Source organism: Mya arenaria, chromosome 2 (genome assembly GCF_026914265.1).
Source record: "Mya arenaria isolate MELC-2E11 chromosome 2, ASM2691426v1".
In the NCBI taxonomy this organism is placed as follows: Eukaryota; Metazoa; Mollusca; class Bivalvia; order Myida; family Myidae; genus Mya; species Mya arenaria.
In genome coordinates, this window is record NC_069123.1 from 37,988,831 (window position 1) to 38,133,009 (window position 144,179).

General features: G+C 33.9%; 5 protein-coding genes and 2 long non-coding RNA genes across 9 annotated transcripts in view; all 7 read right to left on the reverse strand.

Moving 5' to 3' along the window:
* Window positions 1-5,659, reverse strand: part of LOC128242061 (homeobox protein ceh-37-like) — a 21,015-nt gene extending 15,356 nt beyond the window's left edge. Inside the window, exons 1-2 of the mRNA XM_052959099.1 lie at window positions 5,565-5,659; window positions 3,104-3,206 (exon numbers count right to left, since the gene is read on the reverse strand). Of these exons, the coding sequence (XP_052815059.1) occupies window positions 3,104-3,188 (85 nt within the window). The 5' untranslated portion in view covers window positions 3,189-3,206; window positions 5,565-5,659. The remainder of the gene's footprint in view (window positions 1-3,103; window positions 3,207-5,564) is intronic.
* An 11,745-nt stretch (window positions 5,660-17,404) lies between these two features.
* Window positions 17,405-23,101, reverse strand: LOC128219117 (EEF1A lysine methyltransferase 4-like). The gene is made up of 5 exons (XM_052926942.1): window positions 22,976-23,101; window positions 20,861-21,050; window positions 20,395-20,528; window positions 19,956-20,105; window positions 17,405-17,854 (listed from the first exon to the last, which is right to left on the reverse strand). The coding sequence occupies exons 2-5, from the start codon at window positions 21,015-21,017 to the stop codon at window positions 17,555-17,557; spliced, it is 741 nt and encodes a 246-aa protein (XP_052782902.1). The 5' UTR covers window positions 21,018-21,050; window positions 22,976-23,101; the 3' UTR covers window positions 17,405-17,554.
* A 2,413-nt stretch (window positions 23,102-25,514) lies between these two features.
* LOC128225184 (uncharacterized) lies at window positions 25,515-62,151 on the reverse strand. 3 transcript variants are annotated; one of them, XM_052935239.1, is made up of 5 exons: window positions 62,060-62,151; window positions 28,310-28,627; window positions 27,997-28,036; window positions 27,630-27,722; window positions 25,515-26,702 (listed from the first exon to the last, which is right to left on the reverse strand). In XM_052935239.1, the coding sequence occupies exons 2-5, from the start codon at window positions 28,583-28,585 to the stop codon at window positions 26,305-26,307; spliced, it is 807 nt and encodes a 268-aa protein (XP_052791199.1). In that variant the 5' UTR covers window positions 28,586-28,627; window positions 62,060-62,151; the 3' UTR covers window positions 25,515-26,304. The 3 variants fall into 3 exon arrangements, with proteins under 3 accessions (XP_052791199.1, XP_052791202.1, XP_052791201.1); XM_052935242.1 differs by having other exon boundaries at window positions 28,310-28,641; window positions 62,060-62,121; XM_052935241.1 differs by lacking the exon at window positions 62,060-62,151 and having other exon boundaries at window positions 28,310-29,296.
* A 14,204-nt stretch (window positions 62,152-76,355) lies between these two features.
* On the reverse strand, window positions 76,356-81,872 carry LOC128219174 (uncharacterized). The gene is made up of 4 exons (XR_008258555.1): window positions 81,755-81,872; window positions 79,678-79,867; window positions 78,075-78,227; window positions 76,356-76,725 (listed from the first exon to the last, which is right to left on the reverse strand). It is a non-coding gene; the product is annotated as an uncharacterized LOC128219174 (long non-coding RNA).
* Window positions 81,873-86,797: 4,925 nt separating this feature from the next.
* Window positions 86,798-98,080, reverse strand: LOC128222454 (uncharacterized). The gene is made up of 7 exons (XM_052931465.1): window positions 97,972-98,080; window positions 93,169-93,281; window positions 92,520-92,590; window positions 91,804-92,140; window positions 89,968-90,010; window positions 89,465-89,575; window positions 86,798-87,998 (listed from the first exon to the last, which is right to left on the reverse strand). The coding sequence occupies exons 4-7, from the start codon at window positions 92,095-92,097 to the stop codon at window positions 87,601-87,603; spliced, it is 846 nt and encodes a 281-aa protein (XP_052787425.1). The 5' UTR covers window positions 92,098-92,140; window positions 92,520-92,590; window positions 93,169-93,281; window positions 97,972-98,080; the 3' UTR covers window positions 86,798-87,600.
* A 34,765-nt stretch (window positions 98,081-132,845) lies between these two features.
* Window positions 132,846-133,966, reverse strand: LOC128206916 (uncharacterized). The gene has a single exon (XM_052909659.1). The coding sequence runs from the start codon at window positions 133,803-133,805 to the stop codon at window positions 133,134-133,136; it is 672 nt and encodes a 223-aa protein (XP_052765619.1). The 5' UTR covers window positions 133,806-133,966; the 3' UTR covers window positions 132,846-133,133.
* Window positions 133,967-140,029: 6,063 nt separating this feature from the next.
* The window catches only part of LOC128206925 (uncharacterized), a 14,843-nt gene continuing 10,693 nt past the window's right edge, over window positions 140,030-144,179 (reverse strand). The window contains exons 3-7 of the long non-coding RNA XR_008256619.1: window positions 143,773-144,179; window positions 143,348-143,494; window positions 143,007-143,049; window positions 142,632-142,736; window positions 140,030-141,037 (exon numbers count right to left, since the gene is read on the reverse strand). The exon at window positions 143,773-144,179 is cut by the window's right edge and continues 264 nt beyond it. This is a non-coding gene — a long non-coding RNA (uncharacterized LOC128206925). The remainder of the gene's footprint in view (window positions 141,038-142,631; window positions 142,737-143,006; window positions 143,050-143,347; window positions 143,495-143,772) is intronic.

Here is a 144,179-nt window from a genome sequence, read left to right on the forward strand (position 1 = left end):
AGGGAACCTAAAACTAGTAAAATTGATTTAGTAGATCAATTTGGTAAAATCTCAACATGAAAAACTTCTTAATTCCACACGTTCTTCCTTGATTAATGAAATTAGTACCCAATCAGTACCTTTGTTTAATTAATGTAATTCAATTTAAACTAGTACAGTGCAGATTTGTAAAGAAAACTCAGAGAAAAAAACATTTTACAAGGCATAGCTTTTTTGTTTGTTTCTAGTAAAGTATGTACCACGTGACCGACTCACGTGACCGGAACGAGTACGGAACTAACGCGTATTGAAATGTAATTTCCTTAACTACATTATTTGGGTTAATTACGTTGATTACGGAGAACGATGTGCTGAAATTTGGTTCACAAATTTAATTTCGCCGTACAGATTTCGACTCCTAACCCCTTGATAGATTGAGCGCGATTGTTTCCGAATGACGAATTCCTGATTGTCCTGGGAAGCGGTAACCGGGAAATAGCAAACATTCACAGAGACTAACGTGTAAATTAAATTAGTAGTCGTTTCGCGTGCAAACGTCGGCGCTTCCCTCGCATTACTTTCTAATATACGACCTTATATAAGGTTAGGAACCATGAGAGCGGTACATGAACTAAAAAGAAAGAAACACACCAAAGGCGTAAAAAGGTTGTGACAGCAGTTACTCGAGTGCCATGATGGCCTTATATCGGGTTTCGTTGCCGTTTTGCTTTGATCTGGGTTGGGGAAAATGCTACCTTTATGTAAATGGAGATCTATTTGTTATTGTATAAACAATTTAACCCCGGGGCAGTGGTAAATTTGAGCCTCGGAACTATCCGACTAGACGCCAAACCCAATAAGTAGCTCCAGACATTGTTCGAGGCGCTTTTTTATCTATTATTTTTGCATAGGTAAGTAAAGTACTTGTTTTAGAATTTAAACAACTAATATTTCATACACATTTTCATGTAAATGCGTTGATCATTCCTGAATAAAATCATGTTATTTTTAGTTTCGGGTTAGATTTCGTTAAAGCAAATAAAAGGAGAAGGGCGGACAACAAGGTCACAAGGGCATCCAGCGGTCCTTAAATCATCCAGAACAGGTGAGCTCAACTATCCAAATAACAATACTATACTTTCTATTAAATGATGTGTACATGATAAACACTTTCATCGTTCAGTGGTGCATTTTTGGACGAAATATTTCACAAATCACATTTTTAAACATAACTGTGATCACGAACATTGTATGAGCTTCGACTATCTTTTTCTCTTTTTTTTAAAGAAATATGTGCAAAATTCATCAAATATTTTCACCCTTTATGGAATTGTAGTTTAACACAGCACAATTTTACCAAACCACAAAATTCTTTTTTTTGTATACGTTTAGTCTCGCTCGACCTCTATGTTTTTACTCCTTTTTGTAACTTTAACACTCTCAAGTTTAATACGCTCATTTGAAATTTAAGTTTAATTTTGTGTTCCGAAAATAAAGAAAATATAACAATGAGCTTAACTTATTGATACTTTTATGAAGGGTTGCAACAACAAGCCGAAAATCATAGTGTTACATATTGCAATATGCAGAGCCCGTATTGTAAATGAATTACAATATGGTTTGGTTCGTCGAGTACTAACTATTCAAGCCAGTTTACTTTTGCATCAGGTGCTCAGAAAGATGAGCGAATAATGGTTAAGTTCACCATGTTTCAATTGATCAGTTTAATATTTTCTATTGATGATGATTGTGGTAGTCTGGGAGGAAAAATTATCTCTAAAAAGGCATATTGCGATACACCGGAACTACGAAATCATAGTTCGGTCAGTATACCGGTTAAGTCCATATGTCGGTAACCAATCGGAGTTCCTCGGCCAATTTCCACCGAAAACAAACTCGGATGTATGCCGGTACATCAGAAGATCGGTAATAATATTATTTAATTGTAGTGTGTTAACATGTATTTTGTATAACGTAATTTAACATGATTGCCATTGCAGTGTCTAATTACATAAATCATTAAGATCCCCAAGAGTATAGTGATTAAATTTAACTGCTAAATTAAAATCACTACGCAGCGAAGTTAAATGCAAAGATTTCTGACATTGTAAACCGTCCTTACATATCCGAGGTTGTTTTCGAAGGAAAATGGCCGAGGAGTTCCGAATGGTCGGAAACAGGTATATTGTTGCAGCCGTACCTTTTACCATACCCCATAAATTAGATATTGAACATGTATAAAAACATAAAGGCATTCTAAGACATTTTCGAATACATAGCAACATGCCAGGAAAAATATGAAAATGTGACATTACTTAGAAGAGTTGAAGACTTTCAAAAGCGATGTATTTATATGTAAGTTAGGTATTGTAACATGTATAATTATGTAAATTACATTCGGTACTTCATTTTAATAGTCAAGTTTCATTGAAGGGCGACATAGAGTCATTAAAATAAACTATGATTTTCCGTAAAGTATTTTTAGCATGAAATGTCAAGATCTGTTTAGAATGTTTAAGAAAGTTTGGAATTATCAAGATTCTTAAAGTATGTTCAATATTGGTGCAATATTGCAATATTATTGCATGTGGATTAAAAAATAATGAGGACATTTAAAAATACCATGATCAGTGAAGATATTTACTTTTGGACATTAGTCTTCATTCTAGGTATTTAAATTTTCATATTACTAATTTAAAACTACGTATGTTAAACTTTAGAAAGAATAAAATAGGTTTTGTTAAAGTTGTTGATGGTTTCTCTATCGCTGTTGCCTTTGGTGGTAGTAACATTCTTGAGGTAATACCAGTTTTGGTAATGACCTTATTTATGATGGTGTAGCAACATTGGACGCGTCTATAGACACATACGCGCCATTTTGTATTGTTTTCGTGTTAATGTTCACCAACTGCAGTGTCTTAACTAAATTGTCTGTCCGTCCACCCACATAATTGTACTAAAGTATATGGTGTGTAGCCACCGGACGTCCAAGAAAATTGTCTTGTTTTTTCTGTCTTTTCAGAAGTCGATGCAACCATTTGTCTATCCTATCGCTTACAGTCTCATGGAGTGGAGGTCCCGGAATCGAAATTATGAAATAAGAGGATACAACATATCTACTCACATGAGGGGTGCGTCTGGAAGGGCAGGTCCAGCCCGAGGGGTCGGGCCGCTGGGTGAAGGCCCGGGGGACAATGAAAGCAGAACATGACTCCTTCTTTCTGTAGCTGGAATAGAATATGTATAATACAGGCATCGTGGATGGTTTGTTTATAACATCCATGCTACACAATATAGAGCTATTTCTACACCTGAGTATTTCCTGAAGAAAAAACAACACCCCACATATAACAACACCAATCTTAAATAAATAAATAGGGACAGAACGAATGATAAATTGTAAGCATTTTTGTGTTTGGGTTGTTTTAAATTCAGAACATAGTAAATTTATAATATTTCTTAAACAGGTAGTTTGTACATGTGATAGTTTACATTGTAGAAAAAAAGAAAGAAAATATATAATACTTGTGCACAAAATACTCAAGACTTCTTATGTTAAGTATTTAATATCATCTCATACAGTATGTAAACCTTGCAAAGTTTTGTCAAGCTTTCTAACAGAATTACAGAGCAACATCTTGTCGCAAGTACAGCTATTTAATGGTGCCAATAGAGAGGAAAACATACAAGAACAAGGGGAAAGGAGGAACACACTAGAGGAAGGAGAAGCTCAACATTAGAAAGGAGAAACACACAAGATGAATGGAAACACGCTAGTGGAAAGAAGAAAGACAAAGGAGAAACAGAAAGGAGAAACACATGGAGAAACTCAAAGGAGAAACACAAAGGAGAAACACACTAGATGAAGGAGAAACACAAAGGAATAACTCAAAGGACAAACACAAAGAAAAAACACAAAGGAGAAGAACAACACACAGAAGAAAGGTGAAACGCACTTGAGAAAGTAGATGCACACTTGAGAAAGGACAAACACACTAGAAAGGTGTACCGTGATATCACTCTCACTTTACACGAATGCAAAGACATTTATGGTCTGATGTCATTGTTCATGATCGTCTTTAAAGAATTCTAAAAATATTCACATTACTTATTAATAAGTTACGTTCGGTTGCAAACTGGTGTCCAACGAAGTTGTCCGATTTCAACAGGAGATGGTTTGTATAATAGGTTTTAATGTTTGTCCTTTTAGACAGTCCCTTTAATTTGTTTTTGATAATGGTTTATATAGAGCGTATCTTAAAGCAGCTTGACCAGTGTTTATAAAACATCTTAAGTCATTTCCTAGTTTGAGCCATTTTCCTTGGTTAAGCATCTCACTGGTCAGGTCATACGATGAAATAGCTGAATAAAATAAATACATCTGAACGACTTTATTTTCACTAATGATAGTATTTTCTATACTTATATGTTGAAAGACTTTGATTATGAGTTGTTTTTTTTCTTCAGAAAGTAGACTGAAGCTAAGAAATGACTTAAGATGTTTTATATAAATACCGCCCCTGGTTGTACACAAATGAACTAACTACCATGCATAAGAAACTAAACGGAACTTTTATACCGTACATCGTACGGATGTAGCTTTACTGTTCTTTGTAGCCTACAGTATATTCAATAAATTACTGTTCTTTGTAGCCTACAGTATATTCAATAAATTACTGTTCTTTGTAGCCTACAGTATATTCAATAAATTTTGATTATTTAAAAATGTTGCTTTTATCGATTTAAAGATATTTTTTAAATAAATTTCAGAATCATCTCAATTAATAGTCTAATCAGTACCTTTTCAATATGTTATCCTTTCTAAATCTCAGAGCAGAATGATAACTACAGCCTCTGAACCATTTTACACAAAATTTACAGAAATGGCAAGAAATTTAAATTAATTTTAATTATTCCCCTGCAAACACTGTTTCTCTTTGTTTTTCCAATAACAATTTTAATAATTTTGCGGTTAAGATAAAGAAAACTTATTTTGCTAGGGAAATAATTAGTTAAGGAATAAAAATGTTAAAGCAACGTACTTTTGATTAGTGGCACGCGTCTGCACGTGCAATTGCGACCGAAGCAGACGACACCACAGACGATTCTCGCGAGACGAAATGGGGAACAGAAAAGGCGCGTCACAGGTGAGTGAAAACTAATAGTCGTCTGTAACCGCCACGGGATTGAAACATGCCATGGGTTAATGAAATTATGATTTAAATTCTTTCAAAAATTACTCAATACAATGTGGGGTCTGTTTATGGGGAGGATTACTCAAAAACCACAAAGTAGCATAGAGGGAGGCGTCACGCCTTAAAACAGCGCACGTGTAAACAAACTCGTGCACAGGTAACTGCTTTTAACAGACGAGCATGAAATTGGTCTATAATTTAAGTGTTCGGCATTACAGAAATCAGCTATCTGACTATGGATATTAAATAATACACATAATACAAGTAGCGTTTCGCAACCTTGCTATTTACATGAACATTAAGCGAACATGGATAAAACTATGGAATTAAAACTAAAAGAGATAATTTAATCCAATGATATGTTCATAGAAAACAAAACTTATTCAATACCTGTGGCCTTGAGTGAGTCTGGTTAATCTGTAACAGTCTCCAGTCACGTACAATCAGCAACCACTTTTGTCACAAAAGAACTAAGATTCCAAGCAATTCTTTTTCCACGTTTCCTGTGTCACAGAGCAATGTCAAATAAAACAGAAAATTCTCCGACCAAATATGAAGTCAGGAATTATCATTGATAATTTGATTTCCATGGCAATTTGTAAGAGGAAGATCCTGGGTGGATATAATTTATACGCGAACAAAGCGAATGTGAGCCTTGCTCTATGATAATTTGTTGATGATAATGGGTCCTGTATTCGATCACCGATTGTCCGATTATTCAGTTTTCTTCACGTAATGCGCAATTATGCTTTGCAAGGCGACAGGGGGCAGGGCAGAAAACCATAATTGGAAATGACGACCGTATCGGAAAACTTCCAACCAGTCGGAGAAAAGCGCCTGGAATTATAGGGCGGGGACTGGGAGACGCACTGAGAGGACGATGTTTCTGGGAATTGTCACATGGCGGAAGAATTTATGACAATAAATAATGTCCATTAGTTAAAGTACAAAATAATGAGAAATCTACACTCTTTGTCTGACCGTGGACAGGTTAGTCTATGTGTATATTGCTCCGTCAGTCTGCGGGTTTGTCATACACTACAAGTCTTTCTTTTTTCACCCGTCAATCCACCCTTTTATCCGCGTATTGTCAGCTGCCGTCTTTTTGTCAGTGAAAATCGCAAAAGTTATGAGATCGATTCTAGTCGAGTTTTCATCGACGAAACCCTGGTTTGCACTTGAAGTCGCGCTTCAAGAAAAGCGCTCCATCCAAAGGAGTCAACAATTTAACTCTGTATGCCTACTCTTGTGAAAGCCACTGCTGTTTATTGTTCCTTAAATCGACTTTTCATCTTTCCATTTGCAATTGCTCAATTTGTTGATCTCTTCACCCTTTTGAGAATTTCACCAAAAGGGGATCGTCCACACATTTTCCATGGTAGAAAAAAAACATTCAAATGTACCTGTGTTTCATGCATATATTAGTTTCTGTAAAACTACTAATGCGCCAGCCAATCCCGGCTAAAATCCCTGTCCTGCGGGGACAAACTGCTTGTAAAATCCCCGCCAAATGCCCCCGCAACCGGGGGGTACCTAGGTAAGGCCCAACTCCGCTATTTTCGGCGCTAAAACAAAATCACCACACTCACTCGGCACTGCGGGGCCACCTGGAAGGTAAAAACACGGCTCATTCCCTCGATATCACCGGTATACCCCCGGACCTGGGGGCGGGGGGGGGGGGGCGTGATTTCAATTGACTGGTGTATGATAAAATAGCATACATTGGTCTTTGTGTAAATTAAATGGCTCAAGTTAGCACAAATATAAAATATATTGCTTTTAATTTTCTCATATAAATATATCTTTTCACAAGTGCATGTGCACCGATTGTATATGGCTATGTGCGTTAAACCGTAAGAAAAATAAAAAAAACATTCTAATTTTTGGATTCAGAGTCATTTTCACGAGGAAAAGACGTTTTTTCCGACCTATTTACCACTCAGTTATCTCCCGTTACTCTTTGAGGTTTCCTGCACATTTTTATATGTTTTCAGGAAACGAGGATTTTATAACACAGATGAAATGTTTAGATGGTATAAAAAGTAAAAAAAAAAAAACACATATAAACACTAATGACATTGATGTCGGCTTCACTGTTAACACTTGATTGTCCATTTCAATACGGTGTGGTTACACTCTTTTGAACGTATAGTTTAAGATAGTTTTGAAAAGACATCTTATATCAAACATGAACATATTGTGTGAACCAGTCCAACAGTAAAGTGGACAATTGAATTTAACTTTTGGGTAATTAACCTTTGAAATATTTGGTAAAGCAAACTTGGCCATAATAAGTATGCTCGCCAGGGGCGTAGCTAGCCCTTTATTAATGTGGAGTCATTATTGTGCTATGGGGTTCCGGGTGCATTCTGGGTGTTCTGAGATGTTTTATTTAGTACTGGAAAATAGACTGTTTTAAGATCATGTAGTCATGTACACATACTGCAACTTTGGCTGTTTTTTTGTCAGAATCATGTGGATTCAGCCGCGTACTCGCGTACAGGCAGCAACGCGCCTGCTCGCGTCTGCCTCATTGTCGCTAGCCATTTCGTCCATATATGTATCCATCTTGTTCTTTATAGATATACTTAAATGAGTTCTAACATATATGTCAGCTCAGCAAGGACGTATTTGTTTCCGTTCCAAGCGATATTGTGTAGTTTGCTGTGTTTTTATAATTTCTCTGATAATAACAGACAGAGCAGCTTGAACTTATTCCCTAAGAAAAATGTAAGTTATTCCATAAAACCGTACATCATGATATTTATTACAAAATAATTCAATAAACTAATTTTGAAAACATTGCCAGAATTTGAGATCAATATATGCAGCGAACCCCTTATTTAAGGCACCCCACTAGCCAAGCTTATTCAACGTAATTTCACCGAAGTTACGACACACGACAAATGGGCTGTCACATTCAATCTAAATAATTCGAAGATGTGTAAAACACTGTTCCCTCTAATTGAAGTTAATATACTTAATTTCGTATATCTAATCGAATGTCTGTTTTCCAATGGACGGATGAGGCTTATTTATTCTTTATGAATGTATTTTATTAAATTTTCTTGGCGGATTATGGTTTATTATATAGCCGCGTAACTCAATTATTGAATGTCTTCACGGAATGGCCGGGAGATTGCGAGAGAGTTTCTGCCTGGGTAAATGAATTAGGAAGCGATAGGCCGTGCACGAGAAACTCCAGACGTCCATGCCTTTCTCAGGTCCCGTCGCCATGTCAAAACTTATAGAGGGCCAGTTAAATTTTCTCTGAAACCTTAGAATTTACATGCATATTATGTTTCTATAATGACTTTATTTTTCATCTACAAAATAAATATGTTCTGTATTTTTATGCACTGCAGCAGGAAGTTCTTACTGTGTCTGTACAGATAAATTGCAATGTTAGTTTAAACTTATTTATTAAAAAAACGATGTTGAAACAAGCTATTGCTTACATAAACTACTCTTCTTGGCACGATGTAACGCGAAAGTGTGGTCTTGTGTTGTGGGGCGAAAAATCCGGAGAAAACCCACTTGTTCGACTTGTTGACCACAAACCAAACTCACATGCGCCCAGGTTGGGGATCGAACCTTAGTCGCCTATGCGAGAAGCGAGTGTACTAACCACTGCGCTTACCGGACAACCAGGATATGCATGTTGTCTACTCATGTTCGTTGAAATGGTTCTGACTCAGGGAACACTTTAAAAATACCCATCCGAGCTCAAATAGAGTTTTAAAGCAGATTTTTAAATTGTTTATGAACGGGTAACTGGTTAAACCAATAAGGAGAAATTCCAGACGTCCAAACTGTTCACGTGACTCGACGGCATTGAGAACCAGATGAATTTGCTCTGAAATGAAGGCATTTTTAAGGTAGATTAAATAGCAAAAATGTTCCTTGGGTTTTATACGCCTGTTTAAAAAACGGGACCTGAGATGGGAAATAAACAACAAAACCAAAACTCACGGCGCAAGATTCCGCCTTAACTAATATTACATGTTCGGAGTGGAGCTGGAAAGGCACCGCCAGCAAGACCATTAAACAAACACAATAAACGCTGTGGCCTGACAGAATTTTCAGCAAGCGATCAGAGTATTTTCCCTATTTAAAATATTCATGAACAAGTTGAACTATATGTGTTGTTGGCAGTCAGCTAATAATCGCTCTGACGTAAAACTTGCACACTTCATTGCTAACTTGTGGCTAGACAAACCGCTGTCAGGCCAAAAGATAGAGAAATTAAAAAAACAACAACATAATTTGGGCGAGTAACGCAGGTACAAGTTTTTTTTTGAGAACCGAGATTCTGTACCAAATCAACCTATTTCAGGATATATCATTTTTGTAGTTTTTTTTAAATAGAAAATGGTGAAATTTTGACATGTCCACTAAAAATTCATGTTTTTTATAAAACATTAGGCAAAAGAGTGAGGGTCGGTCGGGTAAGTGGAAACCGACAATGTGTTTTTACGCCTAAATGCACGCGGTGTTCAGAAAACCAAACCTATCGTATCTGTCTCTGTACAACTGCACTACGTACGAATACGAATAGTTTATTACGTACTACAAGGCATCCAGCCCAAAATACACAGTATCACAGTTGTTATATAGATGACATATTCATAATTTAAATAATAAATAGACATGCACATGTATGCACAGTAACAAATAGAATGGTTATGAAACGATAACAACGTCAACGTATTTATAGTGATTTTACTATGATTATTTAGTCAATATATCGTATTTAACCCAGCGAAGATACATACGATAACTTTTGAGTTAATGATGAAATATCATATCAAGACTGTAATAACATGTTGCTATATGCAAATTTATTTTTCGCTATATAAGAACAATATGCACACACATGGCGTGATTAACAACACCGTTGTTAACTTTTAAACGTCAAATAGTTAATGATGTAATACACAGGAATGTGTGAAGCAACTGTCTCAAACTTGTTACAAATATTGCAGATCACAAGACAGTTTAATCATTACACTTTCCACTACCAGATCCAGGGGGCGCACCCGGCGCCCCCTCCCCCAGAATCGTCCAAGTTTACTTTTTATTTCAATTAAAGAGAAAACTTTTCATAATAAAACTCGACCGATATGCACCATTTCGGACTACTTTAAACAAAATTGATTTCGGTTCTGAGAGAGGGGCGCAAATCAAAAGGTAACGCCCCTAGGTTACGCCCCCTCTAATGTTGGGTCCTGGATCCGCCCCTGCTTCAAGAGCAGTATAAATGAAAGTTAACAACGATAACGTTAACAACATTGTTAACTTTAACTTTATGTTCAAAACAATCGGTCCCCTGTATAATATAATTTTCCTTGCGTTTTAAATAACTATGAAACATTCTATTTTGATACATGTATACACGTATTCCATACACTCGTGGTATGTCTATTATATCGTCTCTGGCCTGAATGCATGTATGCATGTATTATTTATTTAATTCATGATCGCATTAGCAGTTAGCGTGCAAATATCTCGAAGAGGATATTGTGTAAGAAATATATGTCCATCATATAACTGCCCTACCTTATAATATCCGCACGAAGTTGTCATACGTTTAAAATGTTTTCTATGATTCGAGTCATTAAGAAGAACAAATTAAAAATCAATTATTATAATCGTATGAAACGTACCAAATATTACCAAAATGCTTAAAAGGGTATGTAACAGGATATGATCATAGCATATTTCATTATTAACTTGATCAGCTATAATAACAGAACAACATGCATGCGAGTACGTACGTCTTTCATACCAGATTGATCGTTCCAGTGGTACTAAAAAATGTTAATACAAGTATATAGCTTTAACCAAAATCAATGTAATTTAAAACTTGTTTACAAAAATGAAAGAAATAAAAATAAAAACTTATTAAGTGTTAAAGGGTTGATATAGGAGGTATTTAGCACACCATCTTTAATATACGATAGTTTAAAGTTTTACCTTTTTCTATGGTATTACACGAAAACATATTTTTCTATTTGTTTTATAGAATGAACTGCGAACATCATTCTGCTAAATTTACTCTGTTCTATCAAATATACACTGATTTAAAGGACTGGACTTTATATAAGGATTAGCCACAAAGAAACATTACTAATATATACATATTATAGCATTGTTTCAAACTATTAGCTAAGTGACTCGTCTAAGAGCCCAATTATCTTAGGGAAAGCGAAACCATTTTCCATGAACGATTGCCATGACATTTAACCAGAGATCTCGCGCACCAACCAAACATTAATCACCGTGCAGATCATATTGCACGTGCGGCCGGTTGGTGCCCCAGGGAAAGCAGGGCTAATTGTTCGGCAATTACTACCGAAATATTCCCAAACACAGTTCCATCCGAGCCCGCCCAGAAGAAAGGATATCGAAGACAGATCTATTTATTGCATGTTTGAAAATGAACATGTGTTGAACTCGGAAACTGTCAATTTTATGTGACTTTCTTAGCAAATGATATACCCATTAAGCTGTGTTATAGCCAAGTTTGAAAACAGTTTAACCAGTGATATTTTAAAGTTTTCATTGACAGACCTTTTTTAAGAAATGAAGATAAAAACTGCAATGTAAGGCTAGTACTCAAATTCTTACAAAAGGCGGACGCGAAACGGTATGTCTTTGTGTCTGTGTTATACAATACTTGGAAATAGGCAATTTATAGAAAGATACACTTTTGGTAGCTTTTCAGTTTCTTGTCCGTAGAAGGTCCTAGTGAAACGAAGAAAAATCCATATAAGCTACGAGGGCTTCGTATGCGTAGACAGTCGTCCAGCAAAAATCTTAGACGATCACGAGACATAACTCAATTGGCGTTACGGGCCTTGCTAGGCATATGCGTATTGACATATTTTTTTAAAAGGTCTCAAGTGTCATTTCTTGGTCAGATTTTAGTTTTTGGTAATACTTAAAGAATTTGCAATACGCCGACAGCGACACCAGCGCTTTACAAATGCCGTCGAAAGTTTGATTAAGTGAAAAACAAGCAAAACCCTAGCAGAACTGTATGCAATAAAGGCTTTCATATATTAGAAGTTTAAAAACCACCCATTTACAATACCACATTTTCGTCCATGTAATGTATTAGGTGACGAGTTTCATTTCATTAAATAATTCCATCATGAAATTTTACTTATCTGGACCAAATATTCTTAAAATTGTTGCATTAATAACATCTCAAAATGTCGATGCTAATGGAAACCTTGCTGTACATGTGTATACAGGTATGGAATAAACGGAATGATATGTCGTTTATTACGTGCAATGGACACTATCTATAATTAAGGTTGTCCGTTCAGCGCACTCGCTTCTCACCTAGGAGACCCGGGTTTGATCCCCGGCTTGGGCACATGTGAGTTTGGTTTGTGGTCACCAAGCCGGACAAGTGGGTTTCCTCCGGGTTCTTCGGTTTCCCCCACAACACAAGACCACACTCTCGCGTAAAATCGTGCCAACGAGAGTGATTCATATAATGTTGTAATAACTTGTTTCACAATCGTTGTAAAATAAATAAAACTAATATATATACAATGTAATTCCAAATAGTTGCCATGATGGCACTAAATTATGGTGTTGGCGATCCAGGCTTGGCGAGGCTCCCCTTCTATTGTCGAACACGGGCTTAGGGATCAGACATCATCCATTATTGATCATCATCAAATATCACCGACCTCTCCGCTTGTTTGCAGTTTAATTAGACTAATATTCTTAACATTCTCTTCGCCAAACTAACAACAAGATTAAATGATGAGCCATTAAGTCTGTCGCAGGGGAATTGTCTTTCAATTACACTCTTAATGAATTTTCTATTAATAATTACATTAATGCTTTTCAGGACATTCTATAATAAAGATAAAAAAGGATTTACTTTTTACCAGCTCCGGAAGAAATAAGCTGATTATTGCAAGTAATCAAGAAGTTTTTAACGGATTTTGTGAATGAAATAATGTATTTTTGAGCGGCTCAGCACTAGCAGTACGGCGGTTTCGTGCCATTCCAAGGCGTTCAAATATAAAATAATATCATCTGCAAACATTTTTCAAGCAACAAATGTTCTTTTACTCTACAGCTGTAGATGTTTATGGTAACAATTAAACAATGTACATGAACTATTCTATTCCGAACCGTTCAATATTACTAAGTGTATATTCGCAAACATAAACTAAATTATAAAAATGAAACATAATGTTACGAAATAATTATCTTGAAATAATGTATAATGTGGGAAATGAAATTGAAAAGGGAGTTGTCCATTTAGCCTTCTGCTGCTCGTATACCCTTTGGCATAGACGCATACTGTATACCATACAACACTGCAATCTTTAATGTTTCAGGATAAATAGCTCATATACATAACTGAACCACTCGTGTACGTCCTACATGCTCATTTTTCAAACTTTCAAGTTTCATGCTAGTAAAGGCAAGTTGCTCAGCAAACATGTATATCATTAAACACCTTAGTGTTATGCACCAGTCAATTGTACCCCCCCGGGGGGTTTACCGGGGATAGCCGGGGAAATGGACCGTGTTTTTGCCTTCCAGGTGGCCCCGCAGTGCCGGGTGAATGCGGTGGTTTTGTGTTCGCAAAAATATAGCGGGGAATGGGCCTGGGAGGAGGGGGGGGGGGGGGGGGGGGGGGGGGGGGGGGGGGCGCGTGGTTACAACTGACTGATGCATTAATGTTTAGTAGGTAAACTATCCTGAAACTTGATAGGTATGTTGCTCACCAAACTATGGTGGCTGATTTCTGCCATTTCATGTCAACGGCTGAGGTCCTGACTGCTTTAAAGCTATTTTAAAGAAATAAAGCGGTGGGTATATACACACGAAATAAAGGAATATTCATTTGCATCTAGTTATATTTTAATACGGCATATCGTAGACTCATTTAATTATTATTGTACTGAGCAGCGGTGTTCTCAAAGACAGTTAATTTGGATGAACGGATAATTACTCCAAATATGTATACAACTATAGGGGAAACATTTGAGGTTGCCCTTTAGCCCACAACTAATAGTAAATAGCTGAGTAAATGTTTCGAATAATAAAATGTCATCTCTGACGCTCAATTCGTCTCCCGGAGAAACCTATCAACCGTTTATGCTATTATTTGCAAAAAACGGGAACAAGTTGTACTGTACTTTTATCGATATAAAGACAGCTTTTGACTCTATCGATATATACGCTCTGTAGTTAAAAGCTGGACTCTCACAGATATACCGTTTTTACATTTTTTAATATTTTTTTTTGCCTTGAAAGGAGCACATATTTGCGTAAATATCTGCACACCATTGATAAAAGATTGCTGCCAAAAGACCAGATCGCAGATTTTCATATTTCCGTTCGAATATTAATATTTTATGGCTTAACCCGTTACTAACGGTTTAAGAAAAAAACATGAAACATTAAGTTTTTAACTTAAATATGAAATACAGCGATCGATTTCTTGTTAGCAGCCTTATATAACAGGTTTCTATGCATTTTCGCAAAAATTGGCTAGTTCCAAGACAAAATAAGTATTCAAAACGTTCAATCTGTGAGAGTGCAGCTTTAACATGCTAGAAATCACTGGTGAGGTACTGAATGTTTCCAACTTTATATACGTTAGTCACACGTGATGTTCTACAATGTGGTGAATTTTCAGAGTTTTGAAGCTGAAAGTAGGCCTTGATCAAGACGCAATATCAAAGTTATTCTTTTAAATTCTCTATTTGTAGAGGATGTGTAATTATATTTGGCCTCCAACTAGGCCTATAACTAACCGACATCACATAATAAATGCTACTACATGTACTATAAGCGGACGATATGCCGCTCCCTGTCGGAGCTCCTGAAGACCTGCAAATAAGTCTCGACCAATTCAGTATACATGTTTATTGTAAACTATGAAATTCAAGCTAACGCTGACAGAACTAAAGCAATCGATTTTAAGAAAGGAGGTCAAAACAGTTATAAATTACCTTGACCTTTACAATGGGGAACTGGAAGAGCTGGCTGAATATAACTTCCTAAGGACGGTATTCAACCCGAACGGAGCGTTCAGCCCAAATCAAAATATCTGAGCTAGTAATCAAAATATCTGAGCTAGTAAAGGCCTTAAGGCAAGGAATTTGTCATTAAGTAAAATAAAAATAAAACTTTAAAAAGTACACCTATCGATACCATATTACTCCATTGAAGTATGGGTACTATCAAATCCAGTGAATTAGAAAGCATGCATCTAAACTTTTGTAAAAGTATACTAGTGGTAAAAGTGTCATGTAGCAATGCTGCAGTTAAAATATGTTAAAATATACGCATACTTGATTAATTACTGGTTTAGAGTACCAACACCTTTAATCTTTATTAGCATCATTAATTCTTTATACCAGATTTGTTAAAAGATTGTGTTGACGGAAAAGTCAATTGAATATCAAAAGTAAAATTGCTATCAAACATTTCTGGTTTTAGTGATGTATTGCTTTCAACAACTTTGGTTTTAGTGATTGCTGTCAAACATTTTTCGTTTAAGTGATGTATTGCTATCAAACATTTTTGGTTTTAGTGATGTATTGCTATCAAACATTTTTGGTTTTAGTGATGTATTGCTATCAAACATTTTTGCTTTTAGTGATGTATTGCTATCAAACATTTTTTGTTTTAGTCATGTATTGCTATCAAACATTTTTTGTTTTAGTGATGTATTGCTATCAAACTTTTTTGGTTTAAGTGATGTATTGCTATCAAACATTTTTGGTTTTAGTGATGTATTGCTATCAAACATTTTTGGTTTTAGTGATGTATTGCTATCAAACATTTTTGGTTTTAGTGATGTATTGCTATCAAACATTTTTGGTTTTAGTGATGTATTGCTATCAAACATTTTTGGTTTTAGTGATGTATTGCTATCAAACATTTTTGGTTTTAGTGATGTATTGCTATCAAACATGCTTGGTTTAAGTGATGTATTGCTATCAAACATTTTTGGTTTAAGTGATGTATTGCTATCAAACATTTTTGGTTTTAGTGATGTATTGCTATCAAACATTTTTGGTTTTAGTGATGTATTGCTATCAAACATTTTTGGTTTAAGTGATGTATTGCTATCAAACATTTTTGTTTTAGCATGACTAACTAGAAATATGTTGACACGGATGCCAACATATGCCCCATTTGTCACATAACAGGGGCCATTATTTTGTCCATTCTCCATGAATGTGCATCAAAATTGTGAGTTCCACAACTTAATATTACTAAATACCTTTCTGAAAGACCTAAAGAGTGTCAGACTTATAATTTTGATGTTGCTATTTCAAGGGCAAAACTCGGGTTGTACCATGTACAATGGGAAACAAAACCCCAGTACACAACTTCATCACCTAGCAACATTTCCCTAATGATATATGAATCTAGGTGAAATAATGTGTTGTAATGAGCAATACTTTTCCAAATTATGCTATTTTTTTGCTTATTCAAGGGCCATAACTATTATATGATATGACCAAAATTCACCAATTATTCTCTGTGCATTATTTTCTCATTTTTTGAATTTCCCATGGACTATATGTACAGCGGCAAGCAAAACCCAAGATTCACAACTCCATCACCTGAACAACATCTCTCCAAGTTCCATGACTCCAGGAAAACAGTTTTGGAGTTTTGAGAGACACAAGTCCAGAACACCCATTTTTGCTAATTCAAGGGCCATAACTCTTGTTCTACTAAATTCAGTGGGAAACAAATCACAGTTAGACATCTTCATCACATAAATAACATTCCGCCAGGGTTTCTTGACTCTTTGTGAAGTAATTTTGGATTTTTGACTGACACAAGTCCAGAAATACCATTTTTTCCTAATTCAAGGGCCTTCATCACCTATTGGCATTTCCCTTTAAGTTTCAGGAATAAAGATAATATACTTTGAGTTTGAGCAACACAAATCCAGAAATGCCAATTTTTGTTATTCAAGGGCCATAACTCTGGTTTTACTAAGTGCAGAGGGAAACGAAACGCCAGGAGCATAACTTCAACACCCCATTTACATTATCCTAAGGTTTTATGACTCTAGGTAAAATAGTTTTGTAGTTCTGAGCGACACAAGTTCGTGTGATACCTGAATACCCAAGTACAGAACCAATTACCACATACAGTCACTGATTAACCTATAACATGCCATAGAGATGATAAATGTAAAGTTAAAATATTTTTATTTTTATTGCTTTATAAAATATTTAAATGCAATGATTTTTCTTCGGTAGATTACTATTAACATATATATTTTTCAGAGAAAAAATGCTAATACAATACCTGTTTTGTTCTGACATGAAAAAATCTACATTGATGAATAAAATACAATCAAAGAAATATCACAATTCTATTGACAAAACAAAATCCTCGGTGTCATTTTCCATAAACGTCACTGGGTTTTCAGAGTTATTTTCCCTGAGTAATCTCTTCTTCTCTCTCTCTTTCTCCGCTAATATGTCTTTCTCACTGAGTTGTTTCCCTTTTTCCATCACCATGTAGAAAAAGTGGAACGCCTCCCCCACAGAAGACATATTAACATCCCAGCCATACTTTTTTCGTGCATATAGGGGTCTCCGGAAATGGGGCTGGGCGAATGTTATTGATATGAATTTGCCACCTGGTTTCAAAACTCGTTCCACCTGAAAAAACAATGAACCAATATAAGTTTAAAGATCTACTTTTACTTCAAAATAAGATTTACCACAATTAATAGAATTGTTTTAATATACCAAAAAGGATGAATAAATGTCGACAACAATGGTTCTTATGAAGGATACTGAGTTAATTTGAAAGAAAAGTGAAGAAGACACAGCATTTCTACCTGATGAGACTATAGTAGATCACAGTAAATAGTTTAGCACTCACCATTCATTTAATATTTTTGCGTTTTCAACTATTAAACACACGGTTACAATCTTGTTATCAGTAATTAATATTTCCCATCTATGTATTATTTAGTAAGTTATTAAAGGTTTATCACTTAAAATTGATGTTTGTTGTACATGTGTATGTATTGATTTTGAATAAGAGTGTCACTCTAATCATAGTGTAATGTTTTTGCAGAATATAACATCATAAACATGCAGCATATTCAATCAAGATGGCTCTTTCCCCACATACTGGATTCAACATTAAACTAATAATGTTTTGTTAAATAATATTTAAATCCATCTAAAACTGGATTGCACTATACGAAAACAGTATACGAAAACAGTATTTTAGCGTCTACTATAAAGTGAAAGTTCTTTGAGAAGGGGAATAACTTATTTACGAAGCTCATTCAGTAAGGCTTCATTACCTCTCTTTAACAACATTTACATGTATTTAGATACTTGTAAACGATTATGGTAAAAACATTATTTGGATTATAAAATAAATAAATAACCAAAGACTTAAGCTATCACAGGAGTGATGCTTACCCCCGACTGCTGCACGCCACCTTTACACAAGATTTTATTTATAATATTGATTAAGGCAGGTATTAAAATCAAACTATAGGATTTACAGGCTTTCAAGTGATTAAAAACAAAGTAGGGAAAAAAGTAGGAGGACTTTTTTAGAATAGAAAAATTAGGGTAAAATAGAGATATTAAGAGCAAAAAGAAGGGATGTAGGGCTCTTTACTTACCTTTTGGGATGCAAAGAAATGACTTCTAAACCTATTCATCAATTGTGATGTACATTTAGTTATCTTTGCTTAGAAACCAGTGGCAGTGCTTCAAGAGGGATTCAGCCACAGGATGAGGAGACGGACCTGGAATGGGTGTCCCTGACTTGTCAACATGCACCACTCATTCTCATCAAAGAACCCCTCTTGCAGCACTGGAGACCTACTGGCACTACTGCATCAAACTAATCCTACAAAAATACTAAAATTGGCTTCTTATTAAAGTCAATATTTAGATTATTTCAATCAATACATTTAGTTAAAACTTTTCTATTATTTCTCAAACTAAGTCCACAAAAAGTAGGGATAGTAGGGCTTTTTGAAGAAAAAGTAGGGAAAAGCAGGAGCCTCACAAAAAAGTAGGTAACAGTAGGAAAAGAAGGGCCCACTTGAAAGCCTGAATTTATGATAATTTCAAGGAAATTAATATAAAGGGTAGTGAAAAATATATCGAGTGTTTATCCTGTCTATCAATTAATGTAAAAAAGATTATGGTCCCATAACTTTAGGAAGATAGCTCGTGGCTTAAGTGAAATATACACCTGGCATGAGTACACTTCATGTTGATCATTGACTGTACCAAGTCAAAGACAGATAAAACAAGAAACAAGTATACATGTCGAGGAGAGTAGTAATTAAATTAAAGAGCACATAACCCTCTAAAGACTTGGCCTCAACTGATAAACAAATATGAAAAGAGGGCACATAACTCCTAAATAGGTGAGCCCTAAGTCACGATAAAAATATGTGGCACCACTTCTCATAATGAGGGTAATATATCAAGTTTCAGCCCTACACCACCTAAAACTGTGGGAATAGTTCACTACACAATCTGAAATACTGACCAAAGTGTAAAAAACTTGTTCAAGGGCACATTAACCTTAGACATGTAGGCCATTGGTGATGAAAACATATTCCACTTATACAAATTATGATGGAAGATGTGACCTTACCTGTTGTAAGACTTTATCAATCAGGGTTTCCAGTGAAGTGTTCCTTGGGTCTCTCTCATGGACCATCACAGCATCTAGGGCCCCTTCTCAACCCCAACCCCCAAGAAGATATGACCTCACCTGTTGTAAGACTGAATCAATCAGGTCCAGGGTTTCCTGTGAAGTATTCCATGGGTCTCTTTCATGGACCATCACAGCATCTAGCGTCCCCTTCTCAAGTACAATATCAAAACTCTCTGCAGGAAATGAGATGTCACACATATCCATCACCTGCATATATAACATACATATACAGTTTACAAACATGTACAAGTTTTAAGATACCAAACTGCATGCATGTAAATAAATTGGTGATTTTCTTTAGTATAATACTTAGTACTTAAATATCTGAAAACCAGAACTTAAGTTTTGATATAATATACCAAAAATTGAACACTGTTATTTAGACATTAAAATACTATATAAAAAGATTCATCTTTTTAATTGTGATGAAGAAGTCATTGATCTATTTGAAATAAAAGTAGCTAATTGAAATAATCATGAATGACAATTATTTTACCTGCCAGCTCATTTCTGTCAGATCTTTGTGCTTTTCTGCCATTTTCTCTATGACCACTGGTGAAAAATCTGTGTTTGTGATGTGTTTGAATCCGTTCTCATACATGTCTGTGCTCATGGAGCTGTTTCCACAACCTGTACAACATAAATAAATATACCATAATAAACAACTACAACATTACTCAAGACTGACCAGATAAAGAAAAAAAACTATGAATTCAAATATTCAATTGTTGTTCAAATTGGGTGATACCAAAAGATGCAAAATACATTAATTTGACTTGCACTATTTTCAAAAAAAAAAGGTTTTAAAAATATCAATAAATTTACGATGCAGTATGTTAAATTACACTTTCTATGTGAATTACATGTATTCGTTTGCAAATTGCTAATTTCATTTCACAAAACATGTCTAGTAAATCATAAAAGGGTACATGTATTATAAATTAATAGCATAGTAAGCATACCAATAGTTAGTATGTGTTGTTGTGGCAGGATGTCTCTCCTCAGGAGATGTTGGAATGACGAGTATCCTGTGAACCAATCGTAGCTCTCTTCTGTTGTATAGCGTTCGTCCCAGTAACTCTTCTCGCGGTAATCAGAATTTCTACCGGGAAGTTCCATCTTTGGCTAGGATACTCTCTCGGTTATGGTACTCTGTAACATTTAATTGCACTGCTTAAGGAGAATTTAATGTTTCTAAGAGCTTTTTGGTACCTCTCAACTGTTAACATGAAACATGTTTTTCATGGTCAATCATTGTTTAGCAATAGTGTACCTGCGTGTATATGTATACATGGCTATTACTCTACTTTTGGAAACTTGACACGCATGATTGGTGGTGGTCTACACAATCCCTACTCAATTAAACTAAATACTGAAATGCAATTAAATGTTCAGGGCAAATCATGATAAAAAAGGATAGGATAGAATCTTAACATGGTTATACAACATCAGTACATGGCTGTTTTTTTTCTACTTTATAGGAATCACATCTTATTGGTTTGTGTTCTGAAAATTACATTTAAACCACAGTGGTTAAGGCTCCTTTATAGAAGTTATGTACCAGTACTTCATTTTATGATTTGCTGTAGTATATTTTTTCTTTGGAATTTTGACCAAAGTTTTAATTCCTCATATTCTATGACAGAATATGATTTTAAAAAGTGTAATAATATTCATTTTTGTGTGATACTGGGGCCTTTTATACCAGATTACATGATCATGTGTAAATTTTAACGAGTGATGGCGTCATAACTATTACTGGTGAACAGTCAGCGTATAAAAAGCTATAATAAAAATGATAATAATGTTGACTACTGTGACACCGAAGTTGAAATTTCTCTTTTCTTAGTTGTGACTTAAAATAACTCTATCATATGTGCACAGAAAGGCAGGTACTATTACCCATTCATTATGTTTTCCGTATGAGATGGTAGGTGATTGAACCAGCAACCCCTAGTTAATATGAATAGACGCCTATGCGTCTCTTTTACATTTATTGGTTAGGCAGACGTGCGGCATCCATTCCTTGCAATTTTAGCAATGTTAATTAAAGCTCTGAAATCTTATGCGACAGCACTGTGGTCCTGATTTTTAAGATCTAAGAAGCTACATTGTTTTCAGAGTTTAAATTGACATCAGTCACTTCATTGAAGTCTTTCTTCAGGAAATAAAATTGAAAATAAGAATAAAAATACAATTAAGCAACATTAGATGGGCAGGTGGAAGTCAGTGCATTCCTGTTATATGGTTTACCAACCTGGTGTAAAAGTCATGTTTAAAAAGTCTTCTTTTTTATAACAAACTGTATTATTGTCTGTGTTTATATAGTTTAGGTTGATGGGTATTTGAAAATAAGGTATTACTGTTTGTGAACAGGAATAATTTAAGCTTAAATAATAGCAAAGATCTTTTGGCATTAGATTTACATTTGAGAATTGAGAATTATGGCTACATCACATTACAGGGAATCATGTCCAAAGGATAAAAACATGTTCAAATGCCCATTAATGCTACTAAAGAAGCTTACCACTAAGCTATAATAGGGGTATTTCTTAGCAACTGTGGTTTACGGCACAGACACTAGATTTTTTAATTAAAAGCCAAATTTTGGGGCTGCTTATCACATCCTGCTGGTATTATTACAACAATTTATCATAATTCCATAATTACCACATACTTGCAAACTGAACATCCTCTAGAGTAATATAAACCACATGATTGGACATTTAACTTTAACAAAATACTTATGTGCCGAGTGAAAAGGTGAATAAATGTGGCTTTGAAATATACAATCTGATGTCCGTGGTTTTAGGCGTCGTAAAAAAATAAAAAGCAGTGTTATTTGGTTTTTCACTATCATGTATTTTAAATCAATGAGTGGTCTGTAACAACAAGGCAGGGTGTGTGGTTGTAACTGACATGGGAGTGAGGGGGAGCTGTAGCATAACTTATTGCCCTGTCCCTGTGTTTTTTAACCTACATGTTCATTTTTTATCCGAAATCGTAATCCGGAAAATATATCTAATTTAACTTCCCGATGATACATGAAAATGTAAAGAAATCATCAATATCCTTACAATTTTTTAACCTCTTTTTCCCTTTTCAACTGTATAAATCTCAGTTATTATGTCATTAGCAAGTTATTGAAAGTAGAAAGTATAGAAAACAGAAAGAAGAAAACAATCAAGATTTGGAAAGCAGCAGACAACAATAGTCAATGGCTGACAGTCAACAGATTACATTTAATCCAATAATCGCAGTGATTTCCCCTTACACGTGTAAAGGTTTACTATTTTTTAATATATACTGTAGAACTAGTAATTCTAGAATGCCGTCCAGACTTCTTTATTGATGATGTTTAACCTGGACTAAACATCATCAAAAAAGAAGCATGGACGGCATTTTCAGACTAAATGTAGAACGTAATGATAGAATATGCCATATGTGTTTTAGATTATGTGTTTTAAACATTGCTTAGATGATGAATGTACTGTATTTTGAATGTAGGCACTCTAGTGTTGATAAAATAAGCACATTCCCCAGTATTTCCGAAGGGACTTCCACAATAAAAACAGTGGGGAGGAAAGGGCAAATATTATCTCCACTTCCTTGTCATTATCTGAAACTTCTATTGAAACTATTATGTTTATTACTGTCGCACCTATATAATTTGTGTTTGCCTTTTGTATTTTTATTTCCATTAAATATTCAAGTTGTTGCAAATATGTATCCAAACATTTTTATTTAAACTTGGTTCTTGAATGAACCTTAAATCGAAATATTATCAAAGTGCTGTTTCAAAACTAATATTGCAACGGTTGATTATAGAAATAGTATTAAAATGCCAATAACAACAGTTCACCGTTAGCAACCAGAATGAGTCGTATGTGTGTGATGATGTCATATATTTTTAATTTGTAATAAGTGATACATGTTGGGAGAAGTTTGAGGTTACGCGCATTTAAACTTGTAGACTCGTGTTCCAGTAAACTCATGTTTCACTTACCATTCCAAGGCGGTAACCCATGATTTATTGATAAAGCGATTTTGGTGCGTGTGTGGTCTGTTATGTTGTGTGTACGTCTGTTTCCCTCGTGCAGTGTCGTTCGTGCCCTCACTTAGCGCGTCTCAACAGGGTTAATATTTAAACTTCTAAATACTGAACTTGTCCCTGTAGTTTAGATTGTATTATTGTCATTTATAGAGAAATTAATCTTCTTATACATTGCATGAAAGACATTTTCTACAACAAAGTGGTACTGCAACTAGATTGTTCCTGGGGATGGATACGAAACTTTGTGGGAACGAATACGTTTTACTCGTAAAAACAAAGCTGTGCATTTACATATCTTCTCATTGTAAGCTGTTTCTCAAAATCAAACATAATTTATTCTGGGGGTCCAACGTAATTCATTTTGCGGAAATTTAAGTGTGGGAAATGTTAGATTCTGAAGTATTTTGGTGTTTTGGGGGGTATTTTGACCTGGTTATCACGTTTATTTCCCTTTTATCGTAACATAAATATGCCTACCCGGAGACCTGACCTGTAAGCTTCTCTCGTTTTTTTTTAAACCTATGTTTCTAGAGGGCTTAACAAAAAGTGATCGAAAGTATAAGCTGAATGATTGCCTGTTTACAAAGTGATAATAGAAAACTGCGTGACTTGAAAATGTGTTTTTACTCAAAATGTATCTCTTGTACATATTTCAAGTTTTCATATTTTTTTTTGAGTTTTTGCATCTTTTTCTTTTTGACAGCTTCTGTACTTAACATGGGCACCATATCGCCAATGTTTGTATGTTTAAACACCTTTTAAATCTGGCATGGAAGCTTTGAGCAGTTGTTTTTCGATGCAGAATCAGAATAAGCGTGCTATAATGGAAGTGTAATAAAGACACGAGCTGTAAGACATATTAATATATATAACAAAAGGCAATTTGTTACCCAATAAGAACGTTCCGCCTATTTGGTTTTGCAAAATTACCCACCAGGTACACTTGTTTACTATTTTAGCAATTCATATATGTGCTTATTAAATCATTACTCTTTATAGCAATATAGGAACTCTTGTTATAACACAAACGTCCGATAGAAAACTAGACAATGCTTTGGCCTATGGTCCTCAAACTTGACATGGACAGAAGATGGAGTATGGGGTCACCGGGTCCAAAGTTAAGATCACAGTGAATGTGAACGCGAAACGCTTGTCCGCGTGATAAATCGAAATGCCTGGACCTATGGTCATCACACTTGACTTCACAATCACATTGACAGAGACCCTGCTGGCAGGAGGATACATGTTTATCTGAATATATTTAATTAAATTGTTCATGTATTCTTGACAACATGCCGTTCAAGGTGTCGGGGGCATTATGTTTCACAAACAGTTCTTGTTTTGATGCTGTTTTCATGTACATCAAAGTTTCAACACCTCTTCCCCAATAAAACCTCTGAGGTTGCAAGTACCTTAAAGTAAACTAGTAAATCACAGAAAGGATGGAAGTGACTCGCTAGGGTTCATGAAAGCTTTTACATGATTGTTATGTAAATTGAATTAATCGTCAAATGTTAGCACTAATACTCGTTAGGATAACAACTTTTGTAACAAAGAAGGCGAAGGAGAAGAACTTGTATTCAGTATCAATGTATTTCACAGCAGGTTGATATGATCCGTGATTCAAACATTACAACACATACAATGCAGCACACAATTACATATTTTACATTAGTGTATACAAAAGCACTTTGTTTTTCTTATTATTAAATTAATCGGTCAGTGTCAAACACAGTACAAACAACAACATTGGAGCTGTCTAAGTAATATAGCGAAGAATACACAATAATGATAAATGAAAGCATCTATGTCAAATACAATGAAAAACTCTTTGATACAACTTGTCGATAAAGCGAAGATTGAAAAATACTATTGAATGAATGAAGCATTGTCAACCACAACTGTAAACCAAACGTTGGAGTGTTGATAGACAGACTTTACACATCAGGTTAATATGATCCGTGATTGAAACGTTACAACACATTCAATGCTTATGTTGCTTTTTTGCAATAAAACATAACAAAATTACACTGTGTTTACATAAGCGCTTGTTTTTCTAACTATAAAATTAATCGGTCAGAGTCAAAAATCAATACAAACAACCACATTAAAGCTGTGTAAGTAATATGACGAAAAATACACAATAATGATAAGTGACTGCATCAGTGTCAATTACAATGAAACACTCTTAGATAAGTCTTGTTGATACAGCGAAGGTTAAACAATATTATTGAATGGACGATTCATTTTCAAACAAAATGGTAAATCAAACTTTTGAATTTTTAAAGACAGACAAAATGTAATCCGTGCTTTCCGATACAAACTATTTTGGTATGGACAAGATGAACGGATTTACGACATATCGTACGTGTAGTATGCAGTGAAATGGTCGTTAGAATTGTCATTAGCTAAATAATTTGGATCGCTGACAGATATAGATATTCTATCATTTACATGCAACTTAAAAACCGCGGATATAAAACTTGTAAAAATAACATTGTCGGATTCGTTGATAGATTTTTGGCGATGCATAAGAACACTTGTTGTTCCATATTTGTGGGACAGCAGATTAAGGTTGTGTCCGAATATTTGTGTTTTATTGTTCTTTCCTGTGGTATTAACAATCAGCGTTGAAGATACTATGAAGTAGCCTGATTTCTTGATGAAGATATCTCCCTCAAGCTCGAGATGAATGCATTTGTTTGCAGTGAATGTGAGGCCGTGTTTGTTCCAAAGCAGTGCTGAATGGCCTATAAGAAAAGAAGAACTTGCATATTGATCGAAACTTACATACATATCAAATAGATATAAGACATATGTCGTTGTATGTGTGTACGAGTATGTGTACGTTTATTTAAGACGCCACCAGTCTATTCAAGGAAGCCGGTCATATAAAACAAATATGTCTTGATAGATTGTGTGTCATAAAGCACACGCATCATGAAACCCTGGTTAAAGCTGCTTTCGTTCTTAAACGTAAATCAGGGTACACCACTGTCATATGGGAACCCCGTTTAACGTCTCGCCAGGGAGACAGTAAGTGGTTTCGGGCGCCAACCATGTTTTCACATTGTTTCTCAGTATGCAACTGGACTCTCTCTCTCTCTCAAAATGGTTTTTTAGCCATTCAATTGGTAAACCGTAGTTGGCATCAAACCTGCAGCCTCCAACCTTATGACTCTGATATACCCACTGTGTTATCTTGCAATATTGATTAATGTTTTCGTATGTTACGCACTGACCGTGATATTATTTACACGTATTGGTTTAAACATATTAAGAGAGAAACTGTTTAAAGCTGCAATCTCACGGATTGAACGTTTTGACAACATTTTTTTTCTAATAACAAGCCAATTTTTGCGAAAATCTATGGAAACCAGTTAAATAAGACTGCTGACAAAAATTAGATCGTTGATTTTTATAATTCAGTTCAAAAATTGATGTTTTATGCATTTTTCTCAAATCGTTAGTAACGGTTTAGGCCATAAAACATTAATTTTCGAACGGAATTATGAAAATCAACGATCTGAGTTTTAGTTAGCAATCTTATATCATTGATTTGCAGATATTTACGCAATTTTTTTCTCTTTCCAAGACAAAATAGTAGTAAAAATGGTAAATCTGTGAGAAAGCAGCTTTAAAGCTAACTAAAACTTTGTTGACGTTGTTGTGTTTACCTTGGCCGATGTGACTTGGAATGTTATCTACCACTCCAACCAACTTCGCTGTAGGTGTGCTCAATTCCACCCTCTCACAGTCCAAGAGTAGACCTGTATTAAGATATTTTTATAAATTAAAAGCATGGGATGACAGTAACCTTCCAAAAGTTATGTGTAATAAAAAAAAACGTTTTTTATTAAACAATTAAATAAGTGTTTGCTCGATTTATATTGAAACCCTGTAATTATAATGCCACATTAACACAATGCCAGCTTTATATAAACTTGTCGCCAAATCCTTCACAAAACATTGTGAACAACTTTTAAATAATTTTATTTAGATACTGATTCTAATTTTAAACAGGTTATCAAAGAATTAACTTACTCGAATTTGATAGTGTGTTTTCGTATTGCTTTGCAATCTCCTGGAGAAATAAATACAACACAGATTATAATACTAGTTTCAGTTAGGCACATAATTCTAGTAAATAAAATGCATAACTCATTGAACTTTTCTAAAACGTAAAACAAAACCAAAACGAATGTCGTAATTGTATAGTATGCATTTCTACCGTTTATAGTGAAAATGAGATGAATTGATGGTTTATATTATTTGTGACAGTCATTAAAAATGGGAAAGGTACTTGAAAAATCAGTGTATAGGCAAATGATTCAGAATATACAAAAATGCTCATTACGTTTTGAATGCGGAGCTCCATAACTCTGCGAACGGGACCACAACACACCGACTCGTTATGTATTTGTCTCCATGCATCAATTACGTGGTCTGCGGCATTGTAAGGGAACGTTTGTTTGATGTCATCGCATGTCACACAGAGCGTGCTGCTCACCAATGGCGGAGGTTGCATATGTATTCTCCACAATACAGTCAATACGAGCAAAAGGAGTGATAGACCAATTGTCGATGTGACTAATCCAGCAATTGAACGAGGTAATGTGAACTGCAGACCCATCGTTACCAAGGTAAGCGGACTGCAGCTGGTTTCCGTGGTACTCTATTTCATATAAACTATATATAGACTATTAAATGTATATTCAAATAAAAAATCCGCAATTTACCCTTTTTTGTAACATAATCACACCACAAACCTGATGAAATAAATCATTGAGTTATAATAAAATAGTACAAAAATAAATGATAAAGCATTATAGAAATATCGATTTTTTGTTGTTCTTATAATAATTCATTTCAAACTGCTTTAGAATTTAAGATTCAATATAGAACACAGCTCTGTTACTTTACATGTCACTAGATTAGGAACATTGCTTATCTATATCATTAAAATAGGATAACCAATCAATTTTATATCAGGGTACTTCACTGCATGACAAAGAAACTCGAATCTGACTCGTATATCGGCTGATTTAAAAGTGGAACTGAAAGTACAAAAACGATTGATTAAGGGCATACACAATATTTTGACCTTTTTATTTATTATTAAAGGCCTAGTTTAAGGAATGTTTGGCATGACAATCCTTGCTGTGCATCTCCTGTTAATTGCACTGATGCCCCCGTAGGTGCCAATTTCCTGTTTATTTGTTTATTGTCAAAGGGCCATTGAGGGTCAATTTCTATAATAAAACCTCAAAAACTGCACAACAGGATATTCAGATCGGAGATCTGATTAGACAATTAGGCATTTAGATTAAGATCAATACACAGCCATTGTGTACAATACACGATTTGGGGGGGGGGGGGGCTTACAGAAGGATTAAACTAGGCATTTAAACTAGGCCTTTAAGGAACACATGAATAATTAGCTGTGTGCACTAGGTCTCTTGGACACTTTTTATGAACCTTTTGTCATAAAGTGGGGCATGTCAACAAAAATGAAGAACTTTGTCATAAACTCTATTCAAGTGTCCTACAAATCATTCATATAAGGATTTGGAGTTTGTAATTTTCGATTATTTTATGATTTTATAATCCTCTTGCGCTTGTTTCAAATAATTTTACTCGTAATGTCCACTACTTGCTATAAATTTTATAGAGTTTTACATGTATAACGGACAACATACCCCGTTCCAAAAAAGCATCATTTTTTGTCATTTTTGTCTTTGATGTATTTACTTTAAAGCCTATGCACTGCAATATGAGTAAATAATGTTTAAATGATTTTGAACTTCCTCGAGCGATTTCCCTAAAATGACCATATCATCTGCAAATAGCAGAATAACCAAAACACTATCATCAATACCGGAAATGATGCTATTTTGATATATAGTTCTAGGTCCTCTACAAACGGGAAAACGAACCGGGGACACAACCTCCCCTGATGTAGGCCAAAGGCATAACAGAAGTATTCAGAGTAAGATGTACATAAGTTCACACAAGATTTAACATTTTATACATATCTTTCACTATTCTATTTAATTTGCATTTAATAGCAAATTTATACAGTTTTTAAAAGCAACAAAACATTGCGATAGATAATATTAAAAAACTTAAGCATGTCAACATTGGACAAGGGCACCATGAAGTAGCTGTTCCTTGTATCGCGTTCTCCTGAAATATACATAAAGGTTACCAAGAACATATACTGATTTAGGTAAAAAATCTGAACATTTTTGGATTTTATTTTACAATTAACTTGGAGAGTTTTTGTTGTAATAATTTAAATTCCGAATGAAACATCTTTGGTTAATGTGATAACATCTGTCAAAGTACAGATTCATGATCTTATCAATTTTATGTCAAAAATTCGTTCCTATTATGGAGAGTAAATCATTTTTATGCTATGGAGGGCACAAAAAACTAACTCTTTAAAGGCAAAAATTCATTGTCATACGATTATAACTATGCTATACTAATTAAACACTTATTAAACAGCTGCAAAGTAATTTATTGTTTCCGCTGTTTTTCAAAACATGCGACATAATGGAAAGCGTGATTTCTATTCATAAGTATCTTGAATGTTGGTCAACATAACTTCAACCCCTTAAAGATGCGCATGCGCCCTCTGACGTGTGTTAGATTTTTATATTTAATCGTATTAGAAAATTGAAAGGCATTTCTAAAAAAAACTACTCAACAAGAGAAGATGAAACTTCGCAAGTGTGATCTAGGCAAGCCTTTGTATGGATCAAGATAATCTCGATCATGAAATAATCCATCACGGAAAACAATCGCGTATTTGAACAGGTGTTTGGGATTCGTGCACTGCTCGGAAATGTACCGTCAACCAGAAGCCTTAAGAAAGTTTATCATCTGGAAAACCTCTTTAATAAAATGCATAAATGAAAAAAATAGATATTATAACGCACGGCAGGAAAATGGAATATTATGCGTCATGGATATCTTCGATATGAAGGTAAAAATAATACTTATGTGATAACATGCAATTCCAAATGGTGATTATGTTATATTTCTATCATTTGATTAGATATAAACCTAAATATATACTAATGGCCAAAAGTCTTGTCCGGTCTACAAAAACTACAATATCTGTTTTGTTTTATATCGCACACTGATAAATTTGGTATCGAAGGAAAGAGGACATTAATATGCATTCAATGAAAAAAGAAGTTTAAAATTAGAGCCAGTACTGCCGGTACAGTAATGTGTTAAAAATTGGCATTGACGATTTGCAAGGCACAAATGAAACACATACCGGACACGACTTTTGGCCATTAGTATATTAAAAAAAAATGTTATTCTAAGAGAGGCTTATAATTCCTAAGATGTAGAATAATCTAAAGATAATCTTCATCTTGAATGTAAAATATCAATTTTACTTATGATAAAAATTACAGCCACCAAATGACAAAATAATTTTTTCTCTTATAACCATTTTCAGTAACTCTTTCTTTTTTAACTAAAATTAAGTAAAACAATTAAATATGTAACATAAAAACGCTAATAAATCTAGTTTTAGATGAAACATTAGAACATACGATTTGAAATTTATTGCTTGCTTCTACTGTAAATGTTTTCTACGTTTTGTACACATATTGTTCTTAAGATTTATATTATAATGTTATAAATTACCTAAATAATGAGTATTTTATTAATTAACTATTACGTATAGTACGATGTTTTGGTTAAAAACATTCTAATGACTTACCTCATGTTTATATACTGGTATGAAGCCTATTTATCCCTTATTCATTCATGCTGTCTGCCGTCTAGATTTGACTTTGCTGATTTTGACATGCATCCTTAAGTGGCATTGTACATTCTTATAAATAAAGCATTGTACATCCTCAGGATGCATGTCTTTTCGTCTTTATTTCGTAAATCGTTTGCCTTAAGTACAAAATATCACCTTTCCTTCTTTCCTCGGCCATCTTTGCGGTCTTCAAAAAGATACTTGTCATAAAATCCACCAATAGTTTAATTACAACAGTCATATCAAACCGTACAAAGTAGTTGAATAATTTGATACGCTAGTAATTCAAAATAGGTTTAAACGAAACAAAAAAAAATGCAAAAAAGTCAGAAAAACGGAAAACAAAATGGCTACCTTTTAAAATAATATTTCCAGCAGAGATTAGACTAGTTTCGACAGCCAATGGAAATGGTCCATTTCTCAAATCCTATATTTGGCAAGTTTGGTAGCCAAAATAAAACGGAGCAAACTCATATCGGCCGAGTTTTGTTGATATTGGCCGAGTTTGGTCGATAATGGCCGAGTTTAATTTTACTTACTGGTCGCAAAATCATGAGGAATCGCCTACTTTCTTGTGCAAAATTTTAAAATTTTGGAGCAGTCTTTTTAAAAAAATTGAAACTAGTGTTTAATAAACGGCCAGGATAACCGTATAAAAACTCATGATGTCCATTGTGTAATTCGTTTAAGGCTAAATGTATTTCTTAGGCAGTTTTCGTTTCTATTTCGACATTTTGCCCCAAACCAAGCAACTCTAAATTAAATAAATGACCTATTTCTGCTAATTGCGGTTTATAGTTTTCACCAATGTAAAACCACTGATGTACTGTACAGCATTTCGGTTGCATTCGAAATGGAATCATCTGATGAATATATCGTATGCTTGCCAGACAAAGTCTGCCAGCTCCTGAAGCCCGGTCCAATGGGAAGATTCTTAAGGTGTATCATGTAAGTATATACAAATGTTTTTGATATAGAATTTAAAAGCAGTTTGTTCAATTTCATAGTCATAATAAAACGACCGCCTATTTGTGTTTGCAAACCGGCCTATACTGGATACTTGAATACTGGCCTATAATTTAGTTAGAAGGCTTCATTTAGGTATGATTTTGGTGTTTTTGTTTGCGAAATGATTGTGAAAGTGTGTCATATCAGAAGTTATTTGGTACCCTTTGGGTAGTCATTTCGTATTTCATTATTTTATTTATATATGAAGTTATTTTTTCAAATGAAAAACAGTAATCGAATGAAGAAAGACTAAATTAGTTTACATGTATATGAAAAAAAATCAGATACGAATATTAAGGCTTCTGATTTCATTAGTAAAATGGTGTGAAAACAATAAATAAATACATTTTATGATGGACAATTTGGTTTCAGAAATGGTTACCCTACAACTGATGCAATTTTCTTACTTCACACTACTATACAAAAAGTTCTAAACAAAGGTTCCAAACTGTGGTGCGCATTCATAGATTACCAAAGAGCTTTAAATTTTGACACAGTTAATAGAGATGCATTATGGGTAAAAATGATTAAATCAGGTATCAGGTGTAAAATAATCAACATGATAAAGTGTATATATAGCGACATCCAATCCTGTATAAAATAACTAGAGACAATAGCTATTCTTAAATGTTTGATGTTACAGTCGGTCTAAAACAGGGGGAGCCATTATCTCCCCTTTTTAATTTTATTTATAAATTATATACATATACATATTGATTTTAACTCACTCTGTACTAAAGACCTTGAACTGCTATATATGTATATGATTCTATTTGCTGATGATATTGTGCTTTTTACTACTGATGCAGCCAGTCTCCAAGCTCAGATTAACTCTCTTTATCATTACTTTATCAAATGGGGTTTGAACAATAATGTTAAAAAAATGTTTGTATATTTGAAAAGAAGAAGCAAATTAGAAATATTAAGTTCTTTATAAACAATGAGATTATTGAAGCTGTTGATAATTTTACGTACTTAGGTATTAATTTGATAAATTCAGGCAATATGTCTAGTGCTGTTAAGATGTTACATGATCAAGCCCTCTGGGCATATAATAGTTTTCTGATGTTGTTCGATCGAGTCAAATTAGATGTTAAGACCAAGTTTTCGTTCAATACTGTGATTGTGCCTATTCCTGTAAACGGGTCAGAAGTCTGGGGAGTGTATAATTTTAAAGAAGTTGATAAACTGCAAATTCGATTTTTAAAGCATTTACTTTGTGTCAAAAAAATAAACTTCCAATCTTAATGCTGTTTACGGTGAATTGGGAGGAATATCATCATCTATCGTTTGCAAGGAAAAGGGCAATCAAATTCTGGTTTAAGATTATAGAATCGGTGTCTCTCCATATGTATTTCGATCAGTGTTATAATATTAATGGCCCATGCTGGGCGACTTATATGAAATATATTATAAACTATCTAGGATTAAATTTTTTACTGATAACTTTGATGTAAATGCCGAATGCTTTACATTGCTAAAAGCTAGACTCCGTGACAAGTTTATCCAAGATTGGTGCTGATCGATAAATAGCATGACTAAATTAAAAACATATTGCTCTTTGAAATCAAATTTTTAATACGAAGAATATCTTGATAAAATTGTAAATGATAATTTACGCAAACAATTTTCTTCCATGCGGTTGTCTGCTCACAAGTTAGAAATCGAAGTCGGTAGATATACCAGTATTGCAAGAGAAAAACGATTTTTGCAAATGCTAATGTTAGCAAATATACCATTTTTTATTATGCTGTAGTTAATTTAGACTCTTACGCTTAAAATATCGATGTAAAATATCATGGCAAAATTTAGATATGTTTAAACGACTAATGTTAAGCAAAAGAACAACTTAGATAGCAATATACATTAAAAAAGCCATGAATTTAAGAAATACTCTCCTTGTACAATAGTAATGTTCCTTATGTTAAGCTTTGTTTATTTTTTTTCTTTCTAAATGTTTAACAATTTATATTGTCATATTAAATTACATGATGTACATGTATTATTATTCCGTTATTCTCTATGGTAAATTTATGCTTTTGCCATATTTATATTGTTTATGGCCAAAGGCTATTTTATGCCGATCTGCCATTCAACGTTTTAGTGTGAGAGTGGTCTATTGGTATAGGTGTCCGCCTCTCACCCAAGAGGTTGTGGGTTCGATCCCCACCAGGGGTACCCATAGACTCACAAAAATGACACAGTACTGGTCTCTGTCCAGGAAACGGATTCGAGAGTGATTCTATTAACAATCAGCTTTCGTCACAATCGGGCTAAAATAAATTAGTATAAACCAAACTTGAAGTAAATTCTTTAATGAGGTGCTAATCAAGGTGCGAAACAACTTTGATCAGTCTGGCGGGTTTAAAATAATCAAGACGTGTGGAGTTATTTGTAGTGTCACTTGTTTAATTTTATTAGATACTTTCAACATGACAATATTATTTAATTGACATTGACAAGAAACAGATTTATATATTTTATAGCTTATTTATATCAATGAGAAATACGAAATGACTATAAACCGTCATATTGACCCGCCAATTTCAGACCCCAGCGAGTTTTTGCAGAATAAAACACTGGGATTTTCACACTCCTGCGGGGTTTCAATAATACAGATATAAGTTATATTAGCACCAAACAACATCTTATATCAAAAGGAGCATTATGCTTCGACACCGGAAGTGTAATTAACGCGAAAAAAACACCTCTTTCAGTACTTTTTTCCTGGCCGACGTGTTAAATTCCGATTGTTGTAAAACTGTGAACCGCAGCCTTGCAGGTGCCCCTCATGTATACATCGTTATGTTTTGACAGTGTGAAAGAAGAAAAAGACATCAAACCCATAATAATTCGTTTGGTATGTTTTGTGTACGGAATTAATATAAAATAACAATATCTGGTAAAGTTTCTTGTTTTTTTTATTATATATTTTAGATGCAATATGCTTCAAACTGGAATCCCGATCGGAATGACAACCCACTTTTGGTACAAAACAATTTGTACGTGAAGGATTTGCCATATCAAAAATGGTAAAAAAATCCGTCAACGTACAATTATTTGGATTAAGCTTTATCCAATCGCAATTGTACTAAAATGACAAAATATGTTTACAAATTTATATGTTGATGGTTCATACACCCTTTGTTTTCATTCTTATGAGCACATTGAATGTTATTGGAATTTGATATTTTGTTAAATAAAGGTAAAAATATTTGGAACAATTTGAACAATTGTGTTAAAAGGATACTTACAATTAATTTTATTGGGATACGTGTTCTAATGTATTTGCATCCAGAGCCAATTGGTAACAAAAGAACACCATTGGTGACGAAAAAACGGTGTAATTATGACATTGATGATGATGATTGATGATTGATGAGTAATTGATGATGATGATGCTGCTGATGATGATGATGACTTTACTATTAAATTACATTAATTATTTATACTTATTAATCAAATCTCACATTTAACATTATACAACATCACACTTATTTTGGACACATATTGCTCCGCTCAATACATAGAGAAGCGAGGATAACTCTGAGTGCGTGTTTGACGATTACAAATCATTGACGAATTAGTACAAATCTATACGATAAAAATCAACATGTATACAAAATGGTGGACCGCAACAATCCTTTTGTGACCCAGAATATACTTATGTGTTAATAACGACTCTATGGACACATTCAATCCAGTTAAGATCACGGTCGGGTATATATTGAACAATTTTGTCATTATTATTCAACATCGATGCATAATATTACTATATATTCTTTCGCCCAGTGTTAACTGTTGGGTTACAGGGACAAACAAGAAATGTCAAAATAATAAAAACGTATCCTTGTTCGCTCATTATTGTAGCTAAAACAGGTTTGTGAGAAAACGAGGTGCTATGAAAAGTATTGAGATTAAATTTAAAGAAGTATTTGATGCTTGTAATATAATATTTTTATGGTATTTTTACTATTTGTAATTGCAAAAGCACTTTGCACAAAATAACCATTAATGACAAAATCTGGCCTATAACAACTCTTTACCCCAGATTAAATCCATTAAATAACAGGTATTACCACCTTTATCAAATTCAGCAAGCTTCTTATGACACATACACCAGTTTTGCCTATGTGATCTGCAGGTTGGCACACGATTGTAATGGCGAACTTAGCTGACTGCAGTGGTCGAAATTAACACGAGCACACAAGCCCTGCATTGGCAAAATGTTTTCCAGGCTTGCTCAAATTCTGAATTTTAGCAGGGCTTGTTTTTTTTATTGCCAAGCATTACTGAAGTAAGTTGTTTATATAGTATATATGCACTGTGCTGTTGTTCCATGTTTATTGTTGGTAATTCTTGTTTTGTGTTCAATGTCTTTGGCGTTTACCCAGTGCTATAATCATATGTTTAAAATTTTGGCCAATGAACTTTCAGTATAACTATTACTACAGTGTATGTTAATGTTTAAGTCCGTCCCTGATGAAGTCACCCCATGTAGGGATTCTATGTAAAGTACATGTCAGAATAACTAATTACTGTATTGTATATCAGTGTTATTTCTGTCCCTTAATAAGTATTCCCATAGCGTGTGTCTTTGCAATGGTCATTGCTAATTCATGTTATCTTTAAAACCTTTTTTTGCAAACACGTTTTGGGGTGACTCGAAGTGATTTGGCATGTGACTTCATTTTCTTCAAATATTTTACATTTTCAAATCATTTGGATGGAAAGTTTAGCGAATACATGTCGGTTTTATCTTAAAAAATGTTTTCTTTATTTGTTCCCAGTTTTAGTACAATGATGCTTTTTATTATGAAACTCTATGATCGTACAGTTTTAAACCTTTTATTTTATATTAAAATATATTTGTGGGATATTATATGTGGGATATTTTTAATTTCTTACAATGACTGCATCGTATCTTTGAAAAGTTTTTGCATTAGGTGCTCAGGATTGTTTCCCTCCGTCTGCAGATAGAGTTGGGATCTCTAATCATAGAAGTACTTGGGGTTTACCTTTATGTTTATTATTATTTGTTTTATTGATAAGTTTCCTCAAGTTAATACTTTGATAAGATTTACCTTTTACGTTTTATCTTTATTAAGGATTGTTGGGATAAGAGTGAGGTTTGTGCACATAAACTGGTTTAAACCCCCAGTAAATTTACATTTTACTGACCGTTCCAAGGCGGTACCTAACAGTTCTTGATAAACATACCTTTTTTATTTATATAGTATGTTTGCACTGTGCTGTTTGTGGAGTTTTGTGCTGTTCTTCTATGTTTCTTGTCTATGATTTTGTGTTCTATGTCTTTGACGTTTGCCCAGTGCCACTAAACTGGGTTTATGTTTAAGATTTTTGCTACTGAGCTTGTTTCTGTACTTTTTGCATAAATATTCATGTAAGAATAACTATTACTATAGTGTATGTCATTGACATGTCCGTTCCTGATTAACTTCCCCATGGTGTTTGTATTTGCAATGTTCATGTCAGAAATACTATTACGAATGTTTATCACTCTAGTGCAATAACTACATGACATCATATGTAAAAAGAAGCATATATTTTGAGTTCTTGCACTATATATTAATAGTAGAAAATCCTAAACTTTTAGCAATAAATATTTATATTTAATGACAACAGTAAACTGCCGAAAATTGTATTATTGTTACATGTTGAATTTCTCTCTTCATGAGTCCAGGTGTATCACATCCTGGGCTTATCAGTATATTCAAAGGTCAGGCAATATAGCTTCCTGCAGAGATTTATCTTAGCCAATCAGCATGAAGTTTACATTCATCTGTGTAGAAAATTCAAATGTATGGAGGAAATTCATGTAAATATGGCGGTTTCTGAAGCTTTCATATTTTGGATGGATAAACCTTTTTCCTAATCATTTAAAGGTAAGAACGGTTTCACCTTGAATCTTTAATTTTACGCCACAGTTAAAAGAACATAAATACAATAAGGTTAGTTATTAAGTATATTGTCTTTGCAATTTTGTTATCTGGCAGCATTTAAACATTCTGTGTATTCTGAGACTGAGCTCCATGAACCTCCATTTGCACAATGTCTCACTGGGATGCTCTGAAGCCTCATGATTGTAATACATTATGTGTAATTATATGAAAATATGCACCAGTTCTGTTGTATATAAGTATAAGCTGCATTCAACTTAATAGATATTTTTCTTTATATAATTTTACGACTGAGCCATCTTTATTTATCGTTGATGATCATGTGGGTGTGTATGTTTGTGCCTTATGATAGTACTTCATTACTTTAGATGACCACTGTTGTATCCGTGACAACGATTAGGATCTTGTGACCAAACAAGATATGATGGGAAAATCGGAAACTAGGCATAGGCCAAGAAAAACAACCATCTAGGCCTTCCCTGGACCAAGCAAAAGTCAAATTACTGAAAAATTGGACTACCTTCTCCCGAACAATAAAAATAAGAACAAAAGTATTCGATAAGTATACGGATATTAATGGCACGTCTGTATGTATAACATACAGATGCACTCAGAATGAGTTATTTTAACCTGAATTCAGACATAAAACATACATGTATCATTGATATACGAGTAAGTTGCGTTATGTTATGCACCAGTCAAGATGTAACCACGGCCCACCCATGTCCTGGGGTATACCGGGGAAATGGGACATGTTTTTACCATTGAGGTGGCCCCGCAGTGCCGGGTGAATGCGCTGGTTTGGTCTTCACTTTAAATATAGCGGGGAATGGGCCTTACCTAGGGTCCCTGGGGTGCAGGGGCATTTGTCGGGGATTTTACCATCTGTTCGTCTGTTTTAGCCGAAGTTGGCTGGTCCGAAAGTCAAAGTCCCCGCTATTCCCCGGACCTGGGGGGGGGGGGGCGTGGTTACAATTGACTGGTGCATTAGTTATTATGTTTCTCAGTCACTATTATTTTTGTATAATACATTCTAGAGATGTTGAGACAGTTGTTTAATGCTGAATTCTTGTTGATACAGATTATGTTGTTACGTGGTGCAAACCTGAGTCCAAACGAAAACCAACAGAGGCCGAGGTGAAAGGGGCGATTACAGAAAGAATTGGATATAAGAAAGCAAATGGAAGCTAGAAAATAGAACAATTACTATAAGTCAGATGTTTGAATGTGTAAACTATTTCAGCATTGTTGATGAATTTCAAAATGGTCAAGACACAACCATTTGCTTGGTTTGCTTTTATAAAATACTTCTAAAATTCATATTCATGCACTTATATATTACTTTTTTTTGTTCCTGTTTATACAAATTTAGGATGTTATTTTTTTTTTTAATTATAAAGAAGAATAAATAATTAAATTGCATTGGTGTAAACCTGTAAATTCTATACCAGTAAATGATTACACCATGAGTAGATTGTACTGTGGAATTGCAGATACTCATATTATTTTTTAGTTGGATGGCTCTATTTACTATGGTTGATGTATGCAATAAACAAACTTTGATCATATTCAGTGAAAGGGGCAATGTCAAGTCCAGTGAAAGGGGCGGAGCTAAGACAAATACTGACATGCAATGTAGGAGGATCTTATCAACTGAGGAAAAAACTTTTTAAGGTTTTTGTTTTTCCTCATTTGCTTGTATTACAAATGAAATATTTAACAATGAAACAACATTAAAAAGAATTATATAAACAAAATAATGACACCAAACACGACACATCTTGCAAAGCGTCTTGATAAACTTCCTGGAATTATAATAATTAAAATAACCTGGATTAATATCAGCTCCTACTCCCAGACAATGCGATGTAATAAAGTAAAAATATATACAGTTTGCAAAACTGTCTTCAAATCAAATCGTTGCTTAGGCCAAAAATATAAAAAAGTTTCTACTAACATCTCACAAAAATATGGTAGACAGGTAGGCATAACTTTTTTCTTTTCGTTTTTTAGAACCATGTTTCTCTAGCAAACTGACCTATATCAGGGTATTATTTAGGTCATTACTTAAAAAAAACACATATTGACCAATACGCAAAAAATTAGGATCGGAAGGAAAAAATAAACAAAGATTTGTTTACGCCTTATTATGTCAAATTGTTCATGTCAGTAATCAAAATAATCACAAGCCCGCAAGCCATGCAATTGTTAAGTGCTTTCTGGCCCGTGGAGCCAAATTCTTGATTGTTTTATAGTAGGGCTGGTTGAAAGTGTTTGAAGCCAAATTCTAGTGTAAAACTTCTGGCTTATTCATTCTAAAGTCTAATTTCGAAGACTGTTATAGATGTGCAACAAACAGTTTGTTTAATTAACATAAGACTAAGGTTCAATATTAAAAACACACGAAACCACTTTAATATTAACATGATATTATCAAAAAGAAGATGAAAACTGAAAACAATGAAAGGTGTTTTTATAATTTAAAATAAAGGGTTTATAGCAAATATCTGAAATGTATATTAAAAGTCGTGCAAAGCAGCCTGTAATAAATATGAATATTAGATTTTGGCCTTGAACTCATTTAAAGAAGTGTGTTTTGATGTAAGAATTATAATGCTGAATTTGACTATATAACTGTATCTTTGTAGCAAATTCTTATGATTTAAGTTAGTACTATGTATTCCTTATGCTGACATAAAGGTCTCCATAGTAACACTTCTAAACCTAAAATATTGAGTGAAAAAGGGGGTTTATTGGGGGTAATAAAACACATCTTGATAGTGACAATTAGTTTTAATCTTCCAAGTGATAGTTAGACTAAGGAGGGATTAACTTAATCTACAAGAACAACAACACTTCCTACAAGAACATCAACAGCAACACCAGCTTCATGAACAAATCTGCTTACTAGAACATGAACACCAACCCCATCTACAAGAACAACAACACTTCCTACAAGAACAACTCTGCCTACAAGAACAACAACACCAACCCCATCTACAAGAACATCAACACATTCTACAGGAACAACAACAACAACACCAGTTTCAAGAACAACTTCATCTTAAACAAAAACAACAACAACAGCAACACCAGCTACACGAGTACCAATACTGTCTACAAGAGAAACAACTCGACTTCAAGAACACCAAAAACAACACACATTTTAAGAACACTGACATCATCATCATCTTCTAGACCAGCAAATGCAACAAACACCAAAGACAAAGATGAATGGAATGTATATGAATGCAAGTTTTGACATATAAGATGATTATTTGTCTTATTCCATAAATATGACCTACTCATTAAAACGTCATTGATTGAAATAAATAGAACTATCATTTTGTTATCATGCTTTTTTAAGTCAATGAGCATATAACCATTTAATTGTTTTTTTTTTATTTGGTTTTTGTATAAAAAAAGAAAGAATGTACCTCAAGTTTGCTGATTTCTATTAGATTTGAAACATTATTGAAGTTTTCAACAAATTAATTTGAATAATTAAGAAAACAAACCAATATCATGTTCATGCAACATGCCTACTTAATTTATGTACACTAAAGGCATACACTTAAAGGGACTAGACACCAGGTTGGCAAATACAGTATTTCCTTAAAATAAGCCTAGACTTGTCAATGTGAGCATTAAGGAGGCTGGTAATAAATGAATTCAATTAGTTTTACATGATAAAAATAATAAATACCGCAATCATTTAACTGTCTCATTTGGGTCTCCTCGTTTAAAAAAACGCATAACGGTTTCCCAGTTTATATCATATCTGTTTATGAGTACAGATTAATATAGTGACGCCTTTTTAAATTTACTAAGATTTATGTGGTAGACAACCCCAGTAAATTTTGAATCGACAAAATGCGCAAAAACTGTGAAATATGAATGTGTATTGAGCGATATTATACAGTAATTACCGTATTATCAGTATTAAAATAAGATTAAATACGTTGTACAAAAAGATATCAATTGTATGTAAGCTTTTGTCAATTTTCTATTTTTCTTGCAATTGTATAATCTGGTGTCTAGTCCCTTTAATAAACACTGTAAAATTCATACATTTTATTGGCTTGTTTGAGTTTTGAAAAAAATGACGAACTAGTGTTGTCACTTGATAGTGAGTGTCGTTGGGGGCGTTTGATGAGTTTTGCGTTTGTCACTTTGAAACTAAGGAAACTTGTTCATCTAATACTCTTCTTCAAATTGTGCCTTAAAGATGCTGAGGTTCACCTTTTTTTGCCTTAAATATAACCGGTTTTTGAGTCACACATTTGGCAGGGTAGGGGAGGGTGGGGGATATTTTAGTATTTTTGGACTTTGTAATTATGTCTCCCCCTCTCTGGGGGAGACATATTGTTTTTGCCCTGTCCGTCAGTCCGGTAGTCCGTCAGTCCGTCCGTACGTCACACTTCGTTTCCGATCGATAACTGGAAAACCGCATGACCTAGGATCACCAAACTTGGTAGGGAGGTTGGTCGTGAGGTGTAGAGGATCCCTATTGTTTTTGGGGTCACTAGGTCAAAGGTCAAGGTCGCGGCGACCCCCAATATAAAAAACATTTCTGCTCAAAATCTTGAGAACGGTTTGACCTAGGTTCACCAAACTTGGTAGGGAGGTTGGTCATGAGGTGTAGAAGATCTCTATTGTTTTTGGGGTCACTAGGTCAAAGGTCAAGGTCGCGGCGACCCCCAATGTAAAAAACATTTCCGCTCAATATCTTGAGAATGGTTTGACCTAGGTTCACCAAACTTGGTAGGGAGGTTGATCATGAGGTTTAGAAAACTCCTATATTTTGGGGGGTCACAAGGTCAAAGGTCAACGTCGCTGTGACCTCTAATGTAAAAAAATATTTCCGTGCAATATCAGGAGAATGCTTTGATCTAGGTTCACCAAACTTTGAAGTGAGGTTGGTCATGATGTCTAGATGATCCCAATTGTTTTGGGGGTAACAAGGTCAATAGTCAAGGTCGTGGTGTGACCTTCCATGTAAAAATCATTTGCGTGTAATATCTTTCACATATGTTTACCAAAAATTGTAGAGATGTTACTCGGGTGTACAAGACCCGCATTGTTTTTGAGGTCACTATGTCAGAGGTGAAGGTCACAGACACCTGAACATAAGAAAAGGTTTCCGATCAATAAGTGGAGTTCCTATTGCCTTTGAGTCTTGAACTTTTGCATGCTGGTAGGTCTTCTTGGGCAGATGATCCGTATTGATTTTGGGGTCACTGGGTCCAAAAAGAGAGTGATGATGAAAAACGGTTTCCAATCAATAACTTAAGTTCTGCTTTACCTGGAGTCTCCAAACTTTGCATGCTTGTAAGGGTCATGCAGTAGTTGGGGTCACTGGGTCAAAGGTCAAGTCCACAAGGGCTTGAAGATGAAAACCGTTTCCGATCAATAACTGGCGTCTCATTTCAACTTTCGTGCATTTTGTTTATTTTGTTTTTTGTCCATAAAAGACCTGCCGTTTTTTCCCTGAGAAACAGCAGCACTTGAAGGCCTTTGCATTTTTATGGTAAGTGTCTGTTTACTAAGCCTTCGGGGGAGACATGCGCTTTTCTCAAAAGCCCATTCTAGTTTTTAGCTAGTCTGAGTGATGGTTGGACTAAGGAGGGATACAATTATATACATATATTGCAGCCGACAGTCTTTAGAGAGTGGTATTTCAGAAACGCGACTAGTCGCCTGACATAGCACATTGAACATGAAAATATTAATACACACATTTGCGTAGCAACAGAACTACTTACGTGAATGTGGGGGTCAAATACTTACTTATGCGTATTTAAAGCGTTATTGCATTTTTATGACAAAATTTTGCCTGTTATCTAAAGTATAGTTGTACTTGTAATTTGATGAGTTTAAATGAAAACTAATAATTTAATTTTCGCATTTACATACGATACATTTACTCTACAACCAATAGTTAGCTACGCCATATGTTTGCGACCCGTGTGACGTCACATATTCTAGACTGACTCGGTAAAGAAAATATTCTATTAATGAAAGCTATTCGTAAATAATTCATACGCGGTTTAGAAAGAGTCCAATACATATACTTTTTGATATTTTTAATGAAATTTATTCAGCAGCGATCAAACCAAGCAATCATTTATTAGTGATGTAGCAATTAGTATGTCAAAATGTTAATGCGCAAGTCAATTGTACCCCCCACACACACCTAGGATGTGGTGGGTGTGTGGGGCTTTTACCAGCAGTTTGTACCCGCAGGGCGAGGATTGTACCCCGGATTGGCTAGAACATAAGTCAAAGTTCACGCTATTCTCGGGACCTGGGGGAGCCGTGCTTACAATTGACTGGTGAATAACATGCACCATACAACTCACAAGATGCATCGTACAAAGTTTAAATGTACAGTATTTAAACCCAGTTTAGAGTTGCCAACACCCTGGGTACGACTGTATCACACAGGATCCCAATTAATCATACCTCTTGAAAAAATATAGGTTACATGAGGTAGTTCAATTGGCCAAGCTGGAAACTGTGTAGAAATCAGTTACCCAGTTAGCTTAGTTTCACAAATGACCATGCAAGTGTTCCTATGGTCGTGGGTTCAAGCACTAACCAGTAGCACCTTTTGAACATTTGTGATTCAACTGTTTGATTTCATGTCTATTTAATGCGCAAGTCAATTGTAATTATAACTTTAATGATGAGGTATTTTAAATTGGCCAAGCTGGGAACTGTGTAAAAATCAGTTACCCAGTTAGCTCAGTTTGACCGATTACCATATCATGTGTTTGCATGGTCGTGGGTTCAAGCACCATACCAGTAGTACCTTTTCTAACAGGTTTTCTTTAGAACCCATGACCATCCAGGGGTTGACAATTATCTTTGTTTTCCCTACTAATTACAGGCGATGTTCTTTTGTAAACGTTCAGATCGAGAAGTGCCTAGACTGATATTGCTTACATCATCTGATACCAGCAACCATTAAGCTTAAATGGCTGTCTGACCTGACTAAAAAATCAGATGGCAATACGTCAGACTAGAAGATACTAGCAAGAGTGGCCGCTCAAAAGAACCCGACTGGCGACATGCCCTGTGACAATAGTATTGAGGTGGACAAAATGAAACCTGAGCCTACCAAAGCTGACAGATTGTACAAGAAACACATGAATGCAGGATTTTGCTTGTAATTATTTTTTGATATTTTTAATTTACTTAGGAAGATCAGTTGAAACAAAGTTGAGAACTTAAACCGTCCAGCACAGTGGGTAAACTGATAGTTTACCAATATAAATGTGCCTGGTTCGAATCAGTATAGCTGATGAATGTACTGGTTGTGTAGCAAGAATGTGAAATGGTCCGCTATTGACTGATCATGCATATCACTTTAACTGTTTAAACTGCATTCTCACAGATTGACTGTTTTGACATTTTTGTTTTATTTCTTGGCCTTGGAATAGATTATTTTTATGTGAATTTCTGAACACTGGTCATTTCAGACAACTGATAAAAGTGGATCGCTGTTTTCTTATTACAATAAGGCCAAAAAATGTCATTAATCTTAAAGCGTAAGTAATAATATTTATTTTATTTAATAAAATAATAAAAGTATATTTAATAAAAGTATATAAACACTTGTAAAGAGCAATCAACGCCCGAAGTTAGAAGTGATTATCGGTCTGGCTCTGAACAGTAACTTTGTCCATTAGCAGAAGTCAAACTCAACGATGTAAATAGCTCCAACCATTATGCAAATTAGCGGATACCTGGCAGTTTTGGCTTACTAAAAAGACTTTCGAAAACCATTCTCGTATGCCAGAGTGATTGTGCTATGCGTACCGTAAGATTTATCATTATCAAACCTCTGATGGATGAGAATGTCGAAAACAAAAATGGAAAAAGAACAAAATTGATATTTTATTCATTTCATTCAAATATGTTTCCTTTATCAGCTAAAATAAAAAGAGAAATATTTAAGTATTTAATGTGTAACAGAAAATCAACATTTTTCATCAAATAGTCTTAAAAGCGCGAGAAACAGGTGCCCGTGTGCTTCCTGTCAATTTCAATGAAAGTGTAAGGAAAACAGTTGGACACAATAAAATTGTTGTCAGTTTACAAAACAGTAATTATTTATTCCATACCCTTTAATTGCTTTGCCATTTACTTTTATGCACAAATACTGACCATTTGGTATACTGTCATTGAGTTGAAATGTTTATTAAAGTGGAAAATAATGGTCTCTTACTTTGATGTACAAAACTTGTCAAATTAAACACAACATCCATCACATGAGTTTTAATTTTAACTAGTTTTTAATAAAAATACTTTTGAAAGTCATGCAATTTGATAAAATAAATTAAAAAGCAAGTAGTATTGACAATTTACCATTATGTTAGTTTTTAGGTCTCTTGTGTTTTTAGCAAGTGGCAAAAAAGTTAAACTTGAACCCTGATTGATGTCAAATGAGTTCAACATGATAATGTATTGAATTTAAAAAAAAATGCATTAATTTATATAAACCCTTTAAAACAAAGACATTTCCTTAAATCCAATACAAAATAATTGAATATTGAAGCCAGTTTGCCATGGAACAATTTTGAAATTAATTGTTATCCAAGTAATTACAATGAAGAATGCCAAAACGCCTAGAAGTTAGTGATACATCTATTTCAGCAGTCTCAAAATAGGTTATAAAATGTAATTATGGTTCCTTTTACCGGATATTTTTATTTTATTTTTAGCAATACTATTCACAGTTGAATAAAAAGTGCAGAAATGTTAGATTGCATTTCATGCAAAGATTATGGTTATAAGACAAAAATAAATTTGCTGTCAGAAAATATCTCGTGTACCTTTTGTTTCTTTCTATTATTTAATCCTCTAAATAAGTAGATAATCTTGTTTATTACTGTAAAAGAGTGCTTAGATTGTGATTTTACATTTATTTTTGCTCTTGTAAAATTGCTGAATTGATAATGCTTCTTGGTAATATATACCTGAAAGCAAGTAAATAATATGAAATTGATCAAGTAATTTTCTTTTAGTTTTGTATTACCTTATATTTTTATTTGCACTACTCACACAAAAGTAAAAAATAATGCAGGTTTGAAGTTAAGGACATTAGTTTTTTCTTGTTATGATGCCACAGCACCATGTATATTTCACTTTTATAATAAAAAAAATTGTAACTAGAATACAAATTTTGTAGGTATATGTAATCTATTGATAGAAGTTTTAGAAAGCATAATATTATTCAGGCTTAAAGAGTATCATATTAAAAGTTACATTTTCATTCTGTTCCTTGAATGTTCTTATAGATTGTATTGTATTTACATTTTAAAGACATTGTCTTAAACAAACCCTTACTAAATGAAGGCATGTAATCGCTTACTGAAACTGTTATAAGCGACGTCAAATAGCAAACATTGAAGCATTTCAAACATAAAGAATATGCATTTAACTGATTTAAAGCGGTTCAAACTTAGGACAATTGAATTAAGAGTCTTATAGGCCATTGGACACATGATTATGTAGGGTCGATATATTTGTGCTTATCATAATCACATGTATCCCTTTTCATCTGCTTTAAAGAGAGTTCATCAAATGTATGAAATCGATTGATCACTTTTCATTTAAAAGAACTTAGTGGTAGTGTTTGCTTGCTTCAGTATCATCACCGACAATCTTTCAGCGCAAGCGGCGTTTTGATTCAAGTTAAGGGGACCTTGTGCATCTAGTACGCTTGGTTACATTGTACCCTAAAGATGCTGAGTCTAACCTGTTTTTTTGGGTAATAAACATGAATTTTGATGGATTTTGAAAATTGGACATAGCTTTTTCAATTTTTGTTGGATTGATTTTGATTTTTTCACAGATCATAATTCGATAATGCCTTCAATATATCAAACATGCTTTTCACACATTTGGAAGGGAAGGGGGAGGGTGGGTAATATTTTAGTATTTTTGGGCTTTTTAATTTCTAGCTAGTCTGGTTTTTTTTTAAGTTTTGTGCCTGGTTCACTTACAAGCAAACTATCAAAGCTATCACTTTCAAACTTTGGAATACATGTGTACTATCAAATGTACAATATGAATTAATAAACCGTTAACGTATTATGACGTGTATTTGTGGATACAGTCCTGACTCAACTCACAATGAATGTTTTTAAAGTTTAAATAGTCTCCACGATATAAACACAACTATGCAATTCTATGGAACAACAGTAGAAATAATTCATAAAAATTGTCTTAAATGTACTATGTAATGCCTTTTTTTAACTGTTCCTTATAAAATATATTTGTAACACAAATTAAATGTCTTTACTTTGGTAACACACAAAGTCTTAAATAATTGTAATGAAGGACATTACAGTTCGATGTCTGGAATTAAAGTGACCCGTAGGCTTTTATATCCAACAAATTGTTGTTTTAAAAAGTTAAGAAATAACAGGAGTCTTTGAAATGTCTCACTCAGGCTTAGCTATCCAAACTTGTCAAGCTAAGCCTGTTGCATAAAGATTATCTAGAGCATAATATAATAAAGGTGCTAAAATCAAAGGAAAAATGTAGACACAAGAAATTACAATTTGTTTAAGAATAAAGAACCATCATGAAACCCTTCAGATATAAAAGGATATAAATAAAATGTATGAAATATTGCATATAAATTAAAGGTTCTATATTATAAGGAATATGAATGAATTCCTCATTAAATGACTGTCATACCAAATATTATATATTAACAATTTACATCTGAACAACAGAAGAGACAATATGTATGTCTGACTTCTGGGACAGAAACATTAAGAAATATCAAATAAAAGATAACAAATTTTACGAAAACAATTTGACACAAAATTGCTGCATATTAGAAGGATACAATCAGACGAGCGTTCAGCATGCGCAGGCGGTGCTTATGTGTTATGTTGAATGTGCTAGTGTGAACATTAGTACCATTTTCTGTGTGGAATTGAAAGTTTATTTTCTTAAATTGCAGGCTTACTTCAAAAGAGGGGACAGAGTAATTGCAGAAAGAGGATCATTTTAAAGAGACGAGAAAGAGGGATATGTGTTCTGAGGCCAGGATAACTTTATCAGATTCTATTTCACGATGGGCGGGGGTGTTAAAGTTTTGAGTATTATGGACATAAATATATACAAATATTAGTTAGGAATGTTGTTTACATTGTTAACTATGTAACGTAAATAATTAGTTCTTGTGTCAGCCTTGTGCTTATCGCAAGTATTAAATGACATTTTTTTGGTTTGTTTGATATATATACTATCAAATGTAAATGTAAAGTTGTAGATAAAAACATTATGACGGGACAACTCCGATTATCTTTATCAAAGATGATTAATTGTTTATATGTAATATATATTTAAGGACCGCGTATTTCTTTTATTCTTGAATCTATTTTTTTTGTCATTTTTACATTTATCATTTTTTATGCATGTCTGTTTTTAATAGATTATCACTCTCAGAAATATTAAATAACTTGTGTTCGAATTAATTTTCTAGTGAAACTGGGCTGGTATTCAATATTGGTCCTACCAATTTAATCTGAGAACGACACAGCTAATCGGATTACTGACCAATAGAGTGAATTAAGTCAATGATGTATGACCCTTAGATGGACCCAAGTTGCAAATTGAATACATGTACCACCATTTGACTATAATTTTTATGTTTCTACATTTGTTTCTTCATTTTTAAAGTTATTATCAATTTCGATCTTGGAATATTGTTTTTTATATTTGATTAATAAATATAAAACAGTATTATTATAATATCAAACTAAATTCGTACTGGCAAATTTTAAATGGACATTTAACAAATGGTTAAATGTTTTCTGATTTTTATTAAAAGTAGTTGATCGCCATGTATCATTGAAATAAAATGTAATTTTTTTTTATATTAAAGAATATGCCAACCCTGTTTTGCATTTAAATTTTCATAATGCGCTCAAAGAACTTCTGATGTGTGGTTTTCAAATATGTGTTCATTCTTAATTCCATTGCTCAGCTAGTGGATATAATTCATTAAACTACTGTATTCAATACACCATGCAGCTCTTCAAATTGTTTGAAAGCAATCACTTAACAGAATCTGATATTGAAGGGACTAGTCTCCAGATGATTACATTGCAAGAAAAGAGAAAATTGTCACAATTTTTATGGTTGTGTACAGCGCATTGAAGCTTACTAATCATGTGAATCCGCGACTTCTTTATATCGACGATGCTGACGGTTACATACAACTAATTATTAAAATCTGTAGTTTTATTGTAATCATATTTTAACTTTATTACCTTCACTCAAAATAAATATGTTATTTTTTTTTTACTTATTTCGCTATTTAAAGTGCATTATTGTGTTATTTTCCGTTAAATGGCATACTTGAGTTTTGCTGTTTTTTTTCTCCCGAAAACATATCCATTAAATTTATTGAATTTTCAAATGACACTAAAAACAATAGTAATAATTAACTTAAAACTAATGTATATAAGCTCAAAAATATAAGGCTTGAATTAATTGCGTTTTTTTGGATAAAATCTTGGAATTTTATCCTGCAGGAGAAAAACCCAGTACTGAAAAGCTTTTTTTTCCGCGTTATTTCACTTCCGGTGTCGAAGCATAATGCTACTTTTGTTATAAGATGTTGTTTTGTGCTAATATAAATTTTATCCTCTTTCATTGAAACCCCGCGGTATTATTCCTCAGCTTTTCAAAAACTGGGGAAAAACCGCGCGGGTGTGTAAAAAAACCTCGTGTTTTTTCTGCAAAAAATCCCCGCTTGGGTCTGAAATTGGCGGGTCAATATGACAAACTTCCAAAAACATTACGCAAACAAAAAACACCAAAATCATTTTCTAAATGAAGCCTTCTAACTAAATTATAGGCCAGTATTCGGTTACATCGTTATTAAAGCGCACTTGAGTTTGCGAAATCTGGGATTTGCAAACACAAATGAGAGGTCGTTTTTCATGACTTTGAAATTGAACTAACGGCTTTTAAAATCTAAATCAATAACATTTTCATATACTTACATGATACACCTTTATAATCCTCCCATTGGACCGGGCTTCAGGGACTGGTAGACTTTGTCTGGCAAGCTTACGATATTCCCATCAGATGATTTCATTTCGAATGCAACCGAAATGCCGTAAAGTACATCAGTGGTTTCAGGGACTGATCAGTCCAATGGCAACTTCTGAAGAAGAAAAAAACATTCGTGAAAACTATGAACCGCAATTGGCAGATATAGGTCACTTATATAATTAAGAGTTACTTGGTTTGGGACATAATGTCAAAATAGAAACGAAAAATGTCTAAGAAATACATTTGAGCCTGAAACTTGTTACACAATGGACATCATAAGTTTTTATACGCTCATTCTGGCCGTTTTTTAAACACTGATTTAAATACAAAAAAAATAAACAAGACTGAGCCCAAGTTTTTAAATTTTGCACAAGAAAGTAGGCGACTCCTTTTGTTTTTGCGACCAGTTAGAAAATTAAACTAAGCCCAATGCCTCTCAATCGCAGATAATGCAAAAAAAACTCCAAAAATGTTCGGTTTTTACCTTAAGCCAGTATATGTTCTTGGTTACCTTTATGTATGTTTCTGGATGACGCGATATAAGGAACAACGACTTTATAGAACCCTTGTCCGATATCAACATGCCAAAAGATTTTTTATTAATACCTATCGCAATGTTTTGCTGCTTTTAAAAACTGTATAAATCTGGTATAAAAGGTAAATTACGTAGAATAGTGAAAGATATGTACAAAAATGTTAAATCTTGTGTGAAATCATGTACATCTTACTCTGAATACTTCAGTTATGCCGTTGGCCTGCGACAGGGGGAGGTTATGTCCCCTGTTCTTTTTGTCCTGTTTGTAGAGGACTTAGAACTATATATCAAAATAGCGTCATTTCCGGTATTGATGATATTGTATTGATTATGCTGCAATTTGCAGATGATATGGCCATTTCAGGGAAATCGCCCCAGGCAGTTAAAAATCATTCAAACCACATTTACTTATATTGCAATGCATGGGCTTAAAAGTAAATACATCAAAGACAAAAATGATGCTCTTTTGGAACGGTGTTTGTTGTCCGTCATACATGTAAAACTCTATAATATTTATAGCAAGGAGTGGACATTACGAATAAAAGATTTTGAAACAAGCCCAAGAGAATGTTTTCATCCTATCACACAATTTTAAATTGAAATAAACCCTTAAAGGCCCATAGGCTGTAGTTTTGATGCAAATAAATATGAAATATATCTTTTAAAAATAATAACGTATTTATGGTATAGTTGTCACATAAAATGATTTTCATTTAAGTATTCACACAAAAATTCAATATTCAATTATTATTTTAGCAGGGATCGAACCGGGGTTCTGTAGGTTTGCAGGTGAAACTGAATCATCTACACGACGGTGAAAATTGTTTGTTATGCTTTTTTAAAATACATAAATACAATTTATTTAATTTTGGAAAATTACAAACTTTCGAGCGAGATATGTTTACATCCAAATCCTTATATGAATGGTTTATAGGACGCTTGAATAGACGTTAGGACAAAGTTCTTCATTTTGTTGACATGCTTCACTATATGGCAAAATGTTCATAAAAAGTGTCCAAGAGGCCTAGTGCACACAGATAATTATTCATGTGTTCCTTTATCATCAATAAATAGATCAAAATATTGTGTTTAATCAATCGTTTTAAATTTTTTACTTTCAGTTCCACTTTTAAATAAGCCGCTATACGAGTCTGATTCGAGTTTCTTTGTCATTCAGTAAAGTACCCTGATATTAAATTGATTGGTTATCCTATTTTAATGATATAAATAAGCAATCTTCCTAATCTAGTGACATGTGAAGTAACAGAGCTGTGTTCGATATTGAATCTTAAACTCTAAAGCAATTTCAACGCGATTTTATTTTCAGAATGCTTATAAATTGGATACGACTTAGTTCCTTTTTGCAATAAGGTGGTGTAGTATGAAAGCAAGCGAAGGAGATACAAGGTAGATTACAAAAGCAGAGTGATTATGAAATATTATTACTCCATATTAATAATATGTATTCCGATGAATTATAGAGATTTATCAGTGTTATCAAAAAGTGGTATTTCACTGTTTCAATCATAATGAAATATAAGTTTGATATTTGTCCCTTTTTTATTAAAACTGATCCCGTTCCACTATCCATATCGATGACGTCATTTCTGAAATGACGTTACGTGCGCATACAGTTTGGCATATTTTCTAGAAAAAATGCACTTAGGTTGCAAAACGTAACCTCGTGAGCACCGAAAGTGAGTATTTCACTCGTAGGTACTCCACCCATTAAAAATAACCTATGTACTCCCTCGGTGAAAAGTATTACGATTTTTCGTCGTCTAATTTCTCCCCGTGCACCATTACGCTGCTTAAATATTATATGTCATAAGTTTAATTGATTAAAGGTTTCTATTTCGCAGTTGTAAGGTACGACTTAAAATGGCAGTTAAAGGCCTCCTTATTAATACATGTACTAAATCATGCCAGATATTACTTTAACTTTGAAGATTTACGACCTCATGGTATGTGCAAATGCATCATGGTAAAGAGCCATTGATATTTAAAGAACAAGCATGCTTCATCACATATATTGCGACTTGAAAAGAAAACAAAACGACTTCAAGTTTACATGTCGATGCTGTATTAGATTTAAAATTGGCTATGCAAATTTTATTAAATGTAAAGATTGAAGTGTTAAGTAAAAAACACCCGATTAATGCTTGGCAGGTACTTGTTAGTTTGTGTTTCCTAAATCAAAATGATTGTATTAGGAATTCTAACCGTGTTCCATCCCCGTTCTCAAGCAATGAATAGCTTGATGTAAAACTAGATTAAAGTGACTCGCTTATGCGTTTAGACCAACGATTAGTTTTTCCAGTAATGCATCTGAAAACCCTTATTTTATTATTTTTTACTCTGTGATATCGAAATTGCAAAAAAATATTGACAGTATAAAAAAGAACTTTGATTTTAGTGGGGTTCGAACCCATGCGGATAATGTGAAGATTTTTTTTAGAAAACAGCCGGATGGTTCACACGACCACCGGGACTATTACAAAGATGGTTGATATGTTGACCTGCTAAGAATACATTGATAACATCCTGTGATAATGTCAATCAACTTATCACGCAACACCACAGCCGTAATTAACTTTATAAACGCTAATGAAAATTATGGCTTTCAAAACGATATTTGATCTAATACCAACGTTTGCTAAAGGTTTCAGCTTTTGGTATTTTTGCTTTAACACTCATTATGATTTGCCATACTTTATTTCGTAATTATAAAAGAGTTCATTTTACAAACCATTAGCGATTCACTTTAATCAAGCACTCAGTGACAGGACTTTTAACTACTGCATCTGTGTTGCTTGATACATGTTCATACTAAACAAGAGATTTTTGTCAAAAATTATGCCCACCATGAGCGCCATGTTGTCAAGAAAATTTGAACAATTGAATAAAATATGCATGGACCGAAATAACAGCTAATTTGTCATTGACGTTGGATGCCTTTGAGACAGTTTTAAGATTATGACCATTTAAAGTGTGAGGCTAGTAGGTACAGTTTTTAATCATGTTCTGATGATGACTGATCTTTGCAGATAAACATGTATCCTCTTAGCAGCAGGGAATAAGTAAATGTGATGTAACTTTTATGACCAATACGAGTTGTGACCTTGACCTTTGACTCTATGACCTTAAAATCATAAGGGGTCGTCTACTAGAAACCCCCAACATAAAGGTCAAGTTTGACGGCCATGAGTGCAGACATTGTCACGCTATCACACAGACAAAAGTTTTGCGTTCAATATCATTTTGACCTTGACCTTTGACAAGTTTGCTGACAATAGGTACCGGAATTGTCGAGTTATCATTCGGACAAGCATTTGTCTACTGACGGACCCAGAGGCTCCGAGATCGAAGTCTGCTACTGACTAGATTTGTTTCAAACTTTGTGTTTTCTATGGTTAGCTTTATAAATGTTATTTTATTAGATTTGATTTCGAACCTTGTAATACCGAATTGCGATTATGCAAATGGCAACACTTTCCGTTTTTTCTATTTGGGTAGCAATGACTTAGACCCTAAGGGCCCCAAACACAATCACACGAACGGTCTCCATAAGCCCTTCCAACATACCAAGTTTGGTTGGGCATATTTCGTTATTATAGCGTATTTTAAATAGAAAATTAGTTATTTAGAGCTGTTTGCATTTATTTGGCATCATTGGCATGTTATAAATTAATTAGAAATACTAAGGCTTTCGAGATAAAAATATCAATAGATTGTGAACAGCTTTATTTACGAACTTCTTATCAGAAAGATATGGATTGAATCAATAGATAAAGACATATATGGATTTAAAATAGTTTATACAAGTGCTTAATAATAAATAATGCTATGTACCACATTTTACGTGTTTATAAAATTAATTTGTTAATTGTATGCAATAACTGTTATAATTATATAAGTTACACGTATTGGGGTATGTACCATTACCAAAGGCTCGAATTCTAACGTATTTCCTGAACTCGTTAAATAAAAGTGTCAATTTTAATAAAGACCCTTTAAATATATTTGATTACATCAGAAAAGGCACTGGTGGACCTTAAACAATCAATTTACAAAAAAAGAACTCATGCAAAATCTGCGAAAACAACTATAAAAGCGTCAATGTATATATCAGTTTTAGTGTTTATCAAATAATTACTCTTGCTAGATCCTTTATTTATTTGATTTACGCTAAAGGGCTTTCAGCAATACAAACACAAAATAAAACTAAAAGTTTTGCTATTTACCAATTCAGGCAAATTCTTCGAAAAAAAACTATATAATTGCCAATGTAAGTTTTTCTGTTTTCATTTCGGAGAAAAAGTATCAATATTTATTTCCGAACTCCAATTACTATTTGATTAATTGTCAAATTTAAAACATATTTGTGTGGATTTGGAAAAGAGCCCCTACTTTTAACCGAACGAAGGCAAACATTGAAAAATAAATAGCACAATGTGATATAATACTATATATATAAATAAATATATACTGACGAGAAAAAGAAACGCCTCATCGAAAAGTGGCGTTTATTTTGTTGCCAAGTTTACATTTATATGCAAACGTCCAAAATGTACATGTATTCTGACCAACAAATCCAACCAACCGAAACTCGCACGATTTTATTCAGCCAATTGTTAAATTCACTTACCTGCTCACGATTTCCTCGTGCACTCCGTGCGTTTTAACCATGTGGCTTTATCAAGTAAATTCTACACCGATACATGTGCTAGTCGACATACAACCATATATCCCTGTCTTTTTTGACAATTACCCAGTTTCTGATAATGCCGAAGCTAAATAGTGAAGAGAGAGCCAGGGTTTTGGCAATGCTTGAATGTGGGCGAACGCAAGAACAAGTCGCTAGAAGTTTTAACGTCTCTCGTTCGACAATATTACGTCTCATTCGACGTGTCAGAGACACGGGAACGTTTGCAGATAGGCCACGTTCCGGCAGACCCCGTGTAACGTCAGTACGGCAGGATAATTACGTACGTCAACGCCATCTACGTGACAGATTTGTGACTGCTGAATCAACGTCACGCGTAGTAGTAGGTAACCATGGACGCCCTGTTAGTCGACATACGGTGAGAAATCGACTACGAGAACGGGGGATAAGATGCCGCAGGCCGTATCGTGGTCTAGTGCTTACGCGACGTCATCGTCAACAACGTGTTAATTGGGCCCGCAACCATCGCGGTCAGCGCTGGCAAAATGTAGTGTTTAGTGACGAGTCACGTTTCAACTTGTCGAACGCCGACGGACGTATTCGTGTCTACAGGCGACGTCATGAACGCTACGCTAACAATTGCGTTCTGCAGCACAATCGTTACGGTGGGGGCGGAGTTATGGTCTGGGCAATAATTATAAGAGAATATAATTGGGTATTTGCTGGATTTAAAACAGCGTAGGGACAATTGCGACAACACCATAACTGCTTTAGTACTGCAAATCGAAATCAGGAATATTGTCAACAGATTTAAAGTTATCAAATGCACAATCACGGCCCTTCAGCAATAGCTGTGACTAGTTAAAGTACGTGTACTCGTTTGAAATGTACAATACTTGTACGAATATGATTTGAACTTGTACTTGAATAGCAAGCGCCTGATTGACCTCATTTGAGAATGAATTGTGTCCATACAGTTTTTCATGAATCACGCGCTCCTACGGGCCATATCTACTATTTCATTTGGTAAGAGTCCTGTAGGATCATTTCTCCTTGACTTTATGTCGCCCAAAGGCTTCCTTAACAGTATATAATTTAAAGACACGATAATCGAGCGTGTTCCAATTGTTAGGAGGAGCCATACGTCAAACCTTAATATTTGAGTAGAAAAGTCTACAGAATGTTTTATGATGATAAGGCTATTGATAAACAGAAAAGACAAGCAATTGACATCAATGGTAACCACGTGCATAAAACTCTTATGGATTCAATGCATTATAATGTTTGTCGTCTTAGGCGGTCGTAATTGAATTAAGGCCTTTTATCTAGCGCGGTCAGAACAGTTGAATTTTATCATTCATGAGTAAGGAGGATAAAACATTTAGGTTTGAATATTATTTAGACGTTTGTATTATTGTATAATTCATCGTTACGGGCGTCGTTTAGATGATAATGTTTACAGTCATAAGAAGTTAATTAACGAATTTTGAAAAGATACAGTATATAGTCAAATTTAAGAGTACATATCAATCCTTAAACTGTGACAAAATGTATACTTTTATTTGTAAAACCATCGTTAGTTGAGAAGAAAATGTATTAAATAACTGAGTTAAAGTTAAAAAACGTTCTTAGTAACGTTGAGAATTATATTAAAATGGCATCTTTTGTAACTTACTTTTAGTCAATACGTAAGAGTACGATCGTACACGAATTCTTATATGTGTTTACACTCGCAATTATTTTCTACTTTAATCAACGTGTTTAACCCAACAATGCCATTCCGAAGGCCATAAATTCGTTAAAGGTTCCTTTGAAAAATCCTACTTTTTGTTGAATAAAAGTAAACAATTAGTATTTTCATATTTGTATTTAAAACAATGTACAGAAATAGTGCTATATTGCTTTTGAAAGCTCACTGAAGTTTTGACACTTGCTGTCACGCGTCATCAACTTACTTTGTTGAAGACACAATGTTCGATTTATTGTTTCATTTGAGTTGTTATATAAACATTTACTGCAGAATCCAAAGGATGATGCCCGGGATAATTCCCAACATACATTTATATATACGTTTAAGAATGGGATATAAGCTAGACTACAATTGGTAACGGTGCAACTATGAAGATTATTACCCCAATTTTCTTGCCGTCGACTTTCTTCCCATTCTCGATCATAAGTTTGAGTTTTTTCCAAAGTTAATGTTGAGTATTAAATTGTAAGTTATAAGAACTAAGTTATATGTTATAATTTTGAAGTAATTATTGATTATTATTAATTAACTAAAATGGCGCTAATAGGCTTCCGTAAATAGGCTTCTGTATAAATAGAATACCTAGTGCGTGTCAGTACGTTTAAAGAATTAAGATCTTCGCTTATTTATGTGTGTTTACCTGGACGACTTGTGTCAAGGGCAAATTCTGTATCGTTATTGAAAAAAACAATCCTGCTTTAATGTAACGATTTATACTGAGGGACTAGACTTGTTCATCGGTTTTCAATATTAAATTACATCGTACCAAGGGACATCAAACATAAATTGTAATAAAACTATAATTATGCAAAAAAAGTCGTTAGAAACAGACCATCTTTAATTTGTCAAGTATCTTTATGGGGAGTTACAATGTATTGATTTCAGTATATCCAAGTGCAGACTGCTCACGAATTCACGCAATAGAAACCGCTATTTGTTCAATGCGAAATTTATGATAAAGCACCGCATATAGGCAATATTAGAGTTCTTAGCGGAAGCAAGAGCTGTTCAGGTAGCAAGGAACTTGAATGTCCTCAAACAGAAAAAACGGCGCGTACGAGCAAGCCAAATGCAGAACGTACGAATTAAGCAAAACCGTGTTATAAATAGCAACTGTAATTTACTCAATGCTTGTGGAACTTGTCACCGAAAGCCAAACACGAATATTAATAATTAGTTGCACGGAAAATTGGGCCTCCTTATTGTAAACCTCTTTAATATATCGAGTGATATGCATATTTTAAATTGTTTCATTACTCATTCGCTGCTCAATGCGGCTACTTATCCACCGGTAAGTTCGTTGTTTTATTTCAAACTTAGTAGACATGATTTATTTGTCAAAAGTAATAATTAATCATAGATTTAATGTCTTGAATATAAAAACATGAGAGGTGCTACTGTAGAATGATCGCATTATTGACGACATGAATATGGTATGAGTTTGTTTGTGGTTGCTTCTCTTTATCTAAGATTAAAGTTTAAAAAAGCAGCGTGGATACAATGGCGGTGTCAACACAGATTTACAATTGTTATAAAGTTTCAATAGAATGCGGCTTCGCTGATTCTAGGCGAAACGCCAGAGACGAACACATTATACTTAGTTATATGACATGAAGAAAATTCTAAATAATAGAGAAGAGGCGGACTGAATACTTAGATGACATGAGAAATTCTAAATGATAAAGAAGAGGCGGACTGAGTTTCAACCTCATTTGTTGACGCATTGTCAATGACGCAGAAATTGCGTATTGAATGAGTTGCAGAAGGCTGAATATTTAACGATTAAGTCTACACCTCATGGTTGCTTATCTGCAGTTTTGTTTTCTGAAAATAAGGACAGTATTAGCGTTTTGTTCATGTTGATATTGAACTGATATGCTTAAGTTTAGAAAAAAAAACAAAGGGGCCAAAGAAAACTATAAGCGTCAGACTATATTTGGTGGACAATCAAACGTATAAATAAGTACGCGTATTTCTATATATCATATAACTTATCTGCATATCTGAAGTTACGTTTGCTGAAAATAAGGACAGTATTCTAATCATCATCAGTCACGATACAAGTTAATATGCAAATATTGTTATAAATTTATAAAAACCGGCATTGCTGATTTACGGCAGCATCGTCCACTATCATTCGTTATAGTACACTAGTAATAGTTTATATATAAATGATTAAATACAATTTTAAAGGCCATATTGAAGATTCATGGTGGAATCGACAGAAATAATTCGTTTTAGTTAACGGTGGTAACACCAGTAATAGTTTATATGTAAATATTGATATAAAATTATTATAGCAACATTGATGATTCATGACAGAATGACCAGATATGAATTGTTTTAGTACACGGTTTCACCAGTAATTGTGTATATAAAATTAGATATTTTTTCTAAAGTTATAACAAGCAGCACCGCTGATTCAAGGTGGACTCGCCAGAGAAGATTCATTTTACAGCACGGTGGATTAACCAGTACTAGTTAATATATAAACGTTGTTATGAAGTCTAATCTAACATTATGAAGTTTAATGGTTCTCATGTTAATTCTATTATCGGGCGAAAATAAGTCCAGCCGAGGACCCGACGATAGACAGTGGAAATGTTTTTCAATAATTCACCAAAATGTCATTAGTGTTCGATCAAAATTACTACATCAAAGACGAGCTTTGATATTTTGTGTTCCACGCAGACACATTTTTCTCCTTTCTTGATGACCATTATAATCTGTTCCGAAAAGAAAATTTTACCCATTTCAGTTCCAATATCTATCATTTATTTTAAGCAATAACCTCCATTCAAAACCCCAAAAGATTCAGCCCAGGTTTAAACGAATCCAACAAGTAGATTCATTCTAAGGTCATGAAATAGTTTTTAACAAATAAATAAAAAGAAAGCCCGAATGAATCCAGAGATTCATGTTTCAAAAGAATTTTGTTCAAGTAATAAAAGGTTCAATGTTATCACATTTGATAAATCATTTAAATGTATGATGATCTGTTTATATGTTGTATTTAAGTTATTATAATAGAAAAACAATAGAAAAGAGAACCAGCTAGTTACCTTTGTGGTTATGTAAAGCCTGTTACTCATGTTAAGAAATTTTTTATTGAAGGCATTTAATAAATCATGTGATTCTGAAACAACCAAAACCAATGTCAAAACTGTCAATCTGTGAAAGTGTATCTTTAAATATGGTTAAAAAAGTATTAATCGATGTCTTTATCACTATATCAATGTGTTATTACCAAAACGGTGAAGTCATTCATTAAAGTTTTGAAATGAATTCACAGGCGTTTGTGGGAAAACAAGGTAAATATCTACGAAACAAGTCATAATAATTAACAAACCTTAATTTTCAATCCTTTTCCTCGTCACTGATACACTCCAACTGATCCGAGCCCGCTTGAACCATTTATAGTTACAACTAATGCCTGCAAACTTTTTGTTCAAGGTTGGGTGACAATTGCATGCCAGTTTGGTTTTCAAAGGATTGTTAATATTCTATACAATCTGATCTGAATATCGATAAACGCTTGTCTAACGTGATTTTAGAATTATGTTTTCAATGATCGTTCTATTAGCAAAATAATCTTTGTATAACTATTCTCTAATATCGAGGTTATGACGCATAACATGTCAAAACAATTGGAACAGTTTTTGTTTGACTTGTCTCCAAAGGCAATATGGTTAAAGAAAAACCTTGGCGTCATAATTTCAAGAGAAATTGTTCCAAAATCAATATTTTCCTTGTTACAAGCAAAATAGCAATCATTATGTTTATTTAAAGTGACACTCCTATTCCAAATCAATACGTACACATGTATATCAAACATCAATTTTGAGTGATAAACCTTTAACTTCTTACTTAATAATGCATTTATGCAAGATATTACATACTGATAACGATATTGTAACCGTGTATATAATAGCAAAAATAATAAATGATTGGTGTATGATAAAATATTTACTTTGGTCTGCTATAGTCTCATAAGGCAGAAATACTGCGTTTTATGCTCATTTCATTCAAATTAAACTCGATATCCTTTATAAGAACCATTGTTTTAGACATTAAGTCATCATTTTTGAATATTAAAACAATAATATTAATTGTGGTAAATCTTATTTGGGAGTAAAAGTGCTTCTTTAAATAAAAAAAATGTTATTGAAACTTATTTCTGAAGCTGAAAATATGAATGGAAATGCAGCTTTAAACATAACTGTTTGTTAAATTAAATTATCTGTTAATTACCATGCCCTTAACACTGCTGCAGTGTTTTTCATTCTGTTTAACAATTGTAAGATTAACTTAATCTATTTATCAACTTAATTAACCCGTAAACGTAATAACCCGTAAACACCCGGTGTCTAATTGTTGACTTATAAAATAACAACGATATATAACTAAAGATAACGCGAATCAGTATGAGGGTTACAAGTACAAACTGCATGCAGAGCAACTGAACTCCACAGCTAGTATATCAATGGTCCAAAACCGAGGTCACATTGGCAGTAAACGTTAAAAAGGAATCAGTGATGTCCCTGAAAACGAGATGAATAGTCAGCATTTGGTCGGTGGATTTTATTGGATCTTTAATCTGGCTCGGCATTGTTTGCTAAAAAAGGGCCAGCTAGTAAAATTGCAGACATCGCTGATTATTTCAAGGGGCACCTGTGCGTTTATTTAATAAAGTAATCGTTAAAAATGACCCTATTACTTATACGAATAAGAGAACTTGAGATAACAAATTTTTGAGCTATCACTAATGAAGGAATAAGAAATAGTGATAACCTAGTATAATGTATGTAACTGAGCTGTATTTGATGTTGAATTTTAAACTCAAAACAAGTATAAACGCGATTGTTTAAGATCAAATTAACAAATCACATAGTACTGTTTTGCAAATATTTGAAGCAGTCGTCCAATTTTAACCAAATTATATTTTCGCTTGAAGGAGGTTTAAGCCAGTCTATTATAGAAGAATAAACCTGAAAGACTATTACCCTATTTGTTATACTCGCCTTCGATTTTCTACATCACGATTAGTTTATTTTCCTGCAAAAGTGCAATATGTTAGGTGGCCCATTCGACGAGTTTTCCGATTAGATTGTTTGACATTATATATATATATATATTGTATCATATTTCACAGACAGAATGTAACTTGTTTAGTGGTGCGGCGGGAAACCTGCGACCCCTGGATTGACAATCAAGTATAATTCCATTGGAACACGGATTCGCCACTATTATAAGTTATAAAATATAAAATATAATTTATATGAAATAAGTAACGATAAGTTTTCAAAACCAAATAATAACTCTCTAAATACTTACATAATAAGTTATAAAATATAATTTCTATATATAATTCGTTAGAGAGATTGTTTTCGATTTCGAAATTTATTACTCAAAATGACACTAATTAACTAGGTTAACACAAGTATGCTTTTGTATTATCATTTAAAAATAATCTACGGCTTTGTACGGTTATTATGTTTCAAGGGCAAATGCTTTGTAGCAAGCCTATGTAACTTCCAATTGAATATCAAACAACGATATCAGTAAAATTAGTCTCAAAGCTTAAGTCAGCTACGTATAGAGCTCAATCAACGCAGCGCAAAGCTATTGAGAATAACAAAAGGCTGATTGAAGTTCTTATTATATTTTATTGTTCACAAAAATAGGTCAACTTTATAATTACGCTAACATACACCCTGAACAAAAGACACAAATGGAAAACTACTGTGAACTATTTCGTGCGTGGTAAAGAAAATTTGCTGCGGACAGGGCTATGTCGGACAGAGATTTTAGACTTTTCAGCGTTACGCCCAAACCTTTACAAAGCAAAAGTGTTTTACAATTTGACGCAACCTATTTCAAACACATGTTTATTGCTGAGCTCTGGTGCAAAATATCAACGAACTGTCTTCAACGATGTAACAACTTTGGTAAAGACGTTTATAAGGTCGAAATACACAGTATATATAAATGCAGTATACATGAACGGGATAAATGACGTTTTACCGCTTACGTCACATAACTTGACGTGAGTTTTGCCCATGAACACTTATTTACAGTGACCGCCCTCTTAATTTGGATTACCCTACAATCACTTATCACAAAACTAGATACCCTATAACTAGGGCGGTTGCATTTTGTGATTGGCGTTTTGTTCAAATTTATTGACATCAAAATTGAAACAAGGAGATGCGAAGTAGTGGCCTAGTAGTTCTCGATAAATTTCAGATAAATAAATGCAAAATTGGAAAAAAATACCAGACAATAAATCATATTTCTCGATATGTTGAAATAAACACTTGTACTCAGTCTTCATTTACGAATTGCCGCCTTTTATTCTATTGTTTTCATAATGTCCGTGAAATTAGCAATCTGGCAGTATGGCAGCGTGAAATAAGCAGCCTGATAGCGTGTCAGAATAGCAGTCTGGCAGCGTGGCGGCCTGGCAGCGTAATGTAAGCCGTCTAAAGGCCTGGCCGCGTAAAATTAGCAATTTGGCAGCCTAGCAGCGTTAAGTTAGCATTCTGGCAGTCTGGCTGCCTGGCAACGTGATGTACGCAGTCTGGCAGTCTGGAAGCGTGAACTTAGCAGACATGCCGCGTGACAGTCAGAGTGGCCGCGTGACAATCAAGCTGTTTTTCGTGTTAACATTGACCTATTTTTTCGTTTCCAAACCGAAAGACAAAATAAAACATTGCAAAAATTGGAGAAATCCAGTGTAGCGAAAGTGCCTATATAGTTATATAAGGAAAATACGGTTTAACAGTTCTCAGGAATGAGTCTTTCAACAGATCAACTTACTTCCTATATATATGCAAGGATACTTCTTGCCCTTAAATATGATGTTTTTAATTTAATTCTATGATTTTTACATTTTGGTCCATTTTAGGGTTTTGTTGGTCACCCAAAGTCACATTGAATAAAGAAGGAGCTAAAAACTGTTTTGCTATTTAAAGTTATTTTTAGACACCAGGTCGCTAGAGCTGTTCAGTTATCAATGATCTTGAATGTCATCCAACAGAACTATACAAGTCAACGACGGTAAAATAACGAGTAAAAGCACGCCAAATGCAGTGGGTACGCATTGAGCAAAAGCCTGTTATAAATAGCAAGTTAACGATTTGAATGATATAATTTGTCAAACCCCTGCGCAATTGAATTAAAATAAACTGTGCACAATCTTTGCCCTTCAGTATATATCCAGTTATGTTTGAAAACAAGTCAGTGTCTTTCACCTTGAAACTATATTTAGTGTACACTTAATATCATACCATATAAGGTAAAGAATTTACTTAATATCATACTATATAAGGTGAAAATCCCGGGGTTTCACCGAATTCTTTGTACTTGAGCGTATTTAGCTTCATTTTCCAATAATTTCAGTAAAAATAGCAATAAAGTGTGTCCTCTAATTATTAAACCTAAGAACATTAAATACTTAGCGTGTTTTAATTTGTTTGAAAATAGAAAAAGAAAGCAAGAATAAAGTTTATGTCTTACGTAACATAAAATTATGTTTTTTATGTTTAATAGATGAAATTCAGCGCTACGTTTTGTATCTCATTGAGTTTAAAACACTTTTTTGATTTCATATGAAAAGGGCCACTGGGTAAATTTGACAGTATTATAACGATCACTTACAGTAAATACACCCAGCTCTCGTAAACAGAAAGAATAAAAACTTGCAATTCGTGCTCATTGTGTGTAATTTCAATACCTCCTGTAGTAGCTACAATAATGAGCGACCAGGGATACTTTTTTTTATTATTTTGACATAGTAAAAAGATACCAAAAGACTCGTTGACGGCCATTTAGGTGGACTACCTCCTGTAGTTGGTGCAGTAACTTCATCCTCATTGAAATCTTAATCGTAACGTTCGCTACATTTTATTACGCTGGCTACGCAACACATGACGTTGGAGGTGACCTTTATAACACACATATCACTTAGGATGTGTGCGATATCTTTCTTATCTAATCGATTTGAGTTGAAACCTGAAATGACGTCACGAGTAACAATTGTTCACAATGCTGAAACTTCTCTCTAACATAAAGCAACGTACCGTAAGTTTCAAATTTCTTGACAAAGGTCTATCCGGTTATAATGCAGACATAGGTTAAATTTTTCTTAACTTTCCATATAAATCATATCCATGGTAGTCGAAGTGTACCTGACGAATTATTCGAATGAAAAATGAAAGTTATAGTTTGTTTATTAATGCCGTTTCTGAAATGTGTTTTTGAAAAAGTGGTAAACCGGACCTGGAGTGGGGGGCGTGGTTACAATAGACTGGTGCATTTAACGCGTTCTGTTGGTCTTGCCTATGTTATGACTACGCACGTTTCTTCTTGTAACAGCGTTTTATTGAATTTGTCATCGGTGACTTAAGCTGGAAGTGACTGCAAATGCCAGTTTAGGCTGCACTCAGCTACACAACCAAATATGAAATATAATTACCCCATTTTTCTTCTCGCCGACGTCTTCCACCCCGTCATCCCCTAGACGACATTGAGTTCATGTCAACAAATCTTATAAATCACCAGATGGAAGTTCTTATATATAAGAACAATTTATAGTTTTTTTTATTTCAAAGTTTTACATTATAACTATAAATGACACTAATGGGCCTCCTTAAGTTGGCTTCTGTATAGATTTAATAAATTGTGCATGTCAATACCTTTAAAGAAAAATATTCGTATTCATTGATGATTAAGTATTTTATTGAAAGGTTAACCTGTACGATTTATTTTATTGGACAAATGCTGTCTTATTAAAGCCCACGTATTGAAGTACGAACGTGCTCAGAGCACAGTAGAGTACGGGTTTCAAGCATTCATCGCACTAAATGTCATCCATACATGCGTTCTACTTTGATTAATGTGTGTGCAAGTTATCTTTTGAACCACACCGTCCTGAATTCGTAAAGTATCTTTAATTGGGAATTATAATGTATTTAATTCAATAGAATCATGTATAGACATACATGTTCACGGATTCATGCAATAGAAGCCCCTATTTGTTTAATGCAAATTTTACGTCAACGCCTTGAAAGGAATGGCAAACCCAATGCATCTAGCCATTTTGACAGTTCTTAGCCGAAGCAAGAGCTGTTCAGGTATAAAGCTTTTTAAATGTCCTCAAACAAAACTATACATATCTACGACGGTAAAATGGCGAGTAAGAGCACGCCAAATGCAGTATATACGCATTGAGCAAAAAAACTGTTATAAATATCAAGATTTACGATTTGAATAACATTATTTGTTGTAACCCCACGTTATTGAAATAAAACAAACTGTGCACAATCTTTGTCCTTCAGTATATATATTACCTGTTTTATATTTAGAATACACTTCATATCGTAACACTTTAATGGGGTTTAACCGAATTATTTGCCATTGAGCGTATTTTACTTCCTCTTCCAATAACTGCACTTAAATGAATAGCAATCGGGTGTGTCCTCTTATTGTTAAACTGAAGAATAATAAATACTAAGCGTGTTTAAGTTTGTTTGAAAAAAAAAGCAATATTAAAGTATAAATTATTTGGTATTACGTATTATTCAATTATGTTTATAAGTTTAATAGGAAAAAAATCAGCGTGACATTTAGACCTTTAGAAAGGTCTAAACCTTTGTAAATTATGTTTTGATTTCATACCTTCAGGGACGTAGGTATGCTTAATTATATTATAACGAGCAGTCACAGTTTCTGCATCCAGCCCGCTTAAACTGAAAGTTTACATAACTTGCAATTCGCGCTCGTTGTGTGTAATTTCAATACCCCCGGTAGTGGGTGCGGTAACTACAATCTCATTAAAATCATAATCGTAACGTTCGCCATATTTCATTACACTTGGTTAGCAGAACATGACGTTGGAGGCAACCTTAAATGACCTCTACAACATACATATTTATTAGAGTATATACGATAACTTTCGGAACTAATCGCTGAAACTTTAAATGAGACATTGACAATCGCTGACTGAAATGGGGTCTCCCTTACATACATCAACAACTCGTCAGTTTTAAATGTCCCGGCATAATACATAGGACTGCGGTTATGAGGCAGACTAAAGTTCAATTTGTTCTGAATTTTCCATATTCAGAAGTCGGAGTGTACCATATTGATTGAATTAATAATTTAATCTTTAGTTTGTTTATAAATCCAACAATATTTTATCAATGCCACTCGGTATACACACAGAAAATCTATTGAGGAAGTAAATGTCTTTCAAGCGCGAAAGAAACTGACAATGTTTGCCCATTCACTCTTAGCTTACCTACACTATGACAAAATTAAAACGTTTTTATTTTTTGTTATATCAAGAGATTTAATTTGCTTATATACAATTGTTAATATGATGTAAACCCGTGCGACATATTCTCAGTTGACCAAAGAGTAATGTCGTGATGCAAATGCTGAAGATCTGTTTTAATAAAATTGAAGTAACAATTACAACGTCTGAAGTATGGTGTCAATATTGGACATGGATGGTGAAAATAAAATGATATAATACGTACTATTATTGGGGGAAATCTAGATTTTTTTTATATTATATTTTTTAAATTAGTTAAAAAAGTAAAATAAGCACAGTATCCTCGATTTATGGCGTATATATATCTCGCGTTCAATTTAGTTCTGAAGTATTTTGCCTACGAATTGTTCACTCTAGTCTAAGTCCTTACGACTGAAATCAGGTACGACTTCTTAAATCTGATTTTATATGGATATTTTTATGCTAAGTATTATCTTCATTGTTTGTAGTAAATGTTGTACTTGAAAAACCGGATGTCCTCACAAATCTAAGAATTATTTGGCATTCTTATACGTTTTGGTGATCTAGTGTTAAATTCATACTAGAACCAATAAAAATGCATAACTTAACTGAGTTGTTGTCAAACTCATGTCTAATTCATCGCGTTTTTTGTTTCATGCGTTTCTTTATTTTTTGATATTTTTTCTCGGGTTCAGAAAACTGTCAATTGCCCATGACATGTTTTCGTTTCGGTCTGCAGTATAAACGATAGAAACGAGACTACACGTTTATATGCATTATTAAACTAAGACCGGTAAAGCGTTATCATTATACAACCCTGGTCACATATCCACCGATTCCGGATAAGGCGCCTGTACGGGCCAAAACTCCACAGCAGCCGCAAGGGTACGGTGGCTATCCTGCGGACGGTTTGGCAGCAGTACGATTTCAAGATCATCGTTTGGATATCAAACTATGTCCGTTCGTATCTCTCACAAGTCCCGTACGATGTGTAAAACTCGATGGAAAAACGGCAATGTCTCCACAAGGACTAAATAACCCGTCCTATTGATACGTAAGCAGTACTTGTGGCAAACACTCAGGCTCCTCCTGTAGTTGAATGTTCAGTTTATTATACGAGCCAACCTTTATGTTTATAGTATGCGAACCAAACTTTATTTCCATCCTCTTCCGTCCCAAGTACTTTGAAAAATGCAGTTGTAATCAGGGTACCAAAAGATGAACAGCTCCCTTTGATAAAAAGAAATGAAATAAGTTCCATTAAAACAAATTAAAGATTAAGCTATTGACATCTACCAGCAAGAAACTACCAACAACATGTACTCCAAAGGAGAATACATTTCCGTTAGAGAAATATTTTCCAATGTTATTAAAAATATGGTCTGGCGGTTTTATCGGGATTCCGGATGCAATCGGTTTTTACGCCCAAGTATATGTGGAACACAATGTGTATTATAGAAGCTGATTTTTTTTCTTTAACATCGATTTAAATTCAAAAATGTTACACAAGCACATCGAAAGGGATGGCCCTAAATTTGTCTAGTCTTACGGTTATATTATTTCGGATTTCGATAACAATAAATTGTCAAAAAATATTCGAGGGGATTGCAAAAAGAGTCACAAAATATTAACAAAACAAAGGCAAAATGGTACATATAAAGGTAATAAAGAAACCTTTTTCTATCCACCTTTATTCGTGACTGAAAACTGATGCGAACTGGCTTCAAATATTGATTTTAAGCTGACGTCGCACTAAGACCTTTTTGAATTCAAGTGCACGCGTTTTTGTCCGCGGTTATCATGTCTTAATTGCATGTCGTTTGACATGTTTTAAATCAGACTAGATAACACGTCTAAATTATCGAAACACGCTCGGATATCCTGTCTTTACATTTTACCATATTATGGAATTACATAACTTGCAATTCGTCATGGAGTTTAACGAAAATGTTCCTACAACAATCCTCTCCAATTAACCAACTAAAAACAGACCATTAACAAAACTAATTATGTCGTGAATCTAAAAATTTATGAAACCCTGAACCTGAAAAAAATCAGCCGTTTAGGTATTTAGAAATCAAATGTCCCTAAGCAAAACAGTGTTATAGAAGTGCCCTTTTTAAGGAGATATGACACAGGGAATTTGCTTCTTAAAATATTTTTGGTTGTTTTATTTTTGGTTAAATGTTAGATATTTAATATAATCAACATTAGGAATTCGTACTTCCGTCTCCCCCCCCATCCTCCTCCACGCTGGGTTTGTGCCCCTGTCAAAGTTTGTTATAAATACTAATATTTGTTTTTATATAATAACGAAGTAATAAGCGTTATATATGACTGAAAATGGCACTTAAAGGTTTCCTTATAAGCTGTGATAAGTGTTTAATCGAAATATGATCTGAACGAATGTTTTCAAGGAGTATTTTAAACAAATAGCGCATGATTCACTGTTATGATAGTTAAATGTATGTTCAGATGTTTACTTAACGCTATCAAATATTAATTGAAACACACTCATGCGTTATCAATGTGGGTGATATGGACTTGGGTTTGAATGTATTCTAATGTAAATACAGTACAATTTTAAAAGATAATTATTGTACGCTTTAATTATTGTACGCTTTAAATCATACCAAGGCAATTGATAACAATATACTGATGTTTTATTTGAAATACCTTGTTGCGTTTTAACGAATATACTTTCTTTTGTCAACGTTATTTATCTTTAGACATACCTTACAAACACAAATAAGCTTTTAGCAAATTAAGATGTTCAAATCATAAATTGTTAATTGAAACTGGTAGGCATAATAATATCCCAAGAGAAGAACGCGTTTGTCGGTTTTGTCTAGATAATATTAACATTTTTGTTTTAGACTGTGAATAATATGCATTCTTTATAGGTTGTAAATACAATGATATACGAACGCAATATTTATTTATTTGGTATTCTTATGGTACTGAATTAGAAGATTTTTATAGGTTATTAAACACAAATCAATCTGAAGATTTACGAAAAAACTAGCTTATTATTTATACCATCTCCTTCTAAACATTTATGGTTAAGGGGAAGTAATCATGATTTTTATTTACACTTTGCTTGTATCGATTAATTACCCTAACACAACTGATGTCTTTCTTGTATGTTATGTATTTTGGGCCAGTGGCCTTTAATTACTCAATAAATTGTTGACTTGAATTGACTTGATTTGCCACAGATCTTATTACACTACTTGTTGTTATTGAAAAATAAATGGTACTCAAACCCGGGCTTCCGGGAATTTTCGGCTGGAGGATTAACCATTTTTGTCTTCTGAAGGATTAGCGAAGACCCCGGAATCGATTTGCTTTAAACCGTCAGTGTTTTTCTGTTGTTTACTACAAATATCGCGATAAAATGGTCTAAATTTAACTATTCAACGTCGATAAAATGTTTTTTTTTATTAACATGAAAAGAGGTATCAAATAGGAGCCCTTTTTGTTACTATTTCCCGTCTCGTCAATTTTTATTTAAATGTCACATTCTCGGAATTGATCAGTTATACGTGTGTATATCTAAGAATTAAGATTGAAAACATTTGTTACTTCTTAAACGTTTCTTATTACCATAGTATCTGACCGTGAAAAGTGTCGCAAAAACCGATAGAAGCTTCATTCTGAAGATTCAAAGTATAGACATTTAAATGTAGATAACTATTGCTGCAGTGTAGTTCCGATGTGTCATGAGTTGTATGAATTATAATTTTAGTTACACACCTAGCTTCTACTGTGGTCTTGGCAGTAGCAGTTCTATTGAGCAATATTGTGGTCCCGAATTCGAACCCTGGAGCCGACAGGATTATTTCAAGCGTCATTATTTTTATTCTATTTTATTATATCTCAATTTTAAACATACATACTTAGTCTTGTTTCTTATATTTAAATGTTAAACTGTATTTGACATGTAAAAAGTGTTTTACATTTGATGACATTAACACTATCGCTTATGAACATTTAATATTTGCCTGGGAAAGTGAGACTTCTTGTTTAGAAATATATTGAGCTGTATTTGAAAATCCATGGTTCTGAACGGCCAAATTTTTCATCTACTCGATTTCAATTTAACGTTTAAGTCTTAATTCATTTCATTTTTGAATACAATTTATTCGTTTAAAATACAAAGTTACGTTATTGTTTTTTCTTAGCTCGAATTTATATTGATTTATATTTGAGAACTGTAATGCAAACTACATTGAAAACAAAGAGTATCGAAACATTTTACAAGGAAACTGTTTAAGGGGCAACATATATTGAAATGAACAACACAAAGTACACACAACCCAAACAGACCACAGTTGTATCAGACTGTAACCCAATAAAATATGGGGTTACAGCCTTGAAACGGTACGCAAAACAAGAGTGCACTGTAGGTTAAAAATGCTGATAATGTCATCTCTGACACTCAATTCGTCTGCCTGAAAAACCTAACAACCGTTGATGCTATTATTTGCAAAACAGAAAAAAAACTGTGCTTTCATCGATATGAAGACAGTCGTTGACTTTTTCAATATACACGTCCTGTAGTATAGATGCTAGGAATCACTGGTAAAGCATTGGGTATCACCAACTAATTGTTTATGTTAGTGAGACGTCAAATTCGACATTGTGGTGATTTTCAGAATTTTGGAGATGAAAGAGAAGTGATATTTACGAGTATTTTTATTCTCTATTTGTAGAGGATTCACAAATATATTCGGGCTCTTACTATGCCTCAAACTCATTGACATCCCTAAAAGGTTACTTCTATACGCGCTCTTTGCTGGAACTCCTAACTCCCTGGAACTTTATGAAATTCAAGTTAACACGGACACACCTTAAGCAATCGTTTTCATGAAAAGAGGTCAACACGATTATAATAAACATTGACATACCGAATCCAAAGAATAATCTAGAATGCATGCATCTTACACTTTTTTGAAGTATATTAGGGTTCAAATTGACATGTTGTAGCGCTGGAGTACAGACACCTGTTGTATGTTAACAAATGCGCACACTTTATTAAGTACTTGTTTAAAGTACTTAAATTTGGTATATGCCTCGTTGTATTTATTGACTATCTTGAAACTTTATAGGCATGTTTATCAGCACACATGTATATAAGTGTGCACCTAGGATTATGTGTTAAGTGCATTTATTATCTTGAAACTTTATAGGCATGTTGTTCAGCACTCATATATACAATTGTGCATTCAGGAGTATCTATTTAGTGCATTGACTATCCTGAGATTTTATAGGTATGCTGTTCAGCACACATGTACATAATTGTCCATCTAGGAGAATGTGTTAAGTGCATGTATTAACCATCCTTAGACTTTATAGGCATGATATTCAGCACATATGTAAAATTATACAAATGTGCATCCAGGAGTAAGTGTTTAGTTTATTAACTGTCCTGAAATGATTGGGCATTTTATCTTTATATTTATAGATTATTGTAATTTTCAGACTTATAATTGAGTCACTATTTGGATAAATGTGATTAAATGGTCATTACTTACAAATAAAAGAAAATGCATGGTATGAAACATGTCTTTGTGTTTCTTTAAGATCGTCGACATTTTAGACAGAAATCAGCATACTTACCTAATATTTGATCATATGAGGTCAGGACTTACGTGTTGCTTTATACCTGACGTTAGGAACGTCTCAGATAACGATGACGTCAGTAGAGCTGACTTTACTCAATTTGAAAATATTTCCGTAGCAAGTTTCGATGACAATAAGTCTAAATATTGTTTTAACATATGTTTCGTATGATTAATTAAAACATCATACCATTTTTCCTGCAAGTATACTGGTATATCTATTAAATGAATATTATTTATTAAACATAAAATGATTTTGTCAGACAGGTTTACTTTGAGCATAGCTATTGCCATGACATCACACTTTAAGACACAATAGCATTATACCATAATTTCTTATATTTTAAAGGAGGCAAGAACATTTTCATGAGACTCAAACGACATTAACAAAACGGGAAATGTCTCACACGGATGCCCACATATGCCCCGCTTTGCATAAAAGCAAGGGCCATTACTTTGTCAATTCTCCGTAATTTGCGTCGCAACTTAATATCATCAAATATCTTCCTAAAAGATCTTTCGAGTACATGTCTAATAATTTTGAAGGTATAAGCAACACAAGTTAAAAATAGTCAAATAATGCCAATTTTTGCTAATTCATGGGCCAACTTGTGGTTGTACTATGTGCCGCGGAAACACAACCCAAAGTGCACAACTTTATCGCCAGAACAACCTTCACCCAGGGTCATAAGACTCTATGTAACATTATTTGTAGTTTTGAGATACACAATTCAAAAAATAGCAAATGATGCTTATTCAAAGGCCACCTCTGGATAAACTATTTGCAACGGCAAACAAACCCCCAGATGAACAACTTCATTGTCTGAACAACTATCATATGACTCTATGTGTAAACGTTCTGGAATTCTATCGATCGACACAAGTACAAAAAAGCCATTTTTTTTCGTTAATTCAATGGCCATAAGTCGGGTTTTACTAAACGCAGCGGGGATCGAAACTGGAAGTGCACAACTTCATCGCACACACAACCTTCCCGTAAGCTTTCATTACTCACGGCCATATAGTTTTGGTGTTTTAGACGACACAACTACAGAAATGCCAATTTTTGGTTATTAACGGGCCAGAACCCTTTTTTACTCACCGCAACGGAAAACAAATCCAGGTGCACAACATCATCACCTAAATTAAATCTGCTGCGATTTCTTGACCCTTGATGAAAACTTTTTAGAGTTTTGTGTGACACAAGTCCAGAAATGCCATTTTTTCTAATTCAATGGCCATAACTCTTGTTCTACTTAAGAGCAGCGGGAAACGAAACCTCATGTAAATAACCACATTGCCTGATAACATTCTGCCAAGGTTTCATGACTCTAGGTTATATTGCTTCTGAGCTTTGAGTGTTACAAGTCCAGAAATACCATTTTTTTTTGCTAATTAAAGGGCCATTACCCTGGTTTTACAAAGTGCAGTGGAAAACGAAACAACAAGTGCACAACTTCATCACCCATTGACATTTCCCTAAGGTTTCATGACTCTAGATAATAAAGTTGTTAAGAGTTGAAGGTTGAACTAAGTGCAGAGGGAAACGAACCCCATAACTTCAGCACCATTATAACATTTAGCAAATACTTCTTGACTCTAGGTAAAATAGATTTGGAGTTTTGAGTGACAAGAGTATCCATTTTACCTGAATGCCCAAATACAGAACCAAGTGCCACATTTTCTGCTACAGTCACTGATAAACGCCAATGAGATGATGAATGTGAAGTTAAATATTTTATTTTTATTGCTTTTTTAAAACAATATCCGTTATGTTAAAATAAAACCAAAGCAATATCACAATTATATTGACATAACATTATCATCGGTATCATTTTCCATAAATGTCACCGGGTTTTCAGAGTTATTTCCCTGAGTAATCTTTTCTTATCCCTCTCCGCCTCCGCTAATATGTCTTTCTCACTGAGTTGTTTCCTTTTTTTCAACCCCATATAAAAAGTGGAACGCCTCCCCGATAGTAGACATGTTAACATCAAAAGCCATATGTTTTCGTGCGTATAGGGGTCTCCGGAAATGGGACAGGGCAAACGCTATTGATATGAACTCGGCACCTGGTTTCAAAACGTGTTCCACCTGAAAACAACAAACTCATAGTGTTATGTTATAGGACTTGGCATAGGATATAACATCATACATATGCCGCATATTCAATCGGATTGGATCTTTCGCCACATATTAGATTCAACACTGGCATAATTATGGTTGCATGGACGCCTTGTGCAGTAAGTGTTTTGTAATATAATATTTAAGTCCATCTCAAAATGTAATGTACAATACGAACAGTGTTCTAGCGTCCACTATAAACATGGGACATTCTTTGAAATGGGGACAACTTCTATTTACAAAACTCATTCAATAAGGCTTCATTGCCTCCCCTTAACAACATTTGCTTCGATACTGTATCACCTTTGAATAAATCGATGTTCATAAAAACATCATTGAAGATGAAATAACTTAATAACCAAAGACTTAGGCTATCACAGGAGGAATACTTACTCCCGCCGTCGCTCGCCATCTTTACACAATATTTTAAATATAATATTGATTTAGGAAGGTATTAAAATCAAACTATAGGATTTATGATAATTTCAAAGAAGAAATTATACCTTGCTAAGGGTAGTGCAAAAAAACACGAAAACAATGGTTGAAGTGTGGAACCTATCTAACAATTAATATAAATTCAAGTTCACGGGCTCAAAACTATAAGGAAATAACTCTTGGCTTAAACAAGATATACGACTGGCATGAGTACACTTCATCTTGCTCATTGACTGTACCACGTATCAGACAGAACAACCCAAAAACAAATATACACGCGAGAAAAGTAGTAAATGAATAAACAAACACATAACTCTCTTACGACTTGGCCTCAATTGACAAACAAATATGAGAAGGGGGCTCATAACTCCTAGATAAGTAGGCCTTATGTCTCCATAAAATACTGGACACCACTATATGTTATGGTAGTAATGTATCAAGATACAAGTTAAAAATGTGGGAGTAGTTCACTTCAAAATCTAAACTTCTGACCAAACTGTAAAATTCATGTTCAAGAACACGTTACTATAAGACAAGTAGACTGTTGGTGACTTTGTTATTTGTCTTCCCGACCGCTCGCCCGTATGGTGACTCAAATATACCCCCTTTGAACTTCAAACTGCTTGCAGGACTTTAATAACATCAATTAAAATTGAACAAAACATGGGTCGTTGATTGTACTTTTGTTTCAGGGAGCCAAGTTTAATAAGGAACATACGTAGTCTGTCATAATTTTAAACATTTATTTGAAAATGATGGGCAATTATTCTATCATAATGTTACTGTTTATGTTTATTCTTACGCTAATTAATCTTAAAGAATTATAACCAATGATGGTATTAAATCTGTCCAAGGTGTATTTTGGCAATTTCCTGTACATTTACCTGTTTTGGACATACTCAATGGTAGCAGGACATCTCGAACCCATGGGAAGAATGGAAATCACACATTTTTCGTTCACCTGTAGTATGACTGTATCAATCAGGTCTGGAGTTAAAGGGCCTGTCTCACGTATTGGCACCAAAAAAAGTGTTTTTCTGTAACGAATCTCAGGACATTTATCTAATAGAATGTGTAACGCTTTGATATCATAATTGTTACAAAAGTACCAAAATGTAAAGATAAAATTGTGTCGGAGAACCGGGTTCGAACCCGTGTCGCCAAAATTGCAGTTCAGCGTCATACTGACTGAGCTACAAAGGCTTACTCTAATCGGGCGACATAATTAAGATATACACCTACCTCGGTAATATCACGTGATAACACCGACTAGCCAATCCCGCATAAGGAATTAATTCTACTTGGTAGACATACCCAGTAATCTCTTTTAATGGTAAAAAACGAAATAACTGCTAAACTTAAATCAATTGTAAACTATGTGGTACTTAAGTTAGTAAATTTCAATGCATTGTACACATCGATGCCAAGTTTATGTCAGTTTTCGACAATTTTCTTTTTTTCCCGCTATTGTATCATTCGTGAGACAGCCCCTTTGAACTGAATCAATCAATCAATCAAGTGAATGTTGTTGTTTTTTTAATTTTTAATTTAAGCAATCTCTCTCATGGACCATGGCAACACCTAGCGTTCCCTTCTCAATGCAGAACCCCTAGTAGATATGACTTTACTCGTTGTAACACTGTATTAATTAGGCCCAGGGTTTCCTGTGAAGTGCTCCATGGGTCTCTCTCATGGACCATCACAGCATCTAGCGTCACCTTCTTAAGCACAGTTTCTAAACTCTCTTTAGGAATTTTGATGACACGCATGTCTATTAACAGTATATATAACATATATGTACAGTATTTGGACATGTACATGTTTTAAGACACCAAACCGCAGGCATGTTAATAAATTGTTGATGTTATTTAGTATAATACTTTAATATCTCAAAAGCAGAATTTAAGGTTTGATATAATACATGTATACCAAAACTTAAAATCTGTTATTTAGATATGTATGTACTATGAAAAATATTTATTTTTTTAATAGTGATGAAGATGTGACTGATTTATTTGAACATATCTATTTGGAATAATCATAAATGATAACTATATTACCTGGCAGTTAATTTCTGTCAGATATTTGTGCTTTTCTGCCATTTTCTCTATTACAACAGGTAAAAAATCTGTGTTTGTGATGAGTTTAAATCCGTCCTCATACATGATTGTGCTCATGAAGCTGTTTCCACAACCCGTATAATATAAATGAACTATTACAGCACCATTCAAGGTTGATTAAAATAACTATTTCTTATTAATGCAAATATCTGATTGTTGTTCAATTTGGGTGATACAAAAACATGCAAAATACTTTAACTAGACGTAAATATTTGAAGAAACATGTCCAAAATAATGTCATGAAAATTACCATGCAGTATAGAAGAATAGAGTTTCAATGTGATTTGTTTGATTGCAGATTGCAAATTGCACAAAACCTAACAACCATATAGTATAATGGATTACATTGATATCATAGTAAGCATACCAATAGTAAGTATTTGTTGCTATGGCAGAATGTCTCTCCTCAGGAGTTATTGGAATGACAAGTATCCTGTGAAACAATCATAAGTCTCTTCTGTTGTGTAACGTTCGTCCCAGTAACTCTTCTCGCGGTAATCAGAATTACTCCCGGGAAGTTCCATCCTTGGCTATGATTCTCTCTTGGTTAAGGTACTCTGTAACATTTAAATGGATTACTTTAGGAGAAGTTAAGTTTCTAAGAGCTTTTTGGTACCTCTCAACTGTTTACATGAAACATGTTTTTATGGCGATCAATGTTTAGCAAACAGTGTACCTGCGTGTACATGTATACATGGCTATTACTCTACTTTTGGGAACTTGAAACAATTCTACAATCTTAAACACGATGATTGTAATGTTTCTACACAATCCCTACTCAATAAAACTTAATTGTGAAATGCAGTTAAATAACTGTTTTTTATTCTTTATGGGAATCACATCTTATTGATTTGTGTTCTGAAAATTACATTTTAACCACAGTGGTTTGGGTTCCTTTATAGAAGTTATGTACTACATTTTATGTTTTGCTGTTGTATACTTTTTCTTTGGAATCTTGACCAAAGTTTTAAATCCTCATATTCTTTACCAGAATATGCTTTTAAAAAGTGTAATAATATTCATTTGTGTGTGATATTGGGGCCTTTTATTCCAGATTGCATGATAATGTGTACATTTTAATGAGTGATGGCGTCATAACTTTTAATGGTAAACAGTCAGCATATAAAAAGCTATAATAGAAATGAAAATAATGTTGTTAACCTTCCCACAAGTTCAGTTCATAAGAAGTTGAAATATCTCTTTCCTTAGTTGTGACTTAAAATAACACTTTCATATGTGCAAAGAAACGCAGGTACTATTACCCATTCATTATGTCTTCAGTATGACAGATGATAGAACCAGCAACCCCAACTTGATATATATAGACGCCTACATTTATTGGTTTTGGCAGACGTGTGGCATCCATTCTGCTTGCAATTTCATCAATGGTAATTAAAGCTCAGAAATGTTATGCGACTGCATTGGTCCTGACTTTGACGATCATTTAAGATACATTGTTGTGAGAGTTTAAATTAATATCAGACACTTCATTTAACCAGTGGCTTAGTCTTTCTTCAGGAAATATAATTAAAAATAAAATCAAAATCTAACTAGAAAACAACAGATGGGCAGGTGGTAGTCAGTGCCTTCCTGCGACATGGTGTAAAAGTCATGTGTAAAAAATGTCTTATCTTATGTTACAAACTGTATTATTGTCTGTGTTTATATAGTTTAGGTTGATGTGTATTTGAAAATAAGATATTACTGCTTGTGAAATAGAATAATTTAAGCTTAAATAATAGAAAAGATCTTTTGGCATGAGATTTTCATATGAGAATTGACAATTATGGCAACACCACATTACAGGGAAACATGTTTAAAGGATAAAAACATGTTCAAATGCCCATTACTGCTACTAAAGGGGACACCTTACCACTAGGCTATTAAGCTTACCACTAAGCTATAATGGGGGTATTTCTTAGCAACTGTGGTTTACGGCACAGACACTAGATTTTTTAATTAAAAGCCAAATTTTTGGGCTGCTTATCACATCTTGCTGGTACCATTACAACAATTTATCATAATTCCACAATTACAACATACTTGCAAGCTAAACATCACAAACCACATGATTGAACTTTTTACTTTCACAAAATACTTATGTGCCGAGTGAAAAGGTGAATAAATGTGGCTTTGAATGATACAATCTGATGTCTGTGGTTGTAGGCATCGTAAAAAATAAAAGCAGTGTTATTTGGTTTTTTACTATCAAGTATTTTAAATTAATGAGTGGTCTGTAACAACAAGGCAGGGTGTGTGGATGTAACTGATATGGGAGTGAGGGGGGGGGAGCTGTAGCTTAACTTCTCGCCCTACCCCTGTGTTTTTTAAACCTACTTGTACATTTTTATCCGAAATCATAATCCGGAAAATACATCTAATTTAACTTCCCGATGATACATGCAAATGTAAAGAAATCATCATTATCGTTACAATTTTCAAACCTCTATTTCCCTTTCCAACTGTTTAAATGTCAGTTATTATGTCATTAGCAAGTTATTAAAAGTAGAAAGTATAGAAAACAAAAAAAACCCAGAAAACAATCAAGATTTTGAAAGCAGCAGACAACAATAGCGTCAATGGCTGACAGTCAACAGATTAGATTTTATTCAATAATTGCAGTAATTTCCCCTTACACGTATAAAGGTTTACTATTTTTCAAATATAATTTAGAATGAACGCCATATGTGTTTTAAACATTCCTAAGATGATGAATGTCCCTGTATTTTGAATGTAGGCACTCTAGTGTTGATAAAATAAACACATTCCAGAGTATCTCTGAAGGGCCTTCCACAATGAAAAAAGTGGGTAAGAAGGGCCAAATATTAAAATGTTTGAAATGTACATGTTTTATTTAGCTTTGAGGAACATTATGTGAAACGAACGCCCTTTGCAACATGTTAAATGTGGTAAGGAATGGACTATCGACAATATTGTAAAGACATGTATTTGTGTCAAAATGTCACATGTTTTATGTTTTGGTTAAACATTCAAACCAATTGTTGCGATGTGGAAGGTCCTTTTTTAAAAAGCCAGAATGCACCAATCTTCTAACATTTTTTTTAAATAATGACCTGGATATCGTTTTGAATTGTCAATTGTTTGAAAAATATTATTGGTTCTTGAATGAACCTTAAATCGAAATATTATCAAAGTGCTGTTTCAAAACTAATATTGCAACGGTTGATTATAGAAATAGTATTAAAATGACAATTACAAGAGTTCACCATTAGCAATCAGTATGAGTCTTACGTGTCTGATGATGCTTATATTTTTAATTTGTATTAATTGATATTCATTGGAAAAAGTGTGAGGTTATGCGCACGTAAACTTGTAGACTCGTGTTCCAGTCAACTCATGTTTCACTTACAGTTCCAAAGCGGTAAGCCCTTATTTATTGGTAAGGCTAATTTGGCTATTGGCCTGTTCACTGTGAGGGAGCAAAAACAATCACGTGACCACAAATGCGAACGACCACGGTGAAATTGAGACAACAAAACGTATGTTTTTGACGTTTTCTTTATTATCTTGAATCGAATTAAAACAAGACCTAGCCCATGGTACGGCACATAATTTCCGATTTCATGTGGTATACTGTCTGATATTCTTGGTGTCGTAGTTTTTGAGAACATTCAATAACAAATTTGGAATCGAGGATGCAGACGACCACACATTTTGTTTATCTTGCAAAAGCAATGATAAAACGGCTAGTTTCACCTGGTTCTTTACGAAAAACACTTATTCAAGCAAATATTTATCATTTAGAGTACCTTTGCAAGGGGAAATGATGTTTTTGAAGGCAATATTAAAATATCAAATTATGCGAACGACCACACTCGAGAATTTTAGGCGAACGACCACACTTTTTAAATTAAATTTGAAGGGGGTGTGAATAAAGCCTTCGTGATCTCAATGTGTTTTTTTTTTCTATTCGCAGTACAAATCCGACATGTCAACACCAGAATGTGACCGAGATTGTGCGGTATGCGTTTCGAGGCATTCAACCATTGTAAAGGAGATTATTGTCAAGTAGGATGCTGATAGAAGTAACTTTAGGATGTGTGTCTAAAATGAAAAGAAGTACTAGGGCAATTTTCGGATGCCAAGATCTAACGTACATTTGATAGGGCTAAAACCCACCCGAATCCCATGTTACCTACATCTAAGTATGTCAATCGTTAAACTTGTTAATACACCAATTTTTGTATTGTAAGATGAAGAAAACATACATTTAATTTATCTCATCCACACAATTTCAGGGACCGTATGTTCGATATACGTTCGACAAAAAGGAAGAAGAGTGGTACAGTATGTTTGGATCGAAATTCATTACAAACAGGGGCACAGTGTGTCAGAAGGGAAAATGCGAGGAGAAATGATTGAAAATGTTAGTTACATCCTAAATGGGATTCCTAAACATTCAATGTTGACTATCGATATGATCATATGGAACTTCTAATGCTACTGGATAGTTCATTTATAGCCGGCGAATGACATGTGTAGTCATTACTCAATTACAAGTTGTTTCTGATTAAATATGTGTTGTGCCTTTATTCTTTATTGACACGTGACTTATATGGCAATATTCAGTGTTAGTATATGGCAATAATAGTGAAGATTAATCAAATAAAACTGATATTTGATAACGTTTATTGTCTTTATTTTAAAAATACAAACGGATCACAGTAAACGCAGAGTATAAATCACATCAATATGAAACAAAAAATGTCCGCATTTGTTTATGAAACAATCGCATTTATAAGATTGATATAGCATGTCATACTGATCAGGCTGTTTACATGTAAAACTTAAACATACAAATGTAATCACAGAGCAAATCACAAAAAGTGAAATGAATCACCTACAATAATCTTTTATGCTAACCTATCGACTCAAAATAATACAAGAATTTACTAATTAAGTTCTGAAAAAAATCACAAAAATGAAATTAGTCACAGTGCAATCATCTTTTATAATAAGAGCTGTCACTTTTAAGTTTAGATTGCAAAGTTTTGGTATATATGCAAAACCTTAACCAGAATCTTTTAGTCGAATAATAAAGGGCCAAAATTTACATTTTATGCAAAATAGAGCTTTCTTACTTGATTAATTTAGTCTGTTTGGATAGTTGGAAACGCCTGTCTGAAGTTTCAATGCAATACATGCATTTGCTGAGATAATGTCTTAAAGGTGCTAACATGCAAAACCTTAACCAAAGTTTGACTCTAGGGTGAGTAGGATAGCTCTCGTTAGTCTTCGAATAGTCGAGCTAAAAACCCATCGCCTCAAACAAAAGCAAGGATTTACTAAAACAGTTCTGAAAATGCCTTCCTGGTTATGTACATACGGCGATTACTTTTCAAAAACAAAATATTGTTAGAAAATACAATAAGTTTTTTAATAATAGATGTGTTGTTTTGTGCTGCCGCAGTGTTGAAATGTTCGAAAGGACCTTGCCACAATATCTGCAGACCTGAAGTTGTCGACTCTCCATCTAAAATATATACCATACACATTAACAAATAAAGTATTTGAAGCTTTATTCGCATTCTTATCAAAATAAGATAAAAAAGTGTGGTCGTTCGCCTAAAATTCTCGAGTGTGGTCGTTCGCATAATTTAATATTGTACGATTTCTTTCAAAAACATCATTTCGCCTTGAAAATGTATTGTAAATGGTATATATTTACTGTTTAAATATCTTTTTGTAAAGAACCGGTTGAAATTAGCCGATTTATCATTGTTTTTTTGCAAGATAAACAAAATGTGTGGTCGTCTGCATCGCCGATTCCAAATTTGTTTTTGAATGTTCTCAAAAACTACACATCAAGATTAACAGAAAGTTTACCATATGAAAGCGGAAAGTATGTGGCGTACCATGGGCGAGGTATTGTTTTAATTTGATTCAATTTAGTAAAGAAAATGTACACAAACATACCTTTTGTTGTGTCAAGATCGCCGTGGTCGTACGCATTTGTGATGACGTCACAAGTCTTGCTCCCTCACAGTGCTGTTGTGTTGTGTGTACGTCTGTGTTCCTCGTTCAGTGTCGTTCGTGCCCTCGCTTAGCGCGCCTCAACAGGGTTAACATTTAAACTTCTAAATACTGGACTTGTCCCTGTAGTTTACATTGTATCATTGTTAATAGTTTCATAGAGAAATAATCTTCTTATACATTACATGAAAGACATTTTCTACAACAAAGTGGTATTGCAACTAGATTGTTCCTGGGAATGGATACGAAACTTTGTGGGAACGAATAAGTTTTACTCGTAAAATCAAAGCTGTGCGTTTAAATATCTTCTCATTGTAAGCTGTTTCTCAAAATCAAACATAATGTATTCAGGAGGTCCAACGTAATTCATTTTTGCGGAAATTTAAGTGTGGGAAATGTAAGATACTCTAGTATTTTGGTGTTTTGGGGGGTATTTTGACCTTTTTTTAAACCTATGTTTCTAGAGGGCTTAACAAAAAGTGATCGAAAGTATAAGCTGAATGATTGCTTGTTTACAAAGTGAAAATAGAAAACTACGTGACTTGAAAATATGTTTTTACTCAAAATGTATCTCTTGTACATTTTTCAAGTTTTCAACTATTTTTTTGAGTTTTTGCATCTTTTTTCTTTTTGACAGCTTCTGCACTTAACATGGACACCATATCGCCAATGTTTGTATGTTTAAACACCTTTTATATCTGGCGTGGAAGCTTTATGCAGTTTTTTTGCGATGCAGAATCAGAATAAGCGTGCGTTAATGGAAGTGTAATAAAGACACGAGCTGTAAGACATGTAAATATATATAACAAAAGGCAATTTGTTACCAAATAAAAACGTCCCGCTTATTTGGTTTTGCAAAATTACCCACCAGGTACACTTGTTTACTATTTTAGCAATTCATACATGTGCTTATTAAATCATTACTCTTTATATCAATGTAGGAACTCTTGTTATAACACAAACGTCCGATAGAAAACTAGACAATGCTTTGGCCTAGACATGGACAGAAGATGGAGTATGGGGTCACCGGGTCCAAAGTTAAGATCACAGTGAATGTGAACGCGAAACGCTTGTCCGCGTGATAAATCGAAATGCCTGGACCTATGGTCATCACACTTGACTTGGAGGTCACAATCACATTGACAGAGACCCTGCTGGCAGGAGGATACATGTTTATCTGAATATATTTTATTAAATTGTATTCTTGACAACATGCCGTTCAAGGTGTCGGGGGCATTATGTTTCACAAACATTTCTTGTTTTGATGCTGTTTTCATGTACATCAAAGTTTCAACACCTCTTCCCCAATAAAACCTCTGAGGTTGCAAGTACCTTAAAGTAAACTAGTAAATCACAGAAAGGATGGAAGTGACTCGCTAGGGTTCATGAAAGCTTTTACATGATTGTTATGTAAATTGTATTAATCGTCAAATGTTAGCACTAATACTCGTTAGGATAACAACTTTTGTAACAAAGAAGGCGAAGGAGAAGAACTTGTATTCAGTATCATTGTATTACACAACAGGTTGATATGATCCGTGATTCAAAAACTACAGCACATACCATGCATCACACAATTACATATTTTTACATTTGTGTATACAAAATCACTTGTTTTTCTTATTATAAAATTAATCGGTCAGTGTCAAACACAATACAAACAACAACATTGGAGCTGTCTAAATAATATAGCGAAGAATACACAATAATGATAAATGAATACATCAGTTCCAAATACAATGAAAAACTATTGGATATAACTTGTTGATAAAGCGAAGATTGAAAAATACTCTTGAATGTATGAGTCATTGTCAACCACAACTGTAAATCAAACGTTGGAGTGTTGATAGACAGACATTACACATCAGGTTGATATGATCCGTGATTCAAACGTTACAACACATTAAATGCTTATGTTGCTTTTTTGCAATAAAACATTACAAAATTACATTACACAGCCTACATAAGCGCTTGTTTTTCTTATTATAAAATTAATCGGTCAGAGTCAAAATCAATACAAACAACCACATTAAAGCTGTGTAAGTAATATGACGCAGAGTGCACAATAATGATAAATGACTGCATCAGTGTCAATTACAATGAAACACTCTTAGATAAGTATTGTTGATACAGTGAAGGTTTAACAATATTATTGAATGGACTATTCATTTTCAAACAAAATGGTAAATCAAACTTTTGAATTTTTAAAGACAGACAAAATGTAATCCGTGCTTTCCGATACAAATTTTTTTTATGGACAAGTTGAACGGATTTCTATTTCAGCAGGAACTCGAATTTAAGACAAGTCGTACGTGTAATATGCAGTGAAATGGTCGTTAGAATTGTTATGAGCTAAAAAAATTGGGTTGCTGACATATACAGATATCCTATCGTAGATATGAAGCTTGAAAACCGCGGATATAAAACTTGTAAAAATAACATGGTCGGATTCTTTGATAGACTTTTGGCGTTGCATTAGAACACTAGTTGTTCCAAAGTTGTTGGAGAGCAGATTAAGGCTGTGACTAAATATTGTCGTTGTATTGTCCGTTCCGGTGGCATTTACATTCAGCGTTGAAGATACTATGTAGTAGCCTGGTGTCCTAATGAATATTTCTCCCTCAAGCTCGAGGTGAATTAATTTGTCTGCTGTGAATGTGAGACCGTTTTTGTTCCACCGAAGTTTTGAATGATCTGCAAAAAGAAAGCAAACTCGCATTTATTTTTCTTAACTAACTCAAAGCATTTAGCTCAAAGGCAAAACTAATGAATTTAACTGATGCGTGCTTTTATTATACGGGAAATATATTTCTGCTAGTAATTTGTTCAGGTATATATGGTACATGAAGATTGTAATGAATGCGCACGATTACATAACACTGAGTAGAAAAAAGGTTAAATTTGTTTTTTTAATAAAATGAAATGAATCGCTTAATGAAATCGGCTTGAAACTCAAAGCTCAAAATAATTTCTTTTTTTTTTTAATTGTTGCGCTGGTTATAGCGCAAATTACACAAATTAGGAGTTGATTACACAATGTTACATGTACTCGTTTTCTTTTCTTACCACATGCCAAGGTTTCAAAGCATGGCCGTATCATCTTAGACAATTACCAATCTTTATAGGTTTTGAAGCTTAATGGTTTAGAATTGGTCGACCTGGTATACTTTTTTTCACCGTATTGTTTGTAATTCTACATCGCATGTGGTCACCTTATCAAATACTTAGTAGTTACTTTTAACTGATTTATTATATTATAAGAAACGTGCCTTTTTTAACGATTTTTAATGTTCAGTACATAAATGGCAATTTCTTCCCGTATATGGTGTTGGGTCGTGAAAGAGTAGAAATCAGTGTTATTTTGCGAGCAGAATATATATTAATTGTATTTAGTGATTTCTTACCTATATTGTTTGCATAAACTGGTACATCGATTTAGAGGAATTCATTTGTAATGGTGAAATCGAGAAATGCGGGAAATTCCAAAAAAATTAAAACTTTCAGATTTCTTAGTTATCTTTCACTAAATTATAAATAATAAATTGCCAAAAAGTGTATATATTAAAACAAATGAAATCGATATCGTATTTATCTGTTTCGTTAAGTAATCTCACGGTATAACTAGTTAAAGGATGTTAGAACAAAACAACCATCCCGTGATATCACTTACTAGGGGAAATTACCTTTTTCGAATTAAGCTAACATTATAATTGAAAACTGCAAATTATTTTAAAATTACTAATTTTTACATAATTGTGTATTATATGGACATTTGATTATTTGTAGACAAATAAAAGGGCTACAGAAATAGCATTATCGTCAAGGAGACCTACAAACTGCGCATGATTTGTATATACATATAAATAAAATAATTTGTGTACCTACTGTATATTTCAATCATTATGTAATCATCGTATTTTTACATTCATCATGACATTGTTGATTTCATATCATATTATCATTTAAATTGTATTGATTAGGATTCGCAGCCAACAACCCATTTGGCTCATTGACATATCCGCTGGGCTAGCTTGAAATGTGATTGTTTTACATTGTTACAAAATTAGATTTAATATGGTTGTTTAATTCTGTGAAAAGTGACGGCCAAAAAAGTTAATATTAAACACCCACCAAAACGTCGTTGACCTTGTTATGATTACCTTGGACTGAGTCACTTTGAATGCTATTTACCACTCCTACCAATTTAGCCTTAGGCGCTTTGATCCCCTTCCACTCACAGTCGGTGATAAACAATTCTCCAACGATAAGACCTGCAAAAAGTATTCGACAAAGAATTATTAAATGAAGTCTGAACTAGTATGTATACGTTTATATTATTAAAATTTACCAAACGTTCCGAAAACTATGAGACTTTATGAAACAAATAAAATTTGCTACAAATGCTCATTTCCCTTGAAATCTTGCTCTGTATAAATAATTAAAAAACATCCTTAAGAACACATTTGTATTTAATATTTTAATATAAACGTTGCTTTGCTTATATTTGCATTTTAAGATTACTGAAAATGTGACAAATAACATTACTTGCATTCATCAATTATTTAAACAACATATTTCTTTAAAAACAGTAACATTGTTTTGTTTAATCATATAAATAAGATACTGTTACCAATTTAAAACTGGGTATCAAAGAATAACTGACTAGGATTTGATTGTTTGTTTTCGAAGACTTGCTTTGTCATCTCCTTAAACAAAACCCACAAAACAATTTAGATATTTGCAAATAAATATTAACAGTTCTTGTTATAACAAGAGCGTCACGTATTGCAAGCAACACAACCGTCCAATACCGGTATTCTTGTCATAGAGACAACATGTTTTAACTGATAAGGTTATTATCCTTATAGGCGCTTAACCACTTTTACATAAATTTTCATATACCTAGCTTGCATACTTCTCCAATTATCACAGGATCCATTTTAGGGGTGTACGGAAAGACATTCATGCTATTGCTGATGCCATAGCACACACATAATTAACGCAAAACCACAAAAAAAACGCCGTAATAGTTACTTGTATTTTGTGTGAATAAACTTTTGAGATTATAAGTATCTTCCATGGCCGAGAGTCTAAGATAGGTTCATTCCGACCCGAGCGTAGGGTGTTTTGCGGAAACGAGGTTTACCGAGTTTCCGCAAAACACCCTGCGCGAGAGTCGGGATGAACCTATCTTTCAGGAGCGGCTATGGTAGATGCTTTTTCTCCCACCTCAGTTTAACAAAATTAAGTAAAAATGTAGTTTTTGCTAGAACTCTTTTGTGCTTAGTAAAAATAATTGCGCATGGATATGCGATAATTCGTGGTTGTCATGGATATGCGCGCAGCGATTCAAATGATGTTATTAGTCAATTCGGCTTCAATTCAATTCAATTATGGAATCTACTTTTCTTCCACCTCAGATAAGTAGATCCAATAATTTAACCATGTTAGATATTCTTATCTTGCCCACGGGCGAAGATAAAATAAAATGCCCGTATGGAACTCCTTTTAATGGTCATCACATTGTAATTACCTCCCTTGTTGAGGACTGTCGTCAGTAGCATCAAGGAAATCTTGTTTTATGGTAATATTTAGAGCGCTAATTAATTATTTCTCGCTTCAAATGTCACCATAAAACAGTTTTCACGCACCATTCAAGAAATAATGCTTCATTCTCCTTAGAACTATTTAAAAAGACCGATTTGTCTATTAGCATTTACTTGATCACTGCGCGCATATCCATGACAACCACGTGTTATCGCATATCCATACGCAGTTATTTACTAAGCACAAAAGAGTTCCAGCACCAAATACATTTTTACTTAATTTTGTTTAACTGAGGTGGGAGAAAAAGCATCTACCATAGCCGCTTGTGTAAGATAGGTTCATCCAAACCCTCGCGCAGGGTGTTTTGCGGAAACTCGGTAAACCTCGTTTCCGCAAAACACCCTACGCTCGGGTCGGAATGAACCTATCTTACACTCTCGGCCATGGAAGAAACTTATAATCTGAGGTGGGAGAAAGTGATTTACTCGTATATTTCGTGAAGAAGTATACTTACCCGGTCTAGACAACTCCGATACAGTCGTTGTTTTATCTTTTATAGGGTAAATAAACACATTATTTATGTTTGACTGGAGATATTGAAAAAATATTTTTTTTGACATAAATCAAAAGATACATCAGGAGAGGTATAAATATTAGCTCTAAGCTATCTCCTCAATGCTTAATAAATATGTATGTAATTTATGTATTGCTAAATACACTTATATATAATAAATCTTGTTTAAACAAAACACCATATATTCAAAAGATGCTTGAATGAATGACAAAAGGGATTCGATGTATTTCAGCTTAATTCCTTTTCTTAATTCTTTCCGATACTCCGACACACCATTTTGATTATTTCCTCATTGTATTTTCTTGTTCATGAATTATGTTTGTGTATTCTAACTTGTTCAATTTACTTAGACAAATACTTTTTAAAAAGATCCATTACGTTGTGCATGCGGAGCTCCATCACTGTGCGAATTGGGCCACAGCACACCGAATCGTTATATGTTTGTCTCCATGCATCAATGAAGTGTTGTGTGTGATTGTAAGGGTACGTTTGTTTGATGTCATTGCATGTAACACAGAGCGTGCTGCTCTCCAATGGTGGCGGTTCCATAATGATTCTCCATGATACAGTCAAGACGAGGAAAAGGAATAACTGTACAACTGCCGATGTAATAAATCCATTCGCAATAAAACGTCGTAATGTATATTCTTCCATCTTGCACTGCAGACCCATCTTTTGCAAGATAAACGAACTGCAGTTGGTCAGCTTGGTTATACTGTATTGGAATTCAATCACACAAATAAACCAATAACAATCCATTCAAGTCCTAGTAAGGTCTAGTAATGTGAACTTAACGAAATGTATGTATATCCAAATGACCTCTCTTAACCTTTTTAGGACGAAACGGGCAACCACCAAGTACTCTTTAAAAGAGATATGCTCCGCCCACATATCTATCTTATTAGCAGATTGTGAGCCTGTGGTAAAGTTAGTGTTACCGATGGACATTCCCACGCATAACTGTTCAATAAAGCATCATATGGACCTTGGGGTTTTATCCGACATTATCTGAGACTCTATTATAGCTATATAAGCGCTTTTATTATTTTCTCTTTATCATCTAACCCTAAGATGTATTGATAAATTGCAACTACCTTCCCCTTTTTCTGGGCTAGGGACCAGCAATCATTGTCTTGCAGGGTTACGGTGTTCTCCTTGGTTTAATCTTTATTGAATGGAAACAAAATGCTGAGTTTAGCAATAATGGTTTTGAATAGGTAAGAAGTATGAGCTGCAACTAGCAGAATTGGTCATATATCTAATTTCAGAATAGGTAGTTTTGGGGCAAAATGTCAAAATGTTTAAAAAACGAAGAAAACATGTTATATAATGGACAGCGGTATTATAATTTAATTTATTGTAACAATGAACGCCCTATCTCACACGTAAGAATTTTATAAGCTCGCCCTGACTGTTTTTCGATATGGCGCTGCATATTTTGTTTCATCATTAATATATAAATAAAGACGAATATCGATACCGAAAATAGTAAATATTTACGGTAGAAGCAAGCTATACTTTTACATATATATCCAACTATATCACCAATAATTAGTTACTATTTTTGCTAGCGTTTTTCTTGTCATATTTTGTGTTGTTGTGCCTTATTTTAGTAATAAATTGGACAATGCACAGAACACGTTTATTAAAAACAATTGTTAATCTATATTTGGTGGCCTTAGAAGCGTATCAACAAGTACGCGTGCGTTTTATGTATGTATCTGTAACAGTTTATATACTTACATGATAAATTGCAACAGCCCTCCCCCTTTGTCCGGCTTGGGACCGGCAGACTTTCTGTAGGCGGGTTACCTTTTTCTCTTTATGTAAATAATCTACTTCGAATACATCAGAATCTGAAAAGTAAATCAGTGGTTTTACATTGTTGAGAATTATAATCTTCGACAAGTAAAAATAGGTCATATATTTTATTTCAAAAGTGGCCATTTTTCAGCATAATGTCAAATGTGTTAAGAGAAAGAATAATAAAAAGAGTGAAGAATAGCATATAAAAACAGATGACCCTTAAAATGCTACGCAAGGGACGGCTGCACTTTATTTTTTGATTACAAGAAACGATATGTGTACAGTGACCGATTTACGTTAGTTTGCTGATTTTTTTTTAAATAATTTAATTCAATAATAATAATAATAATAATAATAATAATAATAATAATAATAATAATAATAATAATGATAGTTGTGATTGATTGATGATGATGATGATGATGATGATGATGATGATGATGATGATGATGATGATGATGATGATGATGATGATGATGATGATGATGATTGATGGTGGTTGTGGTGGTGATGATTGACTGATGGTGGTATGGTGGTGGCGGTGTTGATGAGTGTTGATGGTGGTGGTGGTGGTGGTGGTGGTGATGATGATTAGATTCGAGCTAAAGTTTTAGACCATTGTTCCGGACTCTTTTAGTCTTAGATACATAAAATGAACAGTCGACGGAGGAGTGATTATGTGTGTATTGTTAAAATATAGATTCTGCAACGCTAAAAACTGAAACAAGATAACCATCTGAATTAAAAAAAAATGTCTTTAAAATGAAAATATGTTTCTGTAAAATGAGTGGAGTCTGAAAAGAATATCCTTAATTCCAATATCAAACGACATTCCAAAATAAGTTACATTGTCCGATAGAACCTTAGCTGATGAGATTGGCGGCTTGTAGTCCCAAATAAATTCTTTCTACGTTTGACATGGATTTCAATCCAAACACTTTTAATGTTTGGAATGTCATTTCTAAGAATGAGCAAGAATAATTTCAGAGACATACAAGAGGATACCGCAGTCCATATCCTGGGAGGACCTAAATATTTGAGATAAATTAGTCCAAATTATTTAGCCAAGTGTCTGCAAACAAAAGAACATTTGTATGCATTCAGCTCTGAACAGTGTATCTTTTGAAAATGTATTGTACAGTGTTAGTAAGTTATAGACAAGTGTCTGTGACATCTTAATTTACAGGTTAGATCATCTCATTTGTTGGTCCTGGTTTGGAATTGACAACACCACAGAGTTTTTTCTTTAACTTAGAACAATGGTCACATATTGATATTGAACATTTCAAATCCCTTAAATGGTTACCAGTAAATAAAAGAGTTGAACAGGCCACCTACCGTTATGTTTTTCTTTTTAAATAAAATGGTTTGACCCCTGATTATATGGGAGAGAACTTTGTCCACAATGATTTAATTAATTCCTATAAAACTAGATATAGGGAAAACGGATCTTTTTCTATCCCAAAAGTAATAGGGTTTGGACTGAAATCTTTTGCTTACGTATTATTTAGTTTCTAGAACCAGCTACCAACATTCATCAGAGAAACAAATAAAATTAATGAATTTAAGGTTGCTATCAAACACCAACAAGGTAAAAGATACACATTTGTATTTAATGTTGTAGCTTTCCAGTGATTTAATAAAGTTCTTTAGAAAATAAATCTGTAATTCTGCTTTTTTATGGTTTTCATTTTACATTATAATTAGTGCTTCACTTTTCATTTTTTGTCAGTGTGGATGTTTGTGGCATGGTTTTCGTACCTCATACGTGTTTTAAATAGTTTATGTATGCAACAAGTTGTTGTTATTTCCATGTATGCGTGCATCTTATACTGAAATAAATCTATATATCTTTGTACGTGCTGCAATAGACATTTAAACTTTTACAGCAATAAGTTATTCGAAATGTATACAAGACAATAGTAATGTGAAACATCTATTGTTCCATAATGGAAACCCGTTTTTGTAATGTCTACCATTTAAAAAAAATGAAATAATTAGACAATCATTAAGTTTCAAATAAAACCAAAACGGTTGGAACAACTTCAAATTGCTTAATATGTTACAACACTTCCATAAATCCCAACACTGTCAACATCAACTTATTAAAATCCCTTTAAACAACAATGTATAGCGCAATTTAGGCGGTGATATGCAGAGTACTACTTGGGATCTTGAGCAATGACCATCGCCAGTGTCCTTTATGTGCGTTGTTTTTCTATTTTGCTTTTACAACCAAGGAATGAAAGCCTTTTTACTTTCTTACATTATTTTAAAGACATATATACCACTACCGGTTCTGCCAAGTTGCAAGCTTATCGTATGTAAATTTAATTCGCTACAAATCTGTATATGGTAAAATAACACTTCGATTAATAATCAACAATAATAGAAAAATAACACAGTATGACCACTATGTTATATGCAAGTAAAATGATACTAGATCATCTTACTACGTTAATTGATTTCATTCAAAGACCCTTGGCCCCCCTTATAAATGCCAACTCGTTACCAAGTATAACCCTCTTCGAAGTTAGTACGGCATTCATGGTATTACATGTATCTGTAATAAGACAGAGGGTGTCATTGAGTACCACCAAACTTTTTGTTACCAAATGCACAATGCATTTCACAAGTATAAAGCAAACACACCAAACACCACCATGTTGTCTTTTCCGCGTGCGTGCAGTACACCATCCCCTCCCCATAAACAATCAATGTGTCATGGTCTTCCACAACAAGCTATACCACGGAAAAGCCGTTCTTTCTCGTCATAAAGAGCTAGATAAGCCATTTTAATAATAATGGAAATTTCGTTTCAGCCAACACAGTTACACAGACACTTGTATTTATGTGGTATGTACTTTTGACAGAGCCGTTGTGCGTCTTCATATGATGTGAATTCATGGACGACAACTCTTATCCAATGGCCGAATTTATTTTGCAATATCAATATTGCGGACTCAGACATTGATTCAGCGTTGAACCTAAGACTGGTTGAAAACATGTCATTTTCGCACAAATCCAGTGAGTCAGAAAATAAATTCTTAAAGTGAGACCAAGTTCAGCTTGAGACTTGACACCGTTCGTATCACTGCTTAAGGTGTCTAGTTATGCCTCTTGCCTAAGCTATTGTGAGCGTCAATGTAGATGTACATACTATTTGGTGCTCACTGTGCCTGATTTAATCAAAGTCCACTCAATATTTGAAGTGCGATTGAATGACGATTGCAATGAATTTTTAACTAGCAGACAACATAAATTACTTTTATCACATGCTTAACACACATGTGTAAGATAACATATCCGACATTTCTATTGGCTAGACTAATCACACGCGACCTAGATATCCCTCCGCATTGTTTGTAAACAAAATGGTTTAAACGCCAAATACTTACCTCAACAATGAAGCTGTAGGACTTCCAGGAGACAAATGGCTAGCGAATCATAGTGCCAGAAAGCATCTTGTTTGAACACTTTCTGATAACAATGTTCCGCCAACCAGATAATGCAGATTACTAGTCACAGAAATATCCAGTCAGTCAACAAATACAGCCACATTAGTGACAAACAACACGAGAACATTTCAAACATCTCCATCTTAACAGGCAATATGTGATCAATGCCATATAATTTGCTTGCCAGTTTAATCAGCTGTCGGTTACCAAAACACAAATACGAATTCCGCAGCACAGGCTTCTCATTACACGTAGGTGCGTCCCATGGCGGCTAGAACAGCTTGTTCTCTGGAAGCATTCTTGATGAAACTTTTTTAACATCAACAACCATGCAGTACAGAGTAAGGCTACGTCGTAATCATCTGCATGTTGTGAAAATTCATGTACACTAAAAAAACGCTTCAAAGTCATCGTAGAAAGCGACAGCGAATAACTTTTAAATTTGTGCTCACAGTAAAACTTGACAGACCGATGTACAATGTAGGTCACATAAACTGCGTAAATGCATACACTCTCAGTGTGACGTCATCAAATTGTGTACTTATTGTGATGTTTTGGTTAAAATTGTTCGTTATTCATGTTGTTGGATATTTTACTACACATTTTTATATTTGTGACTTGTTCAGCGCTTTATCAGAATTAAAAGGTGATAACTGCTAGCTGTTTTGCCATTTTCATTGGGAACTATTTATATGGCGCATCGTTGACATTTCACTCAGAGTACTTTGGCTGTCAAACTATGGGTTTATAAAGTGGAACTAAATTGGTAATAAAAACACCGTTTTTAAGCATGTGATAAAAAATATCTGACACTCGTTGTCATTTTATACAAGATTTTTATTAAACTCGTCCATGAAAGTTGTTAGTAAGCTCGCCAGAGGCTCGCGTACTAACAAACTTCATGAACTCGTTTAATGAAATCTTGTATTAAATGACAACTCGTGTCAGATCCTTTATGTCTGCGTCGTTTCAATTGATGTTTAAGTTTGGAACGGCTTATGTCATCGAGAGTTATTGAAAATTGACTTTATGTAAAATTGCTGTCTAATTCATTATCATGATGACCATTGGTATTCTCTACTTGAATATCTCAGTCACCTCCAGTCATGCCACACCCCTGTCAAAATCAGACAAAATCGGAGACTAAAACGTAAAGGCCACCTTTTTTTCGAAGTTTGATAATGATAAACCTTCAGAACGTCTTCACTGGGTTTTAAATAGAGCCACTAAGTTTTAACAAACAAACCAAATAAAATCTATGCCAAAAAATAAATAATCAAACCTCAAAAGTTCATCCTTTATACACTCCCGTGATCCGAACTCGCTCGAAACTGATAATTGATATAAGGATTACGCCTTCGATTTATGATGTGCGCGAAACTAGTAAACATGAATGTATCCATATCAGGGTGGTTAGGTATTAAACGTCATTAACCATGTGAGTTACATTATGGAATTGTATAGCAAGATTATAATGCAAAACACGTCGGTATTAATTCAATGAAAGCACTAAGGCGACTTAAAACCATTATATATGTTTCAGACGTATCCAACCAAAAACAGAAAGTAATTGAAGAATATATCATCTCGTGGACACATTTCAAGATAAATGTAATCCAGCCTTTTGTTGCAAAAACCCACACTTCGTTCAATTAAAGTATTAAGCGTTATATAAACCTCTTAAATGGTGCGTAGTGGAAATGCACATACGGCACCTGCAAATGAACTCCAACAACTGCTTCTTGGTAATATTTCCACTCATATTCGTGAACTAGTCATCAATTTAATGCGGTTTTTACATGCATATTATATATGCTAAACAAACTCACAACAATTGAATTTATCCCTTCAATACATATAATACGACTGTTCTTATTAATGAAAAAAACACCATATAGAATCATTTGTCGATGTTATGAGCAATAACTAAAAATGGGATTTAAAGGCTTACGTAAATAAGCTTTTTTACAAATAGAATCAATAATGCGTGTCAGTTTGCTTAAGTTAGCATACAAATCTTTGTTTAAATAGGATAAGTGTTGCAACTTTATCTGAACGATGTGTGTGAAGGTCAAATGCTGTCAATCAAAAGCCTACATATTGAAGTACAAACGTACTTTATCGTTATGATTTACACTTTGCTTTGTTTTGCACGGGTTTTCGAAATTAGAGTTCAGAACAATTATTAATAATCTGATGTATATTTGTGCCAGAAATCATTTTGAAACAGAACATCCTCAATTAGTCAAGAATCCCCTCTGGGAACAAAATCAATTTATATAGACATATTGATCACGGATTAACGCAATAGAGACAGCTATTGCATAGAGCTATTTTTACGTAAGCATGTTAAAACGAATAAAGTAAAACAAACGCGTGAAGGCAATTTGACAGAACTAAACGGAAGAAATAGCTGTACAAAGTATCAAGAACCTTGAATGTCTTAAAATAATGTCTTCGTAATGTTCACATATTAGAATGGTCAGGAAATAACACTCAAACGATTAAATAGAAGGCACCACTAAAACTATACACGGTAAGGAAATGGCATGTTTTTATTGTTACAAAAAACAATATCATTCCAAATCACATAATTGTTGTTACCAAACATTGTTGAATTACTACAAACCTTGCATATTTTTTGCCCTTCAGTATATATATCAAACTAGCTTTGAGGACAAGTCTATGTTAAACTATTTCACCTTGAAACTAAGTTTAGTGTTCATATCATACCATATTACCATATAACGTAACATTATGCGGGGGTTTATGCATTGTGTGTCCTCTAATTATTAAACTGAAGAACGAGAAATACCTAACAAAAACAAGAATAAAAAATATAACTTCGTAACTCTCACAAGCTCCGTGCGATGTGTAAATATCGATGAAAAAAAGCAATGTCTCCACAGGAACAATGTAAGCCGTCCTATTGATACGCAAGCAGTACCTGTGGTAAACACTGAATGTACCTGTTCAGTTTACGAGCCAACCTTTATGTTCACAGTATGCGACCCAAACATTTATTTCCATCCTCTTGCGTCCCGAGTACTTCGTAAAAATATATTAGGAATAAAGGTACCAAAATATGAATTTACGTGTCTCACAGAATGATGTATTAATTATGATAAACGTTGAGGCGTTATACGTTTACAACTAATTTGAAACTAAATGATTATAATTTTCATTTACGGCAACTAAAATTAGCGTACAAGTTCTGCAATTTTGCTGTTGCAGCCAAACCTACTCCAGCATTTCGACCACGTTCATTGAAGGTTGTAAGTTTACTATTCAAAAACACTGAAAAACGTTACAACTTGCCGTGATTAGCGTATCGTGACGCTTTTATCTACGACCATTCAAATTTAGCAAGAAGGTAGCCGTAAGATAGTCTCGTAGATTTTATCATAAAACATAATTAGATTATTATTTGCTTTAATTTTTAACCTTTGTTTTGACATGCCAAATATTATAAATAACCATTTCTTGATTCATAGATTTAGACGAATAACACCAGATGTATTGTACAAATACGATGAAAATAATTGCTTTTGGGAGCCAACCTTTACCAGCAGCCAGTGACCTGGTGCCATCTTCAGATGTGGCAAAAACACTGTATTGTCGACGGAGATCGCCCTTTTCCGCCGATTCCGCTTTGCATTCCACTTCCAGCATCTCATGAAACCACAGTTTGTCCGAGTCAGTCATGTGCTGCTCCAAAGGCAAAGCTCCATTGGACCGACCGGACCTATACTTCAGCACTTCCGGTCCAAATTAAACAAGAGTCCGCAGCCAACATGGGTCCGAGCGGAGTTTGAGTCCAACCGCAAGCACCAAACCGGTATCGTTACATTACCATTAACAAGGCGACCGTGAGCAGATTTCCGATCTTACGCAGTAGACCTTGTTCCAAAGGCTAGTGTGTTTGTTATAATTAATAACACATTTTAATTCAAAATACTAAAAGATAGCGTTGATCGTAATTTATGTTCCGCCCTAAAGATATTAATTTTTCCCACACGCTTGTTCTCTCTCGTAAGACAAGTACTTATGTTCCGGTTGCAATAACGCCCCTTGTGTGTGTGTGTGTGTGTGCGTGCGTGCGTGCGTGCGTGTGCGTCTGCGTGTGTGTGCGTGTGTGTGTGTGTGTGTGTTTAAGATGCTAAGGTCGTCGGCGCGAACGTTAGCGTATATAGCGTCTGACGACATGATGATAGACTGGTTTAAGCTACTCTGGTTTTGACTGTGATCCTGAGCTTCTGTGTTACAGAGGGACCACGTTTAACGTCCCAGCCGGAAGACGGTTATGTTTTTGGACGTATGCATTCGCGTTCGTTCTCATAGAGGTGTGTCTTATCTAGATGGCAGTAAAGTGTATACCACTACACCAAAGATCCGCTGCAACTCTGCCGTTGTGTGATATTGTCCGATATATTCAAACTGTCACACATGCTTTATAGCACTGTCGGGGGGGGGGGCGGCATTTCCAAAATATTTTTTGTCGTAACGTCGATTGATTTTATTTTATCAACTTGTGTTCATTTTTAACACTGGCTTAAGATCAGTTCACTCAAATATGTAGCCTAATTTTGAAACTATGACCCTAAAATATTTAAATGTACGACAAGAAACGACTAAAGTATTTTTGTTTGGGTTAAAACTCGGTACATTCCGTAATATTTTGAGGTTTTAAATATTGACCAGAAATCTAAACAATTCAGAAAGCAAGTCACTGTCTCCACTCTTCCTTTGTGCTCAGAAACAAAAAACAGCAGAAAATACATGTTCGAATATCGAGGGTCGAATTTCCAAATAATTTCACAGAAATTTTCCTTAGGTGACCCTGTATCAAATTCCCTCACTCCATGTTAATTTTTATCAAAACATGGCCGCCAGAGGGCTGAGCTACTTTTGAAAATCATTGTGAAATCATTTCACTTGCATTATATCTTTATGGATAGAAAACGTTGAAATTTTACTCCTCAGAATCCGCTGGCCCTACCAGGGCGGGACAATTTACCACTGTATCACTGAACGTCTATATAGCTTTTTTTAAGGAACCGTCAACCAAATTCAAAATAATTTCACTGAACTGTTCCTTAGATGGCAATATATCAAATTCCTTTACCCCATTGTGACTCCTTAAGAACATATGGCCGCCTAGGGACGGGGCTTGCTTTCAATATATTTCTATATGGAATCTTTGAAAAAAAATTCTTAAGAAACTATTTGCCCGGTTTAATACTATTTTCACAGAATTGTTCCTAATTTCAATTAACCAGCGCTCTTTTGTGACATTTAAATACCTTTTACTTAAGCATAGAAGAGTAACGGCTCTTTGCAGCTTTTTAAAACAAATACATAGTTTTCATGTTCTTATACGCCTGTTTAAAAAGGTTTCACCTGCGGCGCACGGGTGGTCGGGCGTTTTTTCGGGCAGAATACAGTCCGTTATCCGTTCGATAACTTAAGATTTCTTTGTCCAATAAGGTGAGCGATCTGGGCCCTCTTTCCATATCTTAACATTATACATTATTAAAATGCTATCACTTGATCGTAAAATTTGTATTGGGTAGGATTCGCCGAATTGATGTTGATGTTTATGTTTTGAATTCTTGGAAAATGGACGGCGACCGCGGATAAATATAGATGAAGGATTGACAGAAAGGTTTGCATAGTAATTATATGTAGTTCCGTGTCCTGTCATTTTCTTATGTATCATTTCTGCCTAAGCCTTGTCATTATATCGAAACAAACAATATGTATATGTTTCTAGGTTATTACGCAATACATTTTCAACCGATCTAAACCTGCTCCGGAGCACTGCGATAATTATATAAATAACCAGGTAAAACGGTTATGGGAACACATAGGCGACATAAATTCAAGTAACAATGTTCCATCTGCAACCTTATACAAACAAATAGCAGATCGTTAGTATAAAATACTTATGATGTGGAATCATATTTCAAGTAAATGGCAGTATTTTAAGCATCAAAAGTGCTTAATTTTAGCAAAGAATTTAGTATTGCTTGTTTTAAATAGAGCATAGAAGTACGTTATTCATTTAACACGATGTGGAATACGCAAATGTCATCCGCAAATGACGTCAAACAAATGCTCGTCTGTATAAGTTTAAATCACATGTGTACAAGTGTAATCAACTATTTGCGGTTTCCCACAACCTTTAATATTTATATACTTTCTAATCATAAAAAAACTGTCAACAATGGAAAGCATTCCTGCACAAAATACATAACGGCAATTATAATGTAGACGATGAAAGGAACAAATCAGCGTAAGGAGCCGCGTCCTATTCGTTAAATATGTATCAACATGTATACATGTACTCAAACGACAAACAACTATTTTTGAGAGACCATGTTTGAGCATTTCATTGTTTAAAAATATGTGCCGGAGCGATAACAATAGCACCATAACGTTCATAGGTATGTACTGTCCTGTTGAAAAATCACGTCTGCGCCAACACAGTAACGTTTTGAACTGTGCGATTGTCTAGTCTTTTGTTATGACTACGCGAGGTTCATCTTTTTAACATTGTGCTTCCGGCTGGTTCGTTATAGTACTATGGATTGGCCCGCCGTGACGCCATTACGACGATTTGAAGAAACAAAGTGAGACACTAGGACGTGCGAGTGCGATACCCTAACTCTTTTTGGATAAACCTCAATTAACCTGGCTCTAACTGTCATCATTGAACTTACGAGAGCACGCGATTATGTCGTTAACTGTCGATGCCGATGGACTGCTTTACCAAATATACATATGCCAGTAACAAAAGAGGCAAAGCATGCTAAATGCCACAGGCAATATTAAACATTATGCTGATAATATAACACATTTATGCATCATTTTCAACAGTTACTTTGTTAACAACTCAACATTAAAGGCATTAAAAGTCGACGTGGTAAATAAGAAACGGGGTTAGTAGGTGGCCCGATATGGGAAATACAGGGCTCAGGAAAAATATTCGGGTTCGAGCTTCGCTCTCACCCGATATGGTTTCCTCGGCCCCATTTATCCCATATCGGGTCATCTATTAAGCTCGTAACTTATAATACATCGGAACACTCCAAATATTGATGTCTGTGAAAATAACCACACAACTCATTTGTTAGAAAAGGTATGCTTAAATATCAACAGCTATTGAATAATGCAAATATATGACATCCTCATGTACAAAAATGGTTTACCTTTTTTTGACTTATTTTTAATGTATTGCATTATTTCTAAGGCGGAATACGTCATTCTTCAATATATGTGTAACCAATGCCATAGCAAATGGTTTTCAATTTATTTTCGTAAAAATGTTTTTTTTTGTCTATTAATAGTATAAACACGTTTTTAGCCCATCCTATATTTCCGTTAAATAGTTTGCATATTTATAATTAGTATGCTGTCATTACATTGCAGTCATGCTGTTGTGTTATTTTACAAATTTTCGAAATTCATGTTAAGCACTATAACATCTATAGCAAAAAGTCGACTCAAACAATTTGAAAACAAGCGCACGAAAATTGTCTTATCCTACCACACAATTGTAAATTTAAACCCTACAAGGTCCTAAGGTTGTAATGATGCAATTGAATATAAAAAAACAAATAACTACCAAAAACAAATAACGTATTCATGGTATAGTTTTGATATGCACTTATTTTCATTTCCACATATAAATTCAACATAAAACAATAAATCACGAAGGCAGCAGGGATCGAACCGGGATCCTCTCTGTCCCCTCGGTCTGCAGGGGAGACTGAATCATCTACACAACGGTAACAAATGGTTTATTACGCTTTTATAAAACAAACAAATACAATTTATTAAATATTGGAAGAATTAACAAACATTCGACAAAATTTGTTTACCTCCAAATCCTGATGTTTATGTTTAAACACACTTTTGAACAAAGTTTTTTGCCGACATGCTTCACAATATTGACATCAGGTTAATAAAAGGGTGCCATAGAGGTCTAGTGCAACACGCTTATTATTTTTTGTGTTCGTAAATATATACAAGTAAGCAGGTCAAAATATGTTGAATGCCTTATATTCTGAAAGTTTCACTTTTAAATTAGCCGCCAGTAGAAAACGAGTTTCAAACAGTGAAAATATCAATTTTATATTTCTCCATTTTTATGAAAGTTTAGCCCGTTCCACTATTCAAATCATACATCAGCGTGTGCAGGACTGGGACACTTCATCGATGAGGTCATTTCTGAAGTGGCGTTACGTGCGCATATAGTTTGGCTTACTTTCCGATAAAATGCAGTTAGGTGTCTTATTATACCAGTTTTAGGCATATAAAAGGAAAATTCAGTTTAAGATCACAATATATTTGACCTCGTGAACACCAAAAGTGAGTAGCTACGCCACTCGGTGAAATATATTACGATCTTACTGAAACAAACAACTATCTTCTATTTCTGATCGTCGTCGTATTTCTCCTCGAGCTCCTCCACAATGAGTATGATTTCCTGCTAAGTGTATTATAATTCGTAAGTTCTTATGTTCATAAATATGACTAAAAATGGCAGTTAAAGGCTTCCGTAATACACGTAATTCATGCCAGATACTAAAATAACTTTGAGGATTGACGACCTTATGGTATCAACATGTACATCATGGTTTAAAAGTCATTTATAATCTAAGAACAAGCATGCTTTATCACGTATTATCTCAAGTTGTGCATGTCGATGCCTGTGATAAATATGTAATTGACTATGAAAATATAAACATGTCAGTTAAAGTGTTTAGTGAGAATAAACACCTTATAAATGTTTGGCAGACACTTTTAAGTTCATCTGTGACTTCATTCACTCAATTTGTCAGTTATTAATAACAAGTCATCCGATTAGCTACTTCGGGTTTTGATCCAAAATTAAGACCAATATTGAATCCCAGACCTGAAAAATGTTTTGTTTAAACTGATGAAATCGAGGTTTAGGTAATACTGTTAGTACAGTTAATAAAGTTTAAAAAAGTGTATATCACGGCGTGATATCGTATGCATACCTGAAGGCTGATAAACTTACGTATACATGTTACTGTGGTCTTAGCTTTAGCGGTCTGGTTTAGCAATCTAGTGGTCCCGAATTCGAATCCTGCCGCAGACGGGATTTATTTTAAAATTATTTGCATTCTATTTTTTATTAATTTAATACTTATCTTTTTTATTTTCTACATTCTTAATTTAAAATAATAACACGTAAAATCAATATCAATTTTAATCTCTTTGCGAAATTCTTTTCAAATAACAGAACGCAGACAGTAGGAGGAAAAACATCTACTTGAATAGTTACCCCGTTCTTATTTCCTAATAGACTTGAGAACACTTTGCTTTCAACCGCCACATCTCCTAATCTTGTTCGAAACCTCATACTGTTGCCCCCCCCCCCTCCGACAAACGTCCAAATTATGACGATGATTTTGGACTAGAAAGTTTTCAAATTTTCTTCGGGGGACTACCCCCTGCCAACCCTTCCAACCAAATATATTTCGGTTCTAAGGGTTGGGCGCAAGTTCAATAGGTTACACACCCTCTCACGGCGAAACCTGGATCTGCTACCGGTTGTTCACTCTGAATGTCGCGATCAATATGTCGGTATCAAACTTTTCAAGATAGAATCAAAATGTCAGTTTATTCAGTATAAAAAGAAGCAACGTTAATGTTTTTCTTTTAACTCGACTATTTCCGGCCTCGTCACTTATTCTTATTTATAAACCACAACTTTGTCATTTGTCAATATGTATGTTCATGTTTAAGAATCAAGAAAAAAAAATACATTTGGCACCTCTTGCACGAATCTTATTTAACAAATAACCGATAGTGAAATGTACCGAAACATTACTCGCCTTATTCTGATATGTAGAATGTTCAACTCACCTACAACAGTATCATACATATGTGAATGGTGACAACTTTTGTTGCAATGTTGCTAATTCATATAAAGTCATGAACGATATACGGTTAATACACCTTTTTGAGGGCCTTTGCAGATGGTAACGACCAAAAAGGTGTATTATCGCTATTATTGAATAATATAACACACCATGAGCAACTTTTGTGTTATAAAAAGATGTTAAATGTCAAAGAAATGTAAAAAGAATAAGTTCAAAATTACCTCAATAACGCGAGTGATGCCATTAAAAAAGTTTTGCATTAAGCTCGATTAGGGCCGCATCATAACTCGACAGTTGCATTTTTGTTTCGACGCCATTTTTTCAGTGTTTAGTCGATTGGAAAGTGTTTTTTTTAGAAATTTACTGGAAAACTTGGATTATTTACACACAATACCTATCGGGTAATCAAAAAGTTGCATTTCTGGATTAGTGTCGAATAAAACTCCTAAATGTTTTTATCTAGAGTCAAGACATTTTGGCGGAATTTTATTTTGGTCATGAAGTTGTTCATCTGTTCCCTGCTGCAGTAAGTAAAACCAGAGTTATGGCTCGTTAATAACCAAAATATGCATGAATGCAATTGTGTCGTCCAGTTCTCCAAAACTGCATGTAGCAAAAAATGTTTTTGTCGATCAAAACAAAGGTGATGCAGATGTGAATCTTGGGTTTGTTTACAACTGCACATAGTTTATCCGGAGTCCTGGCCCTTAAATAAGCATTTTCGGAATTGTGTTCTCAAAACTACAAAAAAATGTCACCTAGATTCAATTATGTTTGGGAGATGTTGTTCAGCTTATGAAATTTTACACCTTGGGTTTTGTTTCCACTGCACATAGAACAATCAGAGTTTGGCCCATCAATTAGCAAAAAATGGCATTATTGGATTTTTTTAAGTTGTATCGCTCATACCTTCAAAATCAAATGACACATTTCTAGATTTCATTTGATTAGTTTTGTGCTAATGAAAATGTTCTTGCCTTTTTTTATATGTTAACTTTCTGATATAATGTACTTGTGTAATGAAAATATGTTGCCATGGCAATAGTCATGCTTAAAAAAGCCTATCTGACAAAATTCATTTCATAGACATACCAGTATACTTGCAGGTCCTGATTGCATATGATAATATTTTAGATATTCATGATGATTCGAATCTGAAATTTCCGAGATCTTAAAGAGGCACAGAGGCTTGCTTAATACCATACACTTTTTTATTTGTAGGTAACTGGCGACCCCTATACGCACGATAAAAGTATGGCTGGGGTGTTAACATGTCTACTGTCGGGGAGGCGGGTTCCATTTTTTTCTACATGGTGATTGAAAAGGGGAAACAACTCAGTGAGAAAACATATCAGCAGAGCAGGAGAGAGATAGGCAGAGATTAATTAGGGAAAATAATCAGAATTACTACTGCGAAGTTGTATTCTTGGCTATGATTCTCTCTTGGTTACAGTTTTCTTTTATATTTCAATTGATTCCTTAAAAAGAAGTTGATGTTTCTTAAAACTTTTTGTACCTTTTCAGCAAATTTTATTTAGTTTAACTATATTTATTATACAACGGCTGTGAAATAGTTATTTTGACATTATCGGCACGATTTAACGTGGGAGTGTGGTTTTGTGTTGTTGGGGAACTGTTATCCCCGAGAAACCAACGTGTTTGGCTTTGACTCACCGAGCCTAGGACAGGAATCGAAACGAGGTCGCCTAGGTGAGAAGCGAGTGCGCTAACCAGACAGGTGGGCTGTTTATCACACCTTGGTACACAAATTATACAAACACTTTTATGATTCCACAATATTTCCACATACATGCAAAGCTAAATGTTCTCTCCAAGAGTTACATAAACCACTGGATTGGAATATTTACTTCTACAGAATGTTTCCACATCCTGTTCGAAGATGAATAAAAGTGATCTTGAATCATACAATCTGGTGTTTGTGGATTCAGTGGGTCGTAAAAATCAAACAAGCAGTGGTTAATTCACTATTGAGTATTTAGGGAATTTGATTAGTTGACTGCAAAATCGAGACAGGGAGTGTTGTTGCTTTTCTTCATTGATATGGTGATGGTGGTGGTGATGTGGGTGTTATTTGGGAGTGGCATAACCACGCACTCTGTCCCCATGTCTTTAATTATTATTTTTTTCCGAAATCGTCATCTGTCATGTACATTAAATTTAACTTAATCAAACATGCAGATGTAAAGAATTCATCATATATTTATATAATCCTTACAATGTACAAACTTGTATTTCCTTTTTCTATGTATTAATGTCATTAACTATGTAATCAACAATTTAATAAAAGTAGGAAGTAAATAAACAGCATTCGGCCGTTTTATCGTAAACAACCTCGGATATATGCCGGTACATCAGTTGAAGTAGTTCGTTAATATTTGAATTATATCATTAATTAAATGTTGTGTTTTAGAGTGGTATTTATTGATCTAAGTTTAAATTGATTGCCAATGAAGTGAATTATTGCAAACATAATCAAGATTACCAAGAGATAAGGCATAAACTTTGCCTGCTAAATAAAGTTACTACGCGATCTACTTGCAGCGGACTTAAACGTACCGCCTTTTTAGTATGTAATTCGTCCAAATACGTCCGAGGTTGTTTTCGATGAAAATGGCCGAGGAGTTCCGAATGGGTAAACAGAAACGATGATTTGGAAAGCAGCATACATTAATAGCTTCAATAGCTGACAGTCAACAGTTTACACTCAATCCATAATCGCAGTCACCTCCCCTTAACCGTACAGGTTTTACCGAGCGCAACGATAGTATATATCATATGTGTTCTAAACGTTTCATAGATGGTGAATTTCACTGTATTCTGAATGATCGCACTTTAGTGTTGATTGTAAAAACCCAAGCTATATAGCGATTATGTTAATAAACATGTACTGTCATATTTATAACTGTCTCATCTGTATACTATGTTGTTGCCTTTCGTATTATATTTCATTTAACTATTTAAGTTGGTGTTGGTGTATCCCAACATCATTGTTCAAACTGTGTTGTCTATGTTACCCTGTGTTCATGTCTTCTTTACTATGTTTTAAAAAAGTGTAAATAAAAAGTAATCTGAAAACCAAAACAGTTTCATACTTTTTTATCAAAGCCAGAATTACAATGAAGTAAAAATTAAAAAAAAGAAGTGACAATAAAACAGTTAACAGTTTTCATTTAGTTTGTGCCGTATACGTCTGATAATGCTTATATTTCTAATTTGTAATTATTGATACATAATGGGATAAGTGTGAGGTAATGTACATGTTACTAGTAGAGTCATGTTCCAGTGAACTCATTTTCACTGACCATTCCAGGGCGGTAAGCCGACCTTTATTGATTAAACTTAAGTACAGTTCCTACATCATATCATTGATATTGTTACATTTAATGAATTGTTATTGACTTTTCAAGTTTACCCATTTATAAAAAGCAGATTATTCCAATTAAGCTAAACATCATCCGAAACTTTTCCTGAGCTTTGTTAAATCGTGTCCTAAGGTTCGTAAACAAATCTATAACAAACCGCAGACTACAAGTTTGGGGACAAGTAAATATATACCCATTGAATGTGCAAAAAATACCCATTAAATGTGCCAAAATGTTTTTAATAACGGTATGAGACATACGTTTTTTTTGTATCTTGAATATCTTCAATAAATGTCTCTGTCTGATATATTCTGATTTATTTACCGGGTCATAAATCTTGATAAAACTTCCTGTCAGAAGAAATTGAAACCTTTTACATTCTCTGCAGCAACCATCTACTGAATGGCTGATTAAAACACATGACATAAGTAAGCAAATGCACACCATAAATAAGCATTATGATTTATGGCGTATAGATCTCGCGTCAAGTATTTCGCATATAACTACTTCTCTCTTGTCTTAGTCCTTACTACTAATTGTTGCTACTGATTTCATATTGAGATTAAATGTCCAGTAGTATGTATAATTCATTGTAAATGTTTTACTGAAACGACCTGATGACCTCACTTGTCTATGAATGTGGCATTCTTTAATAATAAGTCCACTCTTAGATTCATTCCAGAGCCAAAATAAATAGGAAGTATTTTACTGAGTTGTTGCGTTCCGAGCAATGAGTTTAGCCTGTTAAGAGAATACAATTGGTTTATTCGGGGAATGGTATGTACCCCATTTACATTTTAATACATGGTTTAACTCTATGTGTATAAAACTTATTTAAGTGCAACATAACTAGTGTAAAAACAGTATATAAATACATTAAAAATTAAGTTAAATATTTATTTTGCGTCACAACATTCAATATTTGATATTAACCGTATGGATATTATTGTTTATAGATTAGGGATTGAAAATCTTCTATGTACATACATCCATTCCATTCCCGAGTATTAACTTGTATTATCTCGACAAAGAACCCAGTGGGGATCGAATGACGTAACCTCAAAAGTCCGATACGCTAACCACTAGGTCAGCTTCACTGATAAACCGGCTAACGTTCTCGCCGATTCCTCAGTGGGTATAAGGTCAAACTGATTGAGTATCTGTAAGATTAGTTGGTCCTGTGTTTTACGCATCAAACAGGAAATTTATATGTTCATCGTATCTACGGTATATTTTAAATTACTTCTTTGCAAGGATACTCCACTTTCGCCAGGCTTTGCTCTATATAAATAAAATGAGTTATCGTCATGTTTTGGTTTTGTGCTCTAGAAAATGTCTACATTGCCACATTAAATATATCAACTTTAAACTTAGCATTAACCTCATTATAAATACAGTTATGTATATAAAATAAAAATTTGATATTTTTCCATTTTATGAAATTATGCCCGTTCTTCAATCCAAATCAAACATCACCGTGCACAGGACTGGGACCCTTCATCGACGATGTCATTTCTAAAATGACGTAAAGTGGGCATACAGTTTGGCATGATATCTGGTAAAATGCAGTTAGATGTCTTATGAGACCAGTTTTAGAAATATAAATTATTTGTATGGATGAGAAACAATCTGTTAAATCCAAATAAATCATCTTTCTGTTCTGTTCTATAAAAGGGAAATTGTGTTTAAGTGAAAGGTCGCAATATATTTGACCGCTTTTTTTCTCCTAGTTCTTCTTCACGATGAATTATGATTTCCTGCTTTGTTTATTATAAGTCGTATGTTGTGACATATAAGAATAAAATAAAAAAAATGTTCTTATATTCAATTATAAGCTATTATTAAAAATGGCAGTGGAAGGCTTCGGTAATGAATTTACTAAATCATGCCAAATGTTACGATCGTGTGTTTGCATTTTCCAAGGGCCATCGCTGTATATTCAAAGAACAAGCGTGCGTTATCATTATACTGTTCTACTTAAGCATTACTTGAATTCAAGTTGTGCATGTCGATGACTGTAAACAATGTAAAATTAGCTAAGGAATTATTAGCAAATGTAAATTTTTAAGTGTTTATTGATAAAACACACCTGATAAATGTTTGAAAGGCACTAGTAAAAGGTTAGTCATTTAGGTTTTAGAAATTCTGACTGTGAAGTCCATCGCCGTTCTCGGGCTTGATGTAAAATTAGATTCATTAACACTCAGCGACAGGACTTTAAACTATTACATCTTTGTTGCTTGATTCATGTTTGTAAAAAAACATAACCTTTTCAGGGTTTTAGAATATTGAAAAGTCGTTGCACCTGAAAAACGATCAACCAATATAATTTTAATGAAAGTATTACCATTTTGCACATGGCACTGGATAACACATCAGCATATTTAATCGGGTTGGGTTTGTCGTCACATATTGGATTCAACATTGACCTGACAATTGTTGCACGGACCCTTTTTACAGATTATATTGTGTTGTACCCTGCTTAAATCCATCTCAAACTGGATTGTACTATACTTAAACAGTCTTCTAGTACACAGTATAAACATGGAACATTCCTTAACATACTAACATGTTACTGTTTATATGTATCCTTACGCCAATGAATGTTATGACAAATGATGATATAAAATCTGTCCATGATGCAATTTGGCATTTTTCTGTACATTTACATGTACCTGTATTAGACAGACTCAATGGTAGCAGGACACCTCGTACCCTTTGGAACAAAGGAGATCAAATATTTATTTATTTCACCTGTGGTATGACTAACAATCAATCAGGTCTGGAGTTCCCTGTGACTTGTTCAATGGTCCTCATTGACCATCACCGTTGCGGGTGTTCCCTTCTGCACCCTCACCCTCCAGAAAAATGTTACCTCACCTGATGTAAGACTGAATCGATCAAGTGAAGTGTTTTCTGTGAAATCTCTCTCATTGACCATCACAGCATCTAGCGTCCCCATCACAACCCAAACCCCTAGAAAATATGACCTCACCTGTTGTAAGACTGTATAAATCAGTTGTAGGGTTTCCTGTGAATTATTCCATGCATGAGTCTCTCTCATTGACCATCACGGCATTGTCTGTGTTAATATTGTTGTAGGTGATGTGTATTTGAAAATAAGTTATTTCTGTTTGTGAAATGGAATAATGAAAGCTTAAATAATGGCAATGATCTTTTGGCATGAGATTTACATATGAGAATTGGGCATTATGGCAGCGTCACATTACAGAGAATCATAAAAATGTCCATGTATAAATAGATTCCTAAATGCCCAATATTGCTACTAAAGGGGACATCTTACCTCTAGGCTACCAAGCTTACCACTAAGCTATAATGGGGGTATTTCTTAGCAACTGTGGTTTTAGATCTTATTACATACTGCTGGTACCATAACAACAATTTATCATAATTCCACAACAACATTACCACATACTTGCAAGCTAAATATCCTCTAGAATTCTAGAAACCACACGATTGGAATCTTCACTTTAACAAAATATTTATGTGACAAGTGCAAAGGTGAAAAAATGTGGCTTTGAATGATACAATCTTGTGTCTGTGGTTGTAGTGGTCGTAAAAATCTTTTTATGTGTTTCCACTATCGAGTTTTGAGGGAAATTAATAAGTGGTCTGTGACAACGGGGCAGGGTGTGTGGTTGTATTTGATATGGGAGTTAGGGGAGGGGAGTCTGTAGGGGTGCTGCATAACCACTCGCCCTGTCCTGTGTTTTTTTTAACCTATGTACATTTTTATCCGAAATCGTCATCCGGAAAATACATCTAATTTGACTTCCCGATGAGAACATGCAAATGTAAAGAAATCATCATCATCCTTACAATTTTCCAATCGCTATTTCCCTTTCCGAGTGTATGAATGTCATTCATTATGTCATCAGCAAGTTATTAAAAGAAGAAAGTAAAGAAAACAGATTTGTCGTCGCTCTCGATGTACTTAATCGAATATTTTTCTGATATCATCTATGTGCCTTATTCTATGTACTTGAACTCTTGTTACTTTTATTATGAATTACGGAAAGTTGTGTGTTTTCTAAAACAAATATAACCTGTTTGTTTTCGACAGATATAAACTCAAAAAAACTCTAAAAGTCCATCGGTTTTTCTTTCGCACTTTTCGCTATTTCTTCTATTTCGCCCGCTAGTAACCCCAACGTAATTGCTGTATGAGGTAAACAATGTCTGTATAGTATTTCCAGTGTTCTTTCTTCCAGTCCGCTAATAGCTTCGTCGTACATTTTACAGTAGAATATGAAGTGATCTACGGTTTCAGGAATTGGCATGCATTGCAACTGCTGTCAGTTTGGTCCGGTGTCAGTTTTGATCAGTGATCTTTTTGCAGGGTGTGACCGCTAAGAACTTAATTGATTTGGCTGAAAAAAAAAATCAGTTGGAAAGCAAGAGACAAAAATAGCGTCAATGGCTGACAGCCAACTTCAACTTAATCCAATATTCGCAATTATTTCCCCTTACACGTATAAAGGTTAACTATTTTTAAAATATACTGTATATAAAACGTAATGATATAATATGCCACATTCCTTAGATGATGAATCTCACTGTCAACAATTTTTTAAACAATGACCTGGATATCATTTTGAATTGTCCATTCTTTGTAAATACTATGCAAGTAGAAAATTATTTCCACTTCATTGTCAATATCTGAAATTTATGTTAATACTATTATGTTTATAACTGTCGCATCCATATAATTAAATTATGTTTTTACCTTTTGTAATTATTTTTTTTGTATTAAATATTCAAGTTGATGCAAAAATGTATCAAAACATCTTTATTTAAACTTGGTACTTGAATGAACCTTAAACCGAAGTAGCATCAAAGTGCTGTTTCAAAACTAATATTGCAACGGTTGATTGATTATAGAAATCGTATTAAAATGCCAATACCAACAGTTCACCGTTAGCAATTAGTATAAGTCTTATGTGTCTGATGATGCTTATATTTTTAATTTGTAATTATTGATATTTATTGGTTGAAGTATGAGATTATGCGCACGTAAACAAGTAGACTCGTGTTCCAGTAAACTCATATTTTACTTACCATTCCAAGGCGGTAAGCCATAACTTATTGATAAGCTATTTTGATGCGTATGTGGTCTGTTGTGCTGTGTGTACGTCTGTGTCCCTCGTTCAGTGTCGTTTTTGCCCTTAATTCGTGCGTCTGAACAGGGTAAATATTTAAACTGGACTGGTCCCTGTAGTTTAGATTGTATTATTGTTAATAGTTTCATAGTTGATTCCATTTGCATCAAGGTACGCATTTAAAGAGAAATTAATCTTCTTATATATTACATGAAATACATTTTCTACAACAAAATGGTATTGCAACTAGTTTGTTACTGGAAATGGATACGAAAGTTTGTGGGAACGACTGCGTTTTACTTGTGAAATACAAGTTGTGCGTGCAAATATCTTCTCATTGTTAGGTGTTTCTCAAAATCAAACAGAGTGTATTTAGGGGGTACAACGTAAAAATATGTGGTAATTTAAGTGAGGGAAATATTAGACGCGGAACAAAATTGCGGGTTGTGAAAGTATTTTGGTGTTTTTTGAGGATAATTTTTTGAGTTATTGCATCTTTTTTTTCTTTTCGACAGCTTGTGCAGTTAACATGAGCACCATATTTGTATGTTTATGTCTGAGGTAGAAAGTTTATGCAGTTTTTTGTTCGATGCAGAATCAGAATTAGCGTGCGTAAACATAAGTCTAATTCAGACATGATCTGCAAGACATGTTAGTATTTAAAGAAATGACAATTTGTTACCCAAAAAGAAAGTCCCCCTTTTTTGTTTTGCAAAAATAACCTACCAGATACACTTGTATACTATTCTAGCAATTCATACATGTGCTCATTAAATTATTACTCTTTATATGAATGTAGGAACCCTTGATGTAACACAAACGTCAAACTTGACATGGACAGAAGATGGAGTTTGGGGTCACCGGGTCCTAGGTTAAGGGCACAGTGAATGTGAACGCGAAACACTTGTCCGAGTGATCACTCGAAATGCCTGGACTTATGGTCATCAAACTGGACTTGGAGGTCACGTTGACAATAACAGAGACCCTGCTGCCAGATGAATTCATGCAAATATAAGTTATCATCTCAACTGTAACCTCTCTCCTCGATATACAAACTCGAATACACATAGGCATCGACTGTAAAATGATAAATCAGCATGCATTCGGTCCAAATATTCCTGACAACATGTTTTCTTCAGGGTGGGGGTGGGCATTATGTTTGACAAACATCTCTTGTTTTGATGCTGTTTTCATGTGCATCAAAGTTTCAACACCTCTTGCCCAATAAAACCTCTGAGGTTGCAAGGACCTTAAAGTTAACTCCAGAAAGGATGGATTCTTTAGTGACTCGCTGGGGCTTCATGAGAGCTTTTACATGATTTTTATGTGAAGTAAATTAATTGTCTAAGTTTTAGTACTAATACTCGTTAGGATAACAACTTTTGAAACAAAGAAGGCGAAAGAGAAGAACTTACATTCAGTATCATTGTATTACAAAGCAGGCTAATATGCTCCGTGATTCAAAAGTTACAACACATACAATGCAAATGTTGTTTTTTTTGCAATAAAACATCACAAAATTATATTGTGTTTACACAAGCACTTGTTTTTTTTCTTATTATAAAATGAATCGGTCAGTGTCAAACACAATACAAACAACAACATTGGAGCTGTTTAAATAATATAGCGGAGAATACACCATAATAATAAATGAATGCATCAGGGTAAAATACAATGAACAACTCTTGGATATGTCTTTTTAATAAAGCGAAGATTGAAAAATATTATTGAATGGATGAGTCATTGTCAAACACAATTGTAAATCAAACTTTGGAGTGTTTATAGACAGACAAATATAATCCGTGCTGTCCGATACAAACTATTTTTCTATGGAGAAGTGGAACGGATGGGTTTCTATGTGAATTTAAGACAGGTCGTACGTGTAGTAAGCACTGAAACGGTCGTTGGAATCGTTATGAGCTAAATAGTTTGGGTCGCTGACAGATACAGATATCCTATCGTACAAGTGGAGCTTAAAAACTGCGGATATAAAAGGACTATTAAAAAAACAAATAGTAATATAGTTCACTTTCGTCCTCAATCTGTACAACGTACAAATTTCAACTTAATGTGTGGCAATGACAGTTTATATGCAGTTGATAAGTATACTTACCCTGGCATTGTTATCAATGAATTTAATGATTATAATGTGACTGCTAAACCGTTGCTCAGAGCGCTAGCCGTGCACTCGGGCTTCTTATTGCTAAATGTAAAATCGTTGGTGGTATGCCGTATGACGCATACACTAAATTATATGACTCTATTGTTTGGCCGATTATAAGTTACGGTGCATCTATCTGGGGTGTAAAATCGTTTTCCTGCATTAACGCCGTTCATAATAGAGCCATGCGTTTCTTTTTCGGCGTTGGGAAATATACACCCAATGATGCTGTTTCAGGCGAAATGGCATGGGTACCACCGATTATCCGTCAGTGGAAGTGTATAGTCTGACATTGGTCTAGGTTGTGTAATACACCTGTGTCTCGTATCAATAAACGAATAGCTCTTTGGGCAAACGACAAGGCATGTAATACATACAAATCTTGGTTTTATTATGTAAATGAAAAAATGGTAAGCCTTGGTTTAGATATATATACTAATATGAATGACCATGTACCAAAATCCACCGTTATTGGACAAATATATGATATCAAAGCGCGAGGCGCTGAAAGACTATCTGCGGGCAAATATGTGAGAGTGGCAAATTTTATTTGAACTATGGGAATGGGTGAAGAGAACATAAATAAAGTGAAAAATGTTCCGACAGCGGTTGTGCCCACACTGGGCGAAGAAACAAACATATCTATATCTTTATGGCGTCTTGTGTCATTTTGTTTTTGTAAATGTCACTTCAATCGTCGTAATCCCCCATCCGCATGTATTTAGTGTAACAATTCATGCCTTATTTCAATCGTTTCTAAAGGTTTTTTGTTGCTTTGATTAGATATCATACGATAGGAAAATACAATACATCATATATACCATTTCCTTTTATTAACATACACGTTTTGTTTAGCGAAAATCATTTTTTACAAACAACTTCAGCAATAATTCCATTCAAAATGCACAGCTTTATATCAATTTAGTCGACGTATCCCCATGTATTTGAAGTTACAGTAAATGCTCTTTTCAATCGCGTCTAAAGGTTTTTCGGTGCTTTGATTAGATAGCATACGTTAGACAAATTTAATGAACTTACACATTTTAATTCTTTAAGGAAAAGGATTTTATTTTTACGAGCAACTTTAGCAACAATACCTTTTAAAATGCAGAGCTTATCAGACGGTCGTTTTCCCGCGGTGAGGACAAACATGTGGTCAGTTAATGTATGTAGAAACTATGTTTAGAATATAGGTCAGTTAATGAAGTTGAAACTATTTTTTAGATTATCGGAACAAGTCTGTTTTTATGAATGAGAATATGATTGTGCTTTTTAAAGTTTATTGATAAATTTAATGTTATTTATGTTTAATGTAAGTACCTATGTTGAAACAGTACTAGTGCTGTTATGAATGCTTCGTACTCTTTGGATGTTAAACAGGTTTAATCCGAACTACTTTGCTTCACCAAACGTATGCACGACTCACTGTCGTATTAGGTCATGTGTGCTGATATAAATTGATAGCCTAATGTCTAAAACTATGCCAAGAATACACCGGAACGAAGCTTTTATGCAAAAATGAAAACATCTCATGAGAAATATAAACGCCTAAAATCATAGAATGAAAAGTATCTTGTTATTGTGTAGCAGGTAAATTACAATGTATATTATTTGAAGCATTAGCGATGCGAAACCTGAGATACAACTATTTAAACACTAAGAGAATAATTATATTTGTTTTTTATCTCATAAAAGTCAAATAAAAAATCACCATTACAAATAAGCGTGCTTCAGGGTCACGTCAGGTTTAAATAACAAATCCTGCAGGCGATGGGACACTTGCGGTCGGTAATAATTTCTGAAACATCATGGGCTAAACTAGAGTGAATATCAATACTGTATGTTATCTTCCTACCAGAGCCTCCATTATCTTGACCCTCATTAATCTGATAAATATAACGATCTAAAAATAGTTGTATTCTGCTAAAAATAAAACGCCGGGATACATAATTACAGCGCGGAAATAGCCGAACAAGCAAAAACTCATACTCGGACTGCAACACGTCCAATCCATATGTATAGTTTCGACGTCATTCTGCTAAACATAGTGCGCATTGAGACAAAAGTATGGGTTAAAACGACATGAATAGAAATAGTTCTTTGGAGTTTGTGGTCTTAAGACTACCTGCGCGCATGAATGATGTCAGCGTATGTCAATGAGTGGCACGATTCTATAAATAGACCAAAAGGTATACGTGGAAGGGTTGGAAATAAGAAACTATTGCAAGTATAAAATTAACTTTTCTGTTGAAAATTATTGTAAATTAATTATGCCGCCAAAACATAGGGCAGCGTAAAGTAAATTTAGATGCGGGGTAGCCCCTATTCGAGACACAACGGGCCGATATGAAAAACTTGCCCTAAATGATCGTTTTTGCCCTTTTTGCAACTCTGTTGAATCAGAAATCCATGTGTTATTCTATTGCAAGTTGTATAATAATATACGAAGGCCATTGTTAGAAAAGGCGAACACAATTAATCCATTATTTCAAAGTTTGTCCGATATAGATAAATTGTCTTATATATTAGCAAATAACCTGTCAAGACTTAGTGCCAAAACCTGCAACAATATTCTTAATTATAGAATGTTTTATTTGTGTAATGTAAGTGTTGTTGTCTTTTTTTAAACTTAAATTATTGTGTTATTTTACGTCTAGCTAGAAATAAGTGTTAATCAGTTCATCTACGGTCTGACCGGGATGATATTCGATTTTTACACCCATTTCTTAAGTATGCACGCTTGTGCGCGTTCAAGTTTTTAGTATTTTATTTTGTTTGATTTAACTAAGTTTTAAAACAAGATTAGCATTGGTTTCTAGTTTCTTACTTTTGTAAATAGATATATGCTATCTAAGATGTGTGCAATACTTGATGTTTTGTAAATATATATCGATTTTAGACGTTGTATAAGCAATGTTTAGGATTATGTTTATTGTGCGCTATAGTCTCTCATAACTCATATACTGAGTGACAATGCATGTTTTAAGGTATATTTACTATGTGATGTATATATGTTGTATTGATGAGACTTTAATAAACTATCAAATATATACATGTCTGCTCGTGGACAGTGAATTTGTCACTCATAAATGCAGTTTTATGTTCGATTTTGTATCGTAAACCTATGTAGCTTTTAAACATCTGTAAAAGTTGGAGTAATATTTCTAAGCTTTATACGACGCATAATGTAGTTTAACAACACAATCAAGAAATTAACGAGACAACTAAAATTTGAAAAAAAAAAAATGAAAAAAAATCTCAAAGTTAAGATTTCAACACTAAGTTATAATGGAATATTTATTGACAAGATAAGTTTTTTTAGATTGTTTCACAAATTTTGTTTAAGTCAACATTCACAAAAAAGATTCCAATGGCTCTATTTATAAAGAGTAGAATTTACATAAGCTGGAGTTGTGAGCTTGCACTGTTACAGATATCTGTTTGTTGGTATAAGTCTATGAATGTATATCATGCTTTACAGCCGATTCCTCTTAAAATTTATGTTTTACCTTTCCGTATACTTGCCAGTAGCTGATAATATTTGAAAAAAAATCAGAATTGCTGATGGTATAGAGGTGTTTATCTCGTCAAATGTATAGAACGTTGAACAAGTTTGGTACCTTTTTCATACTTAATATGTCTACTTATCATAGAATACACTTCGTTCTTTTACGTAATTCCATAATATTATTTTACGTAAACTATTACTTCAGATAGATTTGCTTAGTTCAGATCATGATATGAGTATTTCTGCTAAAAATATATACAATGATGTTTATTGTTTCTACGTCGATATTATTTTTGAGAACGAACCTGCCTCCATAATGTAAAGCGTCATTAAAAAAGGTTTTGCATTTACCTCTTCGCCCATAACATAAAGATATTTGGAATCACAGGCCACCATCTTTAAAATCAATCTTTAGTATTGTTAATTTTATCTTGTCGCGCTTATTATTACAATTGGATTGAAAAATTAACGTGTTAATGGCATTAAGAATATATTTAGGTTGAAAAGGTAGAACTGCTATGGGATTCCCAAAAGCGTCAATTGTATGTATTGCCAACTTTTCAGACAATTCTTGAAACTTTATAGCTTTGGGACAAAATTATTTTGAATCATATAAAATGATTACAAGCGCTTTATCTTCATGGCTGTCGCTTTAAAACTGATAACCATCTAAGTGTGCAAACTATGATGATTTTAAACACCCTACTCTTAAGATTGTAGGTTTTTCTTTAATGAAAGTTTCCAAACATGTTTTGGAGAAAAATAGTATGTATGTAGCATCGTCTGCTTAAAGTGGTTGTTTTCTTTCATTGTTATGTAATTGTATTCTTATAATTAGTATATTTTCTGTATTTTATTAGATGTCAGTTCATTACAAATGATAAATATAGGATAAGATAGAGGGCAGCCTTTTCTGATGCTTGGCCCAATTAGAAATCCTTCAGAATTTCTTTTTATTTATTATAACACTTAATATAATTATAGAACAGTTTGACCCAGTTTATTTTAAAACATCTAACGTATATAAATTTTCTTAGAAATCTGATACATCTGACGACAGATATCATAATAACACCGCCTAAATGTGAAACTATTAAATAGTAAACATTTCCTTAATCAGCTTTAACATTAACATTTCTTAATCTGCATTCGACAGTACACACTGCGTTCCACAATACACAAGACTGCACTCTGCAGTACACACTGCATTTCGCAGTACTTAAACCGTCATTACGCAATGCACAAGCCTACATTCCACAGGAAGAAAGTTCCCAAAACAGCCTTAATTAAATCTGTAAAACTTTTTTCCGCAGCAAACAAATCAGTCAACTGAGAATCACGCCCAGATTTCACTAGTTTCCGTAGTTTTGTTTACCTCAGTACTTTAACCACTTAAATGTCCATTCCACAAAATCAAATTATCATCAGCCGATCTGTTTCTTATTTTTCTTTTTAAAAAGGTACAAACCTAAATTTTTAACAATGGTAACTTGTAACCATGTCAAAAAGTAAATCATTTCGAATTAGGTTTCTATACATTTTCAAAACTCAATGTGTGCTTTAAGTATACATTACACAATATTTACAATTATAATCTTGTAAAACATCTGGTGTAAGGATCATTTCTTCAATATCGAAAAATAGATTTTTATGGTTCTCCTCATTTATCTCTTGGGGTGTCGGTTGTACTTTCCGCTTTGACGACTGGTCTGTGGCACGGCATTTCCACTAGGAGTGTACCCGCCAGCCGCATCCCAAACAAACGCCCTTTCTCTGGCCATGAACAAATTGTTGGGCTTGGACTCCCCGCTGGGCCTATGCTTTCTAAGTAGATTGGTCCCCAAACTGTTTACATCCGGTGCTGTCGTGCTTCGCAAACGAACAATACATTGGAAAAAAGAAACTGAGTACAAGGCTTGAAAGAGCCTTGCATTGATTTTCTTGATAGCGCCTGCTTCCGCTTGACGAAAGTTGCTGTTTGCACTTGCTATCAGCACCAATACTGGTTTCTCATATTCGTTGAGTATTAACTATTCTCTGGTGGGAATTGCCTGTAACGTTTATCAGCTTAATTCCAAGCTTGACTTTTGTCAACACTTTGTCTACAATAGCACTTCCACCATCTGACAAGTCGAATATCTGCAAGTCTCCCTGCAAAGTCGTATTGAAATCGAATTGTATCTTGCTATGCTATTTCTTCAACTTAAATTTCTTCTTTTCTGTAGGTTTAATTTGATTTAAATCAATTTATTTTATCACGCAATTGTGAGTCCAAGTGGGTTTTAAAAAGAGTACCCCAAAAGCCCTCCGGGAACTAACCGCTATCACTCGCAAAGCTTCTACGAGTATAAATTATGTAAATTTGCACCAACTTATCTGCCTGAGTGACGAACATAGTATGTCAATTTCAAGTGCACAGTGGCTGAAATACTAGTTGCGAAAGTGCTCACTGCACTTACCATGACCAACGAGGTATTCTTAAGTGACCAAACATGTATACACCGGAAACGACCAGAAAACGTCGAACAATGGTAACTTCGAGCCAACCCGAATCGCAAAATTCCCTGTTTTACCTTGACACAATCAATTAAACTCTTAAAATTCAATTCTTTTCGCATTGATTTGTTCCTATCTTCAGGAAAGTAGAGCATTTATACGGTGTATTTAACGAAACATATTGTACTTAGCTCGTAGAAATTTCGCAATCTTAATACAAATGCCACTAAGCTAGGTATACTGAATGATATAATCATTTTTTTCATTTAATTTTAAATTCATTAAAACAGGAACACATTAAATATTGTTAGAACGAAGAGATATAAATCAGTCATGTTTATTATCAAAAAGCACAAGTGAAATAACGTGAAACCATATACATATTATATTACAATTGACAAAATTGCCACATTGGACTCTAGAAAAAGGCACTACAAAATGTTCAAGAAGGATTCAAACCAATCATTATCCATAAATAGTTTATAAAGCTAAAACTAAAAAAGTCGATAGGTCAGGTAAAGTATTGCGAAAATATGAGGGCGGTTTACATTGATATTTCACGCTTATTAGTTAAATGACATGGTTGCATTTGCATTGGAAATTGCAATCTCTGCTGCAATTGTTGATAAACATTTATTTTCATTTCGTGTCACTTAAAAGCAGATTGCAATGAAAGTGGTGACGTTTTTGCACAAACTGAAAAGCTGGATTACACGTAAAAGATACATATGCTGACCTTACTTGTCCTTGCGACGGGATTATACTGAACGTGATTTAAGGTTATTCCAATCTCAGTCGATTTAAATTCAATATGTCTATGTAAATCATGTTGCTTTTTAACTCGATTATTAAAATGTGATTTTTTTCGAAAATAATAATAAATTAAGAAGATAGCACATAATCCGTGGGCAAATTGTTAAAGCCCCAAATTCGGCACATCCTTTTTGTAATTATATGAAATACATTTGTTATTTTACAGATAAAATAAGACCCAATGCTGAAACATTGGACAGCGAGTTAAACTGCTATTTTGAGAAAATAAACGGGCCTACGTCCATTAACAGTCAGGCTGTATCTTTAACATAAGTATGAATCGACAAGTAGAATGCATTACATTTTTTTTTCAAATATCATACACGTGTAAATAACTGTTCCCTTATTCCATTCTATAACTTCCTATCCCATAGAAAACAACAAAATCAATACTCTTCAATTGTATTATTCGGAAGTCTCAGTAAAGCGATTTGGGCAACCGATACACATATACAGCATAAACTTGCAACATGAGCAAAGCATGTCTCATAAACAACATGCCTGACAAAAGTGGAGCTTACAGACGTGGTCGACTGGCCGAGGAAAAGCTGAGATAAAACCCTCCTGTTGGGGAAAACTCAGAAACCTCTGCCCGTTTGTCATCCAGATTTACAGGATTTGTCTCGTACCACTAGATGTCGGGCCTCATCACCCGTAAGCTCCTTAACAATTAGGTATAAAATACATATCATTTATATCATTCATGTACACGTACTATATCAAGTTATACAAGTGTCAATTACAACGCTATGTATATAAGTGAGGACAAATAGATGATTCATATGAAGAAATTGCATAATAACAGAACACTTTCACCTTGAACATTTGCTTCTTAAATTTCACAATTAATTATATCAATGTGAGCGTATCGGCTTCCGAGCGCTGAATGCCTTTGCATTCATATGCGCACGAAATATTCGTGCCTATGAACCACTCTTGCATATCAAACGCCACCAGGCGGTTATTCCATTACAAAGGAAAATAATTTAATTCGTTTCACTCAAACGCAGAAAATAATATATGTTTGTATACATATTCCGATATGTGAATTTCACATAGTCAATGGAGACAAGTCTGTCAATATTAAGTTATCTCCCCATTTTTTTAAAAAAAAGGTCAAAACTGCAAAAATGACATTGCAATTGATTCACAATAAGCACTTATTACTTCATTCAAAATTATCCGGACATGGTGAAGTGCAGAATGCTTTGTCTCTACTGAACGCGCTGATAGCCTTAAATAAATTGTTTGTTGATTAGTGACCTCCACACCAGTTATTGACTCGATAACTTTGATTGAAAAAGGCGATATAATTGTGCACGCTTTATTCTTAAGGCGTTAGTACTTAATTCACAAATAATGAAACACATTATTAAAAGCTTACACTATACATTCAACCAAGAAAACTGACAAAAAACGAATAAGATCATCCGCGGGAAGTGAATTATCCGAGGTTGAAATGGCGGAAGTTGATACTCTGGTCAAAAACATTGAAAATGCAGGTAGTGCAAAAACAAAGACAAACAAACCAAGAAAAAAACAAAAATCATAAGCGAAGAAGAAACAGACGCATGTACTTCATACACACAAATAGAAAATAAATTACTTGACATAAACCAAAAGTTGAACAACATGCTCACAAAAAATGACCGCTCCTTCATTCAAAACATAATCATTGATACTTCAGATGAAATAAAGGACACTTTCCTAAAATCTGTGGTACACAGGGTTGAGATCTTAGAAAGTGAGCTACATGAAACAATAGTCAAAAACAATAGCCTAACGAAGGAGCTTGACAAACAAAAAAGGAAAATGATGAAATTAAAAAGCAATCAGAAATTATTAAAACAGAACTTTATAAACAAAACGAAAAGTTAATTGAGGAGGTCAATGACCTTGAACAATACAGCCGACGTAATAATATACGCATAACGGGCGATATCAAGGATTCCAGCGGCCAGACCTCACATGAAACAGCACAGCAAGTTCTAGAATTATTTAGAACAAGCATGGACATAGACATTGCAATGGGCGAAATAGATGTGGCGCATCGACTAGGAAAATACGATGAGAAGAAAAACCGCCCCATAATTGTCAAATTCGTGTGCAGAGAGGTTAAAAGTCTGGTAATGAGGAGGGCAAAACTACTTAAAAACTCGCGCAAGCATGTATTGATAAACGAAGATTTGACCAAATTGAACAATCGTGTACTGTCTTCCATGAGCATCAAAGACAAGAGTTAAGTTGAAAAATGATGGTCGTTCGAATGCCGCATTTTTGCGAAATTCTGTGATAAAGAACGAGCCATACAATTAAAATATGCTGATTTCCAGACATGGTTAAACCTTGCATGGCCAAATCCAAAAGAAGCAGGCACAGGAGACGTGGCTGGCAGAATATGCGACTAACTTTCATTATAGACTAAGAATAAAGCAGACGGATAAACTTGTATACATGTATATTCTTGCACACGTACTATTTTATAGAACTGAATTAAGCCTTACTGTATATAGATGCATTTACTTGTTCTATTACTACCATATGTTGCTGTATAAAAAAATGTTCCCATACACGCTTAAAACTCAATTGGGATATATGTACTGTAACAACATATTATGAATCTTATACAGGATTCCCATATTGAAGCACTTTTGTAAAAAGTATAAATATACACAAAAAAAGTTTGTCAATTAAGTTTTTAATCAATACCACTTAACAGCAAACTTCTAAATACTAACTCAGAACATTTATTTTTTAATACAACTATAACTACTTACTGTGTATTACTAAAAATATAATAATATATATATTTTCTGCTTTATTTTGCTAAAATTTTATATAAAAAAATGATCAAATTGCTGATTTATTACAAAACATATATTAGTATGCTTGACGTATAGTACTACATACGTTTTATACGATACTTGTAAGACCGCTTTTGTAGTTAAATGAACATAAGTTAGAAGATAATGCTATAAATGTTGTTTGTTAACTTACGATAACCATTTTGTCAACATATAGTCAAGACTTACGAATATAATGTATGTAATTTACTTTTAGTATTATATTGTACACACTTTGTGTATAACACCAATTTAAGGTTTGTAACACTATAGCACACTGTCACTGTAAACATATTCTAAAACAATCATATATCATAACATTGTGGTCACATATGTTACTTTAATGAAATGGTATATTTAAACGATGGAACATCTAAAACGTTTCGTTTTCTTTGTGTTTAGATGTACTTTAATTGCTTAATGCCTGCAAATGCTGCTTGTTTTCGATTTCGATCCAAGTTAAAAAAAAAAGATTCTTTTAAAGTTAAAAGCATACAATAACCACACAAAATTATAACTCATCCATGTGAAAACTTATTAATTGCAAGAGTATAAAATGTATTAGCTGGATTATTCTATCTAGATAAGTTACTATAGAAACTATAGAAAATTTACTTTGAGTCAAGATGCAAAATATTGACAAATTTAGAATGTTCAAACTATGTTGTTTTGTTTTTTTTTTTACTTCTTTTAATGTATTAATAGGTGCTATTTTTGCATAATGTAGACACTATCTTAAAACCAACGTATGACGATTTGATGTTACTATTATTTCTTGCACCATGTATACTTTATCCATTTATAACTGTGTGTCAAAATATATCCACCAGATTTTACCCACTTTATAGGATATAATACTAGAAATCGTTATGAAATTATGTGAATAATATTTGGCATATTTTCTGTGTATTGTATCATTATAGTATCTAACACTGCTTGATTTGGGAAACTGAAGCGTGGAAACATGCGTAATGCAACCAGAAATCCAATTGATTTCGCTCAAAAAAGCGTTTATTTTCTTGTTTTCTTAATAAGTTTATTTTCTTATCACAGTCGAATATGGCACCAGCTTTGTTACATATGAATTTGTTGTGTGCATGTGTTCTAGTAGAAGAGTTGCAAAGTGTATCTCAGTATAATATCAAGGTTGATGACCAGATCAGTTGATTTCATAGTCTAAGTGCTTTTTATAAAAATGCACTACAAATGCCCATATCAATTTGTACTTTTAATGTAAAGGGGTTAGGGGAAACCTAAAAACGTAATCACATATTTAACTGGCTCCGAAACAATAACCATGATATATTCTTTCTTCAAGAAGTACACTGTAAAACGTCGGAATATAAGAAATGGAAACTCGAATGGGGATCTGATGCATATTTTAATGGTAACAGCTCAAATAGTGCAGGTACATGTATATTGTTAAAAAAGAATAACAACTTTAAAATTATAGAACATAAAGAGATCATAACGGGTCGACTACAATGTTTAAATATTGAAAGAAATATTATGCTAATAAATGTATATGGCCCAAATACAGATGATGGGGAGTTTTTTTTTAATATTTTAGAACAATTTATCGCGGAAAATGATAAAAAAACAATTGTCGGTGGTGATTTTAATATAGTACTATATGAAGAGTATCATAAGCGAAACGGACAGAAAAACACACAAAAAAAGGAAGGGACAAAATAAATAGTTGTATTCAAAACTATAATTTAGTAGATATATGGAAGATTAAATATCCAAATAAAAAACACTTTACGTGGCACTCAAATAATAAACCCCCAATTTTTTGCAGACTTGATTACTTTCTGGTTTCGACCAATGTATCGAATAGTATATCGGAGTGTAAATATCCACTGGCATAAGATCGGATCAGTCAATCGTAACTATAAAGATAGATCTGTCTAAACATCAACGAGGTCCTGGATATTTCAAACTTAACAATTCTGTTTTATTAGAGGCTGAATACCAAGCAAAAATTAAAAAGGCCATTAAAGATACAGCTGAAATTATTAATCATGCAAATTCAAACACTTTGTTGGAAATTATTAAAGGTGCCATTAGAAATGTTACCATTCAATATTGCACTTATAAAAAGAAAGATAGAATCAAGACAGAACAAAAACTAACAGAAGAAATTAACAATATAGAAATACAATAATTCTAGCAATAATTTAGAGAATATATTAAAAGACAAAAAACAATCACTAGAAGACATAACAAAACAGCAAGCCCAAGGCTATTTTCTTAGATCTAAATCAGAATTTATAGAAGGCATGGAAAAAAACTAAAAATACTTCGCTAATCTTGAGAAAAAGAAAAAAGAGCAAAAACACTTAACTATATTAACTGTTAACAACGTCGAAATAACTGAACCCAACAATATACTCAACGAAACTAAACTGTTCTATAATAACCTTTATAAAAAAAATGACAACTAGATGAATCTAAAGATGACTTCTTTAAGCACAATACCAATAAACTAAATAATGTACAAAAAGAATCATGTGAAGGAAAGCTAACAGAAAAGGAATGTGCTGAAGCTTTATTAGCAATGACTAATAACAAAAGCCCGGGTTCTGACGGTTTAACGACAGAGTTCTATAAACCATTTTGGATTGATATTAAGTTGTTTCTTTTAAATTCCTTAAATTATTCATATACAAATGGGAGTCTAACACAATTACAAAAGCAAGGAATAATAAATTTAATACCAAAAACAGATAAAGACTCCTCCTCATTAAATAATTGGCGTCCTATATCCTTATTAATTATAGATCAATAATTGCCACAAAATCTATTGCCAATAGAATGAAACTGGTTATTCAAAATGTAATACATAACTCTAATACATAACTCTCAAACAGGTTTCATGAAAGGCAGATATATAGGGGAAAATATCCAACTAATATATGATATTTTAGATCATTTAGATAATACTAATAGCACAGGCCTTCTACTGTTTGCAGACTTTGAAAAAGCTTTTGATAGTATTGACCATGAATTCATGTTTAAAACTCTAGAATATTTTAATTTTGGTAACTCTTTCAATAAATGGATAAAAATATTTTATTACGATATGCAGGCTTGTATAACTAACAACGGTCATTTATCAGATTTCTTTACGATAGAACGCGGTGTAAGGCAAGGTTGTCCCCTATCCCCTTATCTATTTATAATATGTATAGAAATGCTTTCCATAGCAATAAGAAACGATTCTAATATAAAGGGAATAATCAAAGATAATGAAGAATTCAAAAACACTTTATTTGCGGATGATGCAACTTTTTTTGTTAGTGGTACTGAAGCTTCTATTTACGCGCTTCTTAACACAATGGGGGACTTTAGTCGGTTATCTGCCCTTGTCAAACAGGTGCTCGTTTGGTGGCGCTGTTGTCGAATAGGTCCTAAGTTTACTTCCGTATTACAGATCGATAACAGTGGTGATAAAATTCCGATAAAATTTGTAAATATTCAATTGATATCGCAACATGGCTTCAAATATTTGCACCTTATCATTGGGCCAGCTTAAAACGGAGCTAAGGCGACGCAATGCAAAGTTGAATGGACGGAAGAAGGAATTAATCGAAAGGTAAACTTGTCAAAATGTAGTCCGAGGACAAATAGTTGTTAAATCGATATCTTGTAATTCAAGTTGTTTAACAATTGATTTTATCATTTTAGTAATGTTAATAAAGCTTTGAAAGGTGAACACTTTTGTGTTTTTATTGCAATGACTTTTAGCTGATTATATGCTCGTGTTTACATGTATTTTACGACAAAATACAGTGGTTGGGGAAATTTTTAACATTCGACCTGTACAATATATGGTATCTCAAGTTAATATCGTATCTTTCCAGACTGGAGGCATATGACAGGAACCAGAATTTCCCCAGGGAAGAAGATCTTCTGCCAGAATTCAACATGAGCCTGCCCAAGACTAGTGGATACAGAGATGTAAATTCAGATGCTAAAATGGCACCAATAACAATAGAGAAGGCCATCGAATACATGGACCAGTACCGGGTGGAGTTTGATGAGAAGGTGAAAGACCTGTACGACGATAAGTTTCTTCTTTACATGCGACTGTTTTCGGCACCATCTCTGGACTTTGTTCGTGGGGCATGTTAAACAGAAATGAGGAAGAAGGTTAATTATGTTGTAGACATTTCTTTGCACAAAAATGGATATATTCATGAAGCACAGTGTGAATGTGGTGCAGGAGAAGGCCCATTTGGACATTGCAAACATATTAGAACTTTGATATATGCATGTTGTAAATTTGTTAAAGATGGAGAATTTAAAGTTGAAACAACATGCACAGAAAAATTGCAGTCATTTCACAAAGCAAAAAAGCATACTGGTTCGCCCCTAAAGTCTTGAGATTTAAACTTGGGCGGTGCAGAAATTTGTGACATTAAAGATTTTGACCATCGGCCACAAACATTCCGTAAAGTTGATGGATATCAAGACTATTTTCACAATATTTGTATGAATCTTAGGGGTATATCAAAGACACTAATTTTTCAGACATTTAGCCCAGCCAATATTCGTGCAATTTCCAATGACCATGATTATTTTGAAGTATCTAATGAAGACAATTTCCTGAAACAATGTAAAATAACCAAACTAAGTGACAAGGACAGGGATGACATTGAAATGTACACTAGGGGACAAAACAAGAACGACCGATGGTTTGAAGAACGAGAGAAAATAATTCAGTCATCAATTTTCACCGTGTGTGTACCGCAACAGAAAGAACCAACTTAAATGACTTGGCAAAGTCCTTTGTTCGGGACTACAGAAACCTACAGAAGCAATGCGCCATGGAATTCAGTATGAAAAGGAGGCCATCCATCAATATGAAAGTAAAAATAATGTCAAAGTAAAACCATGTGGGATATTTGTATAAAAAACCTTCCGTTTTTAGGTGCATCACCCGATGGCATTGTAGATGAAAAACTACCTATTGAAGTTAAGTGCCCCTTCAGTGCTAAACACCAAAATATATCACCAGTCACTGTGCCATACTTGAAAGAGACAAATGAAAATCTGACTTTGAGTACTAAGCATCCATATTATTTTCAAATTCAGGGTCAGCTGTTCTGTGCTGAAAGGCAATTTTGTGACTTGGTAATATACACCTTGAGTGATATTTTGTTCACTAGAATTCATCGGAATGAGAACTTTATTGCACACATGATATGCAAGCTTGAACAGTTCAATACTTCACATTTCAGAGCCGCAATTTTTGAAAAGTACTTTTATAAAACATAAGTGTGAAACACTTGTTTCCATTTACCAGCTGTATATATGTATAAGGTCTTAGTTGAATGTAAAATAAAAATGGTTTAATGTTTTATTTGTATTATTTTTGATCGGGTTTATCAAATAGAAAGGACTGGTGTCTTTATACAGTAACACGTGAAAGGTAGCAGATTGGTCGAGTATAAAGATGATAAGAGTATTATGCTTCGACTGGTGTTTGATGTAAATAAATGAAAATCAATGTTAAATATAAATCCCAAACTTTATTATCACTAATGTGCAAGTAGTGCACACCTGCCACAGATTGTTTAAATACTTTGACCTCATGTCATATCCAATGATTTTTTAAGAAAACTTCGGCTTCAACATAAGAATATGTATGAAGCATAGGCTCTGATGAGCTTTGGAGCGACAAACGGATTCATGTTTGCTTTAATGAATACCATGCACAAGACACACGTGATTAAGAACCATTTATCGTGTGAGAACCAGTACTATTATCAACGGAGTCGATATTCTCACCTGACGGCCATTGATGTCAATTTTAATTTAATTTCAGTACACCTAATACCAGAGACATGTGACTGTGTCTATTTTATAAAACCTTGTTAGCACAAGTAACACATTAAAGAAAACATCAGCATATTTAAATATTTATTTACAAAAAAACACAACATAAACAGTAAATGTTAAAGCAGCACTCTTACTCCCAAATAAGATTAATATACCCAAAAGGTTGAATAAATGTTGAAAACTATGGTTCTTTTGAAGGATCTTTTGATCTTGCTATCAGTTATTAATACTTTTTATAAATGCATTATATAGTAAGAAGTTAAAGTTAATCACTCATTTTTTTGTTATACGTGTGTAAGATTTGATTTTGAATAAGAGTGTTGCTTAAATATAAAGGTGAACATATGTTTGTAAGTTCAGGCATACGAGGGCACAATGCCATTTCTAAAATTACACAGCATAAAACACACAAAAATTATTTCAGATGAGAGTTTGGTTTCTGTTGCTATCATGGGCTCTGTCAGTATCTTGTATGTTTTCGCCAGTCCAGTAATCCTCTCTATATGCACCCGTTTACTTGCAATTTTCCGATCCTTTATCACAGTTTCATTGGACATTCTATTTTTTTTCTTAAAGAATGTTGGAATGTTAATAAATACATCATGCGGCGCAAAAATGTCCTGTACATTAAAACCTTTGTCGGCCATAATACTGTCTTTTTTATCGCACATCACAGCTAATGAGCTATGCTCCACAATCTGCCTGTCACTTGTTGAGCCTCCATATGAAGGTGACACATATGAAACCAAACCCCCTAGTGAAGTTCCTATCAGCACTTTCACAGTATTCGTGTTTTTATATGTAGAACACGTGGCTTGCTGGGCGGTTGGGTTTTTAGGTTTTTTAATTGGACCTTCTGTTCCATCTACTATAACTGTGTTTGGGTAGTTTCTTTTGAAACTGCTTGGAGCAAAGTGCTTAACAAGTTCTTGGCTCGGCCAGATGTTGAGTTCCCTCCACTGTTTCTCCATGAAGAGAACCCATGTAATGAATATGTTTGAAATTACACTTTCAGCAACACTGAACATTCTAGACAGTTTGTTGTGTAACGCCTTAATTTCATTAACACAATTAAAAATTGGTCAGGCACAGTCACACTTATAACAGAGCGATATACATAGTTCAGATGATATGCTGCTGGTCCAATTGTACTCAAAACAAACATAAATTTCAAATAATTTTCAAGTCCAGTATAAAAATGAACTACTGTTGAATCATGTTCAAAGTTATAACTAGAAAATGCTGGTTGTTTTGGTGTCTGAACCACAGCATCTACATATGAAGGTATCCCTTGCACATCAGTTTCAACTTCAGATACAGTTTCAGTATCCATTGGAATTACTTCCTCAACTGCCCCAACATCCAAATCATCTGAAACAATTTCTAACTTCTGAGCAATAAACTCTGGCTGTGGCTCTTCACTGATATTCGAAATGTCGTGGAATAGCTTTCTCTTTCTAGCATCTCGAAAGAGACATCTGTCCTTGCATGCCCTCTTCTTCTGCAATGTGTCTTGGCATGTCCAAGAAAACACACTTGGAACGGCGGTTTATCGGAGAGCCTTTTTATGTCGTTCGACCCCTGAAATGTAAAAAAGAAATAGAAATATTAAATATCAAAATCATAACCACCATTTATGATTAAAAAAATAGTTATGGTTTCTAAGTAAGTCTTGCACAGGTGGGGTTTGGGTGGGGGTTTTGCACAAGTTTATTGTTTTACCACACCCCCACCCACCCACCCACAGTCCAGGAGGATAAAAGGGGAAATGGGCTTTTTTACCTCCCAGTTGGCCCTGCATGCCGAGTGTCTCTGGGGCGTGGGGGCATTTTGCAGGTATTTAACCAGCAGTTTGTCAACACATGACAGGGATTTTACCCAGGATGGGCTGGACCAAACGTTCTGACCTGGGGATGTGGTTACTGGTACATTGTATGATGTGGGTGGGTGTAGCAAAAGGAAGTAAAGGTAGGCAAAATGAGAAAACAGGGAGCGGGGATTGCGAGTCTCTACATTATCTGACAAAATTCTGGTATGCGGAAAATAACTGAGAGCCATTTTAAAGAACAGAGTAAAAGATATACATACGGACTGCACTGTACATTTACTGATTTAGTTCCTTGACATGTATATTGTATATATGGTCAGTGCGCAAATTAGGGCTGCTATTTTGTATTTGCATTAAAATCTTTTATATTTATAATGAATTAAAACATATACAAACGCATTATTCTCACCAGAATACGTCTCAGAGTGGTAATCATCTCCCGTGAAATGGTTCTCACAGATGTACGAGTACTTCGTAGGTGACCACATTTCGAACTTCGATTTTCCCCTTTTAATTGCGTGCACCCATGCATCTCGTCGGGCTTTGTCCTTCGGAAACTTATGACATCCTTTTCGTGAACAAAATGGTACAACACAAGTTGTTTCAGGCATGATTAATCACTTTCAATGTATAACTGTCAAACGCTTAGGTAAACAACAATGGCGTGGATGAATTGATAACATCCGAGGATACCCGGATAAAGGACCTACTCGACAGCAGCGCCACCTATAGTGGGATTAGGAACAGATAACCCGCTAAAGACGCTAATTAACGATTTTAGCAATAGTTCAGGTTTAAAATTGAATATGATTAAGTCTATAGTATTAAGGGCTGGTTCACTACGCTTCACTGATATGATATTTTGCAAAATGAAGCAATTTAAGTGGACATCGGATCAAGTGACAACGTTAGGCATTGTATTTGCAAATGATAGAAACAAACGCATAGAATTAAACTACAAATGTAAAATTCAAAAACTTTATTCAACATTGAATAGATGGAAAAAACATGGTTTAACATTGATTGGTAAAATAACGGATATTAAAACGTTTGCAGTTCCAAAAGTTGTGTTTCCATTAACGGTTCTTTTTTGTTCTCATTTATTTTTACATAGATACATATATCAGTACAGTTTTAAATTCTCAACATATACAACATATCTATGTATGTTGATAGGAAATACATATATTCAGAAACAATAATGCTCTCACACATGCACACGCACAAAACACTCGCTCCCACACGCGCACACACGCACGCACACATACACATTTCATACACACCCGATCGTATGATGTTTATACGATCGGTGTCCCCTGTATTAGATTCCATTAATGTTGTTGTTGTTTTTTTAAGTCTAAGAGTTCTTTGTATGGCTAATTGTGTCTTTTATTGTTGAATTATATTGTATGTTTAAGTACTTCCCATTTTTTGTTGTGGGTTTCAAGTTTGTCATTGTTCAACGCAATTTGTTCTTCTATTTTAATCCTTAATCTCAAATACGTCAAGTATGCATCAAAGGATAGTGTTCTTTTATTATACTTGGTTGAATGTATATAAAATTTCATAAGAATAATAAGAAAGTTGCATATGTTGTTGTATTTGTTTTTTGTCACTGTTCCCAATAAAGCTTCGCGTTTACCTATAATTATGTTAATTGTTGTTGAAGCTATGAAGTTGTTTAATTTATTCCATAATTGTTGTGTCTTGTAACATTCCCAGTATAAATGTTCAATAGATTCAATACCCGAGTTACAGAATGTACATAAGCTACAATCGACAAGTTTCAATTTAAAAAGCAGTTTGTTGGTTGGTATTGTCCTTAAAAGAAATTTGTAGTAAAAGCTACGTAACGTAGTATCTATTGTAGATATGTATATATTACAGTATATTTTTTCCACTCAATGTTTTCTTCCAGGGCTTCATTCCATTTTAATTCTGAAGCTGGCGATGAAATTGTTGCTTTGTTCAATATTAAGTACAGGATATTATTTCTTTGCCTAGATTCTACCATTTTTTCTCGAAGCGACGTGCCGTTTATGTGGTTAATTCCATCTTTTATCAGCTGTTGTTTCGTTTCTGCAGAAATAGATTTAATGAGGGTCTGATATCTTATGAAATCGGTGTTTACTATGCCGTATAGATATTCAATTTCATTAAAAACATAGAAATTATTGGTTCTATAATCGAAAATGTTTTCAAAAAGTTTTAAACCCTTTTCATACCAATGTTTGTAGAAAAGTGTGTTTCCTAGGTTTTGGACGTTTTTGTTATTCCATATAACTGTTTTGGCTATTTTTATTTTATTTAGATCGTAAACTTGTTTTATTTTGCTCCATGCTTCAAGCACATTGTTCAGAAATGCACATTGTCCTGACACTTTATCAATGAAATATTTATCCATTTCACATTCAAATATTAGTTGGTTGCCATGTGCTTTCAGTTTATTTTTAAAGAAGATTTTCCATTGGCTTTTATTATTATCATCCAAGTATCGTTTAACCCATAACGCTTTTATTGAGTCAAGAAAATGTTCAATGTTTGTTAGTTTTAATCCTCCATATTCGTAATTTTGATACAGTATTTGTCTTTTTATTTTGTCTGGCTTCCCATCCCATATAAATTTGAAGATAGCCCTTTTAACATTTTCAATAACGGGTTTGCTTGGATTCGCCAGCACGGTAAATGGATATATTATCTTTGGTAGCGCATACGTTTTTACAACTGTTACTTTACCCAACAAAGTTAGTTTTCGATGTTCCCATTGTTTTAATGTCTTATGTACTTCGTTTAGCTTTTTGTTGATATTTGTGTCGATTGTTTGTTGCTTGTTATTGTAGAATGTGATGCCTAACGCTGTCGCATATTCTGAAGTCCATATAAAGGATTTAGATTGACATAATTTAATTGTAGTATTCTTTAACGTTCCCACTCTTAGGATTATACATTTATTAATGTTGAGGTTTAGGCCAGAGCATTTAGAAAAGGACTCTAATGATTTGATCAAGGATTCGAAAGATTTCTCAGAACCATCAATAAAGTAAGTTGCATCATCAGCAAAAAGCGATTGTTTGATTTCCGTATTGATAACTTTGATTCCCCTAATATTGGTATCTTGTTTTATATTGCTAGACAGTATTTGTAAGCAGATAATAAATAAAATCGATGAGAGTGGACATCCTTGTCTTACCCCTTTTTCAATTTGGAATGTTTCAGACAAATGACCATTGTTCGTTATTATGCTTTGTATATCGTTGTAGAAGAGTTTTGTCCATTGTATTATATCCGAGCCAAAATTTAAAGTTTTCAAACTGTCTAATATAAAAGAGTGGTCGACGCTGTCAAAGGCTTTTTGAAAGTCGGCGAAAAACAGGAGTCCGGGCATATTATTCTCTTCAAGGTATTGCATGACCTCAACTATTAGACGAACGTTTTCACCAATATATCTGCCTTTGATAAAGCCCGTTTGTTCGTTATCAATAAGTTCAGGTAAAACTTTTTTTATTCTGTTCGAAATTGCCTTCGTTGCTATCTTATAATCAGTGTTTAATAAGCTGATTGGTCTCCAGTTTGAAAGGTTTTCTAAGTCTTTATCTCGTTTTGGAATAAGAGAGATTATACCTTGTTTTTGAAGTGGTGTTAAATGACCATTTCTGAAAGAGTAATTTAAAGAGTCTATTAAAACTTTCTGAATATCGTTCCAAAAAATCTTATAGAATTCTGCTGTGAGACCATCCACCAATGATAAAGGTTTTTTCATCATTCTCTAGCAGAATTTTTTGTAAATTTTCAAAAGGGGTCGGGTCATCGTTATTAGGTCCATATACATTTATTATGGTGTATTCCTTTTCATTTAAAATTATGTCTAAGGCTATGATTCTACCTTCTATAATTTCTGTGTATGTGTGTATGTCTATGTTAGCTTTTGGATTTATAAGAATTGAAACTCCTTTACTGTTTGTACTATTTCCACTGAAAAAACAGGGTCCCTTCCAATCATGTTTCCATTTTGAATTAGATAATTTGGAACAATGTACTTCTTGCAACAATATGATATCATAGTTATTATTAATAGTCCATTCGAATATTTGTTTTCGTTTCTCTATGTTACCTAAACCTCGAACGTTTAATGATACTATTTGTGTTTCCATTTAACCAATTTATAAAAAAGTCTTAGTCCTACGACACAATCTAGCCATAACAGAGAACAGGTTAATATGTAAAAAACAGATACTAATGACATTTGTAAAGAAATATAAATAGAATGGCAAACTCATTAGATCGATAGTTAAGTTGATTGTTAACACGTGCTATGCATACATTTTGTTAGTATTGCAGTATGTTCTATGTGTAATGACATTCGTTTATGACATAGTACATTATAATAATGCATAATAGAGGTAATGCAATACAAAGTTACAGACATTATAATTGTTGTGGGTATAAACCCCATAGGGTAGTAGCAATATGTTTAAGAAGCAAAAAACTAAAAACATCGTCAACTGTCAAACTAATAATTAAACCATCAACATCTCAAGGTTAAGTTAAATTGTACTGGAAAAGGCATTTTATAAAGTGACAGTGGTAATATTGCCTCTTGGCATTTAAGTATGAGCTTCGGAATCAACAACAAGGTAGTGATATAATATTGACGATGATTCATCAGCACTACATGACATCGTCTTCATTTATAACCACGTATTTAGTGAGTAATATTATATAACTGATGGTTCTGGTATTGTCGATGTCTTTAAAAAAGAAAGACTCTATTTTAGATTGTCAATATATTAACGGTTCTTGAAAACCCACCAGAACAAATTATTAAAGACATTGTAAAACACCTTTACAGTTTTTTATAGGATGGAAAGCCAGAAAAGATAGCAAGAAACATTATAACACAGGATTGTAAAAATGGTGGATTAAAAATGATCGATTTTAATATGTTCATATCAACAATAAAAACAAGCTGGATTAAAAGAATATTTGACGATTCCAACAATGGTAGTTGGAACGTACCGTATCTAAAGGAAATAAATAAATTTGGTGGTAAAATTTTACTTGAGGGAAATTTTTCACCGAACTATATCCTATCTGATATACAGAATACATTTCTAAAAGATATACTTACAAGTTGGACAAGATTAAATTTTACTAAGGAAATAGAACATATTCCAACGCAAATAATTTGGTATAATGAATATATCAACACATGTAAACGCCTAATCTTTTACAAAGAATGGTATATACATGGCGTCATATACATACACCACTTTTTTAATAACACGACAAAACATTTTTATACATTTGAAGAACTAAGATTAAGTATAATTTACCAAACACAGATTTTCTAAAATATCATTCACTAATTTCAAGCATACCAGATAAATAGAAACGTACGTTTAAAAGCAACTGTACAAACATGAGTCAAAAAGTCAAATTTATTGACAAAATACTAGGAATAAAAAACCCAAACAAATATGTATATGAACATTATATGAAACACACCATTAAAGGAGTGATAAATAAACCTCAAAATAAATGTGACTGAAAGGGTTCCCTAATGCGTCACCGCAGATCACAACCAATGTAAAGAAACCAGCAAGTGATGTTGATTTCTGATTTACAGAAAAACTAAGAAAACATTTCCTAACCTATAACAAACTATGCTATTTTCTGCTTCTTCACACGTAAACTCATTCAGATTTGCCCTGTATTTCGATGATGCCATCCTCCGCTAATATTTCAACTTGTCGGAACTTTGTAGAACGACGCATCGCTGGTATTTTGGTCAAGGATTGCATCATTAACATACAAGCAAATCTTAAATATTTCACACGCGTTTAAAACAGATTTTGGCATAGTCTATTTATAGGCTAAATAATATTTTCATATATTTTCTTTTAAAAAGGTATTTAGTAGTTAACGTCACTTAATCGGATGTTTACATCGGCTGTGACCTGTGGTGACGCATGTGAGAACCCCTTCAAATTCACGTGATTCCTTACCCTGATGATGCAAAAGCAAGAAATCGAATTTAGGTCATATGGTAACTATAGTATGCAGTAAAAAGGTCACTAGAGTGGTTAAGACCTAAATAGTTTGGGTTGCTAACGGACACAGATATCCTATCAGTTTCATATAGCTTAAAAATGGCGGATAAAAAACTTGTAAAAACACAATCGTCTGAACCTCTTATACACATTTGCTTTTGCATAAGAGCATCAGTTGTTCCAAATTTGTGGGACTGTAGATTTGCGTGGTGACTGAATGTTGTTGTTGTATTGTTCATTCCTGTCGTGTTAAGATTGAGTGTTGAAGATAATATGTAGTATCCTGATTTCTTGATGAAGATGTCCCCCTCATCACGGAAATGAATGTAGTTGTCGTCAGTGATTGTGCTGCTGTTTGTGTTCCAACGAAGTTTTGAATGACCTTTAAGAAAAAGATATAACCGAAACAATTGCATGTCGATTACATATTGAAAGAAAGTTACATGAAGCATTAGCACAAAGTCATCGGACAGTGTGTGTGTGTGTACGTGTGCGTGTGCGTATGCGTGTGCGTGCGTGTGCGTGTACGTGTGTGTGCGTGCGCGTGCGTGTGTTTGTGTGTGTGTGTGTGTGTGTGCGTGTGTGTGCGTGTGTGTGTGTTTGCTGAAGACACAACCTGACTGTTGATGGACGTAGACCCAAGTTAGAATACATTTAAGTCTTGTTAGGTTATGCGGCGTAGTGATTAGTCGTAATGATCTTCTAAGGCTAAATTAATGGTGTACACTGATGTGTGTTTATGATAGTACATGGTTGATTGTAAGGAAAACGTCAGAATGTTTTGGCAATATTATTGAATATGAACAACATCCGGCTTTCCTAGGATGTATCAGCATGGCTTCAAATGCAACAACATGGAACAATAACAAACAGAGTCTCTCATCTCAATAACTTATTTATTCTTCAAATGTTTCAATTTCAAACAAACCGTACGAACTTCAAGCAAATGTGGTTTCTTAATAACAAAATTCGAACAAGTAAAATGTGCCGCAGACGGTTAGAAATTTAGAAAGTTTGCGTTTTAACATATGAAACAGCTTAAAGAAATTATCAGCCAATAGCAGTGGTCCAGAAATTCTTATTCATAATTGGTGGTAGCTCCGTTGAGTAAATGAAAATTCATATACATACAACAATACACGCAAACGTACATATCAACAAAGCGAGTAGATGGAGCCATAATGACATCAATTAACTGCCATTGTACATCGAAGCATTTGCAAAAAGCACAAGAAACGTAATAACATGACCTTAGAATTACTTAAATCGGTAAATTCTGTTAACAAGCATTATAGAAGAGATTAAGTTTTTTGATTACTTTCGCACAAACCCCAAGCATCAGATCGTGTAGACGATTGGTAGGAAAGTTAAACATATAATGATGATATATTATTCATACATAACAAAACGCGTTAAAATTGGTTAAATATATTATTTATTGAAGAGAAGCTTAAATTCACAAAATGAAATGCTTGCGGTTAGTAACTTCTGAGGAAGTCCAGTGTCAGTTATTTAGTTTCCGTCTTACATGAAAACTGTTTGTAAACCGCACTTGAATTCCATGTAAAACATTGAAATGGCTTTTTTAATGTATTATCGAAAATATATTACCAAGCATGTGTTCTCTTAAGGAACCTTGTGATGCAGTCCGACTTAAGCGCTTAGTCCCTCGCCATACCGCTAAAAGACCATTTAGAAAAATAGTATTAATGCATTTAAAAAAAACACTTGGATTTCCCATGTTTAAATTCGTATCAAAACGAAAGAGTTATGAGTTATTTTTCTAAATGGTCTTTTTGGCGGTATGGCGAGCGACTGAACATAGGACCCCTTCATTTACAGCTAAGTGTTTGACCACAATACCACGGATCTGCGACAACTTGTATGATATTGCTCGATTTGGTTAGAGGTGCTTTGATGTAAGAGGTTTATTATTACACTGTCAGTACGCAAAAACTTTGTCTTAAAAAGATTACCTTGCACTGTTTCACTTAGTACTGTGTCTATCACGCCAACCAGTCTAGCTGTAGTCGTTTTTAATTCCTACCATACACAGTCGGTGGAAACCAAATCCCCTAGACCTATATCAATGTATTAGACCAAGAATCATGACATGATCTTTTGATAATGGTTTACCTTTCCAATCTATTTGTATTTGATTTTTAAAAAGGTACATAACATTATGAATATTTGCATTTTAATATACTGAGTTTTTAACAAATTTTAGCAATTTAATTCTAAAAAGTGTTATCAAAGAATATTTAAAAAAGAACATTGCAACAATATTATCTTTAATAATTTTAATTGGATAATAAACTAAACGATTAAGAGGTTATCAAAGTATAACGTACTCAGATCGTTTAGTTCGTGTTCGACGAATTCCGTAGTCATTTCCTGAGAAAAAAAAGAAAACAAAAACATTTAGACATATGTAAAGTTTACAATACATGTTTTAGTAAATTTTATTTGATTCATTAAGGCTTTAGTTACAAAATGCATGACTTATTAAACGTCTTTTAAACACAAACCGACTAAAGAAAGAATATGGTTATAGTAGATTTCTAATAACAGATAGCGAAAGGAATTAATGATAAAAGTTTTGACACATTTTGAAATAAAAATGGAAAAGTGACTTGAAAATGCATTATAGAGACCAATGTTTTAGGATGATCATAAGCAAAATGCCTATTACATTATAGATTATCCATGATACAACAGAGACGAGGAAAAGGAGTGACAGTACTGCTGTACAGACAAATCCAACAAATGCACGTCGTAATGTTTTTCCATCAACCATGCAAGCAAAACGCATCTTTTGTAAGCAGGTTCCCATGGTTTTCTGTGTGTCATATGTAAATACACGTTAACGTATAAACAAGTACGCGTTATTATATATATATATATATATATATATATATATATATATATATATATATATATATATATATATATATCATCTATTTTTTGTAACGCAATCACATAACTAAGCTAATAAAATTAAACAATAATAATACTAAACACAGTTATGCATAAGTCAGTGATATAATATTCAAAGAAATTACTACATTATTGTGTGTGTATTGTTACGCTCAATGGTTCTCAATTCCATATAGTTACATGATGAATTGTAACCCCACTTTGACCGGCAGTTCTTTTTTTTGGCAGAGTTGCGGTGTTCTTCTTAGATTAATCCACTTCTAATGCAAACAAACTGCTGAACAGTACATACATGGTGTTAAACTGGTAAGAACTTTGAACCGTTAGAAGCAAAATAGGTTATATATTTTATTTTTAAATTGCCATTTTGGCATAATATGAAATATATTCTAGATACAAACAATAATTTAGAAATACGTATGACCTTAAACATGTTACACATTGATCAGCGGCATTCCATTTGAAGCGCAGAAAACGCCTTATATTCTGAGTAAGGTTTGTATACACTCCGCCTGGCTGTTTTAGGTGGTCCTGATTTGTTTTCGATTATGCATATAAAATAAGAAGAAATATCAATATAAAATATA

Bases quoted from the DNA above. Each gene is read 5' to 3' on its own strand.
- LOC128219117 (XM_052926942.1), bottom strand. From the start codon at position 21,017: ATGGAACTTCCCGGTAGAAATTCTGATTACCGCGAGAAGAGTTACTGG. The intron at 20,529-20,860 runs GTATGCTTACTA...TATGTTGTACAG, and splicing joins ACAACACATACTAACTATTG to GTTGTGGAAACAGCTCCATG. The intron at 17,855-19,955 runs GTGAGGTCATAT...TTGTTTTTTCAG, and splicing joins TTGATTCAGTCTTACAACAG to GTGGAACGAGTTTTGAAACC.
- LOC128225184 (XM_052935239.1), bottom strand. From the start codon at position 28,585: ATGGGTCTGCAGTTCACATTACCTCGTTCAATTGCTGGATTAGTCACA. The intron at 28,037-28,309 runs GTAATGAGCATT...TTATTTCTCCAG, and splicing joins TGGAGCTCCGCATTCAAAAC to GAGATTGCAAAGCAATACGA. The intron at 26,703-27,629 runs GTAAACACAACA...CTTTTCTTATAG, and splicing joins TCCAAGTCACATCGGCCAAG to GCCATTCAGCACTGCTTTGG.
- LOC128222454 (XM_052931465.1), bottom strand. From the start codon at position 92,097: ATGGGTCTGCAGTGCAAGATGGAAGAATATACATTACGACGTTTTATT. The intron at 90,011-91,803 runs GTAATGGATCTT...GTTTTGTTTAAG, and splicing joins TGGAGCTCCGCATGCACAAC to GAGATGACAAAGCAAGTCTT. The intron at 87,999-89,464 runs GTAATCATAACA...TTCTTTTTGCAG, and splicing joins TCAAAGTGACTCAGTCCAAG to ATCATTCAAAACTTCGGTGG.
- LOC128206916 (XM_052909659.1), bottom strand. From the start codon at position 133,805: ATGTTCAGTGTTGCTGAAAGTGTAATTTCAAACATATTCATTACATGG.